A 144,179-nucleotide genomic window follows, 5' to 3' on the forward strand; every position below is an offset into this window, starting at 1 on the left:
CCATACATTGGCATGAATTAGCCATGGGCGTACATGTGTCCCTCCATTCCAAACCCTCCCTCCCCATCCTATCCCTCTGGGTTGCCCTTGTGTACCGGATTTGAATTCCACAGTGATAAAAGAGAATACACTCTGTATGATTTCAGTACCTTTAGACTGTGAAGTGCTTGCACCTTGTTTTACATCCCTGGATTTCACATCCCTGGATATGTTCCAGTGACTCCTGGTTTATAGCCTATGGAAACTTGAATAGAGCTTATAGCCTACTGTTGTGTGAAAACTGTATAAATCTTAATTATGTTGAATTGGTTCATAGTGCTTTTCAGGTCTACTATGTCCTTTTACTTTTCTGTCTATTCATTCTATTAATTTTTGAGAGTTTGATACTGAAACACCAACTAAAAATCTTAATTTATCTACTTAAAAATAATTGTAATATAGTAGAACTATATGTAACTTTGTTCTGTATTTTCCAAGTCTCCTGTAAATGCATTATCATATTTTCATAATTTAGGGGCTTCCCAGGGCGTACTAGTAGTAAAGAAACATCTGACAATCCAGGAGACATGAGAGACACTGGTTTGATCCCTAGGTCAGATGATCCCCTGGAGGAGGGCACGGCAACCCATTCCAATATCCTTGCCTGAAGAATCTCATAGATAGAGGAGCCTGGCAGGCTACAGTCCAGTCCATAGGGTTGCAAAGAATCAGATATGACTGAAGAGACTTAGCACACATGCATGCATACCTTCATAATGTAAAAAATAGAAAAGAAGAAAAAGCTCAAAGAAAAAAAAAAAGACAGAAGACCTAAATGGCATTTCTCCAAAGAAGACACACAGATGGCTAAGAGGCACATGAAAGGATGCTCAACATCACTAATGATTAGAGAAATGTGAATCAAAACTACAATAAGCTATTACCTCAAACCAGTCCAAATGGCTATTATCAGAAAATCTACAAGCAATGAAAGGGGGAGAGAGTGTGGAGAGAAGGGAACCCTTCTACAATGCTGGTGGCAATTTAAATTGGTTTAGACACTCTGGAGAACAGTATGGAAATTCCTTAAAAAGCTAAAAATAGAGTTACCATATGACCCTGCAATCCCACTCTTGGGCACATATCCAAAGAAAAACATGGTCTGAAAGGATACACGAACCCCATGCTCATTGCAGCACTGTTCACAATTGCCAAGACATGGAAGCAGCCTGAATGTCCATTGACAGAGGAATGGATAAAGATATGTGGTGCATATATACAACGGAATATTACTCAGCCTTAAAAAGAATGAAATAATTCCATTTGCAGCAACACCAATGGACCTAGAGACTGTCATACTGAGTGAAGTAAGTCAGACAGAGAAAGAGAAATATGGCATGATATTCCTTATATGAAGAATCTAAAAAGAAATGATACAAATGAATTTATTTATAGAACAGAAGCAGACTCACAGACTTAGAGAATGAACTTGTGGCTACCAGGGGGTAAGGATAGGAGGAAAGAGATGCTTAAGGAGTTTGGGATAGACATGTACACCCTGCTATATTTAACCTGAATAACCAACAAGGAACTACTCTACAGCACAGGGATCTCTGCTCAATGTTATATGGCAGCCTGGACGGGAGGGGAGTTTGGAGGAGAATGGATACTTGTATATGTATGGCTGAGTCCCTTTGTTCTCCACCTGAAACTATCACAACATTATAAATTGGCTATGCTCCAATATAAAATAAAAAGTTAAAAAATAAATATAACTGAATGACTAAGTTAATGAACAAACACAAAATGAAAAAAAAAGAATAATTTTTTTTTTTTACTTTATTTTACTTTACAATACTGTAATGGTTTTGCCATACATTGACATGAATCCACCACGGGTGTACATGCGTTCCCAAACATGAACCCCCCTCCCACCTCCCTCCCCATAACATCTCTCTGGGTCATCCCTGTGCACCAGCCCCAAGCATCCTGTATCCTGCATCGGGCATAGACTGGTGATTCGTTTATTACATGACAGTATACATGTTTCAATGCCATTCTCCCAAATCACCCCACCCTCTCCCTCTCCCTCTGAGTCCAAAAGTCCACTCTACACATCTGTGTCTCTTTTGCTGTCTTGCATACAGGGTCATCATTGCCATCTTTCTAAATTCCATATATATGTGTTAGTATACTGTACTGGTGTTTTTCTTTCTGGCTTACTTCACTCTGTATAATTGGCTCCAGTTTCATCCATCTCATTAGAACTGATTCAAATGTATTCTTTTTAATGGCTGTGTATATGTACCACAGCTTTCTTATCCATTCATCTGCTGATGGACATCTAGGTTGTTTCCATGTCCTGGCTATTATAAACAGTGCTGCGATGAACATTGGGGTACACGTGTCTCTTTCAATTTAAATCTATCTCACTGGTATGTGGAAGAACTTCACATTGTACTCTTATCTACCAAAGGCAGATACTCTATTTTGCCAAGAATAAACATTTTCAGTGAAATAATTCAGACCAATCTGGAAGTCCTATGCAGAACAGACAATTCTAAGAAATAAGAAAGTTTTTACAGCACATCAAGGTTACAATGCCAATTAATTCCAGTGTTGATCAGTTCCTCATAATGAGAAATATGTGGGTTTCCTGTAGGAATCCTTGTATTAGAGGTAGTATGAGTTCACAGGTAAAGAATGCGTCTATTCTTTAGATGATGGATCTAACAGATTTTAGAATAGATGAATAAAGAATCATCAGTTTACTGTATAGATGATCTAGTTACACTTGGGATGGATGGTAAAACAGTATCAGGGCTTTGATTCACAAAATAAAGGGCAAGGTTTACAGGCAGTTAGCTTCCATTGTATTGACAGTATATGTTTGTCCATCTATGACTATTTCTAAGTAAGATCAGTTAGGCTTAAAATTACAAGTAAAGGAAAAAAGGGAGAAAGAAGAGAACAAGAAGGGAAGAAAGAAATCAAGCCAGTTATCCATCAGTTCAGTTCAGTTTAGTCACTCAGTCGTGTCTGACTCTTTGCCACCCCATGAACCGCAGCACTCCAAGCCTCCCTGTCCATCATCAGCTCCCAGAGTTTACCCAAACTCATGTCCATTGAGTCGGTGATGCAATCTAACCATCTCATCCTCTGTCATCCCCTTCTCCTGCACTCAATCTTTCCCAGCATCAAAGTCTTTTCAAATGAGTCAGCTCTTCACACCAGGTGGCCAAAGTATTGGAGTTTCAGCTTCAACATCAGTCCTTCCAGTGAACACCCAGGACTGATCTCCTGTAGGATAGACTGGTTGGATCTTCTTGCCGTCTTAGGGACTCTCAAGAGTCTTCTCCAACACCACAATTCAAAAGCATCAATTCTTCAGCTCTCAGCTTTCTTCATGGTCCAACTCTCACATCCATACATGATTACTGGAAAAATCATAGCCTTGACTAGATGGACCTTTGTGGACAAAGTAATGTCTCTGTTTTTTAATATGCTGTCTAGGTTGGTCATAACTTTTCTTCCAAGGAGTAAGCATCTTTTAATTTCATGGCTGCAGTCACCATCTGCAGTGATTTTCGAGCCCCCAAAAATAAAGTCAGCCACTGTTTCCACTGTTTCCCCATCTATTTGCCATGAAGAGATGGGACCAGATGCCATGGTCTTAGTTTTCTGAATGTTGAGCTTTAAGCCAAATTTTTCACTCTCCTCTTTCACTTTCATCAAGAGGCTGTTTAGTTCTTCCTCACTTTCTGCCATAAGGATGGTGTCATCTGCATATCTGAGGTTATTGATATTTTTCCCAGCAATCTTGATTCCAGCTTGTGCTTCTTCCAGCCCAGCGTTTCTCATGATGTACTCTGCATATAAGTTAAATAAGTAGAGTGACAATATACATCCTTGATGTACTCCTTTTCCTATTTGGAACCAGTCTGTTGTTCCATGTCTTGTTCTAACTGTTGCTTCCTGACCAGCATATAGGTTTCTCAAGAGGCAGAGGTGGTCTGGTATTCCCATCTCTCTCAGAATTTTTCACAGTTTATTGTGATCCACAAACTCAAAGACTTTGGCATAGTCAATAAAGAGGAATAGATGTTTTCATGGAACTCTCTTGCTTTTTCTATGATCCAGCAGATGTTGGCAGTTTGATTTCTAGTTCCTCTGCCTTTTCTAACACCAGCTTGAACTTCTGGAAACTCACGGCTCATGTATTGCTGAAGCCTGGCTTGGAGAATTTTAAGCATCACTTTACCAGCGTGTGAGATGACTGCAATTGTGTGGTAGTTTGAGCATTCTTTGGCCCTACCTTTCTTTGGGATTGGAATGAAAACTGATCTTTTCCAGTCCTGTGGCCACTGCTGAGTTTTCCAAATTTGTTGGCATATTGAGTGCAGCACTTTCACAGCATCATCTTTTAGGATTTGAAATAGCTCAACTGGAGTTCTATCACCTCCACTAGCTTTGTTTGTAATGATGCTTCCTAAGGCCCACCTGACTTCACATTCCAGGATGTCTGGCTCTAGGTGAGTGTGAGTGATCACACCATCATGATTATCTTGGTCTTGGAGATCTTTTTTGTACAGTTCTTCTGTGTATTCTTGCCACCTCTTCTTAATATCTTCTGCTTACGTCCATACCATTTCTGTCCTTTATTGAGCCCATCTTTGCCATTCAATATCACGGTAATCCAAGTCTATGCCTCGACAAGTAATGCTGAAGAAGCTGAAGTTGAATGGTTCTATGAAGACCTACAAGACCTTTTGGAACTAACACCCCCCAAAAATGTCCTTTTCATTATAGGGGACTGAAACATAAAAGTAAGAAGTCAAGAAACACCAGGAGTATGTCACGCACCTCTGTCCATAGTTCATCAGAAACTCTGTCTATCAGATCTAGTCCCTTAAATCTATTTCTCACTTCCACTGCATAGTCATAAGGGATTTGATTTAGGTCATACCTGGATGGTCTAGTGGTTTTTCCTACTTTCTTCAATTTAAGCCTGAATCTGGCAATAAGCAGTTCATGATCTGAGCCACAGTCAACTCCCGGTCTTGTTTTTGCTGACTGTATAGAGCTTCTCCATCTTTGGCTGCAAAGAATAAATATGATCAATCTGATTTTGGTATTGACCAACTTATGATGTCCATGTGTAGAGTCTTCTCTTGTGTTGTTGGAAGAGGGTGTTTGCTATGACCAGTGCGTTCTCTTGGCAAAACTCTATTAGCCTTTGCCCTGCTTCATTCTGTACTCTAAGGCCAAATTTGCCTGTTACTCCGGGTGTTTTTTGACTTCCTACTTTTGCATTGCAGTCCCCTATAATGAAAAGGACATTTTTTTGGTGGGGGGCGGTGTTAGTTCTAAAAGGTCTTGTAGGTCTTCATAGAACCATTCAACTTCAGCTTCTTCAGCATTACTGCTTGGGGCATAGACTTGGATTACTGTGATATTGAATGGTTTGACTTGGAAACAAACGGAGATCATTCTGTCGTTTTTGAGATTGCATCCAAGTACTGAATTTCAGACTCTTTTGTTAACTATGATGGCTACCCCATTTCTTTTAAGGGATTCCTGCCCGCAGTAGTAGATATAATGGTCATCAGAGTTAAATTCACCCATTCCAGTCTATCTTAGTTTGCTGATTCCTAGAATGTCGACGTTCACTCTTTTTTTTTTTTTCGACGTTCACTCTTGCCATTTCCTGTTTGAGCAGTTCCAATTCGCCTTGATTAATGGACCTAACATTCCAGGTTCCTATGCAATATTGCTCTTTACAGCATTGGACCTTGCTTCTATCACCCATCACATCCACAATTGGGTGTTGTTTTTCCTCTGGTTCCATCTGTTCATTCTTTCTGGAGTTATTTCTCCACTGATCTCCAGTAGCATATTGGGCAGTTATTCATAAGATTCCAGAAAAGAGAGAAAAGTTTGTTGAGGAGCAAGTCTGTGGTTCTCAAAGTGTGGTCCCTGTAACAGGGGATCAGCATCACCTGAGAACTTGTTACAAATGCAAATTACGGGCCTTGCCATGGGCCAACAGAATGAGAAAGTCTAGAGGTTGGGCACAGTGATTTATCTTTTAACAAGTTCTGCAAGTCATTGTCTCAAAGGTAAGAATCACTGGTCTAAGAAATGGGTTCTTCTAAAACTCCCGGTAGTCTGTTTCTTTTGAAGAGATTCCTGTACTTTTGGATCTTGACCAAGAAATCCTGTATTCTACAAATTTATAAAATTATATTGTCCTTGGTCCTTTTGGTCCCCAAGGAATAATTTTTAATGAATATGTGGTTTTGAAACACTGAGAAACTTTTTAACAACTCCCATTGCTCCCTTCCCCCAAGTGGTAATCAGCCCAGCCCTATCTCCTGAGCCGAGTCCAGTAGTTTCTCACAAGGATATCTCCTCTTCCCCTAGAGTCACACTCATTGCATACTCGATGTATGGGCAGTAACTGGGAAACTGATGCTGGAGAAAAAGGATCTGCAAGAAGATGGAAGACCTGGAGACTCTCTCCCAGTCTGGCTGAAGGAAGGTGAGACCAGGATTTCCTCACCTGTGGATACAGTAAGAAGGATCCAGAGTCACTTGCTGGAGAGTGCAGAGAATAAACAAAGGACACAGACTGATGGCAGGAAGTCTAAAGTGTGAAGGGAGCCTCAGAAAGTAATGCAGAGGAAATGAGGTTCTGAAAACAGATTCCTCAAGTTGCATGTGCAAAACCAGGCTTTTAACAACCAAGTGAGAACGTGGTCCTGTGACTTAGAGGGAGGATGTTGAGAACAGAGGATAAAGAAATACACCACAGAATTCTCCACATGGTCACACTGAACAAGATCATGTAACTCTCCTAATACATTAGGATAGCCAACTGTTTTTTGAGCAACTGCTAAATCAGAGTTGCTATTATATATTTTGGGGCTACTGAGTAATTAAATTTAAAATCTAATTCAAAGGGACAACAGAAAAGAAATGATAAATGCCTTATTAGAGGTACTTATAAAATGTTATTGGAACCCTGAGAAGGGAGGGATTAATTCTGCATGGGAGAAATGGAGAAGGCGTCAGAGAGAAGGTGATATCTGTGGACTTCTAGGTTGAGAAAGCTGTAGAATATATTTCAGGAAACAGAATTCATTTCCAAAGCTACAGAAGCAACTGAATATATGACATATGTGATAGACTATGAATTCCCTGAACAGCAACCAGTTCCTGGGTAACAGGGATACTGATGAGAAGGGTAGATGGAACCTACATTTTAGAACGTGGTGTGACACACTAAGAGGGAGTCACATGTATGTAAGCATGTGTTTCAACCCTGAATTAACCCATAAATCATGTTAGGTCACTTCTAAGCATTTGAGTTTTAAGCTGTGGGCCCTCAATACTCATTAAAAGATTATAATGATGGGGGGAGGTGATCAAATATGAGTTTGGAAAGATCTCTCTGACAGTGATATAGTATATAGACAAAAGTGGAGGCAGATGGAAGTGCAAGGATAAGACTAAAATGATCTCTGATGGACAATGGATTGCAGGAGGCAAGTGAGGAGGGGAGTGAGGCAAGACAGGGGAGTGCAGAAGCCACTTAACCCTCACTTGTCACCTCTATCTCTCACCTCCCTAACCTTCTTCACCTTTCTTCCCTTCCATCTCCCACCCCTCCACCTTTTCGTTCCCTTTCTTTCCTCCCCCTTAATCTTAATCTTCTCCTTTTTGTTCCTTTGTCTATTCTATTTCTCTTATTTCAGTATCTCCCCGTGTCTTCTGCTCTTGTATTCAGTAACATTTTATACATTCTTGGGCTTTTTATTAAAGGTCTTCCAATCCCCTTCATACAGTATCCACCGCCTGTTTTTAATTAGAGAATCTCTCTCCACTTCCTTGTGTCTCAGCACACACACCATATATGTCCTTGCTTCATCCAGTAAGGGACCACCTACACCAGGGAGAGGGGACATTCCCTATAGCTGTTCACCCACCCAGAGTCAACACCACATGCTTTTTGAGTATTGACTATCACAAAGCGTGAGCACTGCAGGGCACAAATGAATTGTGAATCAAGACATAATGTCAGTAGCATGTTATGGTTGAATTGGGGAGGAAAAACCTAGAGACAAAAAGTTCATTAACATTTTGATGTGTTAGCTGTTACACGAGAAATGATTGGTGCAAAATGTATTAGAGACTTGGAAGAAGGCAAGGGATCTTTACAGTAGGACACTACATAGAGGAGAGTGATTACCATGTAATATTCCAGGTACTATTTAAGGAACCTATGTGTTATCTTATTTAATCTCCTAGACAGTCCATAGAGACAACATTTTTGTTGTGGAAACTGAGACAGAGAGCTTGAATAACTTACTCTGGGTCAAATCTCAAGAATAAGAAGCTCTGGAATTTGACTACAAGTCTGTTGGACTCCAAACATCTTCTCATCACTGTACTACATAGGATGTTTAAAAAGCAGCCTGTATGTGTCTCTGGATGGCTTTTCGATATAGCATGAATACATATTTCAGTACCAGCTTGTACATGCTCCAAAGGCAAGGCCATTTAATCAGTATCTGGAATTATGATCTGCACAAAAATGTCCATCATCTAGAACTGGAACTCAATTTGAGCCCCTGAGCACTAATACATCTCTGTCTGTGGTGTGTTTTCTTCACGTGTATGGAGAAGACACCATGCAACCAGGGAACCTCACATGTGTATCGGAATTTGTCTTCCTGGGGCTCTCACAGACTCACGAGCTCCACCTCTTCTTGTTTCTGGTGTTCCTGCTTGTCTACACAACCACTGTCATGGGAAACCTCCTCATCATGGTCACGGTGAGCTCTGATTCCAGGCTCCACACACCCATGTATTTTCTGCTCAGAAACCTGGCCGTCATAGACCTCTGTTTCTCCTCAGTCACTGCCCCAAAGATGCTGGTGGACTTCCTCTCTAAGAAGAAGACCATCTCCTACCAGGGCTGCATGGCCCAGATCTTCTTCTTCCACTTTCTGGGAGGTGCCATGGTCTTCTTCCTCTCAGTGATGGCCTATGACCGCCTTGTTGCCATCTCCCGGCCCCTCCACTATGTCACCATCATGAACACTCAGGTCTGTGTGGGGTTAGTGGTGGCAAGCTGGGTGGGAGGCTTCATCCATTCCATTTCCCAACTGGCTCTGATGCTCCCACTGCCTTTTTGTGGCCCCAGTGTCCTAGATAACTTCTACTGTGATGTTCCACAGGTTCTGAGACTTGCCTGCACTGACACCTCTGTCCTGGAGTTCCTCGTGATCTCCAACAGTGGGATGCTGGATGTCATCTGGTTCCTCCTCCTCCTGGTCTCCTACTCAGCCATCCTGGTGATGCTGAGGTCCCTTTCAGGGCAGGCAAGGAGGAAGGCAGCTTCCACCTGCACCACCCACATCATCGTCATGTCTATGGTCTTCATTCCAAGCATTTATCTCTATGCCCGGCCCTTCACCTCCTTCTCCATCGACAAGGCTGTATCCGTCAGCCACACGGTCATGACTCCCATGCTCAACCCCATGATCTACACCCTGAGGAACCAGGAGATGCAGGCAGCAGTGAAGAGATTAGGGAGGCGCTGGCTGCTTTGTGAAAGAGAGTGATAGTGGGTCACTTCTGTTTGGCTTTGTTTTCCATTGATAATTAGGAGAGAAAGCTGCTGTAACTGGCCTCTTCAATAACTTGTGTATGTGTTGTAAGGGTCATCATAAAAGTGAATGCCTGTTGAAAATAAGCAGCTTACCCAGATTTTGAGGAAAAAGGTAAATTCTTACTTTTGTTTGTGTTAGATGATTTGAACACTCCAATGACAGCAAGATTTGTTGTCATGGAAACATTCTGGCAAGCCACACTCTCCTTTCTGCCTTCTTGGTGGACAGTTAGTTTCCTGTTAGAATGATAGCATTTCCCCAGAAGAGCAGTTCTGTTTTCTGTATTTTGACCTCTTTCTCAGTACCTCATTTTGGTGTGAGACTGGATTATTGGAGACTGCCCAGGATTCTGAGTCTTAAGCTTTAATTTGGAGACCCTAACTACTGAACTACGTGAGTCTGAGTGAACTCTGGGAGTTGGTGATGGATAGGGAGGCCTGGCGTGCTGTGATTCATATGGTTGCAGAGTCAGACATGACTGAGCGACTGAACTGAACTGAACTGAACTGAACCCATCACTTACGAAATGGATGACCTTGCATGAGACACTTGCCTTCTCTTGAACTCATAACTTATCAACAAACTCACTGATCTTAACATCTGATCCCAAGCCTCCCAGTTTTATTATGAGTCATATATAAAAACTGTGAGATAACATTGAGTGAACTATGGAATTACATGTTATTTTCAAGTTGAAAATAACACTTCAAGTTACACTTTTTCACTGTACATTTTAGTATAGTATAATGATTATTACAAGCAAAAGATTACATGTAAAATATGAGATTTCAAAACACTATGTAATATAATATGAATATTCATGTATATGATACTCAATTCAAGAACCACAGGGTACCAACAGCTTATACCTGCCTATAGGTCCTCTCCATCACATGACTTTTCCCCAGATGAAACCATTTATTTGAATTTTGTGTTTATCATTCCATTGCTTATAAAAATAACCTCATCACATTTTTATATAATCAGCATATTGTTTTATTTTGCTATTTTGAGCTTCATACAAATATTACATTGTATATAATATTCCAGGATTTGCTTTTTTCCACTCCACATTATGTTTCTAAATGATACATGTTATTCTTTTTGGCTGCAGTTTATTCATTTGCTCTGCTGTATAATATTCCTTTGTGAGGATAAGCTTAGAGGGATTGTTCCCAGTTTTTGCCGTTGCAAACAGTGCTCTTTTGAATGTTCTTCTACTTGTTGTTTTGTTGAGGGGCTTGGGTCATATATCTGCAAGTGGAAGTGCCGATTAAAGTGGGTAAAAATATTTCACTGTAGAGAAATTGGTTTTTCTCTCACATTTCTTTCCACACTTTTTATTGTATGCAATTTCCCATGAATGCTTTTTGTTTGCTTTTCTACTGACTGTTTCGATGTAGTATAGGAGTGCCTGTGTAATTTGGTTGCTGATTTATTGCCGGCTATATTTATTACAATGCCTTCTCCCAGTTTATGGTTTGTCTTCTTTATTTTTGGTGTTAGTTTTCATGTAATCAGGTATATCAATCTTTTATTTTAGTATTAGCTAATGTGTGTTTAGTCTCTCAGTCTTGCCTGACTCTGAAACCCCTTGGATTGTAACCTGCCAGCCTCCTCTGTCCATGGAATTTTTCAGGCAAGAATACTGATGTGGGTTGCCATTTCCTCCTCCAGGGGATCTTTCCAGTCCAGGTACTGAACCTGCATCTCCAATGTCTCCTGCATTGCAGGTAGATTCTTTACCTGCTGAGCCGTTGGGAAAGCCCAGTTAGCTCATATTAATATCTAATTTTAAAAAATAGTTTCTTATCCAGAGGATAACATGATATTCTGCTACCAAATTCTATCTTAACTTTTTTAAAAATTTAACTTTAAAAACATTTTACACTCTTTGAGAAACTTCAAACTTACAGAAAATTTGTAAGCATAGTAGATTTTTTCCTGAAAGTTTGAGGGTAAGTTACCAACCCAATGCCCACCACTCCTTAATATTTGTATGCATTTCCTACAAAGAAAATTTCCTCCAATACTGCCATACAGTGATTAAAACTAATATAAAACAAACATTGATAGAATATAATATTTAGTTTCTATTCAAGTTTTGCCAGATTTCTCAATAAAGTCTGATAAACAGAGAATCTGGTGAGAAGCCATGTGTTGCATTTAGCTGTCATGTCTTTTAGTACCCCATTCTTCTTTATGGCTGAATACTATTCCACTGTCTGGATACAGTATATTTTGCTTATCCACTCATCTGTTGAATGACATTTTGATTGTTTCCATATTTTGTCTATTGTAAGGGCTACTGCTAATATTTATTAACAAATGTTTGTCTGAATATCTATTTTCAGAACCTTTGAGTATATACCAATGAGTAGAATTGCTGGATCATGTGGTTAATTCTGCGTGTAACTTTTTGAAGAACTGTGAAAGTGTTTTTTATAGCAGCATTCCCATTGGAACTTATGAGGTTTCTAATTTCTTCAGATTCTCACACTTGTTATTTATTACTGCTATTACTACTACTATCCTATCAGGCATGAAATAGTATCACATGGGTTTTATTTTCATTTCCTTAATTACTGATGATATTGAACATCATTTCATGTTGAGCATTATTTATCATAGGGCATTTAAATACTTTCTTTAGAGAAATGTATATTCAATCCCATTGCCTATTTGGAAAATTGGGTTTTTGCCTTTTTCTTGTTGAACTGTTGTTGCCATTCAGTCACATGTCCAACTCCTGTGACCACATGGACTACTTATATAAACTTTTCTTATGTTTCCTATGTCATTTCTGCTTACTTCTCATTCATTTTCCTATTTATTTGGTTTTTCCTTTTTGTCTCAGTGGCCTTCTTTAATCTCGTATTGATCCTTGGCTATCTACACTTAAGAACAAGGCAGTAAATACAAATTCGTACATCTCTATATGAAACCATTTCCCTGGTGGCTCACACAGCAAAGAATTTGCCTGCAATGAGGGGGACCCAGGTTTGATCCCTGGGTTGGGAAGATTCCCCTAGAGAATGAAATGCAACCTAGCTTCAGTATTCTTGCCTAGAGAATTCCTTGGACAGAGAAGCCAGGTGGGCTACAGTCCAGGGGTTGCAAGGAGTCTGACACAACTGAGTGACTAACACTTTCACTTTCATATAAAAGCTTTTAGACTTTATCTTAAAGGTTCAGGTGGATATCTGCTATTTACTGGGGGACACATGAATATCAAAAAATGGAGGTCTATTTTTCTGGAGTTACTGTTTCTGCAAAGAAAAATCTTGCTGTCCTGTCTTTGTCTTAGGTGCTCAAATTTTATGGTATGGTAGGGAGAGTGACGGGTCAGTACTTCTTTAGAGAATAAATTCTTACTCGTTCTGTCATTTACATTCCTCACAATTTTCCCTCTGGTGCATCATATTCATTCCCTATTCCAGGTGCTTTATAAGAAGATGACTTTGTTCTTGGGGGTCTACTCAAAGCTATTCCCAACCACCTCCCTCTTGCTTGTCCCCGAACACAAGTGTGCACTTTCCTAGAACATTTAGAAGCCAGGCTTCCTGATGTGTGTATCTGATCCAGGATTGAAAATTACAACAAAAAATGTGTTAGCCAAGTAGCTTCTAACCATGGAGAAGGTTTCTTCTCCATGAGTAGAGATAAGAGATGAAGGAGGATAAAGAAATTGCCCCCAACCCCTTTCCTCCCCTCCAGCTTTTGAATGAGATGTGTGAGGACACACACCATAATGAAGCATGGAGGCATCTTGGCTCATGAGGGAGAGGCCAAGAGCACCACAGACTCACTGAACCCGTGTCCTGATATCAGAGAGCTGCGTGTCTCTGGTGGCTCACTGGCTTTCACTCCTGATTTTTCTTAATTACCTTTTTATCCTTATCTTTCTTAGCTCCCATTTCCTTTTCCCTTCCTCCTTCAGATCTCCACCCTACTCACATCTTTAATAATTTTGAAGCTGGGATGGACTAGTCATGAGCACAGAACAGTTATAAGCCCCTAACTGCCTTCATTCAGTCTTTCCTGAACAGAATTGAATAAACAGAGGAGCTGTATACCCCTATGTCCATCCACTCAGCTCTCCCTTCTCTCCTCCTCCCTGCTGTCATGGAGGCCCTTGTCTGTAGGTCATTCTTCTGTGTGATGTCCTCCACTGGCTTCCCACATCTCTGAAGGTAAAAGCCTAAATGTATGAGACTGGTCTCTTAACACTATTTAGAGTGATCCTTGTCTGCTCTTCACCTAAATGCCCCACCACTTCTCCTGTGCTCAAGCTTCGTTGAGGCTTTCAGGGTTCATGGAGCATATGCTGTACCATTTCATCTGTGGATCTTTATTCTTTTGCCAGATACGCACTTTCCCTCCTCTGTATGCCTAACACACTTGTACTTTACTTCTGCTTAAATGTCATCTCCTTTCCAAAGTTTTCCTTCTCTTTCAGTCGTGGTTGGTTTCTCAGTCTTTTAACTTTTGAGCGTTGCCCTAGTAGAGCTAGAAAAGCATTTATTAATATGTGTTTCTGGGTTTAGCTTTCCCATCAGTCTGTGAGTTCCTTGAGAGGAGAATGTATGTCTTATTTTTTGTATCCTAAGCATGAAATGTACCCAGACCTAACTCTCACTGCTCTCCTATTCTTCTTGCTGTTCAGTCACTCAGTGGTCTCTGACTCTTCGAGACCCCATGGACTGCAGTATGCCAGGCTTCCCTGTCCTCCACTATCTCCCAGAGTTTGCTCAAACTCATGTCCCCTGAGTCAAGGATGCCGTCAAACATCTCATCCTCTGTCATCCACTTCCCCTCCTGTCCTCAATCTTTTCCAGCATCAGGGTCTTCTCAAATGAGTCAGCTCTTCGCACCAGGTGGCCAAAGTACTGGAGCTTCAGCTTCAACATCAGTCCTTCCAATGAACACTCAGGACTGATCTCCTTTAGGATGGACTGGTTGGATCTCCTTGCAGTCCAAGGGACCCTCAAGAGTCTTCTCCAACACCACAGTTCAAAAGCATCAATTATTCAGTGCTCAGCTTTCTTTATAGTCCAACTCTCACATCCATACATGACTACTGGAAAAACTATAGCCTTGACTAGACGGACCTTTGTTGACAAAGTAATGTCTCTGCTTTTTAATATGCTATCTAGGTTGGTCATAACTTTACTTCCAAGGAGTGAGCGTCTTTTAATTTCATGGCTGCAGTCACCATCTGCAGTGATTTTGGAGGCCCAAATAATAAAGTCAGCCAATGTTTCCAGTTTCCCCATCTATTTCCCATGAAGCGATGGGACCGGATGCCATGATCTTAGTTTATTGAATGCTGAGCTTTAAGCCAACTTTTTCACTCTCCTCTTTAACTTCTCCAAAACTACAGTTCAAAATTGTCAATTCTCCAGTGCTCAGCCTTCTTTGTGATCCAACTCTGACAGACACACATGACTACTGGAAAAACCATAGCTTTAACTATATGGACCTTTGTCCGTAAAGTCATGTCTCTGCTCTTTAATAACCTGTCTAGGTTTGTCATAGCTTTTCTTCCAAGGAGCAAGTGTCTTTGAACTTCATGACTGCAGTCACCATCCACTGTGATTTTAGAGTCCAAGAAGATATTCTTTAAAAAGGATAACTTTCCATCATGTTAACTAATGTTAACCTAAAAATGTATGTGTTGTTGTGTTGAGTGCTCAATCACTCAGTTGTATCTGACTCTTTTCAGCCCCACAGATTGTAGCCTGCCAGGCTTCTCTCTTCATGGAATTCTCCAGGCAAAAATACTGGAATGGGTGCCATTTCCTACTCCAGGAGGCCTTTCCAACCCAGGGATCAAACCCGAGTCTTTTACATCTCCTGCATTGCCAGGCAGGTTCCTTACCACTAGCACCACCTGGGAAGCCCATATAAAGAGTACTAGAGTTTTATAGATGGTGAAATAGAATTGGATATGGATGGAGAATTAACCTTGAGACCTGATTGACAAAATAAGATTCATAGGATTTTTTTCCAATGTTGTATACAAACATTTTCCAACCTATGATGTTGTCCATGTAAAGATCAATTAATTTTTTTAAGTAAGCTATCAAACCATTTGTCTTACTGTGATACCGTGAGAAGAACTGTTCATTGTAGCTGACAAGAGCAGTGAAACTCAGAGTTAGTGGTTCTCAAAATGTGGCCCCAGAAAAGCAGTGTCAGCCTCACCTGAAAGCTTATTAGAAATTTGAATTCTCCAGCTCCATCCAAGATCTACTAAATCAAAATTTTCTGCATGGCCATTTCTCAGGTTTAACATCCCCTTGAGTGATTCTAACACAATAGGTTTAAAAAATCCCACAAACTTTGAGAGAATCTGGTTTTTCAAATCTTGGTCTCCTAATCTTACATGTCATAAATCTACAATTTTCAATGTTTTTCGTTGTCTTTTCTTTCATTCTGGTTTGTGTGTGTATGTGCGTGTTTTGAATTTTTTTTTTTTTTTAGTTTTTTGCCCTCAAGGTAGACCTCTCATACAGTGAGTGTTTTTGAGAGACTTAGATACTTTTTAAACAACTCCCACTGTTCCTTGCCCCTAGTGGGAATCATTTCAGCTCCACTTCCTGAGCTCAGTCCAATAATTTCTCCCTGAGGATATACCCTCTTCCCCAGGGTCATGGCCATGAATCATGTGTGTGAGGTATGGGCAGAGTTCAGGAAATTTGAAGCTCATAGAGAGGACCTCCTAGAACAATGCAAGATCTGAATTCTCTTCTCCCATTCAGGGTTGAAGGAAGGTGAGAGCCTGAGGGTTTTCATACCTGCCAAAGGTGATTAAGTTCTTTGAAACATCTGCTGAATGGTGGTGAGTATAAAAAAGTGACATAGGCATGATGGTACTAAGTCTAATGTTGGAGGAGAGCCTCACAAAGTAATTTGGAACAGGGGTGAGGAATGTACTGGTAAAACAGCTGCTTCAGGTTGCATGTAAAGCCCAGTAGTTTCAACAACCAACAATCACCCAATCACTGGCCTTGTGAGATAGGGAACACAGGATAAGTAAAATTACTTTAAAAATCTTCCATTACCTACTTAATACATTAACTTGACAATATTTACTGAGCATGTGCTATATCAGAGTTGCTGTTCCAAGTTCTGGGGTTAGCAAGATATTGAAATTATGATGTAGCTGGTTGAGGGGAGATGTTGAAAAAAAAAAAAAAGAATAATGATAAACCTGGAACAGAGGTTTGTTTTGATGTTAAAGAACCTTGAAAAATGGGGAATTTGTTTGCATGGGAGAAGTAGTGATGGGAGTGACAGAGAGGGTGACATTTAAGTGGTGGACCTTTTCTAGTGTTGAGAAGGTAGGAACAGAATTTCAGGAAAGAAATATGGCGTGTCTAAGACTATAATCCATTAAAGAGCTAATGGATCTGGTTCATTAGAGGTGCAAATACTGATTAGAAAGGCAGATGGAGGTTATGTTTTACAGCCCAGCATGACATGCTGAGTTGCATGCACATGTGTACGTGTTTCTACTCTGACTAGACCCAAAAAGTGTTGGATGTGGACCCTAAGGGCTCTGGCGAGCATCACTAAGAGTAGAAGCAAGAGGAGAACATGAATAAATCAGCATTTAGAAAGGTCTCATGGACACTTATATAGAAGGTTCAGTTCAGTTCAGTCACTCAGTCATGTCTGACTCTTTGCAACCCCATGGACTGCAGCATGCCAGTCCATCACCAACTTGCAGAGTTTACCCAAACTCATGTCCATTGAGTTGGTGATGCCATCCAACCATCTCATCCTCTGTCATCCCCTTCTTCTCCCACCTTCAATCCAGTATCAGGGTCTTTTCAAATGAGTCAGCTCTTCACATCAAGTGGTCAAAGTATTGGAGTTTCAGCTTCAACATCAGTCCTTCCAATGAACACTCAGGACTGATCTCCTTTAGGATGTAATGGTTGGATCTCCTGCAGTCCAAGGGACTCTCAAGAATCTTCTCCAGCACCACGGTTCAAAAGCATCAATTCTTCAGCCCTCAGCTTTCTTTATAGTCCAACTCTCACATCCATACATGACTACTGGAGAAGCTGTAGCCTTGACCAGATGTACCTTTGCTGCCAAAGTAATGTCTCTGCTTTTTAATATGCTGTCTGGGTTGGTCATAACTTTCCTGCCTGGTGTAAAAGCAAATTGAAGTGAAAAACAAGAAGGGAATGGTCTCTGATAGATAAGAGAGGTCCGGAGGTGGGGGATGGGATGAGGCAGGGGGAGTAGGGAGGGCATTTAATCCTCACCTGTCACCTCTGTCTCTCACTCTGCAAGTCGTTCTTTACCTTTGGTCCCACTCACTCCCCCACCCAACCACCTTTCCATTCCCCTTCCTTCACTCATTCTATTTCCCCATTTTCCTTCCTTGTAATTTTCTTCTTTCCCTTAATTCTTCATCTATTTCTATTTCTCTACCTTCAACATTTTTCTTTCTTTTCTATGCTGGATTCAATATCATCTTCTAAAATTGCCATTCTTCAGACCTTCAACCAGAGGGGCAAGAGCGTGTACAAGTGGTGGCAGGTCCTGAAATTCTCTTCAGTTCTTGAGACTGGCTACTCACATGTGTAAAGAGTATTTCTAAGAGACAAAGAGGCTTCTATTGATACTTGAGGTGTGTGACTTCAGAGAGAAATGGATAATTGTGCAACAAATCCAAACTTTTAGATTAGTGAATTTTTGAACTGCTAATCTTTCTTGATTCCCAAAGGAACAGATTATTTATGACTGAATGTAACATGTTCCTGAATTTTGCATGGCATGTTACAGCAATGCAGTTGCTAAGAATCCCATTTGGCTTGTCAACCTTCTACTCTTCCATTGTGTTGTAAAGGCCACATTCAGTGAACAGATTGTCCTGAACTGAACTCAACACCTTCCTCTGAACCCTCCTCTGCTCTCAGGGTTACTCTTTCAGGGAACTAAGCATTACCATCACCACTCAATAGCCCAACCCAGCAATCTAAGGATCATTCATGACATTTTCCTCTTCCCCTCAATCCAAACTATCACCATGCATGCATGCTAAGTTGCTTCAGTCACGTCCAGCTCTTTGTGACCCTATGGATTGTAGCCTGCCAGGCTCCTCTGTCCATGGGATTCTCCAGGCAAGAATCCTGGAGTGGGTTGCCCTGCCCTCCTCCAGAGGATCTTCCCAGTCCAGGAATCTAACCTGTGTCTCATGTCTCCTGCATGAGACCTGGCAGGCAGATCCTTTACCACTCGCACCACCCGGGAAGCCCAAACTACCACCAAGTCCTCTCAACCCTACTTCCAGTTAGTGCTATTTCTACCACCCTAGTTCAGGCTATAGTCACCTTCTCTACTGCCTTAACCACATGCAGCTCCTAACCGGGCTCCCTTCGTCCTCCTTTGTGTCCTGTCCAATCAACTTGATGTCCAATCAACATCCCAGTCAATCAAAATCACACAACTGAGCTCACTGTTCTCTACCCTGAACCTTTTGGTGGCTCCCATATGATATGAATGTGTAGTAAGACTCTACCAGGAAAGAAAAGTTACAGCTTAAAAGAGAACAAAGTTTAGAAACAAAATCAAAAAGAAAATAGAAAAATAAATACAATTACTGATCTTTCAGAAGAGCTCTATGTCTCCTTTAAACAATATATTCATTTAATTTCTTCACTAACAAAATAGTTACCCCTCTGCCCCTTGTCTCCACCTATAATGTGAGGAGCCTCAGCCGGTAAAGGGCCAGCTACTCTGGAGGATGGAAAGGAATGGAATGCCCCAGGTGTGCAGCTGTGTCCAGAGTCTCCCTTGCTTGTCCCATGCAGGTACTATTGCACACCAAGTCGATTTTCACCCATCAAGCCATAACACCAAGTACTTGTTAACAATAATTACTGACTATGAGCAAGAATGGACAGTGCAGAGCACAAATAAATTGTGAAATCAAGACCTATGTGTCTAGCACCTTATGGTTGAATTGTGAAGGAGAAACACAGGCACATGAAAAGTTCATGAACATGCTGATCTGTTCACATAAGAAATGTGGACATGAATGTGTTACATGAAAAATGATTGATACAACAGCCAATATTTTCTAATAACTGTAAATGGAAAGTAACCTTTAAGTTGCATAAAGATAAGGACATTTTTTAATAAATTATTTTATTTTATTTTTACTTTATTTTACTTTACAATACTGTATTGGTTTTGCCATACATTGACATGAATCTGCCACGGGTGTATACGAGCTCCCCATCCTGAATCCCCCTCCCAATAAATTATTTTTTTAAAAGGAAAAGTGATTAGTAAAAAATGTAGTAGAGACTGGGGTGGAGTAGGAGACTGCACAGAAGAGAGTAATTAACATTTATTATTGCAGATACTGTCCTAGGAACTTTCTGTGTTCTTTTACTTAATCCCTTAGGCAGTTTCTATAAAGCAAATATATTTCTTACAGATATGAATGTGACCCCATGGACTGCAGCCTGCCAGGCTCCTCTGTTCATGGGATTTTCCAGGCAAGAGTACTGGAGTGGGGTGCCATTGCCTTCTCCGATATTTCTTACAGATATGGAAATTGTAATGCAGATTAAGAAAGTAGCTCAAAGCCAAATCTCTCTCAAGGAAATGAACGCTCTGAAGTTTTGGCTCTGGTTCTGAAGAATTCTGAGGGCTTCCCACCCCTATATTACACTGAATCTTAGAAAGACAGGTGGCATGTATTTCTGGATGGTTTTAAGATATCTCATGTGTGTGTACTCAAACACAAACTGGTAAACTTTCAAGAGACAAATCATTGAATTGGCACTTGATATTGTGATCTGTACATGAGGATGTCCATCACATTTCCTTGGGCGACTGAATTGAGCCCTTGAGCCCTAAAAGGACAAACAATAATTCATGTGTCTATGTCTCTGCCTTGTTTCCTTTAGGAGTATGGAGAAGACAGCACGGATTCAGGGAACCTCACGTGGGTATCAGAATTTGTCTTCCTAGGGTTCTCCCAGAATCAGGAGCTCCAGTTTTTACTGTTTCTGGTGTTCCTGCTTGTCTACACAACCACTGTCATGGGAAACCTCCTCATCATGGTCACCGTGAGCTCTGATTCCAGGCTCCACACACCCATGTATTTCCTGCTGAGAAATCTGGCCGTCATAGACCTCTGCTTCTCCTCAGTCACTGCCCCAAAGATGCTGGTGGACTTCCTTGCTGAGAAGAAGACCATCTCCTACCATGGCTGCATGGCCCAGATCTTCTTTTTCCACCTCTTGGGAGGTGGGACTGTCTTCTTCCTCTCAGTGATGGCCTATGACCGCTACATAGCCATCTCCCGGCCTCTCCACTACATCACCATCATGAACACTCGAGTGTGTGTGGGGCTGGTGGTTGCTGCCTGGGTAGGGGGCTTTGTCCACTCCATTGTCCAGCTGGTTCTGATGCTCCCATTGCCCTTTTGTGGACCCAACATCCTAGATAACTTCTACTGTGATGTTCCACAAATGCTGAGACTTGCCTGCACAGACAGCTCCCTCCTGGAGTTCCTTATGATCTCCAACAGTGGGATGCTGGTCCTCATCTGGTTCCTCCTCCTTCTGATCTCTTATACTGTCATCCTGGTGATGCTGAGGTCCCAGTCTGGGCAGGCGAGGAGGAAGGCAGCTTCCACCTGCACCACTCACATCATCGTTGTGTCTATGATCTTCATTCCCTGTATCTATATCTATGCCCGGCCCTTCACCTCTTTCCCCATGGACAAGGCTGTGTCTATCAGCTACACTATCTTGACCCCCGTGCTCAATCCCATCATCTACACCCTGAGGAACCAGGAGATGCAGGCAGCCATGAAGAGATTAGGCAAGCACCTAGTGATTTCCAGCAGGGAGTGAACTTAACATAAGTTGACTTTAAATGACAAATCTTCTCTCTGAACTTTGTTTTTCCATATGAGAAGTGAAGGTAAGTCTTCTGGAATGCAACAGTTGAAATTAATATATCTATGGAGATTAATATTTCTATGGAGCTGTTGTTCTGTCAGGTATTGTGTTAGGCACTTTCACACTTTTGTCTCATTCTCAGAAAACTGACAGTAGATATGTTATTCTTGTATTAAACAGTTTAGAAATAAGAAAACTCAGAAGTGACTTGCTCATTGATGAACAGAAAGAGAGGAGAAGGCCAGGAGATGGTTCCTCTGATCCCCCAGTTTCAAGACAGGAGATATGGGTGGGATTTGAAACCCAGGGCTTCTTCCAATCACAAGGGAGAGCTTAGAGTTTCTCATCTATGGATGGGGGCTTCCCTGGTGGTTCAGTGGTGAAGAATCCACCTGCCAAACAGGAGACACAGGTTCGATCCCTGGATGGAAGATTCCCTGGAGAAGGAAATGGCAACCCACTTAAGTATTCTTGCCTGGGAAATCCAATGGACAGAGGCGCCTGGCAGATTGCAGTCCATGGGGTCACCGCAAAGAGTTAGGCACAAATTAGCGACTAAAGAACACCAACAACAATATCTATGGATGAATATCTGTGATGAATCTTCAACTCTTTCATCTTAAATCTGGAACACTCACCTTTGTTCTGCTCCCTCATCCCCTCTGTGGTTTTTGGAAGTGGTATCACTTGTAATATCATCTAAATATTTCCCATAAGGGTATATTCCCGTTGTGTTTGTTTCTTTTCTGTGAAATACACCTTGGGTAATCTGAAAAACTACTCTGCCTTCCCAACCTGTTCTTTGCATTATCTAGATGATATGGCTGAAAGGAGGATGCTGTAGTGTAGTTGGGGATCCAAGGCCAGAGAGGGCAAAGCCATGTCTATCAGTGGTCCAGATATGAGGTATGGGTTCAATCCAAGGTTGCCACCTCATGGGTTTTTGCCTTTCTCTTTGACTTCCTGCCCCAGATTAAGGGCTCCTTGACTGTGGGACATGCCTTATTCACCTTGAAATTTGCTCATCACCTTGAACAGTAGCTCATCCAGAGAGGTATTTCTACTTTTTCTTGTACCCCATTCCTTCCCTGTATGGTTCAGATCTATATTTGATTTCTCTCTGTATAACATTTCTTTGCTCCATCTTCTTATTTCTTTTTTAAAACTTTTGGGCAATGTAGAATCTTGACCCAAAGTTAGGAAGATAATATGAAGACTTTTTTTCCCTATTCCCTCCCAATAACCACCTCATCTGGGAAATATTTAATAAAACTTGCAGGCTCTTCAAGCCATCACGGCAGCTCTGAGTTGATGCTTTCTTCACTTTTACGTCCCTGCGCCTTTTCACGCATTTGTCCCCATTCTTAGTGGGTGCTTGGAGATGAGGGCAGAGAAAATGGACTGTGTCATATTTGATCAGAGTGTCCCTCAAAACAGTGTTTTCCCCTTTCGCACAAAAGTCCTTTAAATATCTGGTGATACTTTTCTCACCCTCTAACTTGTCTCTTCTCTAGATGAAGCATCTACTTTCCTTCAATTGTTCCCATTGTGACAAGATTCCTAATTCCACCATCTTGGCCATCTCCTCTGTATTTACTCTCCTATGACAACATCCCTCTTAAAATGTGACGCTCAGCCTATGACATATAGCTAATTGGAGAGTGTGATCTCTTTGGAAAACTATGATAGTCCTACTTGAAATATATAGCCACAAAGATGTTTTTGGTGGCAAACAGCAGCATAACCAAATCAGTGCTTAAAGAATGAGGAGATTATCTCATTTAAAAAGATTAGAGGGCTTCCCTGGTGATTCAGTAGTAAAGAATCCACTTGCCAATGCAAGAGACATGGGTTCAATCCCTGACTCAGGAAGATCCTACATGCCTTGGAGCAACTAAGCCCATTCACCTCAACTATTGAACCTGTGCACTAGAGCCCTGGAACCACAACTACTGAGCCCATGTGCCTCAAGTACTAAAGTCAGAGCACCCTGGAGCCCCTGCTCTGCAATGAGTGAAGCCACTGCAATGAGAAGCCAGCACACCACAACTAGAGAGAAGCCCCTGCAAACTGCAACTAGAGAAAAGCTCATGTAGCAGCAAAGACCCAGCACAACCAAAAATAAATGAATAAATAAAATTCAGTTCAGTTCAGTTCATTCACTCAGTCATGTCCGACTCTTTGCGACCCCATGAATCACAGCACACCAGGCCTCCCTGTCCATCACCAACTCCTGGAGTTCACTCAGACTCACATCCATCGAGTCCGTGATGCCATCCAGCCATCTCATCCTCTGTCATCCCCTTCTCCTCCTGCCCCCAATCCCTCCCAGCATCAGAGTCTTTTCCAATGAGTCAACTCTTCGCATGAAGTGTCCAAAGTACTGGAGTTTCAGCTTCAGCATCATTCCGTCCAAAGAAATCCCAGGGCTGATCTCCTTCAGAATGAACTGGTTGGATCTCCTTGCAGTCTAAGGGACGCTCAAGAGTCTTCTCCAACACCACAGTTCAAACGCATCAATTCTTTGGTGCTCAGCTTTCTTCACAGTCCAACTCTCACATCCATACATGACCACTGGAAAAACCATAGCCTTGACTAGATGGACCTCTGTTGGCAAAATAATGTCTCTGCTTTTCAATATGCTATCTAGCTTGGTCATAACTTTTCTTCCAACGAGTAAGCATCTTTTAACTTCATGGCTGCAGTCACCATTATATATATATAAATTAGAGGACTGACAATTCCAGAGGTGGTTAATTCAGCAGCTCCAACATTTTAGGGCCCTGAGTTGGCTATTCTATAATTTTCTGTCTTTCCCTTCATGATGGCAATATGACTGGTAAAGCTTCAGTAATCATATTTGTGTGTGTGTGTGTGTGTGCGTGCATGCTTAGTTGTGCCCAGATCTTTGCAACCCTATGGACTGTAGCCCACTAGGCTCCTCTGTCCATGGGATTTCACAGGCAAGAATACTGGAGTGGGTTGCCCTTTCCTCCTTTAGGAGTCATGCATTTATATCCAAACAATTCAGCAAGAAGGAAGAGGAGGGCCATTCATGTGCTTTCCTTTTTTATTTTTTAGACCTAGGGGAAAATTTTTTTTCCAGAACCATGCCAGCAGAATTTGCTTATGACTTGTTGGGCAGAAACTGGGTCATATGGTCACCCTACTCTACAAAGGAAATGGAAAGTGCATGGCTGGCTGTTTCAGCCAGAAAATGGCAATCGACAGTGTCTGCCATTATGTCTGCCACATAGATGGAAGCCCCTGGTAGCAGGATGGCAGAGAGGTGACTGGCCTGAGTCAGAAATCTTGACAATGAGCAAAGTTTCTCATGGACAGGGTCATAAAAGTAAATGCCTAGAGGAGCTGACAATTAACAGATATGTTAAGTGGGCCCAGGTAAAGACTAAGGGAACTAGAGAGTGCATACTCCGGTCAGAGGGAAAACGGCACTCCTGCTGCTCTTGCCCACCCTTTGCAGAGATGCAATACCTAAATCCTTACAGAACAATCAGAAGAATTTTATTTAAAGATACTAAACACTCCAGATGAGTAGTCCAGGCCATCTTCCCAAATTGACATTCAGGGATCTTCTGATAAAACAACTGACCTGATCATCCTAAACAGAAGCCTCAATGAATACAGCTCTATCCGTGAGAATTTACACCTTTAAGACATCTCCCATGGAAGCTATGTTGTGTTTATGATATGAATTTGTCTCAACTCCACATTTATTTATTACCTAAACTCACAATGGACTTTCAGTGTTCTTTAGTTATTTTGTTTAGTGATTAGTGAAAGCACCTCTCTTAAAAGTTTTTGAGGGAAGGCTGTAAGTCATTACAGTCATACATTAATTTTGGTCCAGAGAATAAATCACTGCTTCTCAGCCTCATTGTTCCCTGATCTTGCCATTCCATTTGTATTTATATCAAGCATGGGGATGATTTAAGTGTAAGGAGAGAAAAACCTCAATTAACTTTACCTATGAAATTTACTTCATATCAGTGAGTTCAGTCACTCAGTCATGTCCGACTCTTTGAGATCCCTTGGACTGCAGGACATCAGGCTTCCCTGTCCATAACCAACTCCCAGAACTTGCTCAAACTCATGTCCATCAAGTCAGTGATGCCATCCAACCATCTCATTCTCTGTTGTCTCCATCTCTTCCTGTCCTCAATCTTTCCTAACATCAGGGTCTTTTCTAATGAGTCAGCTCTTCGCATGATGTAGCCAAAGTATTGGAACTTCAGGTTCAGCATCAGTCCTTCCAATCATTATTCAGGACTTATTTCCTCTAGGATTGACTGGTTTGATCTTGTTGCAGTCCAAGGGACTCTCCAGAGTCTTCTCTAGCACCACAGTTCAAAAGCATCAATTCTTTGACACTCTACTTTCTTTATGGTCCAACTCTCACATCCATTCATGACTACTGGAAAAACCATAGCTTTTGATTATACAGACCTTTGTTGGCAAAGTAATGTCTCTGCTTTTTAATATGCTGTCTACTTCATATATGATCCATTAAAAGTGGTGTATCAGTCAAGGTTCTGCCAGAGAAACAGGACCAGTATGATATGGAAGTGTTGTGAAGGGAGAAATTTTCCTCCACCGTTCTAGGTTCTCATGGCTGGTCTATGAAATTGACATAAGACAAATTAAGAGAAAAAATAAAGCACAGTTTGAGAACATGTATACATGGTAGAGAACCAGGCACACTGCGTAACCCACCAAAATGGCTGAAACTTTCACCTTGAATACGACCTTCTGCTGAAGACCAAAGAAGGTGTTGGGGGAAGTTGTGTGGGACTCCAAAAGGGAGGAAGACAATTCACATGGAAGTGGAAAAGAAAATGTTTGGTAGGTAAATACTTGCTGGGCCATGTAGAGACAATGGAACACAGAGTGGACCCTGATCTCTAGGCCCGGTCCCCTCTCACTATACACACACACACACACACGAACATACCTAGTCCATATTCTTTGTAGGCGAATCTGGTGAAAACCCATTCTGGGAACAGGTTCTCTATTTAAATACTTTAGACAGCTAAAGGGAAAAGTCAAGATTTCTTCCTGAGTCTTTTGGGCCTTGACAATTTTCAGCTCAAAATAATCCAAAGACATTTTGGGGTGGCAAATTTTATATGTGTTATATATGAAGAGGGAGGGAGAGAGATTTATTTCAAGGAATTCCTTACCTGATTGTGAGACTTGCTTGGCAAGTATGAAGTCTGTAGGGCAGGCCAACAGGAAAGGCAGGCTGGAATTCCTGGGCGTGAAGCTGCAGTCCAGATTGCACCCTCTTCAAGGAAACCTCAGTTCTGCTGTTCAAACCTTTTTTAAAAAGTAATTAATTTATTTTAATTGGAGGATAATTACAGAATTGTTTCGGTTTTTGCCATATATCAACATGAATTGGCCACAGGTATACATGTGTACCCCTCACCCTGAACTCTCTCCCACCTCCCTCCCCACCCTCCCCCTCTGGGTTGTCCCAGAGCACTGGCTTTGGGTGCCTTGCTTCATGCATCGATCTTGCTCTGGTCATAATTTATTGAATCTGGTACATCCACATTGGCTAGGATAATCTCCTTTACTTAAAATGAATGAATGGGATTTCCCTGGGAGTTCAGTGGTTAACACTCCACCATTCAAATGTAGGCGGCAGGGTTCAGTTGCTGGCCTGGGAACTAAGATCTCACAGGCCATTTTGTATGGCCAAAAGAAAAAAATATTTTAATGAATTGATTGTAAAAAAATAAAATTAGCTGATTAGAGAATCAATCACATCTATAAAATACCTTCACAGCAACACCTAGATTCAAGTTTGAATAACCGAGAACTACAGACTAGTCGATTGACACATAAAACCAACCATCAAGAGGGGAATGATTAATCATCAATGACTCAGGCCTCTTTCAATGAGGATGTAAATCAAGTTCCTTCTAAAAGGAAGTTCCTTCTAAATGGATGTATCCTGCATCCATTTAGCAGTTTGAAGTTAAGTCAGGCAAATACATATATATATATGCATATTTAGATATGTGATACATATGATAATCATTTTCTGATCTCAGTGTACATGACTGGGTGTTTACTCCATTCTGGCCATTCTTGGCTTTGGAACTCATGTTGGTGAGAGAATGCAGTGAACAGATGACGTTTGGTGAACATTTCACACAATCACATGTGACCCGACAAGAGAATATATAAAGTGGGACATGTTAGGTTTCTCTTATTGAAAACTAAATCAGAATATGTATCAAAATCATCTACATGATACTCAGCGAGATGGACAAGTCCTGTCACTTCCTCAGAATCAATCAAGGCTACTTTTGTGTGACTTAATTTTATTTTCTTATTTTACTGTTTTTTTCATTGTGAATCAATGTTAAAATGCACTAGAGCTCTAAATAAGAGCTTTTTTTGAAAAAATTATTTATGTATGTGACTGTGCTGGGTCTGTTTCTGGAAGAGCTTCACATCCTACTCTTACCTGCCATTGTACTCTATTTTGCCAAAAATGAGCTTTTGTAGTAAAACATTCAGACCAACCTGAAAAGTTATATGCAGTGCAGAAAGCTCTGTCTAAAAAATTAGACCATTTTTATAGCACATCAAATTTAAAATGCCAATTAATTCTAGATTTGATCAATCCCTCATAATGAGCATTGCATAAATTTCCTGTGCCAGTCCTTGCATTAGAGGTAGTAAGAGTTCACAGGTAAAGAATACTGGCATTTAAATAGATGATGTACTGGACTGGGGCCTCCCTGACAGCTCAGTGGGTAAAAAACCCATCCGCAATGCAGAAGACACAGGAGATGAGGGTTTGATTCCTGGGTCAGGAAAATTCCCTAGAGGAAGGCATGACAACCCACTCCAGTATTCTTGCCTGGATAATCTCATGGACAGAGGAGCCTGGTGGGCTACAGTCCAAAGGGTCACATAGAGTCATACATGACTGAGTGACTAAGCACGCATGCACATAGTGGACTTGGGTACAGATGGTAAATCAATAATTGGGCTTCAGTTGCCAAAATATAGGACAAGTTTACAGGACAGTAAGGTTCTGTTGAACTGATGCCATATATCTGCCCATGTATGACTTTCTCTAAGTAAAGATCAGTCAGGCACAAAAGTAGAAGAAAAAGAAAAAGGGAAGAAGCAGGAGAAGAAAGAGAAGGAGAAGGAAAGACATCAGACCAGTTGTCTCAGATTGCACAAGAGAGAGAACAGTCCTTATACTGACGAGCAAGTCCATGGTTCTCAAAGTGTGGTCCCTGGAACAGAGAAATCTGCATCATCTGAGAATTTGTTACAGATGCAAATTCTTGGCCTTATCATTGGTCAACAGAATGAGGAAGTCTGGAGCTTGGGCACTGTAATTTGTCTTTTAACCAGCTCTCCAGGTGATGGTCTCAAGGGAAAGAATTGAAGAAATGGGTTCTTCAAAAACTCCCAGAGAAACTGTTTCTTTTGAAGAGACTCTTTTACTGTTAGATCTTGGCCTGAGATCCTACATGGTACAAATCTATAAAATCGTATTGTTCTTAGTCCTTTTGACCCCGAGGAATAATTTTTAATGAATGTGTGTTTTCGAGAGATTTAAAAACTTTTTAACAAGTCCCATTGCTCCCTTGCCCCCAGTGGTAATCAACCCAACCCTGCCTCCTGAATCGAGTCCAGTAGTTTCTCCATACACCCATTGTTGTATACGTGATGTTTGGGCAGTGGCTAGGAAAATAAGTTTCCAGAAAAGGGATCTTCAAGAAGATGCAAGACATGAGGGCTCTTTCCCATTCTGGGCTGAAGGAAGCTGAGCGACCAGGGTTTTCTCACCTGTAAATAGAGCAGCTGTTAAGAAGAATCCAGACACACTTGCTGGAGAGTGTGGAGAAAAAGCAAGAGATTTAGACTGGATGATGGTAAGGCTAAAGTGTGAGGAAAGCTTCAGAAAATGATGCAGGGGAAATGGGGTGTTGAAAACAGATTTTCCAACGAGCATGTGCAAAACCAGGCTTTTAATGACAAAGTGGAAACTATGTCCTGTGATTTAGAGGGACGATGTTGAGAGCAAAGGATAGGAAAATACACCACAGAATTCTCCACATGGTCACACTGAACAGGAAAGATTGCATAATTGCCTACTTATTCATTATGATAGCAACTTTTTTTGAGCAACTGGTGAATCAGAGTTGCTGTTACAGGTGCTGGGGCTACTAAGTTACTGAGCTTGCAATCTAGTCAAGAGGGACAATGGAAAAAAATATGATGAGACTAAAATGACCTCTGATGAACAATACACTGCAGGAAGCAGGTGAAGGGTGGGGAGTGAGACAAGGCAGGGGAGTGAGAAGGCCACTTAACTCTCACCTGTCACCCTTATCTCTCACCTTCTGTGTCCTTCTTCGCCTTTGTTTCCAGCCTCTTCCCTCCCCCTCCACTTTTCCCTTCCCCTTCCTTCCTCTTAATATCCCCTCTTCATTCTTTTGACAATACCCTGGTGGCTCAGATGGTAAAGAGTCTGCCTGCAATGCAGGAGACCTGGGTTCAAAAGATCCCCTGGAGAAGGGAATGGTAACTCGCTCTAGTATTCTTTATTCCTTTGTCTATACTGTTTCTCTTATTTCGACATCGTCCTTCCTCATCTATCTTTGTATTCAGTAACAGAAATTCTTGTAGCTTTCAAAAGAGCCCTTCCATTCCCCTTCATACAAAATCTATCACCTATTTCTTAATCCAGAAAATCTCTCTCCACCTTCTCATGTCTCAGCACACAAACTATGTATATCCTGTTAACTCACCCAGTAAGGGACCACCTACACCAGTGATTAGGGGACATTCCCTATAATTGTTTACCCACCCAGCAGTCAATGCCACATGCTTTTTGAGTATTGACTGTAAGCAAGCATGAGCACTGCAGTGCACAGGTTAATTGTGAGTCAAGGCACATGTCTGTAGTGGCACATTATGGTTGAATCAGGAGGAAAAACCTAGAAATACAAAAAGTTCATTAATTTTTAGATGTAATAACCTTTGCATGAGAAATGACTGGTACAAAAATGTATTAGAAACTGTAAGAAGGCAGGAGGTTTTTAGTGGGAGACTACACATAGATGGGGAAACAGTGGAAACAGTGTCAGAGTTTATTTTGGGGGCTCCAAAATCACTGCAGATGGTGATTGTAGCCATGAAATTGAAAGATGCTTCCTCCTTGGGAGGACAGTTATGACCAACCTAGATAGCATATTCAAAAGCAGAGACATTACTTTGCCAACAAAGGTCCATCTAGTCGAGGCTATGGCTTTTCCACTAGTCGTGTATGGATGTGAGAGTTGGACTGTGAAGAAAGCTGAGCACAGAAGAATTGATGCTTTTGAACTGTGGTGTTGGAGAAGACTCTTGAGAGTCCCTTGGACTGCAAGGAGATCCAACCAGTTCATTCTAAAGGAGATCAGCCCTGGGTGTTCATTGGAAAGAATGATGCTAAAGCTGAAACTCCAGTACTTTGGCCACCTGATGCAAAGAGTTGACTCATTGGAAAAGACTCTGATGCTGGGAGGGATTGGCGGCAGGAGGAGAAAGGGACAACAGAGGATGAGATGGCTGGATGGCATCACCAACTCGATGGACGTGAGTTTGAGTGAACTCCAGGAGTTGGTGATGGATAGGGAGGCCTGGCGTGCTGCAATTCATGGGGTTGCAAAGAGTCAGACACAACTGAGCAACTGAACTGAACTGACACAGAGGAGAGTGATTACTATTTATTATTTCAGACACTATTCTAGGACCCTTATGTGCTATCTTATTGAATCCCCTAGACATTGTATAGAGACAACACTTTTATTTCTACCTTACAGATGTGGAAACTGAGACAAAGGGCTTGAATAACTTATTGTGGGTCCACATCTCAAGGATAAGAAACTCTGTAATTTGACGACATGTCTGCTGGACTCCAAGTGTCTTCCTATCACTATATTACTCTGAATTTTTTAAAGCAGGTTGTATATGTCATGAATGGCTTTAAGATACCTCAAGAATATATATTCCAGTACCAACTGGTACACATTCCAGGGCCAAGGCAATTTAGTTAGCTTCCGGAGTTATGATATTCACATAAATGTCCATCATCTAAATTTGGACACTCAGTTTGAGCCTCTGAGCACTAATTCATTGCTGTGTTTTCTTTAGGTGTATGGAGAAGACACCATGGAAACAAAAAACTGCACATGGGTGCCAGAATTTGTCTTCCTGGGGCTCTCACAGACTCAGGAGCTCCAGCTCTTCTTGTTTCTGCTGTTCCTGTTAGTTTTTATCACTACTGTCATGGGAAACCTCCTCATCATGGTCACAGTGACCTCTGATTCCAGGCTCCACACACCCATGTATTTTTTGCTGAGAAACCTGGCCGTCATTGACCTCTGTTTCTCCTCAGTCACTGCCCCAAAGATGCTGGCGGACTTCCTCTCTGAGAAGAAGACCATCTCCTACCAGGGCTGCATGGCCCAGATCTTCTTCTTCCACTTTCTGGGAGGTGCCATGGTCTTCTTCCTCTCAGTGATGGCCTATGACCGCCTTGTTGCCATCTCCCGGCCCCTCCACTATGTCACCATCATGAACACTCAGGTCTGTGTGGGGTTAGTGGTGGCAAGCTGGGTGGGAGGCTTCATCCATTCCATTTCCCAACTGGCTCTGATGCTCCCACTGCCTTTCTGTGGCCCTAACATCCTAGATAACTTCTACTGTGATGTTCCACAAGTGCTGAGACTCGCCTGCACTGACACCTCCCTCCTGGAGTTCCTTATCATTTCCAACAGTGGGGTGCTGGTCCTCATCTGGTTCCTCCTCCTCCTGGTCTCCTACTCAGCCATCCTGGTGATGCTGAGGTCCCACTCAGGGCAGGCGAGGAGGAAGGCAGCTTCCACCTGCACCACCCACATTATCGTGGTGTCTATGGTCTTTGTTCCAAGCATTTACCTCTATGCCCGGCCCTTCACCTCCTTCTCCATGGACAAAGCTGTGTCCATTAGCCAAACTATCATGACCCCCATGCTCAACCCCATGATCTACACCCTGAGGAACCAGGAGATGCAGGCAGCAGTGAAGAGATTAGGGAGGCATCCTCTGGCTTGTAAAAGTGAGTGACAGTGGGTCCCTCACTTCTCTTTGACCTTGTTTCCTTTGTAGAGTGGGCATAGAGAGCTACTGTTTCTTTCCTGTTCATAACTTGTGTTTTTGTTGTATGGATTATCATAGAAGTGAATGCATAGTGAACCTAAGCAACTTACTCAAGAGTTTTTAGCAAAACTGATAATATCCTTATTTTTTTATTTTGATGTTGATTTGAATACTCCTGTGACAAGAAGATGCATTCTGAAAAGTCACACCTTCTTTTCTGCCATCTTGGTGGACAGTTTCCTCTTAGGATGACAGCATTCCTCCAGAAAAGCAGTTCTTTTTTCTGTACCTGACCTCTTTTTCACAGGACCCCTTTTTGTGTGAGTCTGGATTGTTGGAAACTGCACAGGATCCAGAGCCTGAAATTGGAGACTTTAACCAACACTTACCCCATGGATGACCTTGAATGAGACACCTGGCCTCTCCTGAACTCATAACTTCTTCCTCAACAAACTTGCTAAAATTAATATGTGACCCCAAACCTTCCAGTAACAGAATCAGAAATTGTGACAAAACATTGAATGATCCATATAACTGTATTTTTTATTTTCAAATTGGAAATTATTATGAGTATTCAGATATTTTCACTGTATATTTTAATATAGTATAATAATTATTACAAGTAAAAGATCATGTGTAAAACTCATTGGAAAAGACCCTGATGCTCAGAAAGACTGACGGTAAAGGAGAAGAGGGCAGCAGAAGATGAGATGGTTAGATAGCATCATCGACTCAATGGTCATGAATTCAAGCAAACTCAGGGAGATAGTGAAGGACAGGTGAGCCTGGAGTGCTGCAGTCCATGGGGTCACAAAGAGTCAAACAAGACTTAGTAACTGAACAACAACAAATGTATATACATTATAATAGACAACATTATCAATATATTGTATAAACTATTGTATATTGTATACAATAGTCCATTCAAGAATCACATGGTACCAGTAACTTCCCTATAGGTGCTCTCTACCACATCACTTCTTCCCAAATGAAAGCACTTTCTTGAATTTTGTGTTTATCATTCCATCATTTATAAAAATAATCTCACTACACGTTTGCATAATCAACATATTTTTTTATTTTGCTTTATTGAGCTTTATACATATATTAGACTGTATATAATATTCTGGGGTTTGCTTTTTTTCACTCCACATCATGTTTCTAAATGCCACATGTTACTTTTTGTTTTTGCTGTATAATATTCCTTTGTGAGAATAAGCTTAGTGGGATTGTTTCAGTTTTTCTGTTGCAAACAGTGCTCTTTTGAATTTTCTTCTACTTGTCTCCAGTTGTTATGTTGAGGAACTATGAGTCATCATATATTTTAAAGTGGAATTGCTGAGCCATGAGATCTTCAAAGATTTACCTTTACAAAATCATGCCAAATTCTTTCCCAAAGTTGTTAATGCATTGCATTTCATCAGCAATGTTGAAGTATTCCTATTGATTCATATCCTCCTAATATTAGCTATTGTCAGATTTATTTATTTTTGCTAATTTAGTGGGTTAAAAAAATGAAATTTCACTGTAGTCTTAATTTGCATTTCTCTAACATTTCCTTCCATACTTTTTATTGTATGCAGGTTTCTCATGAATGCATTTTGTTCCCTTTCCTCTGACTTTTTCTATTTAGTGTATGAGCTCTTAGGTAACTTAGTGGTTGATCTATTATCACCTATATTTATTACAGTACTTTCTTCCACTTTGTGATTTGCCTTCTCTATTTTTTGTGTTAGTTTTCATGTTGTCAGTAGTATTTTAGTGTTAGTTCATATTGAAATCTTATTTTTTAAAATTGCTTTTTATCCAGAGGAAAAAACGATATGATATTCTGTGATGTAGTTCTTCTAGCTTTAAAAAAAATGTTTAAAAGCATTTTTAACTTTTTGAAAAATCTCACACTTACAGAAAATTTGGAAGTAGAGCATAATGTACTTTTTCCCTGAAAGTTTGAGGGTAAGTTACAATCTTGATGCCCACCAATCCTTAACATTTGTGTGCATTTTCTGCAAAAAGACATTTCCACCAATACTGCTGTACAGTCAGGTGTGGCATTTTTGTGACTGACTTTACCGGGAATATTACAGAAGTCATGCTCTGCTGCTATTGCCGCCTATGAAGCAAAAGAGATTTTGCTATGTCCTGTTGCTAATGTCTCATCACTTTGATTACTAAGAGGTGTTCATTAGGCTTATCACTAAAGTTATTCATTTTCCCTTGGAAGTTAGTAAATACTTTGTGGGAAAGTACTTTGAGACTATGTGAATATCTAGTTTCTCACCAAACTTCCAATTTATTCATTTTATTTATACCTGTGTGAAATTAATTTTCCTTTTTTGTTCATTAAGTTATAATTTATTATTATCATGACTTATTTTGATGCTCCACTTACCCCAGAATTGGCCAGTCAGAGTCTGTAAGCTGGTTTCTGTGTTCTTTTTATTGTTTGAGCACTTTTTTTCTTACTGGCCCAGTGAAATGCCCATGCTTATTTTATGCTTTCTCTGCTCCAGCTCTGGAATCACCTATTTCAGTAAACAGTCCTGCTTCCTTTGAGGAGAATGGTACTGAAAGGCAAATCTGAGTGCTGGGTGTGCTTATATATAACAGTCCCATTCAATTTTTGTGTATCTATCATCTATCTATCTATCTACCTCTATCATCCGTGTAACTAATGAAAATCATATATTCACACAGATATTTCCATTTCCAATGGAACATCATAGAATTCAATTTTTCTTTTTCTTTACTTATAATTCCTTTCTCTGGTGAGGAACCTGGCTCCCATTATTATTTATATATATATAAAGTTATTATATATTTATATTATTCTTTATCAGTTCAGTTCAGTTGCTCAGTCGTGTCAAACTCTGCAACTTCATGAAACACAGTACACCAGGCCTCCCGGTCCATCACCAACTCCCGGAGTCTACCCAAACTCATGTCCATTGAGTCGGTGATGCCATCTAACCATCTCATCTTCTGTTGTCCCCTTCTCCTCCTGCCTTCAATCTTTCCCAACATCAGGGTCTTTTCAAATGAGTCAGCTCTTTGCATCAGGTGGCCAAAGTATTGGAGCTTCAGCTTCAGCATCAGTCCTTCCAGTGAATATTCAGGACTGATTTCCTTTAGGATGGACTGGTTGGATCTCCTTGCAGTCCAAGGGACTCTCAAGAGTCTTCTCCAACACCACAATTCAAAAGCATCGATTCTTCTGTGCTCATCTTTCTTTATAGTCCAACTCTCACATCCATACATGACTACTGGAAAAACCATAGTCTTGACTAGACGGACCTTTGTGGACAAAATAATGTCTCCGATTTTTAAAAATATGCTGTTTAGGTTGGTCATAACTTTCCTTCCAAGAAGTACGTGTCTTTTAATTTCATGGCTGCAATCACCATCTGCAGTGATTTTGGAGCCCCCCAAAATAAAGTCTGCCACTGTTTCTACTGTTTCCCCATCTATTTGCCATGAAGTGATGGGACCGGATGCCATGATCTTAGTTTTCTGAATGTTGAGCTTTAAGCCAACATTTTTGCTCTCCTCTTTCACTTTCATCAAGAGGATCTTTAGTTCTTCTTCACTTTCTGCTATAAGGGTGGTGTCTTCTGCATATCTGAGGTTATTGATGTTTCTCCCGGCAATCTATATTCCAGCTTGTACTTTATCCAGCCCAGCGTTTCTCATGATGTACTCTGCATAGAAGTTAAATAAGCAGGGTGACAATATACAGCCTTGACGTACTCCTTTTCCTATTTGGAACCAGTCTGTTGTTTCATGCCCAGTTCTAACTGTTGCTTCCTGACCTGCATATAGGTTTTGCAAGGGGCAGGTCAGGTGATCTGGTATTATTCTTTATATATATATATATAATTATATATTATATATATTTCAAGTCACATAAAATTATTTCACCCTTTCTATGCAACCATCTCCCATAGTAATTCTGTCTACATTTCCACTCTCTCTCCTGATACTTTCCTCACTGCACTTGGGCCTTGGTATCACACAGCAGGTCAGCTCCCTGCTCAGATGCTTTCCTTACCTTACTCATGCTCCATCAGAACCTTCCAGTGTGGAAACCCTCCTCACCCTGCTTGGGCTCTGACAGTTGACATCAGGCTGCACCTCTGTATAGACACCTTTCTCATCCATTTGGAGATATGCTACCTAAACTGAGTCATCCCGCTATAGGAACAGTCTTCTCACCTTGAGTTAACATCACAGCGGGTAGCTCCAAAAGGACACTCAGACTCTGACTACCCTTTCTGGGCCCCATCTTGAGGACACCCTAATTAATTGTATTTTCATTCTACATTCAGAAGAAAATTCCTCAATGCTACTTTCCAACCCTCTATTAAAGTTTTCATTTCTGGGGGGTGGGGTAGGGAGTAGGAGTGGAGGGTGGGTGGGTGGTCTGGTTGCTGGGTATCAAGAAGGGAGGGGCGGACGAATAAAAAGGGCTGAGGTGGCGGTGGGAACAGGTGAGGCAAGGTGAAGGCCCACTGGTGAGCACTGGCTGAGATGCAGGCAGCAGCAGCCGCAGGGCCTGGCGAGGAGACCACGGGGGCCTCAACCTCCTGGGGCCTGCTCGCCCCCGTCCCAGCTCCGGGGGACGAACCACAGGAGGCTCCGGGCCTGAACCAACTGCCCATCGAGATGCTCCGGAAGGTGCTGAGCTACCTGCCCCCAAGCACGCTGCTCCAGCACTGCCGCCCGGTGTGCCGGCGCTGGCGAGACGTGGTGGACAGCTGGGACCTGTGGCGGAGCATCCTGCCCTGGGAGCACCCCGACCTGTGGCCCGTCATCCGCACCTGCCTGCCCCCTGCTGACGCCCCCGGGCCCTGCATCCTGGGCCGCTTCTGCGAGCGCAGACCCATAGGACGCAAGCTCACCGCGAACCCCCTGGGCAAAGACCTCTGGGACTGTATGATGCTGAGCTGTAGCGATGGCTCGGAGGAAGAGGAAGACTTGGGGGTCAGGCTGAAGACTTCTGGGGAGATGAGCTACAGTCCTGCCTACAGGTGTTGGTACAAGGGAGAAATTTTGGACCTGGAGGAGGAGGGTCTGTGGCGGGAACTCCTGGATAGTGGAAAGATTTGGATTTCTGTCTGTCGCCGCTGGACAGAGCAACAAGGCAGTGACCGGATGTATCAGCTAGTCGTCAAGCTTCTAGATGCCAACTATGCCACCTTGCATTATTTCTTCCATAAACGTTTTCCCGTCCGGCCACCGACAGGCAGTTTCTCCTTTCGGATCATGCACGCATTCACCAACATCAAGAAGGGCGTCCGCTTTGTGTTGTTTGACCACAGTGTCGAGGGCTATGATTCGTGGCCTGAGCAGTGTGGAGTCTGCAGGCCCCAATCCAGTGTCATCGTACAGATCCGTCCCTAGGCTGTCCCTGTAAGACAACGTGACCGTGCCTTCCAGGAGCTGGGACCTTTGGCCAGACCACCTCAGTAATCGAAAGCGTGTAGCTCCTGGCATCATGGGATCTCTCCTGGATCCAATCAAGGGTCCTACTGAGCCCTGTCCTTAAATTCTATGAGAAACTGTGAAAAGAACATTCTTACATCAGGGTTACTGACTGAACGCAGCCCCTGTTCTATGGAGTGGAGACACACGGATGAAAACAAGGAAATGGTGAGGGGCTCCTCACCGCCGCCCCTGCCCCCGCCAGTGCCAGGCCCCTCTGGTTTGGCCCCCATGCCCTCTGCCCTAGTCTTCTGTTTCTGCTGCAGAGGCTTCATTGATCACTTCCAAGAAACCCTCTCCTCGTGTCTGAACCAGAAACTCATCCATCTGGCTGAGTAATTCCAGTCTCTAACCTGTGATTTCAAGACTGTGACCAGGACTCAGAGCTGAAAGCTGCTGCCAAGTCTGCTAAGTTGCTTCAGTCATGTCTGACTCTTAGCGACCCCATGGACTACAGCCTACCAGGCTCCTCTGTCCATGGGATTTTCCAGGCAAGAGTACTGGAGTGGGGTGCCATTGCCTTCTCCGAATTAGCTCAAAAGATTGTTTAGAGGCAGAGGGTTCTGCCCACCCTGTGAACAATGAATTTGGTCCCCAGAGCCCAACCTTATTCTGGATTTTATGGTGGATAGAATTATTTTGTTACTTTTATGGAGATAATAAATCAGGAATGTATCTTCCAATCATAGTTAACAAGTATAATATTTGCCTAAAGTAGCTCAGCTTTTTTCAATAAAAATACAGTGTTACTTGAAAAAAAAAATAAAGTTTTCATTTCTGAAAACACATTTTAATTCCCAAGAATTCTTTTTTGCTCTATAATTTTTTCATACCTTATTTTTTCATGTCCTTGTTTTATGGATATTATACCTTCTTGCTTCTCTCAACAGATGTTAGCTATATAAACTTTTTTTCTGTTTCTTATGTCATTTTGGCTTTGCTTCTCATTCATTTTCCTATTTATTCGGTTTTTTCCTTTTGTGTTAGTGGCCTTCCTTAATCCCTGGTGATCCCTGGCTATCTACACTCAAGAGCAAGGCAGTATCTCTCTTTATGTTAAAATTTATACCTCTCTTTATGTTAAAACTTTCAGACTTCATTTTAGGAGCTCAGGTGTATATCAGCTGTTTACTGGAAGTCGCCCAAATGCCAAAACATGGAGGTACATTTTTCTGGAGTTACCGTTTCTGCAAATAAAAATCCTGCTTTCCTGTCTTTTCACCTTGAGTTAAATACTCAGATTTAACTCAATTTGGGGAGAATGATGGGTCCCAGTACCTCTTTAGAGAGTCAATTCTTACCTGACCTTCTTCTCTCATTTACATGCATTTGAGTACATGACCTCTGCTGTTAAGAGTTTTTCTGTGTAAGACAGACTTTGCATCTCTGTCAACATGCTGTTGCCTCTGGTCCATCATGTTCAGTCCATATTGCAGGTGCTTTATAAGACGATAGTCTTGTTTTTTGGGGTCTACTCAAAGCCATTCTTAGCCACTTCCCCTTTGTTTGTCCCCCAGCAAAATTGTGCACTTTCCTAAAACATTTAGAAGCAAGGCTTCCTGATGTGTGTATCTGATCCAGGATTGAAAATTTCAACAAAAAATGTATTAGCCAAGGAGCTGCTGGAGAAGGCAAGATATGCGGAAGCAACTTCCCCCAAATGTATCGTCACCTCCAGCCCTTGAATGAGATGTATGAGGACACACACCATAATGAAGCATGGAGGCATCCTGGCTCACGAGCGAGAGGTCAAGGGCACCACAGACTCACTGAACCAGTGTCCTGATATCACTGAGTTAGTGGGTCCCTGGGGGCTCACAGTCTTCCACTCCTGATTTTCCTTAGTATTTTTAATCTTCCTTCTTCTTTCTTAGCTTGCAACTCCTGTTCCCTTTCTCCTCTACCTCTTCACTCTCCTCACATCTTTAACAACTTTGAAGTTGGGATGGGCTGAATTGAGGACAGAGGAAAAGTTATAGGACTTTAACTACTCTGATTAAGTCTTTTATGAAACAAGATGTGGTATGAATAAACAGAGGAGCTATATACCGCTCTGTCCATCCTCTCAACTCTCCCCTCTGTCCTCCTCCCTGCTGCCACTGAGGCCCTACTAAGTAGGTCATTCTTCTGCGTAATGTCCTCCCCTGGTTCTCACCACCCTCAAGGTAAAACCTAAATGTATAGGCCTGGTCCCTTAGCACAATTCAGAGTGATCCCTGTCTTCTCTCCACTTAATGTCCCACCACTTCCTCTGTGCTTCAGCCTTGTCGAGGCTTTCAAGGGTCATGGAGGGTATGCTGTACCATTTCATCTCTGGTTTCTGTTCTTCCTGCCAGATACCCACTTTCCCTCCTTTGTCTGCCTAACAGACTTGAACTTCACTTCTGTTTAAATATCATCTCCTCTCCAAAGACTTCCTTCTCTCCCAATCATCATTATTTGCTCAGTCTTATAACCTTGGAGCATTCCCCTAGTAGAGCTCTCTCCTCTCTGAAATGCCTTTATTTCCCCCATGAGCAGCTGAGTTCCTTGAGAGGAGAATGTAGTCTTATTTTTGTATCCTCATCATTGAGCATAGAGGTGGACTCAAGCTACCTTTTACTGCTCTCTTACTCTTAAAAAAGATAACCCTCAATTCTGTTAACAAATTGATCTAAAACAAATAGCCAAATACTTCTCCAGCAAAGATGGGTTCATTTGGGACCAGCAGAGAATTGCAATTCAGGGTCTGCACCCTTGGTGAGCCATGTGCAAGTCCTTCAGGGCAAGAGAAGAAGAATGCATTTATACAGAAGGGAAAGGAGAGTGGGAGACTGCAGTAACAAAGCATCCATGGCTCTTCACAGACTGAGTCCTTGCCAGTCTTTTCATTGGAAGTAGGGAAGCCTTTCTTCTTTTTGGTTTTGGAGGTTGTCGTAGGGTGTGAGAACTCCTCCATCTGTTCTCCTGATTCTACTTAATTGATGTTTTGGTTTATTAGTTTTTAAAAGCATTTATTGAACTTTCACAATGGACCAAGTAACTCAAAACAATAATACACTGGAATCATTTCTCTAAAGCAGACAAATTCCATACAGTCCCACAGTGAGGAATCAACTTGGAGGCTGAGATATGGCTTAGTAGATACTTTATCATCTTATGTGTCTTGAGAAAAGAAATATATAGACAGAGGAAACAATGGCTTTTTAAAAAATAAAAGTGTTTTTTAAAAGAATGATAATTGCTTTACAGAATTTTGTTGTTTTCTGTCACACCTCCACATGAATCAGTCATAGGTATACATACACCCTCTCCCTTTTGAAGCTCCCTCCCATCTCCCTCCGCATCCCACCCGTCTAGGTTGATATAGAGCATACAGCAAATTCCCATTGGCTATCTACTTTACATATGGTAATGTAAATTTCCATGTTACTCTCATCATACATATCACCCTCTCACCCTCTCCTCCCCTCTCCCATGACCGTTGGTCTATACTTTTTGTCTGTTTCTCCACTGATGACCTGCAAATAAATTCTTCATTACCATTTTTCTAGATTCTGTATATATGTATTGGAATACGATATTTATCTTTCTCTATCTGACTTACTTCGCTCTGGATAATAGGCTCTAGGTTCATCCACCTCATTAGAACTGACTTAAATGCGTTCCTTTTTATGGCTGATTAATATTCCATTGTGTATATGTACCACTTCTTTATCTGTTCATCTGTCAATGGACATCTAGGTTGCTTTCATGTTTTAGCTATTGTAAATAGTGCTGCAATGAACAATGGGATACATGTATCTCTTTCAGTTTTTATTTCCTCAGGGTATATGCCTAGGAGTGGGATTGCTTAGTCACATCGTGGTTTTATACCTAGCTTTTTAAGGAATCCCCATACCATCTTCCATTGTGGCTGCATCAATTTACATTCCCATCAACAGTGCAAGAACAATCTCTTTTCTCCACACCCTCTCCAGCATTTATTGCTGTAGACTTTTGATGATGGCCATTCTAACTGGTGTGAGGTAATATTTCATTCTAATTTTGATTTGCATTTCTCTAATAATGAGCAATGTTGAGCATTTTTTCAAGTGTTTATTAGCCTTCTGTATGTCTTCTTTGGAGAAATGGCTGTTTAGGTCTGTTACCCACTTTTTGATTGGGTTGTTTGCTTTTTTGGTATTGAGTGGTATGAGCTGCTAGCATATTTTGGAAATTAATCCTTTGTCAGTTGTTTCAGTTGCTATTATTTTCTCCCGTTCTGAGGGTTGGCTTTTCACCTTATAGTTTCCTTTGTTGTGCAAAAGCATTTAAGTTTAATGAGGCCCCATTTGTTTACGTTCGTTCTTATTTCCATTACTATAGAAGGCGGGTCATAGAGAATCTTTCTTGGATTTATTTATTTTTATGTATAGAGTGCCTCACTTTTATTTATTTTTAAAAATTAATTAGTATATTTATTTTACTTTACAAAATTGCATTGGTTTTCCATACATTGACTTGAATCCACCATAAGTGTACATGTGTTCCCCATCCTGAACTTCCCTCTCACCTCCCTCCCCATCCCATCCCTCTGGGTCATCCCAGTGCACCAGCCCCAAGCACCCTGTATCATGCATCAAACCTGGACTGGTGATTCGCTTCAATATGATATTTTACATGTTTCAATGCCATTCTCCCAAATCATCCTGCCCTCTCCCTCTCCCACAGAGTCCAAAAGACTGTTCAATACATCTCTGTCTCTTGCTGTCTTACCTATAGGGTTACCATTACCTTCTTTCTAAATTCCATATATATGCGTTAGTATACTGTATTGGTGTTTTTCTTTCTGGCTTCAGTTCAGTTCAGTTCAGTCGCTCAGTTGTGTCCGACTCCATGAATCGCAGCACGCCAGGCCTCCCTGTCCATCACCATCTCCCAGAGTTCACTCAGACTCACGTCCATCGAGTCTGTGATGCCATCCAGCCATCTTATCCTCTGTCGTCCCCTTCTCCTCCTGCACCCAATCCCTCCCAGCATCAGAGTCTTTTCCAATGAGTCAACTCTTCACATGAGGTGGCCAAAGTACTGGAGCTTCAGCTTTAGCATCATTCCTTCCAAAGAAATCCCAGGGTTGATCTCCTTCAGAATGGACTGGTTGGATCTCCTTGCAGTCCAAGGGACTCTCAAGAGTCTTCTCCAACACCACACTTCAAAAGCATCAATTCTTCAGCGCTCAGCCTTCTTCACAGTCCAACTCTCACATCCATACATGACCACAGGAAAAACCATAGCCTTGACTAGACGGACCTTTGTCGGCAAAGTAATGTCTCTGCTTTTGAATATACTATCTAGGTTGGTCATAACTTTTCTTCCAAGGAGTAAGCGTCTTTCAATTTCATGGCTGCAGTCACCATCTGCAGTGATTTAGGAGCCCAAAAAAAATAAAGTCTGACACTTTCTACTGTTTCCCCATCTATTTCCCATGAAGTGATGGGACCAGATGCCATGATCTTCGTTTTCTGAATGTTGAGCTTTAAGCCAACTTTTTCACTCTCTGCTTTCACTTTCATCAAGAGGCTTTTTAGTTCCTCTTCACTTTCTGCCATAAGGGTGGTGTCATCTGCATATCTGAGGTTATTGATATTTCTCCCGGCAATCTTGATTCCAGTTTGTGTTTCTTCCAGTCCAGCGTTTCTCATGATGTACTCTGCATAGAAGTTAAATAAGCAGGGTGACAATATACAGCCTTGATGTACTCCTTTTCCTACTTGGAACCAGTCTGTTGTTTCATGTTCAGTTCTAACTGCTGCTTCCTGACCTGCATACAGATTTCTCAAGAGGCAGGTCAGGTGGTCTGGTATTCCCATCTCTTTCAGAATTTTCCACAGTGTATTGTGATCCACACAGTCAAAGGTTTTGGCATAGGTAATAAAGCAGAAATAGATGTTTTTCTGGAACTCTCCTGCATTTTCCATGATCCAGTGGATGTTGGCAATTTGATCTCTGGCTCTTCTGCCTTTTCTAAAACCAACTTGAACATCTGGAAGTTCACAGTTCACATATTGCTGAAGCCTGGCTTGCAGAATTTTGAGCATTACTTTACTAGCCTGTGAGATGAGTGCAATTGTGTGGTAGTTTGAGCATTCTTTGGCAATGCCTTTCTTTGGGATTGGAATGAGAACTGACTTTTCCAGTCCTGTGGCCACTGCTGAGTTTTCCAAATTTGCTGGCATATTGAGTGCAGCACTTTCACAGCATCATCTTTCAGGATTTGAAACAGCTCAACTGGAATTCCATCACCTTCACTAGCTTTGTTCATAGCGATGCTTTCCAAGGCCCGCTTGACTTCACATTCCAGGATGTCTGGCTCTAGATTAGTGATCACACCATCATGATTATCTGGGTCGTGAAGATCGTTTTTGTACAGATCTGTGTATTCTTGCCACCTCTTCTTAATATCTTCTGCTTCTGTTAGGTCCAGACCATTTCTGTCCTTTATCGAGCCCATCTTTGCATGAAATATTCCCTTGGTATCTCTAATTTTCTTGAAGAGATCTCTAGTCTTTCCCATTCTGTTGTTTTCCTCTATTTCTTTGCATTGATCACTGAAGAAGGCTTTCTTATCTCTTCTTGCTATTCTTTGGAACTCTGTATTCAGATGCTTGTATCTTTCCTTTGCTTTTCGCCTCTCTTCTTTTCACAGCTATTTTTAAGGCCTCCCCAGACAGCCATTTTGCTTTTTTGCATTTCTTTTCCATGGGGATGGTCTTGATCCCTGTCTCCTGTACAATGTCACGAACAGTCCATAGTTCATCAGGCACTCTATCTATCAGATCTAGGCCCTTAAATCTATTTCTCACTTCCACTCTATAATCATAAGGGATTTGATTTAGGTCATACCTGAATGGTCTAGCGGTTTTCCCTACTTTCTTCAATTTGAGTCTGAATTTGGTAATAAGGAGTTCATGATCTGAGCCACAGTCAGCTCCTGGTCTTGTTTTTGTTGACTGTATAGAGCTTCTCCATCTTTGGCTGCAAAGAATATAATCAATCTGATTTCGGGGTTGACCATCTGGTGATGTTCATGTGTAGAGTCTTCTCTGGTGTTGTTGGAAGAGGGTGTTTGCTATGACCAGTGCATTTTCTTGGCAAAACTCTATTAGTCTTTGCCCTGCTTCATTCCACATTCCAAGGCCAAATTTGCCTGTTACTCCAGGTGTTTCTTGACTTCCTACTTTTGCATTCCAGTCCCCTATGATGAAAAGGACATCTTTTTTGGGTATTAGTTCTAAAAGGTCTTGTAGGTCTTCATAGAACCGTTCAATTTCAGCTTCTTCAGCATTACCTGTCGGGGCATAGACTTGGATAACTGTGATATTGAATGGTTTACCTTGGAAACGAACAGAGATCATTCTGTCATTTTTGAGATTGCATCCAAGTACTGCATTTTGGAATCTTTTGTTGACCATGATGGCTACTCCATTTCTTCTGAGGGATTCCTGCCCGCAGTACTAGATATAATGGTCATCTGAGTTAAATTCACCCATTCCAGTCCATTTTAGTTTGCAATTCCTAGAATGTCGACGTTCACTCTTGCCATCTCTCGTTTGACCACTTCCAATTTGCCTTGATTCATGGACCTGACATTCCAGGTTCCTATGCAATATTGCTTTTACAGCATTGGACCTTGCTTCTATCACCAGTCACATCCACAGCTGGGTATTGTGTTTGCTTTGGCTTCATCCCTTCATTCTTTCCAGAGTTATTTCTCCACTGATCTCCAGTAGCATATTGGGCACCTACTGACCTGGGGAGCTCCTCTTTCAGTATCCTATCATTTTGCCTTTTCATAATGTTCATGGGGTTCTCAAGGCAAGAATACTGAAGTGGTTTGCCATTCCCTTCTCCAGGGGACCACATTCTCTCACTGGAGAAGGGAATGGCAAACCACTTCAGTATTCTTGCCTTGAGAACCCCATTTAACCTCCATATGGTTGTATTTTTAATAGTTTTTTTTCCTGTAGTTGACATCTCATCTTACCACATCATGATCAGAAAAGATGCTTGGAATGATTTCTATTGTTTTGAATTTACCAAGGCTAGTTTATGGCCCAGGATGTGATCTATCCTGGAAAGGGTTCCACGCACACTTGAGAAAAAGGTGAAATTCATTGTTTGGGGGTGAAATGTCCTATAGATATCAATTAGGTCTAACTGGTCCATTGCATCATTTATATATATGTATTATGGTAAGATATACATAACATAAATGTTACCACTTTTAGCATAAAATTCAGTATCATTAAGCACATTTACCATGTTATATAACTGTCACCACTATTTATTTTAAGAACTTTTTCATTATTCCAAAGAGAAATTATACTCATTAAATACTAACTCCCTATTCTTTCCTCTCCTCCAGCCCCTGGTAACCTTTATTTTATTTTCTCTCTTTATGAATCTGTCTATTCTGGTGCCTTGTATAAGTTGAATCTTATATACTTGTCCTTTTGTGTCTGGCTTATTTCACTTAGCATAATGTCTTCAAGGTTCATCCATGCTGTACAATAGCATGTTTTGGTACTTTACACTTTTATGTGGCTGAATAATGTTCAATCATATATATATTTAAGAAACAAGCTTTATTTATTTTTTAAAATTTTGGACTCACCCTATAGCATATGGAACCTTAGTTCTCCAGCCAGAGATTGAACCCACACCTCTGCATTGGAAGGCAGAGTCTTAATCACTGGACCTCCAGAAAATTCCCTGCTCAGTCGTATATTATCAATGATAGCCATATATTTTACATCTTAGTTACCCATTCATCTATGGGCAGACAGTTTGTTGCCACTTTTGGCTATTGTGAATATTGCTGCTTGAACATTCATATATAAGTATCTGTTTAAGTAGTACCAGTTTTCAAACCTTTTGGAACTATACCTAGAGGTGGAATTGCTGGGTCATATGATAATCCAATGCTTAAGTTTTTGAAGAATCATCCTACTTTTTCCCCAGTGGCTATGTCATTCTACATTCCCATCAGCAGTTCACAAGGATTCCAGTCTCCCCACCTCCTTCTGCATATGCTTTGATAGCTTTTATTTATTTATTTTTGCCACCCGTTTAAATCTGTTTAATACAGAAAACCTCAAATAAATCATAAGATTAGTAAATCTCAAGGGGTTCACCAGTTTCCCCTGATCATTTAGGAGTTAAAATATTTAATTAAATCATTCATTTGGTGTAGACATATACATAGTAATGGGCTTCCCTGGTAGATAATATGTTTTTTTTTTAATAATTTATTTATTTTTTAAATATAAATTTATTCATTTTAATTGGAGGCTAATTACTTTACAATATTGTAGTGGTTTTGCCATACATCGACATGAATCAGCCATGGGTGTACATGTGTTCCCCATCCTGAAGCCCCCTCCCACCTCCCTCCCCATCCCATCCCTCTGGGTCATCCCAGTGCACCAGCCCTGAGCACCCTGTCTCATGCATCAAACCTGGACTGGTGATCTGTTTCACATATTACAATATACAGGTTTCAATGCTATTCTCTCAAATCATCCCACCCTTGCCTTCTCCCAGAGTCCAAAAGACTGTTCTATACATCTGTGTCTCTTTTGCTGCCGCGTATATAGGATTATCGTTCAGTTCAGTTCAGTTCAGTTCAGTCACTCAGTCGTGCCTGACTCTTTGCGACCCCATGAATTGCAGCATGCCAGGCCTCCCTGTCCATCACCAACTCTTGGAGTTTACTCAAACTCATGTCCATCGAGTCAGTGATGCCATTCAGCCATCTCATCCTCTGTCATCCCCTTCTCCTCCTGCCCCCAATCCCTCCCAGCATCAGGGTTTTTTCTTACCATCTTTCTAAAGTCCATATATATACACTAGTACACTGTATTGGTGTTTTCCCTTCTGGTGTACTTTATTCTGTATAATAGGCTCCAGTTTCATCCACCTCATTAGAACTGATTCAAATGTATTCTTCTTAACGGCTGAGTAATATTCCGTTGTGTAAATGTACCACAGCTTCCTTATCCATTCGTCAGATGATGGACGTCTAGGTTGCTTCCATGTCCTGGCTATTATAAACAGTGCTGTGATGAATATTGGGGTACATGTATCTCTTTCAATTCTGGTTTCCTTGGTGTGTATGCCCACCAGTGGGATTGCTGGGTCATATGGCAGTTCTATTTCAAGTTTTTAAAGGAATCTCCATACTATTCTCCATAGTGGCTGTACTAGTTTGCATTCCTACCAACAGTGTAAGAGGGTTCCCTTTTCACCACACCATCTCCAGCATTTATTGTTTGTAGACTTTTTGATAGCAGCCATTCTGACTGGTGTGAGATGGTACCTCATTGTAGTTTTGATTTGCATTTCTCTGATAATGAGTGATGTTGAGCATCTTTTCATGTGTTTGTTAGCCATCTGTATGTCTTCTTTGGAGAAATGTCTGTTTAGTTCTTTGGCCCATTTTCTGATTGGGTGGTTTATTTTACTGGAATTGAGCTGCATGCACTGCTTGTATATTTTTGAGATTAATTCATTGTCAGAATTAATTTTTTTTTAATTTTTATTTTTACTTTATTTTACTTTACAATACTGTATTGGTTTTGCCATACATTGACATGAATCCATCACGGGTGTACATGCTTCCCAAACATGAACCCCCCTCCCACCTTCCTCCTCATAACATCTCTCTGGGTCATCACCGTGCACCAGCACCAAGCATGCTGTATCCTGCGTCGGACATAGACTGGCGATTCGATTCTTACATGATAGTATACATGTTACAATGCCATTCTCCCAAGTCATCCCACCCTCTCCCTCTCCCTCTGAGTCCAAAAGTCCGTTATACACATCTGTGTCTTTTTTGCTGTCTTGCATACAGGGTCGTCATTGCCATCTTTCTAAATTCCATATATATGTGTTAGTATACTGTATTGGTGTTTTTCTTTCTGGCTTACTTCACTCTGTATAATCGGCTCCAGTTTCATCCACCTCATTAGAACCGATTCAAATGTATTCTTTTTAATGGCTGAGTAATACTCCATTGTGTATATGTACCACAGCTTTCTTATCCATTCATCTGCTGATGGACATTCATTTGCTATTATTTTGAGATTAATTAATTTGCTATTATTTTCTCCCATTCTGTAGGCTATCTTTTCACCTTGCTTATAGTTTCCTTCGTTGTTCAAATGTTTTTAAGTTTAATTAGGTCCCATTTGTTTATTTTTGCTTTTATTTCCATTCCTCTGGGAGGTGGGTCATAGAGAATCCTGCTGTGATTTATGTCGGAGAGTGTTTTGACTATGTTTTCCTCTAGGAGTTTTATAGTTTCTCGTCTTACATTTAGATCTTAATCCATGTTGAGTTTATTTTTGTGTATAGTGTTAGAAAGTGTTGTAGTTTCATTCTTCTACAAGTGGTTGACCAGTTTTCCCAGCACCACTTGTTAAAGAGATTGTCTTTTCTCCATTGTATATTCTTGCCTCCTTTGTCAAAGATAAGGTATCCATAGGTGCATGGATTTATCTCTGTGCTTTCTATTTTGTTCCACTGATCTATGTTTCTGTCTTTGTGCCAGTACCATACTGTCTCGATGACTGTGGCTTTGTAGTAGAGCCTGGAATAAGGCAGGTCGATTCCTCTAGTTCCATTCTTCTTCAAGATTGCTTTGACTATTCGAGGTTTTTGGTAATTCCATACAAATTGTGAAATTATTTGTTCTAGTTCTCTGAAAAATACCGTTGGTAGCTTGACAGGGATTTCATTGAATCTATAGATCCGTTTGGGTAGTATAATTATTTTCACTATATTGATTCTTCCAATATATGAAGTCATGGTATATTTCTCCATCTATTTGTGTCCTCTTTGATTTCTTTCATCAGTGTTTTATAATTTTCTATATGTAGGTCTTTTGTTTCTTTCAGTTCAGTTGCTCAGTTGTGTCCGACTCTTTGCGACCCTATGAATCGCAGCACGCCAGGCCTCCCTGTCCATCACCATCTCCTGGAGTTCACTCAGATTCACGTCCATCGAGTCAGTGATGCCATCCAGCCATCTCATCCTCTGTTGTCCCCTTCTCCTCCTGGCCCCAATCCCTCCCAGCATCAGAGTCTTTTCCAGTGAGTCAACTCTTCACATGAGGTGGCCAAAGTACTGGAGTTTCAGCTTCAGCATCATTCCTTCCAAAGAAATCACAGGGCTGATCTCCTTCAGAATGGACTGGTTGGATCTCCTTGCAGTCCAAGGGACTCTCAAGAGTCTTCTCCAACACCACACCTCAAAAGCATCAATTCTTCGGCGCTCAGCCTTCTTCACCGTCCAACTCTCACTTCCATACATGACTACTGGAAAAACCATAGCCTTGACTAGACGGACCTTAGTCGGCAAAACAATGTCTCTGCTTTTGAATATGCTATCTAGGTTGGTCATAACTTTTCTTCCAAGGAGTAAGCGTCTTTTAATTTCATGGCTGCAGTCACCATCTGCAGTGATTTATTCCTAAGTATTTTATTCTTTTCATTGCAATGGTGAATGGAATTGTTTCCTTAATTTCTCTTTCTGTTCTCTCATTATTAGTGTATAGGAATGCAAGGGATTTCTGTGTGTTAATTATATATCCTGCAACTTCACTGTATTCATTGATTAGCTCTAGTAATTTTCTGGCTGAGTCTTAAGGGTTTTTTATGCAGAGGATCATGTCATCTGCAAACAGTGAGAGTTTTACTTCTTCTTTTCCAATCTGGATTCCTTTTATTTCATTTTCTGCTCTGATTGCTATGGCCAAAACTTCCAAAACTATGTTGAATAATAGTGGTGAGAGTGGGCACCCTTGTCTTGTTCCTGACTTTAAGGAAAATGCTTTCAATTTTTCACCATTGAGGATAATGTTTGCTGTGGGTTTATTATATATGACTTTTCTTATATTGAGGTATGTTCCTTCTATTCTTGCTTTCTGGAGAGTTTTATCATAAATAGACATTGAATTTTGTAAAAGGCTTTCTCTGTATTTATTGAGAAATTCATATGGTTTTTATCTTTCAATTTGCTAATGTGGTGTATTACATTGATTGATTTGCGGATATTGAAGAATCCTTGCAGCCCTGGGATAAAGCCTACTTGGTCATGATGTAGGATATTTTTCATATGTTGTTGGATTCTGTTTGCTACAATTTTGTTAAGGATTTTTGCATCTATGTTCATCAGTGACACTGGTCTGTAGTTTTCTTTTTTTTTGTGGCATCTTTGTCTGGTTTTTGGTATTAGGGTGATGGTGGTCTAGAATGAGTTTGGAAGTTTACCTTCTTCTGCAATTTTCTGGAAGAGTTTGAGTAGGATAGGTGTTAGCTCTTCTCTAAATTTTTGGTAGAACTCAGCTGTGAAGGCGTCTGGTCCTGGGCTTTTGTTTGTTGGAAGATTTCTGATTATGGTTTCAATTTCTGTGCTTATGATGGGTCTGTTAAGATTTTCTATTTTTTCCTGGTTCAGGTTTGGAAAGTTATATTTTTCTAAGAATTTGTCCATTTCTTCCAAGTTGTCCATTTTATTTGCATATAGTTGCTAATAGTAGTTTCTTATGATCCTTTGTATTTCTGTGTTGTCTGTTGTGATTTCTCCATTTTCATTTCTAATTTTGTTGATTTGATTCTTCTCCCTTTGTTTCATGATGAGTCTGGATAATGGTTTGTCAACTTTATTTATCTTCTCAAAGAACCAGCTTTTAGCTTTGTTGATTTTTGCTATGGTCTCTTTTGCATTTATCTGCCTTAACTTTTAAGATTTCTTTCCTTCTACTAACTCTGGGGTTCTTCATTTCTTCCTTTTCAAGTTGTAGAGTTAGGTTATTTATTTGACTTTTTTCTTGTTTCTTGAGGTAAGCCCGTATTGCTATGAACCTTCCCCTTTGCACTCCTTTTACAGTGTCCCATAGGTTTTGAATTGTGTTTTCATTTTCATTCATTTCTATGCATATTTTGATTTCTTTTTTTTTATTTCTTCTGTGATTTGTTGGTTATTAAGAAGTGTGTTGCTCAGCCTCCATATGTTGGAATTTTTAGTAGTTTTTCTCCTGTAATTGACATCTAATCTTACTGCACTGTGGTCAGAAAAGATGCTTGGAATGGTTTCAATTTTTTTGAATTTATAAAGCTATATTTATGGCCCAGGATGTGATCTATCCTGGAAAGGGTTCCATGTACACTTGAGAAAAAGGTGAAATTCATTGTTTTGGGGTGAAATGTCCTATAGATATCAATTAGGTCCAACTGGCCCATTGTATCATTTAAAGTTTGTGTTTCCTTGTTAATTTCCTGTTTAGTTGATCTATCCATAGATGTGAGTGGGGTATTAAAGTCTCCCACTATTATTGTGTTACTGTTAATTTCCCCTTTCATACTTGATAGCATTTGTCTTACATATTGCAGTGCTCCTATGTTGGGTGCATATATATATTTTTAATTGTTATATCTTCTTCTTGGATTGATCATTTGATCATTATGTAATGTCCTTCTTTGGCTCTTTTCACAGACTTTATTTTAAAGTCTATTTTATCAGATATGAATATTGCTACTGCTGCTTTCTTTGGGTCTCCATTTATGTGAAATATCTCTTTCCAGCCCTTCACTTTCATCCATATGTGTCCCTTGTTTTGAGGTGGGTCTCTTGTAGACAGCATATATAGGGGTTTTCTTTTTGTATCCATTCAGCCAGTCCTTGTCTTTTTGTTGGGGCATTCAACCCATTTACATTTAAGGTAATTATTGATAAATATGATCCCATTGCCATTTACTTTGTTGTTTTGGGTTTGAGTGTATACACCTTTCTGTGTTTCCTGTCTAGAGAAGATCCTTTAGCATTTGTTGAAGAGCTGGTTTGGTGGTGCTGAATTCTCTCAGCTTTTGCTTGTCTGTAAAGCTTTTGATTTCTCCTTCATATTTGAATGAGATCTTTGCTGGGTACAGTAATCTGGGTTGTAGGTTCTTCTCATTCATCACTTTAACTATCTCCTGACGTTCCCTTCTGGCCTGAAGAGTTTCTATTGAAAGATCAGCTGTTATTTTTAAGGGAATCCCCTTGTGTGTTATTTGTTGTCTTTCCATTGCTACTTTTAATATTTATTCTTTGTGTTTGATCTTCATCAATTTGATTAATATATGTCTTGGGGTGTTTTGCCTTGGGTTATTCCTGTTTGGGACTCTCTGTGTTTCTTGGACTTGGGTGATGATTTCCTTCCCCATTTTAGAGAAGTTTTCAACTATTATCTCCTCAAGCATTTTCTCAAGGCCTTTCTTTTTGTCTTCTTCTTCTGGGACTCCTATGATTCGAATGTTGGGGCATTTGACATTGTCCCAGAGGTCTCTGAGGTTGTCCTAGTTTCTTTTAATTATTTTTTCTTCTCTGCTTCATTTATTTCTCCCATTCTATCTTTCACCTCTCTTATTCTATCTTTTGCCTCGGTTATTCTACTGTTGATTCCCTCCAGAGTGTTTTTGATCTCAGTTATTGCATTATTCATTATTGATTTACTCTTTTTTATTTCTTCTAGGTCCTTGTTAAACATTTCTTGCATCTTCTCAATCCTTGTCTCCAGTCTATTTATCTGTAACTCCAATTTGTTTTCAAGATTTTAGATCATCTTTACTATCATTATTCTGAATTCTTTTTCAGGTAGACTCCTTATCTCCTCCTCTTTTGTATGGTTTGGTGGGCTTTTATCCTGTTCCTTTACCTGCTGAATATTTCTCTGCCTTTTTGTCTTGTTTAGATTGCTATGTTTTGGGTGGCCTTTCTGTACACTGATAGTTTGTGGTTCCTCTTTAATGGGGAGGTTCCTCACTGTGGGTGGGGTTGGACAAGTGGCTTGTCAAGGTTTTCTGGTTTGGGAAGTTTGCACCAGTGTTCTGGTAGGTGGAGTTGGATCTCCTCTCTCTGGAGTGCAATGAAGTGTCCAGTAGTGAGTTTTCAGGTGTCTCTGGGTTTGGTGTGAATTTTGGCCACCTGTATTTTAATGCTCAGAGTTATATTCCTGTGTTGTTGGAGAATAATCTTCATATATCTTGCTCAGAAACTTGTTGGCTCTTGGGTGGAGCTTGGTTTCATTGTAAGTATGGAAGTTTTTTGATGAACTCTTGTCGATCAATGTTCTCTGGATTCAGGAGTTTTCTGGAGTTCTCAAATTTTGTATTTAAGCTTTCTGCCTCTGGCATTCAGTCTTATTTTTACAGTAGCCTCAAGACTTCTCCATCCATACAGCACTGATGATAAAACATATAGGTTAATGATGAAAAGCTTCTCCGCAGTGAGGGACACCCTGAGAGGTTCACAGAGTTACATGGAGAAGAAAAGAGGGAGGAGGGAGATAGAGGTGACGAGGAGGAGAAGAGGGGGAATCAAATGGGGAGAGAGCAAGCTAGCTAGTCATCAGTTCCCTATGTGCTCTCCACAGTCTGGACCCCTCAGAGAAGAGAAGAGGCAGGAAGGAGACAGAGGTGACCAGGAGGAGAAAAGGGGAAATCAAAAGGAGACAGACAGATCCAGCCAGTAATCAGTTTCCTAAGTGTTCTCCACAGCCAGGATCACACAAGGAGATTCACAGAGTTGGGTAGAGAAGAGAAGGGGAAGGGAGGCGATAGAGGTGACCTGGTGGAGAAAAAGGTGAGTCAAAAGGGGGAGAGAGCAATCAAGCCAGTAATCACACTCCTAAGTAAAAATGGGTTCTGAACACTGGGTTCTTAAAGGTACAAAATTAATAACAAATACCAAAAAACAAAGATTAAAAATCTAGAGTAGAGGTTAGACTCTCAAAAATACAGTATTAAAAAAATCACAAAAATTATAAAAATATATATATGAAATTTAGTTTAAAAACAGAGTATTTTTTGCAAGGTAATAGTAGGTTATAAAAATGAAAATTAAAGGAGTAATAACCACAGACTGGCTCCAAATAGGAAAAGGAGTATGTCAAGGCTGAATATTGTCACCCTGCTTATTTAACTTCTATGCAGAGTACATCATGAGAAACACTGGGCTGGAGGAAGCACAAGCTGGAATCAAGATCGTGGGGAGAAATATCAATAACCTCAGATATGCAGATGACACCACCCTTATGGCAGAAAGTGAAGAGGAACTAAAAAGCCTCTTGATGAAAGTGAAAGAGGAGAGTGAAAAAGTTGGCTTAAAGTTCAACATTCAGAAAACGAAGATCATGGCATCTGGTCCCATCACTTCATGGGAAATAGATGGGGAAAGAGTGGAAACAGTGTCAGACTTTATTTTTGGGGGCTCCAAAATCACTGCAGATGGTGACTGCAGCCATGAAATTAAAAGACACTTACTCCTTGGAAGAAAAGTTATGACCAACCTAGATAGCATATTCAAAAGCAGAGACGTTACTTTGCCAACAAAGTTCTGTCTAGTCAGGGCTATGGTTCTTCCAGTGGTCATGTATGGATGTGAGATTTGGACCATGAAGAAGGCTGAGCACCGAAGAATTGATGCTTTTGGACTGTGGTGTTGGAGAAGACTCTTGAGAGTCCCTTGGACTGCAAGGAGATCCAACCAGTCCATTCTGAAGGAGATCAGCCCTGGGATTTCTTTGGAAGAAATGATGCTAAAGCTGAAACTCCAATACTTTGGCCACCTCATGTGAAGAGTTGCCTGATTGGAAAAGACTTTGATGCTGGGAGGGATTGGGGGCAGGAGGAGAAGGGGACGATAGAGGATGAGATGGCTGGGTGGCATCACCGACTCGATGGACATGAGTCTGAGTGAACTCTGGGAGTTGGTGATGGACAGAGAGGCCTGGTGTGCTGCGATTCATGGGGTCGCAAAGAGTCGGACACGACTGAGCGACTGAACTGAACTGAAAGAATTTAAAAATTACAAAATTATAACAGTAAAATATATCTAGGAATTTCTCTGGAGCTGTTGAGGGCAGTGTGGGGTCAGTTCAGTTTCAGATAGTCCCTTGTTCCAGCTTATACTTCTCAAGGTCTATAGGCCCCTTCCAATGTAGTCACAAAAGGGTTTTAATCTGTTGCACCTGTCACTTCCAGTGCAATTCCCTCTTTGTTTATTTTGGCTTCCTCTGTTTGCAAGTCTCTGCAGTGTCTAATTTCCACCCTGACACAAGGCAGCAAAGGTGGTCACTTATTTAGGCTCAATTGTTCAGTTGTCCTGTGGGGAGGGAGAAACACTGCAAAGAAACATCACTGGTGTGTGTGGGGAGTGCTCACAGTGTCTGGGCCACATTGGGTTTGCCCCCACTCTTGGCATGTGTGCTTTGCCCGTCTACACTGCTCAGGCTCCAGGTTGCTCTGCAGGGGAACTGTCTAAAGTGGGCCCTGGGTTGCGGGCACTTCCCAGGTCTAAGCTGCTCAGGTTCAGGGTCTCGGATACTCCACAAAGGCACAGACTTGATTGGAAGTCACAGCTAGGTGTGTAATCTGTGGGTTCTTTTTTTTTTCCCCCCTCCCAGTTATGGTGCCTTTCAAGATTCCAAAACTCCCCAGAGACTCGCTGGTGAGAGGATTTCCTGGTGTTTGGAAACTTCTCCTCTTTCACAACTCCCTCCCGGGGATGGGTCTCCATCCCTAAGTCTTTTGTCTCTCTTTTTATCTTTTATATTTTGCCCTACTTCCTTTTGAAGAAAATGGGCTGCCTTTCTGGGTGCCTGGTGTCCTCTGCCAGCGTTCAGAAGTTGTTCTGCGGAATTTGCTCAGAGTTCAAATGATCTGTAGATGAATTTTGGGGGGAGAAAGTGGTCTCCCCATCCTATTCCTCCATCATCTTCTAGAATACAGCCAATTAATTTTTTTAAAGTAAGCTGTCAAACCAATGGTCTTGATAATGTGAGAGAGAAACTGTCCACCATACTGACAAGAGCAGTGAAACTCAGTCATTCTCAAACTGTGGCCCCAGATAAGTAGCATTAGCATTACCTGAAAAGTTGTTAGAAATGCTAATTCCCTGTAGATCTCAGCCATCCAAGAGCTACTGAATCTTAGGTTTAGCATCCCCTTCAGGTGATTCAGGTGCATGCTTATAGTCTCTGAAATGGGTCCTTCCAAAAATCCTGGAAACTTTCAGAGAATCTGATTTTTCTAATCTTGATCTCCTAATCTTACATGTCATGAATCTCTATAATTTTCAGTGTCCTTTGTTGACTTTTCTTTTGTTTAGTTTGTGTGTGTGTGTGTATTTGATTCTTGTTTTGTTTTCATTGTTGTTGTTTTTTCCTCAAGGTAAGCCTCTTAAATAGTGTTTTGAGAGACTTAGAAACTTTTCTAACAACTCCCATTGTTCCCTCACCCTAGCGGGAATTGTTTCAACTCTGCTTCCTGAGCTCAGTCCAATAATTTCTCCCTGAGAATATGCACTCTTCCCCAGGGTCATGATTCATGTGTATCAGTGATGCCAGAGAAGAGGAAACTGTGAGGCTGTATGGAGAGAGTCTCCCAGGAAGTGTAAGACATGAACTCTCTTCTCCCATCCAGGCCTGAAGAAAGGTGAGAGCCTGAGGGTTTCCACACCCTCAGATAAGTCAATGATAGTTAGGTTCTTAGAAACATTTGTTGGAGGGTGGGGAGAATAAAAAAGGGACCTAGACTTGATGGTACTAAGTGTAATGTTGGAGAAGAGCTTTGGGAAGAAATCAGAGGGTGGGTATATGCTATTAAAACAGCTGCTTCAGGTTGCATGTAAAACCCAGTACTTTTAGCAACCAAATATAGATCTGGCCTGATGAGACAGGGAACAGAAGATAAGTAAAATCACTTTTAAAATCTCCACATAATTAATTACCTATGTAATACATTAATTGGACAATATTCACTGAGCATAAGGTGTATCAGAGTTGCTGTTCCAAGTTCTGGGGTTACCAAGATATTGAAATTATGATGTGGTTGGTTGAGGGGAGAAGTTTAAAAAAATGAATGATAATAAACCTGTAACAGAGGTTTGTTTTCAATGTTTGTATGTTTATGTTTGTATGTGTGTCTGTTATTCACTCAACTGTGAATCTTTTTGATCTCATGGATTGTAGCCTGCCAAGTTCCTCTGTCTATGAAATTCTCCAGGAAAAATTACTGGAATGGGTTGTCATTCCCTTCTCCAGGGGATCTTCCTGACCCAAGGATGGAACTGCGGTTTCCTGCATTGCAGGCAAATTCTTTATCATCTGAGTCACAAGGGAAGCCCCATTTTTATGTTTAAGAACATTGAAAAATGAGGAATTTGTTCTGCATGGGAGAAATAATGAGAAGAGTGATGAAAACGGTGATATTCGCATTGACTTTTTCTATGGTTGAGAAGATGATGAAGAAAATTGCAGGAAATAAAAAGGGAAATAAATACACAGCATCTTTAAGACTATTTTCCATTAAAGAGCTAGTGGTTCACCAGAGGTGGAGGTACTAATTAGAAAGGCAGATGGAACTTACATTTAAAGCCCGGTGTGACATGCTGAATTGTGTGCACATGTATATGTTTCTACCCTGACTTGATCCACAAAGTATTATATGTGTCTCCTAAGGGGCTCTGGTGGAATCACTACAAGAATAGATGTGAGAGGGGAACATGATCAGATTAGCATCCTGAAAGGTCTGGACAGCTGTGTAGAAGGTGTACTGGAATGAAAGATGAAAGGGAAAATTAAAAAGGGAGTGACCCCTGAGAGATAACGGATTTCAGGAAGTCAGGTGAGAGTGGGTGGAGATTGAGAGGAAGCCAAAGGAATAGGGAGGGCACTTAGCCCTCACCTTTTGCCTCTGTCTCTCACCTTGGAGTCCTTCATTTTTGTTCCCACTCCTTCCCCTGCCACACCACCTTTCCATGTCTTCTTCCTTCACCATTCTATTCCCCCAGCTTCCTTCCTTATGATAAATTTTCTCCTTTGAATTCTTCATTTATTTCACTTTCTTTTACTTCTACATTTTTTTCTTCTACCCTTGGATCAATACCACCTTCTGAAATTGCCGTCATTTCAGAAGAACTCTAAGTCCCCTTCAAACAACGTATTTATGTATTTCTTCACTAATGAAAACTTACCCCTTGCCATTTTCCCACATACAATCTGAGGAGCCTCATTTAGTAAGGGTTACCTACCCTGGAGGTTGGAAAGAAATGGAATGTTCCAGATGTGCAGCTGTACTCAGAGACTCCCTCACATGTCCTGAACCCCAATAACTTTTAACACACCTAGCAGTTAACCCCAGTTAACACCACCTAAATTGGAATATTTAGGACATTCTCTGCTTTGAGGATTAGCCCCATAAACAGCAAAAAAATCCTTAAACAGTTCAGCTAAAGCCAGATCTCTCCCAGGTGGCACACTGGTAAAGAATCTGCCCTCCAATGCAGGAGTCACAAGAGACCCCTGGGTTGGGAAGATCCCATCCCATGAAGTAGGAAATGGCAACCCACTCTAGTTTTCTTGTCTGGAAAATCTCATGGACAGAGGAGCCTGGGGGGCTACAGTCCATGGGATTACAAAGAGCTGGACATGACTGAAGTGACATAGCACGCGCACACACACATGCAGGTTTTAATTACCGACCATAAGCAAAGATGGGTAGTGAAGGGCACAAATAAATTGGGAAATCAAGGCCTATGTGTCTAGCTCATTATGACGAAATTCAGAAGGGAAATCAGGCACATGAGAACTTCATGAACATTCTGTTGCTTTCACTGTTGCATGAAAAAAGATGGATCCAATATTCATGCTTTCTAATAACTCTAATTGAAAATAACCTGTAAGTTATGTAAAACACAATAGGTTTTTAAAATAAATTAATATTTAAAAAGGAAAAACGATTGGTGTAAAAATGTAGCAGAGACTGGAGTAGAGTAGAAGACTACACAGAGGAGAGTGATTAATATTTATTATTCTAAATACTATCCTGGGAAGTCTATGTGTCATTTTATTTAATCCCTTAGCCAATTTCTATAATGAAAACATATATCTCTTAGATGCAGAAACTGAGACTCACATTAAATAGCTTACTCAAGGCCAAATCTCAAAGAAATAGAAGTTCTCAAATTTGATTCTGTTTGGTTTCACTCTAAGCATCTTCCCAGCTAGATTACACTGAATCTTGGAAAAGCAGGTGGCGTGAGTCTGGATGGCTTTAAGATATCTCACGTATGTTTTTCCCAGCACCAACCAGTAAACTTTCCAGAGACAAGGTCATTCAGTCAGCACTTGGTATTGTGCTCTGTATATAAGAATGCCCATTATATTGACTTGGACAACTGAATTGAGCCCTTGAGCACTAACAGGGCAAGCAACAACTTCATGCCAATCTCTGGTGTATTTTCTTTAGGAGTATGGAGAAGACATCATGGATTCAGGGAACCTCACATGGGTGTCAGAATTTGTCTTCCTAGGGTTCTCACAGAACCAGAAGCTCCAGCTTTTCTTGTTTTTGGTGTTCCTGTTTGTCTACACAATCACTGTCATGGGAAACCTCCTCATCATGGTGACAGTGACCTCTGATTCCAGGCTCCACACACCCATGTATTTCCTGCTGAGAAACCTGGCAGTCATAGATGTCTGCTTCTCCTCAGTCACTGCCCCAAAGATGCTGGTGGACTTCCTCGCTGAGAAGAAGACCATCTCCTACGAGGGCTGCATGACTCAGATCTTCTTCTTCCACTTTCTGGGAGGTGGGACTCTCCTCTTCCTCTCAGTGATGGCCTATGACCGCTACATAGCCATCTCCCGGCCTCTCCACTACATCACCATCATGAACACTCGAGTGTGTGTGGGGCTGGTGGCGGCTGCCTGGGTAGGGGGCTTTGTCCACTCCATTGTCCAGCTGGTTCTGATGCTCCCATTGCCTTTCTGTGGCCCTAACATCCTAGATAACTTCTACTGTGACATTCCACAAGTGCTGAGGCTTGCCTGCATGGACACCTCCCTGCTGGAGTTCCTTATGATCTCCAACAGTGGGATGCTGGTCCTCATCTGGTTCCTCCTCCTTCTGATCTCTTACACAGTCATTCTGGTGATGCTGAGGTCCCAGTCTGGGCAGGCGAGGAGGAAGGCAGCTTCCACCTGCACCATCCACATCATTGTCGTGGCTATGGTCTTCATTCCCTGTATCTATATCTATGCCCGGCCCTTCACCTCGTTCCCCATGGACAAAGCTGTGTCCATCAGCCAAACAGTTATCACCCCCATGCTCAACCCAATGATCTACACCCTGAGGAACCAGGAGATGCAGGCAGCAGTGAAGAGATTGGGCAAGCACCTAGTGATTTCCAGTAGGGAGTGAACTTAAAATAGGTTGATTTTAAAAGACAAATCTTCTCAATGAACCTTTATTTTCCATGTGAGAAGTGGAAAATATGGAGTGTGACAGTTGAAATTAAACTGATATTTCTACAGACATTTTCCTGTGTCAGCTATTTTGTTAGTTACTTTCAGACTTCTCTCTCATTCTTACAAAACTGACAGAAGGTATGGTAGTATTATAGAGTTTTACAAATGAGAAAACTCAGAGAGAAAAGATTTGCTCAGTGATGAACAGCAAGTGAGGGGCAGAGCTTGGCCAGGAGATGGATCCTCTGACTCCAGGTTTTGAGGCAGGAGATATGGGTGGGATTTGAAACTCAGAGTATCTCGCCATCACAAGGGAAAACTTAGAGAGTTCCTCTTCTATGGGTGAATATCTCTGCTGAATGGTCAACACTTCCATGTCAAATCTGGAACAATTACATTTGTTCTTCTCCCTGTTCTCTGCCTCATTCCCCACTTTGGTATTTTGGAAATGATATCATTTGTTAAGCTTCTAAATATTTTTCATCCTCAAAGTACATATTTATCTGCACTTTGGATTGGGTCTTTCTTGACCAAATACTTCTTGGATATTCTGCAGGATATTCTACTTTAGTGACCAAATCTTTATATACTTTGGATGATATGGCTATGAGGACAATATTGTGGGTGGTTGGGGAACCCAGGCTAGAGAGGGCAGGGACCTTGTCCTGCTTCCTGAGGGAGTCCAGTAGTTTCTCCACAAGGATATACTCTTGTCTCCTAGGGTCACTCTCCTTGTTGTATGGGTGATGTGTGGGCACTGGCTGGGAAACTGATCCTGCAGATAAAGGATCTCTAAGAAGACGGATGACCTGACGACTCTTTTCCATTCTGGCCTGAAGGAAGGTGTGAAACTAGGATTTTCTCACCTGCATATAGAGCAGCTGTAAGCAGCATCCAGAAACTTGTTGGAGAATGTTGAGAATAAGCAAGTGATATGGACTCCATGCTAGCCGGTCTAAAGCCTTAGGATAACCTCAAGTGTAATGCAAGGGATACAAGGCATTCAAAATAGATTCCTCAAGTGGCAAGTGAAAACCAGGCTTTAACCACCAAGTTACGCTTGGTCTTGTGATTTGGAGGGAAGATGCTGAGAGCAAAGGATAAGGTGATACACCCCACAATTTATCACGTGGTCAAATTGAACAAGATCATGTAATTATCTCCTAATGCATTAGAATAGGAACATATTAGAGCAAGTGCTAAGTCAGAGTTGCTATTATAGGTGCTGGGGCTACTAAATTATTGAATTTACAATCTAGTTAAGAGAAAGAACAAGAAAGATATGATAAAAATTGTAACAAATGTACTTACAAAATGTTATTGGAACCGGAACCCAGAGAAATGGATTAATTCTGCATGCGAGAAATGGAGAAGGAGTCACAGAGGTGATATCTGAGGACTTCAAGGTTGAAAAGGTAGGAGAAGGTATTTTAGGAAAGAGAATGCATTCCTAAACCTACAGAAATAACCAAACATATAGCATGTGTGAGACACCATGGATTCCTGACTGCCATCTGTTCCCAGGTAACAGAGATACTGATAAGAAACGTAGATGGAGCCTACGTTTTAGAACTTGGTGTGACCCGCTGAGGGGAAGTTGCATGCACATATGTAAGCATGTCTTTGAACCATGAATTAGCCCTCAGTGCATGTTAGGCAGCTTCTAAGAGTCTGAGTTGTTTGCTTTTTTAATAGTCAAAACTTTTTATCCAAAAAGAAACAAGAAAAAAGATCCAAAAAAATTGAAACATGTATATTGTCATATGTGGAACAGATCACCAGTCCAGATTCGATGCATGAGACAGGGTGCTCAGGGCTGGTGCACTGCGATGACCCTGAGGGATGGGATGGGGAGGGAGGTGGGAGGGGGGTTCAGGATGGGGAACTGTAGAAATTATAGAGATTATTTTATTTAAAAGAAAAAAAGCTTAAAATCTGTAGAACTAATAGAAAACAAAAACTAAGATGATAAACATAAACATGTATGTCAGTAATTACATTAAATTTATTCAGACTAAATGTCCCAGTTAAAACAACAAAGATTGTTATATTGAATAAAAATTTAAAATCTAACTTTATGCAGCTTACAAGTCAAAACTTAAATGTAATTTAATAGAGTGAAATAATACTATCATTATACATAGCACTCAAACACTAACTAAAAAACAGCTCCCTGGGACAACCCAGAGGGATGGGGTGGGGAGGGCGGCGGGAGGGGGGGTTCAGGATGGGGGGGACACATGTCCACCCATGGCTGATTCATGTCGATGTATGGCAAAAAACCACCACAATATTGTAAAGTAATTATTCACCAGTTAAAATTAGTTAATTAATTTAAAAAAACCACAAAATAGCCAATGCAGTTAGACTAATATTAGAAAAGTAGATTTTTTTAAATAATAAAGAGGGATAATTCATAATATTAGATGAGGAATACACTGAGAAGATAGAATAATTCTAAATTTGTGTGTACCTAAAACATCACCTGTGAATATATAAAGCCAATATCAGCATCATTAAATGCAGAATTTTTTTTTAAATCCCAGAAGCATAGTTGTAGATATTAATATACATCTAAGATTCTGAGTTTTAAGCTGTGAGTCCTTGATAGTCATTAAAAGATTATAATGAGCAAGCAAGGTGATCAGATACCAGTTTAGAAAGGTCTCTATGACAGTGACATAGAAGATGGAGCGAAGTGGATGCAGATGGAAGCGGAAGGATGAGGCTAAAATGACCCCTATTGGATAACAGATTGCAGGAGAAAGGTAAGGGGGTGGAAAGGCAGGGGAGTGAGGAGCCACTTAACCCTCCCTTTTCACCTCTATCTCTTACCCTCCGTGTCCTCCATCATCTTTATTCCCAGTCCGCCTCTCCCCTCCACCTTTACATTCCCCTTCCTTCCTCTCCCTTCCTCTTAATCTCCCCTCTTTATTGCTTTGTCTGTTTTATTTCTCTTATATCAACATCTTCCTTTCTCTTCTATCCTTATATTCAGCAACATCTTCTAAAATTCTAGTTTCACTAAGAAGAGTTCTTCCATTCCCTTTCATACAAGATCCATCACCCCTTTTTTAACCCAGACAATCTGTCTCCCCCATCTCATGTTGCAGCACACACACCACATATTCTATTACTTCATCCAGTAAGGGACCATCTACACCAGTGAAGGAAGGCATTCCCTATAGACATTCACTCACACAGCAGTCAAAAGATTTTGAGTATTGACTACCAGAAAAGATGGGTACTGTAGGGCACAAATAAATTATAAGATGCATATTTATCCCTCTGCAAACATTTAGTTGAATTATGGATGGAAAATACAGAAACACAAAAAGTTCCTTAACATTATGATGTGGTAACTGTTGCACAAAAAATTTTGGTACAAAATATGTTAGATTTTCAAGGAAGGGAGGAGGTTTTAGAGTAGGAGACTACACAGAGGAAAGTGTTTGCCATTTATTATTCCAGACACTCTTGTAGGGACCTTGTGTGTTATTTTATTTAATCCTCTAGACAATTCTATAAAGAAAGTCATTTTTATTCCTACCATACAAATGGGAAACCTAGAGAGGTTAAGTAATTTCTCCAGGGTCAAATATCAAGGAAATAGAAATTTAACTGGAGGTCTGTTGAACTCCAAGTGTCTTACCACCAGTAGATAACACTGAATCTTTGAAAGGCATGTCGCATGTGTCTCTGGACAGCATTAAGCTATCTTGTGAATATATACTCATGTTTGTGTTCAGTTGTTCAGTCATGTCTGACTCTTTGTGACCTTGTGGACTGTGGCCTGCCAGGCTCCTCTGTTTACGGGACTTTTCAGGCAAGAATACTGGAGTGGATTGCCATTTCCTCCTCCTGGGGATCTTCCCAACACAAGGATTGAACCCACCTCTCCTGGGTCTCCTGCATTGGCAGGTGGATTCTTTACCACAGAGCCTCCTCAGAAGCCCCTGATGAATATATATTCCAGAACCAACTAGTGAACTCTCCAGAGACAAGACCATTAAGTCAGCACCAGGTATTAGGATCTGCACATGAAAATCCATCATTGAGACCTGGACACTCAATTCGAATGAGCCCCTGAGCAATAATGCATCTCTCTCCTGGCGTGTTTTCTTTAGATGTATGGAGAAGACACCATGGAATCAGGGAATCTCTCATGTATATCAGAATTTATCCTGGGGCTCTCACAGACTCAGGAGCTCCAGCTCTTCCTGTTTCTGGTGTTCCTGTTTGTCTGCACCACCGCTGTCATGGGAAACCACCTCACCATGTTCACAGTGACCTCTGATTCCAGGCTCCACACACCCATGTATTTTCTGCTGTGAAACTTGGCAGTCATAGATTTCTGTTTCTCCTCAGTCCCTGCCCCAAAGATGCTGGTGGACTTCCTCGCTGAGAAGAAGACCATCTCCTACCAGGGCTACAAGGCTCAGGTCTTCTTTCTCCACTTTCTGGGAGGTGTCATGACCTTCTTCTCTATGAAGGTCTATGACCATTACATAGCCATCTCCCGGCCCCTCTACTATGTCGCCATCATGAGCATTCTGCTCTGTGTGGGGTTGGTGGCGACAGCCTGGATGGTAGGTTTTGTTCATTCCATCTCCCAACTGGCTCTGATGCTCCCACTGCCTTTTTGTGGCCCCAGTGTCCTAGATAACTTCTACTGTGATGTTCCACAAGTTCTGAGATTCGCCTGCACTGACACTTCTGTCCTGGAGTTCCTCATGATCTGCAACAGTGGGATGCTGGATGTCATCTGGTTCCTCCTCCTCCTGGTCTCCTACTCAGCCATCCTGGTGATGCTGAGGTCCCACTCAGGGCAGGCGAGGAGGAAGGCAGCTTCCACCTGCACCACCCACATCATCGTCATGTCTACTGTCTTCATTCCAAGCATCTACCTCTATGCCAGGCCCTTCTCTTCCTTCTCCGTGGTCCAGGCTGTATCCATCAGCCACACAGTCAAGAACCCCATGCTTGCCCATGATCTGCACCCTGATGAACCAGGAGATGCAGGCAGCACTCAAGAGATTACACTCACATCAGTTGGATTGTACAAAGGAATGACAGTGGGTAGATCACTTTGGCTTTGTTTTCCACTTGTAAAGTGGAGAGAGAGCCGCTGTATCTGCCGTGTTCATATCTCCTGGATGTGTTGTGACGGTCCTCATAGAAGTAAACGCACAGTGAACCTAAGCAACATATTCAGATTTTTAGGAAAATGGATAGTATCCTTATTTTTGTTTTTGATGGTTGTTTGAACACTCCTATAACAATAGAATGTGTTGTCACAGAAACATTCTGGAAAGTCCCACCCTCCTTTCTGCCTTCTTGGTGGACTGTTTCTTCTTAGGATGACAGCATTTCCCCAGAAGAGCAGTTCTATTTTTTGTATTTTGACCCCTTTACCTAGTGCCCCATTTAGGTGTGAGTCTGGGTTGTTGGAAACTGCCCAGCACTCTGAGTCTTAAGCCTTCAATTGAAGACCCTAAGCCATCACTTACCAAAGGATGACCTTGAATGAGACACCTGAGGTCTCTTGGCCTCATGATATTTTCCTCAACACACTTGCTAGAATTAATATCTGACCCAAACCCTCTAGCTTTATTATAAGAATCAAATTGAAAATACTGTGAGAAAACATTGTACCAGATATTTTATTTAATTTGCAAACTTGAAATTATATGAATGTTGTTTTTCTCTATATTTTAATATAGTATAAGTAATTATAACAAGTGAAAGATTATGTATAAAATGCTTCTAAGGTATAAAACACTATATTATATTATATGAAAGAACCAGCCTGTACTAATAACTTACACCTGGCTATAGGTGCTTTCCATCACATCACTTCTTTGGAGATGAAACCACATTCTTGAATTTAGTGTTTATCATTCCATTGCTTATAAAAACAATTTTATCACATATTAACATATTCAGTATATTGCTTTGTTTTGCTTTTTTGAGATTTATACAAATGAAAGATTGCACAGAATATTCTAGAATTTGCTTTTTTCACTCAACATTCTTTCTAAATGTCCACATTGCTTTGTTTGGCTATATTTCATTCATATGCACTGCTGTGTAACATTCCATTGTAAGAATAAGTTTATTTAGATTGTTTCCAGTTTTTACTCTTGGAACAACACTCTTTTGAATGTTCTACTTCTCTTCAGTTGTTATGTTGAGGAGCTATGGATTAAATACCTTGAAATGGAATTGCTGAATTGTGAGATCTTCAAAGATTTACTTTTACAAAGTAGTGCCAAATTGTTTTCCAAAGTTGTACTAAACTACATGGTCAGCTACATTGCTGAGGTTGATTCACATACTCCTAATTGTTAATATTGTTGGACTTCTTAACTTTTGCCAATTAAGTGACTAAAAAAATGATATGTCACTGCAGTCTTTTTTTTTTTTTTTAACTGGAGGATTTTTTAAAAACATTTATTTATTGCACCGGGTCTTGGTTGCTGTGTGTGGGATCTTCCTTGATCTTCATTGCCTTGTGCAGAATCTTTAGTAGCAGCATGTAGGATCTAATGAGGAATAGTTCCCTAATGAGGAATTGAACTCAAGCCCCTGCAATGGGAGCATGGAATATTAGCCTCTAGACCACCAGGGAAGTCCTAGCTTTTTATTTTTAATGTAGAAGTTCTTATACAGAGTGAAGTAAGCCAGAAAGAAAAACACCAATACAGTATACTAACACATATATATGGAATTTAGAAAGATGATAATGATAACCCTGTATGTGAGACAGCAAAAGTGACACAGATGTATAGAACGGACTTTTGGACTCTGTGGGAGAGGGAGAGGGTGGGATGATTTGGGAGAATGGCATTGAAACATGTATACTATCATGTAAGAAACGAATTGCCAGTTTATGTTCAATACAGGATACAGGATGCTTGGGACTGGTGCACGGGGATGATTCAGAGAGATGATATGGGGTGGAAGGTGGGAGGGGGGTTCAGGATTGGGAACTCATGTACACCCGTGGTGGATTCATGTCAATGTATGGCAAAACCAATACAGTATTGTAAAGTAAAATAAAGTAAAAATAAAAATTAAAAAAAAAGTTCTTATATAACTTGCTTACTGATCTATTGTCAATGTTTGCTATAGTACTGCCTATATTTATTACAGTTCTTCCCAGTTTGTAGTTTGTCTTCTTTATTTTTGTGTTAGGGTTAATAATCTTTCATTTTAGTATTGGGTTTTATTTTTTAAAACTGCTTCTTACTCAGAGGACAGAAATATATTCTTGTTTCTTTCAAAGCATGCTAATTATATATAAACTTTTCTATTTCCTTGGTCTTTTCAGTTTTCTTCTCATTAATTTTTCCATTTATTTTGTTTTGTTCTCTTTGTTAGCAGCCTTCCTTAAACTCCTGGTGATTCCTGGCTTCCTGGCTATCTACATTTAAGAGCAAGGCAATAAAATACTAATTGGTACCTCAATGTATTGAAGCTTTTAGATTTTACCTTAGGGATTCTGGTGGAAATCAGCTCTTTATTGGAGGAAACCCAAGTACCAATACACAGAGGTCTATTTTTCTAGAGCTGTTGTTTCTGCAAAGAAAAATGTTGATTTCCTGTCTTTGTCTTAAATGCTTAAGTGATGAGGAAAGTGATGGATCAGTAGCTCTAATTCTTACCTGACCTCCTTCTCTCATTTACATACTCAACTTTTGGTTTCATGACCTCGACTGTTAGAAGGTTTTACTGTAAGACAGACTTCATGTCACTTTTAACAGTCTCTCACCTCTGTTTCATCATATTCATTTCCTATTCAGGTGCTTTAAACAAGATAGCCTTCTTCTTGGGGGTCTATCCAAAGCCATTCCCAACCACTTCCCCCTTGTTTGTCCCCCTCATGTGTTCATTTTCCCACAACCCTTAGAAGCCAGATTTGCTCATGTGATCCAGGAATGAAAATTACAACAGTGTGTTAGCCAGGGTGCTTCTGGAAAAGCTTTCTCTTCCCCGTGTAGAGGCAAGAGACGCAGGAGGAGAAAGAAATGGCTCTCTACCTGATTCCTCACCTCCGGCCTTTTAAAAAAATTTTATTTTTTTATCGTTTTTTAATTTTTTTTAATTTTTATTTTTACTTTATTTTACTTTACAATACTATATTGGGTTTTTTTTTTATTTATTTTTAAATTGGAGGATAATTGCTTTACAATGTGTTGGTTTCTGGTGTACATCAACATGAATCAGCTATAACTATACATATATATCTTCCCTCTGAGCCTCCCCGCTCCCAGTTCCCCCATCCCACCCTTCTGCGTGCGTGTGTGTGCACTACGTTGCTTCAGTCGTGTCTGACTCTTTGCAACCCTATGGACCGGAGCATACCAGTCTCCTCTGTCCGTGGGATTCTCCAAGCAAGAGTACTGGAGTGGGTTGCCATTTCCTCCTCCAAGGCATCTTCCCAACCACATCCCTGCATTAGCAGGCTGGCTCCTCACCACTAGCGCCCCCTGGGAAACCCTCCCACCATTCTGCTGCTGCTGCTGCTGCTGCTGCTGCTGCTGCTCCGTCGCTTCAGTCGTGTCCGACTCTGTGCGACCCCATAGACGGCAGCCCACCAGGCTCCCCCGTCCCTGGGATTCTCCAGACAAGAACAGTGGAGTGGGTTGCCATTTCCTTCTCCAGTGCATCAAAGTGAAAAGTGAAAGTGAAGTCGCTCAGTCGTGTCCGACTCTTAGCGACCCCATGGGCTGCAGCCTACCAGGCTCCTCCGTCCATGGGATTTTCCAGGCAAGAGTACTGGAGTGGGGTGCCATTGCCTTCTCCAACCATTCTAAGTCATCACAAAGCACCGAGCTGAGTTCCCTGTTTTACACAGCAACTTCCCACTAGCTACCTAGACTACATTTGGTGATGTGTATATGTAAATGCTACTGTCAAGTCACCCCACCCTCTCCTTCCCAATCTGGGTCCACATGCTGGTTTTCTACACCTGTCTCTCTATTCCTGCCCTGAAAATAGGTTAAGTACCATTTTTCTAGATTCCATATATACCTGTTGATATACAATACTTGTTTTCTCTTTCTGACTTACTTTCTGTCATACCTCACTCTATATGACAGACTCTAGGTTCAACCACATCACTACAAAAGACCCAATTTCATTTTTTAGGCCTGAGTAATATATGCACCACATCTTTATCCATTCATCTGTTGATGAACATCTAGGTTGCTTCCGTGTCCTGACTATTGTAAATAATAACCTCTAGCCCTGACATGTGAGGACACACACCATAATGAAGCATGAAGCATCTTGGCTCAGAGGGGAGAGGCCCAGGGCATCACAGACTCACTGTGTGTCCTGATATCACTGAGTTGTGGGTCCCTCTTGGTTCACTACCTTTCACTCCTGATTTTTCTTAATTACCTTTTTATCCTCCTTCTTCTTTCTTGGCTCCCATCTCCCTTTCCCCTTCTCCTCTAGCTCTTCACAGCCTTACATCTTTGATGATTTTGAAGCTGGGATGGCCTGAGTCCCAAACACAGGACAGTTATAAACCTTTAACTGCCTTCATCAAGTCTTCTCTGAAACAGGAGGGTATGAATAAACAAAGGAGAGATATACCACTATGTCCATCCTCTCAACTCTCTCCTCTCTCCTCCTCCCTGCTGCCACATAGAGCCTGGTCTGCAGGTCACTCTTCTGCAAACCTCCTCCATGTGTTCTCACCTCCCTGAATGTAAAACCTCAGTGTATGAGTCTGGTTCTTTAACTCTGCTGAGTGATCCCTGCCTGCTCTCCACCTAATGTCCCACCACTTACCCTGTGCTCCAGCCTCGTTGAGGCTCTCAGGGTTCATGGAGTGTATGCTGTCCCATTTCAGCTCTGGATCTCTGTTCTTCCTGCCAGATACACACTTTCCCTCATCTGTCTACTAACACACTTGAACTTCTCCTCTTTTTGAATGTCATCACTGCTCCAAAGTCTTTCTTCTCTTCCAGTCATGGTTAGCTGCTCAGCCTTTAAACATTTGAGCATTCCCCTGGTAGAGCTATCTCCTCTCTGAAGTGCATTTATGTGTTTCTAGGTCTGTCTTCTGCATCAGCCTAGAGAAGAGAAGGTATGTCTTATATTTGTATCTTCAGCATGGAGCATAGAGGTGTACCCAATCTGCCTTTTATTGCTCTTCTACTCTTAAAAAGGATAACTTTCAGTTATGCAAATAAATGCTGATCTAAATCAAACTGACCACATGGACCACAGCCTTGTCTAACTCAATGAAACTATGAGCCATGCTGTGTAGGGCCACCCATGATGGACAGGTCAGGTGGAGAGTTCTGACAACATGTGGTCCACTGAGAAGGAGATGCAAACCACTTCAGTATTCTTGCCTTGAGAACTACAAGAACAGTATGAAAAGGCAAAAAGATAGGACCCTGAAAGATGAACTCCCCAGGTCGGTAGGTGCCCAATATGCTACTGGAGATCCATGGAGAAATATCTCCAGAAAGAATGAAGACATGGAGCCAAAGTGAAGACAGCACCCAGTTATGGATGTGGCTGGTGATGGAAGTAAAGTCTGAAGCTGTGAAGAACAATATTGCTTAGGAACCTGGAATCCTAGGTCCATGAATCAAGGTAAATTCAGTTCAGTTCACTTCTGTCACTCAGTCATGTCTGACATTTTGTGACCCCATGGATAGCAGCACACTAGGCTTCCCTGTCCATCACCAACTCCCAGAGTTTACTTAAACTCATGTCCATTGAGTTGGTGATGCCATCCAACCATCTCATCCTCTATCTTCACCTTCTCCACCTCCTTTCAGTCTTTCCCAGCATCAGGGTCTTTTCCAAGGAGTCAGTTCTTTTCATCAAGTGGCCAAAGTATTGGAGTTTCAGCCTCAGCATCTGTCCTTCCAATGAATATTCTGGATAAATTTCCTTTAGGATTGACAGATGGATCTCCTTGCATTCAAGGAACTCTCAAGAGTCTTCTCCAATACCACAGTTCAAAAGCATCAATTCTTCAGCGCTCAGCTTTCTTTATAGTCCAACTCTCACATCCATATGTAACTACTGGAAAAACCATAGCTTTGTCTAGATGGACCTTTGTTGGCAACGTAATGTCTCTGCTTTTTAATATGCTCTCTGCTGCTGCTGCTGCTAAGTTGCTTCAGTCATGTCTGACTCTGTGCATCTTCATAGACGGCAGCCCACCAGGGGCCTCTGATCCTGGGATTCTCCAGGCAATACTGGAGTGGGCTGCCATTTCCTTCTCCAATGCATGCACGCATGCTAAGTCACTTCAGTCTAGGTTGGTCATAGCTTTTCTTCCAGGGAGTAAGTGTCTTTTAATTTCATGGCTGCAGTCACCATCTGCAGTGATTTTGGAGCCCTCCCAAAATAAAGTCTGTCACTGTTTCCACTCTTTCCCCATCTATTTGCCATGAAATGATGGGACTGGATGTCATGATCTTAGTTTTCCGAATGTTGAGTTTTAAGTCAATTTTTTCACTCTCCTCTTTCACTTTCATCAAGAGGCTATTTAGTTCTTCTTCACTTTCTTCCATAAGGGTGGTGTCATCTGCATATCTGAGGTTATTGATATTTCTCCTGGAAATCTTTGTTCCAGCTTCTGCTTAACCAGTCCAGCATTTCTCATGATGTACTCTGCATATGAGTTAAATAAGCAGGGTGACAATATACAGCCTTGACGTACTCCTCTCCTGATTTGGAACCAGTCTTGTGTTCCATGTCTGGTTTAACTGTTGCTTCTTGACCTGCATACAGATTTCTCAGGAGGCAGGTCAAGTGGTCTGGTATTACCATCTCTTGAAGAATTTTCCATATGCTAAAGTCAAAGGCTTTAGTGTAGTCAATAGAGCAGAAGTAGATGTTATTCTGAACTATCTTGCTTTCTGGATGATCCAACAAATGTTGGCAATTTGACCTCTGGTTCCTCTGCCTTTTCTAAAACCAGCTTGAACATCTGGAAGTTCACAGTTCACGTAGTGCTGAAGCCTGGCTTGGAGAATTTTGAGCATTACTTTACTAGCATGTGAGATGAGTACAATTGTGTGGTAGTTTGAGCATTCTTTGGCATTGTCAAAGAATGGGATTGGAAAGGCAACTGACCTTTTCCAGTCCTGCGGCCACTGTTGAATTTTCTAAATTTGCTGGCATATTGAGTGCAGCACTTTCACAGCATCATCTTTTAGGGTTTGAAATAGCTCAACAAGAATTCCATCACCTTCACTAGCTATGTCCATAGTGATGCTTTCCAAGGCCCACTTGACTTCACATTCCAGAATGTCTGGCTCTAGGTGAGTGATCACAACATCATGATTATCTGGGTCGTGAAGATCTTTTTTGTACAGTTCTTCTGTGTATTCTTGCCACCTCTTCTAAATATCTTCTGCTTCTGTTAGGTCCATACCATTTCTGTCCTTTACTGTGCCCATCTTTGCATGAAATGTTCCCTTGGGATTGCTAATTTCCTTGAAGAGATCTCTAGTCTTTCCCATTCTATTGTCTTCCTCTATTTCTTTTCATTGATCACTGAGGAAGGCTTTCTTATCTCTCTTTGCTATTCCTTGGAACTCTGCATTCAGCTGGGTATATCTTTCTCTTTTGCCTTTAGTGTCTCTTCTTTTCACAGCTATTTGTAAGGCCTCTTCAGACAACCATTTTGCCTTTCATTTTCTTGGGAATAGTCTTGATCACTGCCTTCTATACAATGTCACAAACCTCCATTCATAGTTCTTCAGGCGGTCTGTCTATCAGATCTAATCCTTTGAATCTATTTGTCACTTCCACTGTGTAATCATAAGGGATTTGATTTAGGTAAAACTTAAATGGTCTAGTGGTTTTCCCTACTTTCTTCAACTTAAGTCTGAATTTGGCAATAAGGAGTTCATGATCTGAGCCACAGTCAGATCCCAGTCCTCTTTTTGTTGACTGACTAGAACTTCTCCATCTTTGGCTGCAAAGAATATAATCAATCTAATTTCAGTATTGACCATTTGATGATGTCCAACACACATTCTCTTGTGTTGTTGGAAGAGGGTGTTTGCTATGACCAGTATGTTCTCTTGACAAAACTCTGTTAGGCTTTGCCCTGTTTCATTCTGTACTCCATGGCCAAATTTGCCTGTTACTCCTGGTATTTCTTGACTTCCTACTTTTGCATTCCAGTCCCCTATGATGAAAAGGACATCTTTTCTGGGTGTTAGTTCTAGAAGGTCTTGTAGGTCATCATAGAACTGTTCAACTTCAGCTTCTTCAGCATTATTGGTTGGGGCATAGACTTGGATTACTGTGATACTGAATGGTTTGCCTTGGAAATGAACAGAGATCATTCTGTTGTTTTGAGATTGCATTTTGGACTCTTTTGTTGACTATGAGGCTTCTCCATTTCTTCTAAGGGATTCTTTCCCACAGTAGTAGATATAATGGTCATCTGAGTTAAATTCACCCATTCCAGTCCATTTTAGTTTGCCAATTCCTAAACTGTCGATGTTCATTCTTGCCATCTCCTGTTTGACCACTTATAATTTGTCTTGGTTCATGGACCTAAGATTCCTGATTCCCATGCAATACTGTTCTTTACAGCATTGGACTTTACTTCCATCACCAGTCACATCCGCAACTTGGTGTTGTTTTTGCTTTGGCTCTGTCTCTTCATTCTTTCTGGAGTTATTTCTCCATTGATCTCCAGTAGCGTATTGGGTACTTACCAACCTGGGTAGGTATATCTTTCAGTGTCATATCTTTTTGCCTTTTCATATTGTTCATGGGGTTCTCAAGGCAAGAATACTTAAGTGGTTTGCCATTCCCTTCTCCAGTGGACCACGTTTTGTCAGAACTCTCCACCATGATCCATCTGTCTTGGGTGGCCCTACAAGGCATGGCTCATAGCTTCATTGAGTTAGACAAGGTTATGGTCCATTTGATCAGATTGGTTAGTTTTCTGTCATTGTGGTTTTCAGTCTGTCTGCCTTCTGATGGAGAATGATAAGAGGCTAATGGAAGCTTCCTGATGGGAGAGACTGACTGAGGGGGGAGATGGGTCTTATTCTGATGGGTGGAGCCTGCTCAGTAAATCTTTAATCCAATTTTCTGTTGATGGGTGAGGCTGTGTTCCCTCCCTGTTATCAGACCTGAGGCCAAACTATGGTGGAGGTAATGAAGATAATGGCGATCTCCTTCAAAAGATCCCATGCACACACTACTACACTCAGTGCCTACAACCCTTCAGCAGGCCACTGCCAACCCACACCCCACTGGAGATTCCTGAACACTCATGGGCAAGTCTGGGTCAGTCTCTTGTGGGGTCATTGCTCCTTTCTCCTGGGTCCTGATGCACACAAGGTTCTGTTTTTGCCCTCCAAGAGTCTGTTTCCCCAGACTCTGTGTAAGTTCTGGCCGCTCTGTGATGGGGTTAATGGTGACCTCCTCCAAGAGGGCTTATGCCATACCCAGGTCTACTGGCACCCAGCGCTGCTGCCCCTGTAGCAGACCACTGCTAAATCAGACCTCCACAGGAGACACTCAAACACAGTTCTGTCTGTCTCTGTGGGGTCTCTGGGTCCTGGTGCACACAAGGTATATTTGAGCCCTCTGAACATCTCTGGCAAGTATGGGGTTTGATTCTAAATGTGATTTCCTCCCTCCTACCATTTTGTGAGGCTTCTCCTTTGCCCTTCTCCTTTGCTCCAGAGGCTACCATCTTGCTGGGCTTTTCTGCTCTTGGAAGAGGGGTATCTCCTCACAGTCACTCCAACCCCACACAGCCATTCAAGATAAATTAGAAGTGGTCAAACAGGAGATGACAAGAGTGAACATTGATGTTTTAGGAATCAGTGAACTAAAATGACTGGAATGGGTGAATTTAACTCAGATGACCATTATATCTACTACTGTGGGAAAGAATCCCTTAGAAGAAATGGAGTAGCCTCATAGTCAACAAAAGAGTCCAAAGTGGGTGCAATCTCAAAAATGACTGAATGATTTCTGTTCGTTTCCAAGGCAAACCATTCAATATCACAGTAATCTAAGCTATGCCCCAACCAGTAATGCTGAAGAAGCTGAAGTTGAACAGCTCTGTGATGACCTACAAGACCTTCTAGAACTAACACCCAGAAAAGATGTCCTTTTCATCATAGGGGACTGGAATGCAAAAGTAGGAAGTCAAGAAATACCAGAAGTAACAGGCAAATTTGGCCATGGAGTACAGAATGAAGCAGGGAAAAGCCTAACAGAGTTTTGCAAAGAGAACATACTGGTCATAGCAAACACCCTCTTCCAACAACACAAGAATGTGTGTTGGACATCACCAGATGGTCAATACCGAAATCAAATTGATTATATTCTTTGCAGCCAAAGATGGAGAAGCTTTATACAGTCAGAAAAAAGAAGACCAGAAGCTGACTGTGGCTCAGATCATAAAATCTTTATTGCCAAATTCAGATTTAAATTGAATAAAGTGGGGGAAATCACTAGACCATTTAGGTTTGACCTAAATCAAATCCCTTGTGATTACACAGTGAAAGTGACAAATAGATTCAAGGGATTAGATCTGATAGACAGACTGCCTGAAGAACTAAGGACAGAGGTTTGTGGTATTGTACAGCAGGCAGTGATCAAGACCATATCCAAGAAAAAGAATTGCAAAAGGCAAAATGGTTGTCTGAGGAGGCCTTACAAATAGCTATATAACCATTTGAATGCAGAGTTCTAAAGAATAGCAAAGAGAGATAATAAAGCCTTCCTTGGTGATCACTGCAAAGAAATAGAGGAAAACAATAGGATGGGAAGAACTAGAGATCTCTTTAAGAAAATTAGTGATACCAAGGGAATATTTCATGCAAAGATGGGGACAATAAAGGACAGAGATGGTATGGACCTAACAGAAGCAGGAAATATTAAGAAGAGGTGCCAAGAATACACAGAAAAACTGTACAAAAAAGATGACCCAGATAAGCATGTTGGTGTGATCACTCACCCAGAGCCAGACATCCTGGAATGCAAAGTCATGTGGGCCTTAGGAAGCATCTCTACAGACAAAGCTAGTGGAGGCAATGGAATTCCAGTTGAGCTATTTAAAATCCTAAAAGATGCTACTGTGAAAGTGCTGCACTCAATTTGCCAGCAAACTTGGAAAGCTCAGCAGTGTACACAGGACTGGAAAAGGTTAGTTTTCATTCCCATCCCAAAGAAAGGTAATGCCAAAGAATGTCCAAACTACCACACAATTGCAATCATCTCACAAGCTAGCAAAGTAATGATCAACATTTTTCAAGCTAGGCTTCAATAGTACATAAACCATGAACTTCCAGATGTTCAAGCTGGATTTAGAAAGGCAGAGGAACCAGAGATCAAATTGCCAACATCCATTGGATCATCAAAAATGCAAGAGAATACCAGAAAAACATCTACTTCCACTTTATTGATTATGCCAAACACTTTGTGTAGATCACAACAAAGTGTGGAAAATTTTTCAAGAGATGGGTAAACAAAACTACCTTACCTTCCTCCTGGGAAACCTGTATGCATTCAAGAAGCAACAGTTAGGACTGGACATGAAACAACAGACTGATTCCAAATTGGGAAAGGATTACATCAAGGCTGTATACTGTCATCCTGCTTATTTAACTTATATGCAGAGTACATCATGAAAATGCTGGGCTGGATGAAGCACAAGCTGGAATCAAGATTGCTGGGAGAAATAGCAATAACCTCAGATACGCAGCTGACACCACCCTTATGGCAGAAAGCGAAGAAGAACTAAAGAGCCTCTTGATGAAAGTGAAAGAAGAAAGTGAAAAAGTTGGCTTAAAAGTCAACACTCAAAAAACGAAGATCATGGCATCCGGTCACATCACTTTATGGCAAATAAATAGGGAAACAATGGAAACAGTGACAGACTTTACTTTGGGGGGGGGGGCTCCAAAATCACTACAGATGGTGAGTGCAGCCATGAAATTAAAAGACTCTCTCTCCTTGAAAGGAAAGCTATGAGCAAGCTACTCAGCATATTAAAAAGCAGAGACGTTACATTGCCAACAAAGATCCGCCTAGTCAAAGCTATGGTTTTTCCAGTAGTCATGTATGGATGTGAGAGTTGGACTATAAAGAAAGCAGAGCACTGAAGAATTGATGCTCTTGAACTGTGGTGTTGGAGAAGACTCTTGAGAGTCCCTTGAACTGCAAGGAGATCAAACTAGTCAATCCTAGAGGAAATCAGTCCTGAATATTCATTGGAAGGACTGATGCTGAGGCTGAAACTCCAATACTTTGACCATTTGATGAGAGGAACTGACTTCTTGGAAAAGACCCTGATGCTTAGAAAGATTGAAGGCATGAGGAGAAGGGGAAGACAGAGGATGAGATGGTTGGATGGCATCACCAACTCGATGAGCATGAGTTTGAGCAAGGTCCGGGATTAGGTGATGGACAGGGAAGCCTGGTGTGCTGCAGTCCATGGGGTCACAAAGAGCTGGACACGACTAAGTGACTGAATTGAACTGAACATAGGTAGCCAAATATTTCTCCAGGAAAGCTGGCTTTATTCAGGATCAGCAAAGAATTGCAATTCAGTGCCTGCACCCACGATTAGCAATATGCATGTCCCCTGTGGGAAGGGAAAAGAATGTATTTAGAGAGAGAAATGAGGCTGGAATTCTGCAGTAAACAGAGGTCATGGCTTTTCATTGCTTGAGACTGTGCCAGGAAAGAAGAGGAGATTTTCTTCTTCCTATTGGGCTCTGTGATTGTCACAGCATTTGAAAGCTCCCCCTTCTGGTCTCTCAACTCTATTTAACTGAAGTTTCTGTTTATCAGTCTTTACGCAAACATTTATTGAACATGTGCAATGAGCCAAGTACAGTAAGTCCAAAACAATAAGCCACATTGTAGTCAATCTCTAAAACAGATTTATCGGGACTTTCCTGGTGATCCAATGGTTAAGAATCTACCAGGCAATTCAGGGGACATGAATTCTATCCCTGGTTAGGGAACTAAGCTCCTAGGTGCCACAGGGCAATAAGCCTACATCTGCTGAGCCTGATATCTCTAGAGCCCATGCTCTATGATGAGAAGCCTGCCAAATGTAACTAGAAAAGCCTCTGCATAGCTGCAACAAATACCCAGTGCAGCCAAAATGAGAAAACAAAAAGTAAAAAAATACAACAGATTTTATCATCCACAATAGTGCTCTAAGGAATCAGCTTTGGGTTGAAATGTGTTTACAAACAATTACATGCCTTAAGAGGAGAAATATATAAGGTAGAAGATATAAAGTATTTTTAATTGAAAACAAAATCAGAATAATAATGAATTAATCCAGGTAATTTAATTAGTCACTGTTAATAATGTTACAGTTAGTGACATCTGACAGTCCAAGAGGTGGATAAGACCTATTCTCTTCCCTAGCATCAACTCATGCTATCTTAATGAGTGGTTGGTTTTTAAAATGGAATAAGGCTCTAAATTTGGGAGAATTCATGTTTTTAAAATCTGTACCTCTTGTGTTTGGTTGAAGCCAGAGCTTCAGATAGTGTTTTTCTAAGTTCTTGCTAAGTAGAAATATTTGTAACAAAAGAACTCAGATCATCCTGGAAGTCTCATGTAGAATGGGAAACTCTATCAAAGAAATCACAGTTTTTACTGTGACTGTTGTCATTGTTCAGTTGCTAAGTCAGGTCCAACTCTTTGGGACCTCATGAATTATAGCATGCCAGGCTCCTCTGCCCTCCACTATCTCCTGGAGTTTACTCAAAACATGTCCATTGAGTTAATAATGCTGTCAAGTCATCTCCTCATCCTCTGCTGCCTCCTTCACCTCTGGCCTTCAATCTTCCCCAGCATCAGGGTCTTTTCCAATGAGTCAATTGTCCACAACAGGTGGCCAAAGTGTTGGAGCTTCAGCTTCAGCATCAGTCCTTCCAATGAGTATTCAGGGTTGATTTCCTTTAGGATGGACTGGTTGGATCTCCTTGCTGTCCAAGGGACTCTCAAGAGTCTTCTCAAACACCGCAATTCGAAAGCATCAATTCTATAGCACTCAGCCTTTTTTATGGTCCAGCTGTCACATCTGTACATGACTACTAGAAAAACCATAGCTTTGACCATATGGACCCTTGCTGGGAATGTGATGTCTTTGCTTTTTAATACGCTGTCTAGGTTTGTCATAGCTTTCCTTCCAAGGAGAAAGCATCTTTTAATTTCGTGGCTGCAGTCACTGTCCATAAGGATTTTGGAGCCCAAGAAAATAAAATCTGTCACTGCTTCCACTTTTCCCCCTTCTATTTGCCATGAAGTGATGGGATCAGATGCCTTGATCTTATTTTTTTGAATGTTGAGTGTTAAACCATATTTTTCACTCTCCTCTTTCACCTTCATTAAGAGGCTCTTTAGTTTGTCTTCACTTTCTGCCATGAGAGGGGTATCATCTGCATATGTGAGGTTGCTATTTCTCCTGGCAGTCTTGAGTCCAGGTTGTGATTCATTGAGCCCACCAAGATTATAAAACCACTAATCTGACTCTGACTGATTCATCACAATACAATTTAAAAAATGCATTTCTTGTACTAGTCCTTGTATAAAAGGAAGGATTTTATTGAACAATAATTCATATGTAAATAGTACTAGAGCTTTAAAAATGGTGCATTAGAATTGCATATGGATGAGGAATTAATCTTGGAATCTGGTTGACAAAATAAAAGACAGAGTTTACAAGGTTTGTTTCCAATGTCTTATATAAACATTTTCTCATCTGTGATGTTGTCCAAGTTAAGAACAATTAATTCTTTTTTAAAAATGAAACTGTTAAACCAGTTGTCTTGTGATGCTGTGAGACAGAACTGTTCATTGTACTGACAAGAGCAGTGAAACTCAAAGTCAGTGGTTCTCGAAACTGTGGCTGAAGATAAGTAGCGTCAGCGTTAACTATGAACTTGTTTGAAATATGAATTCTCAGGCTCCACCCAAGACCCACCAAATAAAAAACTCTGCTCGGGAGTTTCTGAGTTTTAACTTCACCTCCAGGTGATTCTACTGGGCTTTGCAGGTGGCTCAGTGGTAAAGAACACGCCTGCAATACAGGAGATGAGGGTTCAATCTCTGGGTCAGGAAGATGCTCTGGAGAAGGAAATAGTAACCCGCTCTAGTGTTCTTGTCTGGGAAATCCCATGGACAGAGGAGCCTGGTGAGCTACACCCCCATGGGATCTCAAAGAGTCAGACATGACTAATCAACCTACATTATTATTATTTATTATATATAATGTATATTTGGACATGGGGTCGGACATGACTTAGCGAATAAACAACAACAGCCAGGTGATTCTAATAGATGGTCAAGTGTGTGAATCACTGTTCTATGAAATGAAATGGGTCCTTCCTAAAAATCCCAGAAATGTTGTTTCTTTTGGAGAGATTCTATCCTTTCTGATCTTGGTCTCCTAATCCTTGTTGCTCAGTCTCTCGGTCTTGTCCAATTCCTTGTGACACTACGAACTGCAGCACACCAGGCTTCCCTGTCCTCCATTATTTCCTGGAGTTTGCTCAAACTCATGTCCATTGAATTGGTGACTCCATTCCACCATCTCATCCTCTGTCGTCCCCTTCTCCTCCTGCCTTCAATCTTTCCCAGCATCAGAGTCTATTCCAATAAGTCAACTCTTCAAATCAGGTGGTCAAAGTATTGGAGCTTCAGCATCAGTTTCAGTCCTTTCAGTGAATATTGGGATGATCCCCTGGAGGAGGAAATGGCAACCCACTCTAGTATTATTGCCTGGAAAATCCCATAGACAGAGGAGGATTAGGCTGCAGAAAAGACTCTTGAGAGTCCTTTGGACTACCAGGAGATCAAGCCAGTCAATCCTGAAGGAAATCAATCCTGAATATTCATTGGAAGGACTGTTTCTGAAGCTGAAGCTCTGATACTTTGGCCACCTGATGTGAAGAGCTGATTTATTGTAAAAGACCCTGATGCTGGGGAAAACTGAGGGCAGAAGGAGAAAGGGGCAACAGAGGATGAGATGACTAGAGAGCATCACTGACTCAATGGACATGAATTTGAGCAAACTCTGGGAGATAGTGGAGGATAGAGGAGCCTGGTGTACGGCAGTCCATGGAGCTGCAGAATTGGGCATGACTGAAGGACGGAACAACAAACCTAGGAGCAGAATTTCGTGGTCATATCATAGTTCTAGGGGCTTCCCTGGTAGCTCAGATGGTAAAGAATCTGCCTGCAATGCAGGAGACCCAGATTCGATTCCTGGGTCAGGAAGATCCCCTGGAGAAGGGAATGGGAACCCACTCCAGTATTCTTGCCTAGAGAACCCCATGGACAGAGGAGCCTGGTGGGCTATAGTCCATGGGGTCACAAAGAGTCAGACATGACTGAGCAACTAACACACACACATGATAGTTCTATTCTTAGTTTTTTGAGTAACCTCCATACTATTTTCCATGTGGTTGTACCAATTTATAGTCCCACCAATAGTGCGCAAGGGTTCCCCTTTTCTCTAAATCCTGGCCAACATTTGTTATTTGTGCTCTTTTGGAGTGATAGCCATTCTGACAGCTGTGAGGTGATGTCTCATGGTGATTTTGGTTTATATTTCCATGATGATTAACAACATTGAGCATCTTTTCATGTGCTCGTTAGCCACCTACATTTCCTCTTCAGAAAAACATCTATTAAGTTTTACAGACTTTTTCGTTGAGTTGTTTGTTTTATTGAGATTGAGTTGTATGAGCTGTTTACATACGTTTGATATTAACCCATTATCAATTCTATTATTTGCAAATATTTTCTCCTGTTCAGTAGTTGTCTTTTCATTTTATCAATGATTTCCTTTGCTGTGCACAAAGCTGTTAAGTTTAATGAGGTCAGTTCAGTTCAGTTCAGTTGCTTGGTCATGTCCAACTCTGCGATCCCACAGACTGCAGCACACCAGGCTTCTCTGTCCATCACCAACTCCTGGAGCTTATTCAAACTCAGATCCATTGAGTCGGTGATGCCATCCAACCATCTCATCACCCGTCTTCCTCTTCTCCTCCCCCTTTCAATCTTTCCCAGCATCTGGGTCTTTTCCAAGGAGTCAGTTCCTCTCATCAGATGGCGAAAGTATTGGAGTTTCAGCTTCAGCATCAGTCTTTCCAATGAATATTCAGGACTGATTTCCTTTATGATGGACTGGTTTGATCTCCTTGCAATCCAAGGGACTCTCAAGAGTCTTCTCCAACACCACAGTTCAAAAACATCAATTCTTTGGTGCTCAGCTTTCTTTATAGTCCAATTCTCACATCTGTACATGAAAAATCATAGCTTTGACCAGATGGACCTTTGTTGGCAACGTAATGTCTCTGCTTTTTATTTTAATTTTAATTTTTTTAATTTATTTTAATTGGAGGCTAATTACTTTACAATATTGTATTCGTTTTGCCATACATCAACATGAATCTGCCATGGGTTGCTGTCTAGGTTGGTCATAGCTTTGCTGCCAAGGAGCAAGCATCTTTTAATTTAATGGCTGCAGTCACCATCTGCAGTGATTTTGGAGCCCAAGAAAATAAAATCTGTCACTGTTTCCATTGTTTCCCCATCTGTTTGCCATGAAGTGGTGGGACTTGATGCATGAAGTGGTGGGACCTTCAGTTCAGTTCAGTTGCTCAGTCGTGTCCGACTCTTTGTGACCCCATGAATCGCAGCATGCCAGGCCTCCCTGTCCATCACCAACTCCTGGAGTTCACCAAGACTCGCGTCCATCGAGTCAGTGATGCCATCCAGCCATCTCATCCTCGGTCGTCCCCTTCTCCTCCTGCACCCAATCCCTCCCAGCATCAGAGTCTTTTCCAATGAGTCAACTCTTCACATGAGGTGGCCAAAGTACTGGAGCTTCAGCTTCAGCATCATTCCCTCCAAAGAAATCCCAGGGCTGATCTCCTTCAGAATGGACTGGTTGGATCTCCTTGCAGTCCAAGGCACTCTCAAGAGTCTTCTCCAACACCACAGTTTAAAAGCATCAATTATTCAGCACTCAGCCTTCTTCACAGTCCAACTCTCACATCCATACATGACCACTGGAAAAACCACAGCCTTGACTAGACGGACCTTAGTCGGCAAAGCAATGTCTCTGCTTTTGAATATGCTATCTAGGTTGGTCATAACTTTTCTTCCAAGGAGTAAGCGTCTTTTAATTTCATGGCTGCAATCACCATCTGCAGTGATTTTGGAGCCCCAAAAAATAAAGTCTGCCATTGTTTCCACTGTTTCCCCATCTATTTGCCATGAAGTGATGGGACCGGATGCCATGATCTTCGTTTTCTGAATGTGGAGCTTTAAGCCAACTTTTGCACTCTCCTCTTTCACTTTCATCAAGAGGCTTTTTAGTTCCTCTTCACTTTCTGCCATAAGGGTGGTGTCATCTGCATATCTGAGTTTATTCATATTTCTCCCAGCAATCTTGATTCCAGCTTGTGTTTCTTCCAGTCCAGCGTTTCTCATGATGTACTCTGCATAGAAGTTAAATAAACAGGATGACAATATACAGCCTTGACGTACTCCTTTTCCTATTTGGAACCAGTCTGTTGTTCCATGTCCAGTTCTAACTGTTGCTTCCTGCATACAGATTTCTCAAGGGGCAGGTCAGGTGGTCTGGTATTCCCATCTCTTTCAGAATTTTCCACAGTTTATTGCGATCCACACAGTCAAAGGCTTTGGCATAGGCAATAAAGCAGAAATAGATGTTTTTCTGGAACTCTCTTGCTTTTTCCATGATCCAGCGGATGCTGGCAATTTGATCTCTGGTTCCTCTGCCTTTTCTAAAACCAGCTTGAACATCTGGAAGTTCACGGTTCACATATTGTTGAAGCCTGGCTTGGAGAATTTTGAGCATTACTTTACTAGCATGTGAGATGAGTGCAATTGTTCAATAGTTTGAGCATTCTTTGGCATTGCCTTTCTTTGGGATTGGAATGAAAACTGACCTTTTCCAGTCCTGTGGCCACTGCTGAGTTTTCCAAATTTGCTGGCATATTGAGTGCAGCACTTTCACAGCATCATCTTTCAGGATTTGAAAGAGCTCAACTGGAATTCCATCACCTCCACTAGCTTTGTTTGTAGTGATGCTTTCTAAGGCCCACTTGACTTCACACAGCAGGATGTCTGGCTCTAGATGAGTGATCACACCATCGTGATTATCTGGGTCGTGAAGATCTTTTTTGTACGGTTCTGTGTATTCTTGCCACCTCTTCTTAATATCTTCTGCTTCTGTTAGGTCCAGATCATTTCTGTCCTTTATCGAGCCCATCTTTGCATGAAATGTTCCCTTGGTATCATTAATTTTCTTGAACAGATCTCTAGTCTTTCACATTCTGTTGTTTTCCTCTATTTCTTTGCATTGATCACTGAAGAAGGCTTTCTTATCTCTTCTTGCTATTCTTTGGAACTCTGCATTCATATGCTTATATTTTCCTTTCCTCTTTGCTTTTCACTTCTCTTCTTTTCACAGCTATTTCTACGGCCTCCCCAGACAGCCATTTTGCTTTTTTGCACTTCTTTTCCATGGGGATGGTCATGATCCCTGTCTCCTATACAAGTCACGAACCTCATTCTGAATGTTGAGTTTTAAGCCAACATTTTAGGTTCTATTTGTTTATTTGTGCTTTTATTTCCCTTATTTTAAGAGATGCATTCAAAAAAAAATATTGTGGCATTTATGTGAAAGAGTACCTGCCTATGTTATAGTATATGGTTTACATTTAGGTCTTTAATCCATTTTGAGTTTATTTTTGTGTATTGTGTGACAGAATATTCTAATTTCATTCTTTTCCATGTAGCTGTTCAGTTTTCCTAGCACCAATTATTGAAGAGTCTGTCTTTCTCCATTGTGTATACTTGCCTCCTTTGTTGGAAATTGATTGACCTTAAATGCATTGGTTTGCTCCTGGCTATCCATGCTATTCCATTGATCTATGTGTCTGTTTTTGTGCCAGTACCATTTCTATATTTTTGTAGTATATATGCGTCTGAAGTCAGAACGCATAATTCTCATTCTCAAGATTGTATTGGCTACCAGTGGTCTTTTTCACTCCCTACAAATTTTTAAATTATTTGTTCTAGGTCTGTGAAAAATACCACTGGCATTTTGATAGAGATTGCATTGAATCTAGGTTGCCTTGCGGGGTATGGTCAAATAGTAATTCTCAAAGACTTAGGAAGTTTTTAACAACTCCCATTGTTCCCTCGTCCCCAGCAGGACTCATTCCATCTCTGCTTCCTGTGCCCAGTCCAACAATTTCTCCCTGAGGATGCACACTCTTCCCCAGGGTCATGCCCATTAGTTGTGTGTGTGAGGGATGGGCAGAGATCAGGAAGCTGTGAAGCTGCATAGAGAGGACCTTCCAGAAAGATGTAAGACCTCAAGTCTCTTTTGCATTTGGGCTGTAGGAAGGTGAGAGCCTGAAGGTTTCCGCATCTGCCGATAGATCAGTGGTAATTAGGTTCTTTAAACACCTACTAGAGGCTGGAGAGAAAAAACAAGTGATAGACTTGATGGTACCAAGTTTAAAGTTGGAGGAGAGCCTTGGGAAGTAACTGGGGTGAATATGCTTTCAAAATAATTGCTTCTGTTTGCATGTAAAACCCATTAAGTTTACTAAGCACGTATAGATCTGATCTTGTGAGACAGGGAACAGAAGATAAGGAAATTCAGTTTAAAAATCTCCACATAGTCAGTTGCCCACTTACTACATTAACTTGACAATATTTGCAGAGCATGTGCTGTATCAGAGTTGCTGTTCCAAATTACAATGTAGGGAATAGAGGAGGGAAGCTGAAGAAAAAAAAAAAAAAAACAATGGTAAACCTATAACAGAGGTCAGTTCAGTTCAGGTCAGTCGCTCAGTCGTCTCTGACTCTTTGCGACCCCATGGACTGCAGCACACCAGGCTTCCCTGTCCATCACCAACTCCCGGAGAGGAGGCAACAAGGGTAAATCCAAAATATTATAATATTATAAGATTTATTATAAGATTTATTATAAGATCTGAATAACAGAGGTAAATTCAAAATATTATAAGAATTTAGAGAAATGGGAATTTGTTCTGCATGGGAGAAATGGTGACAGCAGAGACGGAGAGGGTGATGAGTAAGTGGGGCTTTTCCAAGCTTTCGGAGGTATGAACAGAATTCCAGGAAATAAACCTGGAAATAAAAAAAATATGTGGCATGTTTAAGACTATAATCCACTAAAGAACTAGTGGCTCAGCAGAGGCACAGATGCTGACTTGAAACACAGAAGGAGGTTACATTCTATAGCCAGGTATGACGTGCTAAAGTTGCATGCACACGTGTATTTGTTTCTACCCTGACTTGACCCACAAAGTATAGGATCCACAAAGCCTAAAAGGCTCTGGTGGAATCACTACAAGAATAGATATGAGAGGGGAAAGTGATCAGATCAGTGTTTAGAAAGGTCTCATGGACAAGCTATGTAGAAGGTGGACTGGAGTGAAAAAAGATGAAAGTGAAAAATAAGAAGGCAGTGATCTCTAACGGATAATGGAATGGGGGAGGTCAGGGTGGGAGCTAAGTGGAAGCAGGGCCTGGGGAGGGTGCTTACCCTCACCTGTCACCTCTGTCTCTAACCCTGAGTCCTGTTTCATCTTAAGTCCCATTCACCTCCCCTCCCCCCGCACTGCCCACATCACCTCTCCATTCCTCTTCTAGTCCTCCATTTTCCTCTCTTGTAATTTCCTTTCTCCCTTTAATTCTTTATGTATTTCCATTTCTTTCCAACATTCTCTTCCTCTTCTTCCCTTGGATTCAATATCATCTTCTAAAACTGCTGTTCTTTCAGAAGAATTCTAAGTCTAATATATTCATCTATTTCTTCACTAATGTTGTTACCCCTATGCCTCTTGTCTCCATCTATGACCTGGGGAGCTTCACCAAGCAAGGGGCCACCTACTGTGGAGGATGGAAAGAAATGGAATGTCCCAGGTGTCCAGCTGTGACCGGAGGCTATTCTGCATGGATCTGCACACACAGTAGTTTTCACCCACTCAGCAGTTAACATCAGGTATTTATTAAGTACTAACTATGAGCAACAGAGAAGGCAAGGGCACCCCCACTCCAGTACTCTTGCCTGGAAAATCCATGGATGGAAGAGCCTGGAAGGCTGCAGTCCATGGGGTCGCTAAGAGTCGGACAGACTGAGTGACTTCACTTTCATTTTCGCTTTCATGCATTGGAGAAGGAAATGGCAACCCACTCCAATGTTCTTGCCTGGAGAATCCCAGGGACAGAGGAGCCTGGTGGGCTGCCGTCTATGGGGTCGCACAGAGTCGGACATGACTGAAGCAACTTAGCAGCAGCAGCAGCAACTATGAGCAAGCCCCAAGGAAGGGCACAGAAGGGCACAAATAAATTGTGACTCAAGACCTATGTCTGTAGCACATTATGAATTGGAGAAGAAAAGGGGGACACATGAGAAGTTCATTAACATTTTGATGTGTTAACTATTGCATGAAAAATGATTGGTATAAAAATTATATAGAGGCTGGAAGAAGGGAAGATCTTTAGAGTAGGAGAATACACAGAGGAGAGTGATTACAATTTAATATTCCAGACACTGTTCTAGGAACCTCATGTGTTACTTTACTTAATCTCCTAGACCAGCAGTCCCCAATCTCTTAGGCATCAGGGACCTGTATTTGGAAGACAATAATCCCCAGACCGGGAAGAAGGAGATGGTTTCTGGATGACTCAGGCACATCACATCCATTGTACTTTCTATTTCTAACTGGATGTTGCTGCTGATCTGACAGGAGGAACCGATCCATAGCCTGGAGGTTGGGGACCCCTGCCCTAGACTATTTCTACTAAGGAAAAAATTTTCCTATAGAAGTGGGAACTGAGATTCAGAGAGATCAAGCAACAAGCTCAAGACCAAATCTCAAGGAAATAGAGGCTGTGAAATTTGACTGCAGGTCTTTTGCACCCCAAGTGTCTTCCCACCAGCATATTACACTGAATCTCTGAAAGGCAAGTTATGTGTGTCACTGGGTGGCTCTAAGATATCTCAAGAACATATATTCCAGCACCAACTAGTGAACTCTCCAGAGACAAGGCCATTTAATCAGCACCCGGTATTACAATCTGTGCATAAACATCCATTATCTAGACCTGGACAATAAAAACACTAAAAGGACAGGTAACAATTTCATGCATCTCTCTCTCTGGTGTGTTTCCTTTAGGTGTATGGAGAAGACACCATGGCATCAGGGAACCTCACGTGGGTGTCAGAATTTGTCTTCCTGGGGCTCTCCCAGACTCAGGAGCTCCAGCTCTTCTTGTTTCTGCTGTTCCTGCTTGTCTACACCACCACTCTCATGGGAAACCTCCTCATCATGGTCACAGTGACCTTTGATTCCTGGCTCCAAACACCCATGTATTTTCTGCTCCGAAACTTGGCTGTGTTAGAGCTCAGTTTCTCCTCAGTCACTGCCCCCAATATGCTGGCAGACTTCCTCTCTAAGAAGAAGACCATCTCCTACCAGGGCTGCATGGCCCAGATCTTCTTCTTCCACTTTCTGGGAGGTGCCATGGTCTTCTTCCTCTCAGTGATGGCCTATGACCGCCTTGTTGCCATCTCCCGGCCCCTCCACTATGTCACCATCATGAACACTCAGGTCTGTGTGGGGTTAGTGGTGGCAAGCTGGGTGGGAGGCTTCATCCATTCCATTTCCCAACTGGCTCTGATGCTCCCACTGCCTTTCTGTGGCCCCAACATCCTAGATAACTTCTACTGTGATGTTCCACAAGTGCTGAGACTCGCCTGCACTGACACCTCCCTCCTGGAGTTCCTTATCATTTCCAACAGTGGGGTGCTGGTCCTCATCTGGTTCCTCCTCCTCCTGGTCTCCTACTCAGCCATCCTGGTGATGCTGAGGTCCCACTCTGGGAAGGCGAGGAGGAAGGCAGCTTCCACCTGCACCACCCACATCGTTGTGGTGTCTATGGTGTTTGTCCCAAGCATTTACCTCTATGCCCGGCCCTTCACCTCCTTCTCCATGGACAAGGCTGTGTCCATTAGCCAAACTATCATGACCCCCATGCTCAATCCCATGATCTACACCCTGAGGAACCAGGAGATGCAGGCAGCAGTGAAGAGATTAGGGAGGTGCCGGCTGGCTTAGAGAAAGGAGTGACAGCGGGTGGGTCACTTTGGCTTTCTTTTCCATTTATAAGGTAGAGAGAGAGTTGCTGTATGCCTCTTCATAGCTTTGGAAATGTTGTGAAGTTCATCCTAGAACTTTATAATTTTGAAATTAAGCAACTCAGATTTTTAGGAAAAAGGATACCATCCTTATTATTTTTGTGTGAAGGTTGATTTGAACATTCCTATGACAATAAGACATGTTCTCTTGGAAAGCCACACCCTCCTTTCTCTCTTTTGGACAGTTTCCTCTTAGGATGACAGCATTTCCTCAGAAGAGAAGTCCTGTTTTCTGCATTTTGACCTCTTTGCCCAATAATCCTTTTGTTCTTTGTTCAGAATGATACAGTGCAGAACTTGGAGACTTAGCCCTAAACTGGGAGTCTTTGACCCACTATTTGACATACTAGTAACCTGGAATGATCCACCTGGTCTCTCTGGGAGTCATGAATTCTTCCTCACCAAGCTAGCATAAAACAATATCTGTCTCATTAATCTCACTTTTGTTAAAGATTCAAATAAAAAATGTGTAAGATATATTTTGTAAATCATAGAACCTATGTAAGGATTATTTTTATGGTTATTATTCTGAAACTGTTCCTTATCAGTTGAGTAGTGTTTTGGAAGTAGGGCAGCTCTTCCTCAGTGCAGTGAGGGAGGTGTGGAGAGGGTGAGGGCTGGACTCCAGAGGGGCCATGCAACATGCCCAAGGGTGATATTGAGATTAGAGAGTGACATCAACTGAGGGCTTGGTCTGCAAGACTCTGACTGCTTACAGCTACTACCCCATCCACCCCAATCTTCAGACTCAACACTTTTTGCAACAGGAATGGGAAGATTCACTCACTTCCTCATTCATTAATTTGTATTTGTAAATATTCCAGCATCCATTTGGGACTTAAGGCATTACTTTATCCATAGAAAGTGCTCTATGAAGGTTTGTTGATTATCTATCTCTCTATACACTCCTATTCCCCTTCCTCTTTCCCTCTGTCCCTCCCTACATGATTTCTGCCAGTTTAGCCTTCCTATATCCATCTGAGCCTTTCCCCCCAATTCACTGGTGTGCCTTGCTTCCTTTTTGCTTGGACTTTCATACCACGTACCTGTCATGTCTTTCCTCCACTATCAAACTGGGGCTTTGGGGTCAGGTTATTAGAGTTGAAGAGAAGAAATAGCTTATGGTTAGAGTTGCAAGGGGCTATGAACCCAACAAATTTAAATTAAAAGAAGCCGTTTATTTTAATGATGTAAAGCTCTCACTGAAATAAGGTGAAGTCGGGTATTATGGGAATAAACAACTGTCAAGACTGACGCAGCTGGTCCTCCTCCCCCCTCCCTCCATTCACCATTCCCTGCCTATGCAGTCACCTGTATATGGCTCAAACAGGAGCCTCTCCCAAAAAAGCTGAACTTTTCTTTCTGCTTTCACAATCAGCTAGCTCAGTCTCTCTGGATTCAAATTCCAAAGTCTTTTGTTGAGGTTGGACCATGTATCCCACGTGGCTGAGGAATGGAGAGGTCATGTGACATAAGCCCACCCCTTAAGCAGGGATTGCGGGTGAGGGTTGTCCCCGAGAAGGAGCTTGTGGGTGCCAACTCCCCCAAAGCATGTCTGTCATGAAAGGAGCAAGCAACACACCTCTTACATGGCACCATCCAAGACACTTGGCATCAGTTATGTCTAGACATTCGTGTTTTTATTCATTCATCAGATAAGTATTTACTGTCTACAATTTCTCCTTCTGTTCTACTTTGTTCTCTTTGCCCCCTAGGTCTTTGGGAAAAGCTCCTGAGTTTGTTTTGGCTGAACCAATTAAAGGAAGGACAGGAGCCTGAGGAAGTGGGCATTCTAAGAGGACAGGTGGCTGTGGCAGTGGCAGTGGCAGGGGCTGACCCAGGAGGAGCCATCAGCAATTTCTGAGAGAGCTGGAATGGAGAGAGAGCTACGGGCAGGAGGAGGCAGCTGGACGCCCAGAGACAATGATGCGACGTCTGCCTGCCTGAATCTCCACCCCTGGCCGTGTCTTCTAACTGCATTGACACTGGGACACACCAAGTACAAGGCGGAGGGTGCCCATGCAAACCAAAAGTGTTTTCTGTTTTCTTGTTGAATTTAAAAACAACAATAAAACTGACTAAAGGTGCTTGTTATAATTACTGTGTTCATGCAACTCTAAATAATGTCAGCACTAAAATAGTCCTTCCTGTCAGATGGGTTGTTCCTACCACCCTACTCCTCATAAACCCTGTGTGTTTGTGGGTGTATGTGTGCATGCGTGTGTGTGTGCATGCGTGCGTGTGTGTGTGCATGTGTGTGTGTGAGACAAACAGATGGGGTCCTGAGAATCTGGGGGTAAATTAGAATTAGAGAGGGAAGATCCAAGGTATTATGAAGAGGAGTGTTAAGTGGTTGAAAGAGGTGATCACATATACTTCTGGACTCTTCAAGGGTGTCAATAAAGCAGGCAAAGGCTTAGGTGAGGGAAAAGGTTGAGTTGGAGCCTGTCTCCCATGACAGAGAATGTGCCCCAAGATCCCCTATACAGCTCTCCCAAGAATCTGAACATGGTCCCATGGCCTTTGGTTTGACCAGCAGCATGAACTTGTAGGAGATAGATGGGCTCCAGGTTAGACATTTACAACTGGCCTCCTATTTACATTTCATGGGGTACAAAGAAGTGGGCTTCAGGCTGGATACTTCAAACTGTTAGCATTTTCTGAGACAATAGATAGGTGGGCTCCAGTTAAGGCATTTACAGTCAGCCTTCTATTTGGCCTCCAAAATGGAAGTAACAACAGAAACCGGGTATAATAGGCAGCAATTGTCTCTTATATATCCTAAGGTAATAATCATGGCAATGGTCAAGGCAATAGCTGTGGCAAGGACAAAGAAGGGAAAACCTTGTTTGAGTGAACGATGAAAGGGTCTGCTTCCTCCCGCTTTTGGGACAAGGGAGACACTACACATGCACAGAAAGACTCCTTGTGGGTTAAAAGTCAGGGGATAACACCAGACCATGATGAGTCTTGCTTCTCCCAGAAGCCTTCACTTTGAGATCCACCTCGGCTGAGGTGTGCATGTGCACCCCAAGGGAGGGTCCCAGAGTGGGTCAGGTGTGGGAAAAGAAGCCAGATAATTGGCCTGAGTTCAGTTCAGTTCATTTGCTCAGTCCAACTCCACCCCACAGCCTGCAGCACACCAGGCTTCCCTGTCCATCACCAACTCCTGAATCTTGCTCAAACTCATGCCCATTGAGTTGGTGATACCATCCAACCACCTCATCCTCTGTCGTTCCTTTCTCCTGCCTTCAATCTTTCCCACATCAGGGTCTTTCCAAATGAGTCAGTTCTTTGCATTAGGTGCTACCAATGAATATTCAGGACTGATCTCCTTTAGGATTGACTAGTTGGATCTCCTTGCAGTCCAAGAGACTCTCAAGAGTCCTCTCCAACACTATAGTTCAAAAGCATCAAATCTTCAGCACTCAGCTCTCTTTATGGTCCAACTCTCACATCCATATGTGATTACTGGAAAAACCATAGCTTTGACTAGATGGACATTTTTTAGCAAAATAATGTCTCTGTTTTTTATTATGCTGTTTAGATTTGTATTTGTTTTTCTTCCAAGGAGCAAGAGTCTTTTAATTTCATGGCTGTAGTCAGCATCTGCAGTGATTTTGGAGCCCAAGAAAATAAAGTCTGTCACTGTTTTCATTGTTTCCCCATCTATTTGCCATGAAGTAATGGAACTAGATGCCATGATCTTAGTTTTCTGAATGGTGAGTTTTTAGCCAGCTTTTTCACTCTCTTCTTTCACCTTTCTTTCACTCAGTAAGAGGCTCTTTAGTTCCTCTTCACTTTCTGCCATAAGGGTGGTGTCATCTGTATATCTGAGGTTATTGATATTTCTCCCAGCAATCTTAATTCCAGCCTGTTCTTCATCCAGCCCAGTATTTCACATGATATGCTCTGCATAGAAGCTAAATAAGTAAGGTGACAATATACAGCCTTGACGTACTCCTTTACCAATCTGGAACCAGGAATACAAACACCTGGAAGAACTGACTTATATAAATGACTTAATCACCTCTTTACTCTGCTCCTCCTCCCTAGAGGTGATGCCCACACCCTTTCTCTAGGTGTGCACCTCTGCCTTGCTTCTATCTTAACTAAATAAACCATTTCTCTGTGTGCTCTCCCATTTGTTGTTGTGCTGTCTCTAATAATAAACTTGTATCTCCATTGACAATTTCTGCCTTCATGATAAATGCATATTTCCCTGGGGGCAAAGATCCAGGGAAAATAGCTTCTAGCCTCTAGCCCTTGCTGGTCTGGTGGTTAGCATTCCTGGGTCTCATCCAGGTTACCCAGGTCCAATTACAGGGCTGGGAATTAAGATCTCACTTCACACCACCGCTCACAGCTGCCTTGCTGAGACCAAACTGACAGAGCAGCCACAACGACCAGGAGACCTGCTACTTTGCGCTGGGAACTCTCATGAAGAAAGGACGTATTGTTTCCCTGTCTCATCCTCCCCACATCAACGCCAGACAGGAGGGGCTGGAAAGAGGAAGAAAGAAGTGTGAAGGACAGATAAGCGATAAAAGTACAAATAAGTAAATAAGCTAATTTCATGGAATAAAAGCTTTGAAGGAAATGCTTTGGGGTAATGTGACTGGTAGGATGGGCAGCATTATAAAATGTGGTCAGGAAAGCACTCTCTGAGGAGGGGATATTTGAGCAAAGACCTGGACAAAGAGAAGGAGACAGTCAGACAAAGGTCCATGTGATGGGCACGTATTCCAGAAACAGCAAATGCAAAGGTCCTGAGGTAAGAATGAAGTTGGTTCCCAAAAGAGAAAGAAAGAGGTCAGCCTAACTGGAATGTGATGAACAAAGAGGCTCTTGGGAGGAGGCGAAGTCTGAGGCGTTGTGTTAGTTATCTACCGCTGCAGCTAAAAACAAAGTATGTTTTATCTCTCATAGCGTCTGTGGGCCAGGAATTCTGACAGGGCGTGGTGGAGACAGCTCATCTCTGCTTCTCGAAGTCTTGAACCTCAACTGGAAGACTCAAGGCCAGGGACGGAATGGCTTGCAGTTTCATTCTCTCACATTGTCTAGCTGTTGAGGTTGGTGTTGGCTGGATGCATAGCTGAGGCTACTGACGAGTCTCTTCATGCGGCCTGGGGCTACTGACCCACCAGCAGTAGCAGCTATTGCAAGTCACTTCAGTCGTGTCCAACTCTGTGCGACCCCATAGACGGCAGCCCACCAGGCTCCCCCGTCCCTGGGATTCTCCAGGCAAGAACACTGGAGTGGGTTGCCATTTCCTTCTCCAGCGCATGAAAGTAAAAAGTGAAAGTGAAGTCGCTCAGTCATGTTCGACTCTTAGCGACCCCATGGACTGCAGCCTCCCAGGTTCTTCCTCCTGAGGGATTTTCCAGACAAGAGTACTGGAGTGGGGTGCCATTGCCTTCTCTGTCACAGCATGGTAGCTTCCAAAGGACAAGTGTCCTAAGAGAGAGAGAACCATGTGGGAGCTCAATTCTTTTTACATCTAACCTCGGAAATCACACAGCATCACTTCCACTACATTCTATTAGACAGAGTGAACAATCAAGGAAGGGGAATTAGACTCCATTTTTTGAATGAAGAATATCAAATGATTTGTGGGCATACCTTTAAATTACCAGCAATTGGATAGGAATCAGATCATGAAAGAGTTTTAATTTTATTCTAACTGCAAGGAAAGTATTAGGAGGGTTTGGCTGTAGAAGGGAGTGGTGGCACTATAAAATTTATACTTTAAATAGGCGATATTGGTTTCTGGGCAGAGGATGGTGACAAGGTCAAACCTGGTGGAGTGGATTAAGAACTTGACTTGGATTCAAATTCAAGTTCCTACACTAATCAGCTGTTCATTTCAGTCACCCAGTCGTGCCCGACTCTTTGCGATTCCATGGACTGCAGCACGCCAGGCCTCCCTGTCCATCACCAACTCCTGGAGTTTGCTCAAACTCATGTCTGTCGAGTCAGTGATGCCATCCAACCATCTCATCCTCTGTCATCTTGGGCAAATCGCCTAACACCGGAGGGTAGGAGGACCCTTTTGCGTTTATATGGATTTACCTAGAGTTTTTCCTTCCTCAGACCTGCAAGGGCATGTTTGTTTCATGCTTCTCCTTTGTTAGATGGCTGTTTTTGTTCACTACTATAACCCTACCACCAGCGCAGGCCCTGGATTGTGAAGACTCTCCATAAATTTTGGTAAAAAACCTAAACAAATAAATAGTACTGTAAACCCCTCACTAGTCCTGGAAGATGGTATACATCAGCCCAATCAGCTTTCAGTAACTGGGAGAAGCGTCAGGGGAGCACCTGGCTCCATCTCTTCTGGGATAATCCCGTGGCCACGCTGGATGTGAGGCCTGATTCCATCATCACTGCCCAGCTGGACACAAAGGAAGTGAAGACCTCCCCTAGCCCAGAGCCCAGTATAAGTACAAATCCAGGGCAGCCCACTCTGATGTCAAGTCATGTTGCATTCATGAGACTTGTGCCTTCCAGGGATGGGGAAGAGCAGAGAAGGGTCTCATTTCTCCCCATGACCATCTCAGAAGACTGAATTAGGGGTGTAGGGAGGGAAGAGGGGAGAGAGAGAGCAGCCCTCACTTAGCACAGAGGGCTCTGGCTAGCAGATTGTCTGCCCTTGACATTGGATGCTGACACCTGCCACCTCCAGTGCTGCCAAGACACTGGGACCATTGACCCCCAAGGTCATAACCACACCAGAAGCTGAGGAGGCTGTGACTGGGGTGGGGCGGGACAGGCAGGGATAAAACCTGTACAGTCTTTCACATCATCATTTGCATTTTTGAGCCTTCTAAATTATAAGTGCCCCAGGCAGAGACTATTACATTCAACGGGGTGTCTAAATTCCTATAGCTTTCAGGCATTTATTCTTTCCGGAAGTATTGAGATGCCAGGAGGCAAAAATGGATGCCTCAGGCCCTTTCTGGTGGCAGATGTGCAGCCAACACTCTCAGGCTCCGGGACGCCTCCCCTGCCCACTTTGCTCCAGACTGGCTTTCATCCCACGTGCAGTGGCCACCCTAGAGGTGGGGGGTGGGGATGGGAATGGGAGCAGCCAGGGCAGCCTGTCAGCACCCCCTCCAGGCCCTCTTTGGGGGACCTTCTCAAGCCTGAGGCCCCCTCCCAGCCTGTGTGAGGAGGCTATCTCATCAAGTCTCACCCAAACTTGGGAGAGTCAGACCCAGGTGGAGAGCCCTTCCTGGCTCCAAGATTGTGCCTGCTCTTTCCTCTGTCCCCCAACAATAAAGCTAAGGTCTCAGGCAGCCAAACCTGCCTCGCAGTGGTGTTGCGAGAACTCAGCGAGAACTCACAGAGAATGGGCTGGCGGACAGCAAGAACAATGGATCATCCTGAACCAGCTGCAATCCGTGTTACTGGAACCCCACCTCTGGGCCTGTTACCCAACCAGTGGCAGTGTCCTCCAGCTCTTATGCCCCACAGAACCTGAGGTGTAAGACAAATGGGCTCCAGGTGTGGTATTTACCATGGGCCTTCTGTTCACATCTCCTCGAGTGAGAAGAAGAGAGCTCCAGGCCCCCATTTACATTTCTGGAAGCAAGAGACAAACAGGCTCCAAGACTACAAATTTATTACTAGACTCCTGCTATATTTTGAGATCTATACCTTGATACAAAAACCAGCAACAGGAATAGGGTAAATAACTGGACACTGGGCATTTTTATGGCAGGAAAAGAGTGGGACTAAACCCTTTTAAAAGATTAAAGGTCACACACTTCCCATCCTTGGGGTAAGGAAGACACTGTGCTTGCTCAAAAGTCTTCATGGATTCAAAAAGGTAGGGGATGCCAGGCCATAATAAGTCTTGCTACCCCCACCCATAAGCCTTTTCTGTGAGATCCATCTCCACTGAGGGGGGCGTGTGCACCCAGAGGAGAGGCCCAGAGGCAAATTAGTTATGGGGTCAAAACTACACAACTGGCCACAAAGAAGACAGACCCGGAAGACTGGCCCCTTAAAGAGGACTTAAACTTTCCAAGAGTGCAACTCTCTCTCAGTTCGCCTGTGCATCTTTCCATATGTACTTATCTTTTCAACAAACTTTTTACTTTACTCTTTACCTTCTGCCTCCTTGCCTGAATTTGTTCTCAACAAGGCAGGCAAGAATGAAGGACTCAGGCCCTCACCGCTGGCCCCTGTGGTCCAGTGGTTAGGACTCCCAATCCCAGAAACGAAGACCTTGCTTCCAGCTACTGCTCACTGCTGCTTGCTGCAAGCTGCCGCTTACTGCAGCCTGCCTCCGAGATCAAACGTTCTCACTCTCACGTTGCTCGTGCGCAGCAGGGTCTGCCTGGTGGGAAAGCCCAGGGCCCTCCTCCCCTGGCCCAGGCCCTGCCCTTGGGAGTTTCCTGTCTGATGGAGGAGGCGAGGTACAACTCTCACGTGAGGTCAGGGCAGGAGGGAGGAGAAGGGAGGTGCACTGGCCCTCAGTTGACCCTCATCCCTAGCCTGGACCTGCACATCTATAGTGCTCACCAGGACCGCTCCTGCCTCCTAAATATCCCTGCCCTTTGCTGATATTACCAGCTGATCAGAAAGGTTAGGCAGTGGGGGTGGAGTGGTGGGCTCCAAAGCCAGCTCGCCAAGGCCCCACAGTGAGTTTTTCCTGGTCTCACTAAAAACAGAACATTCAGAGCTGCCTCTCTCAGGGGAGTCCTCAGCTCTAGAGCACACACATATACACCGGCACACACATGCACACCCCAGCCTGCCCCCGCCTTAAGCACAGCCTGCAGCCACAGCCACAGTCCCTTAGGCCCCCGGCAGGCCTCAGTGTTCCTGTTATAATAACAGAGCCAAGGACCTCATTCCCAGGAATCCCTGGGACCAGGCCCTCAGTCCTGGCCACCACAGTGTCTCCTCGGGGGTCACTGGAGCTGAGAAGATAAAGAGCTCCAATCAGACCTGTGGCCAACAGTTCCAACAGGCCCGGCAGATGGTTCCTGTGAAAGTGGTTGCAGAATCTCGAGGTTTCAAGAGGGCCAGAGGAGGGCAGGAAGAAAGGATCTTGGGAGTCTCAGCTGAAAGATGCCAGGATGGGAAGGCTCCCTCATGGTCAAGGATCTGGGGGTCAGCCTGGCAGGGCCAGGGCCACAGCATCCACTGCCCCAGGGCTGGCCTGGCCCAGGAGCCACAACACCCCCGACCCGACTCACCAGGTCTTAAAGGATGTACAGCACAAATCCACCCCTGACCCAAGAGCTGTGACAAGAGAGGTCACTGTTGTGTCCCTTCCACAAATACCTGTTCAGGACCTGCCAGGCAGTGGGTTAGGTGCTGAGGCTACAGTGAGAAACACAAGAGGCACGTGTCTTCTCTGTGTGCCTGCCTCGCAGAAACCTAGATTCAAGCACTGAAATACATGTATAATCACAAAGATGCTAAGCTCTAGGAAAGGAGCTGTAAGAGCTAGGATCAGGAAAACCTGGCTTCCCGAGTCATGGCCAGTGGGTGGGGACTGGAAGGTGAGCAGGAATCACCAGGCACAAAGGGAAAGGGGCCTTTGTGTTGAGACCCTTCGTGGCAGGAGGCCTGTCTCTGGAGCTGAAGTCAGGGGTTGTGGGAGGGGTGGTTAGAGGACAGAGGAACAAAGAGAAGAGATGGGGCTCTGGAGAGGAGAGGTGGAAGGAGCCAGACTGGGTAAGTCCAGGGAGAGCCCGTCTCCTTAGGAGACGCTGTGTGGAGGGCCAGGAGGAGTCCTAGAGGGGCCAGCATCCTGGGACCAGTGGGGTCAAGTCCCACATGGCCTCATATGGCCACAGTCACCAGGGAGGGATGGAGGGAGTGCAGTTTGGGATCTGGCTGGTCTGGACCGCAGTCCCCAGATGTTTCCAACCCTTCCTACAGCCCCCTTATTCCTAGTGTCCAGGCAGCCTCATCCCCTGTCCCCCTGTTAGGTAGTTAGAATAGGAAAAAACAGGAGTCCAGAATGGTGATGGCTAAAAGATAAGGAAGGAAAAAGCCCACAAAAATAGAACAAAGGACGGTCTGGGACCAGAGTGAGGACCTCAGGTAGAATGAACAGCGCTCCTGGCTAGCCCAATTTACACAGGGCCGGCCCAGGGGGGGAGGAAAAAAAACATAAAAAGGGGAGCCAAAGGGCCTGGGGGCTCTCTTCCTCTCCCCTGCTCGCAGGCGCACTCCCCCACTCTCTTCCCTTCACATCTTTGGGGGAGATAGATTTTCCTGCTATGTTCTAAAGAAAATAGAGCTGTAACACGGAGCTATAACACTGATCTGTCCAAAAGCTATAACACGGTCTGTTTGAGACCTGAGAGCTATAACACGGTCGGTCCGAGAGCTATGACACGCCGAGTTCTCTAAGATCCGTCGCTTCAAATTTTTGTTGAGACGAGACAGAACCGAGGAAAATACACTCGCCTGACAACCCCAAGTGATCTTTTTGATGAGTTTCACTACAAATCTTTTTCTCGTGTGGCTCCATCTTGGACCCTCATTTTGCTCATTTTTTTTACCCAAGAAGAGCTCTCCCGCATGACTCCCTAACCCCTGAGGTCCAACTGTTACCGAGTCACGCTCACTCTGCTTGCCGCAGGATAAGCCAATAAGTCTGCGAGATGAGGTGTTGAGGCAAGGGATATGACTTTATTCAGAGAGCTGTTTGACCAAGAAGATGGCAGACTAATGTCTCAAAACAATCAGCTTGTGGGCATCTGGATGCCAGGTTCTTTTATGGATCAGAGATGGGGGGAGGTAAGGAAACAAAGTGAAAAGACCATTTAATTCTTGCAAATATTTCCTAGACCGGCAAACCTCAGGCAGGGGGATGTGTTAGTTTCACTGTCTTATAGCCATTTCATGGGTGGTGTGAAATGGAATATCTCCTGTCATATCACAAAAATGCCATAGCTATCTGCAATTCCAGCCCCCCAAAAGTGAATTTCTGAGCTGGTAAGCAGCAGATAAGTGGAGCCATTTCCCACACAAAGAATTCACAAAGAATGTCACAGTCCTTCACAGGTGGGCAGGGTCAGGCTATCTTGCTGTGAGCCAAACAAAGGCACTCTAGCCCAAGGGTCAGGCGAAGGGGGACAGGGGCAGGGCTCCTTGAGGCAGGCCATTATGTATGCCTCTAATAAGAAAAGTGGCAAAATAAAAGTTAAAATCACAGAAAAAGATTTAGTACAGAGTCAAAATTAACCCACCTGGGTTACATAGCCAGGCCCCGAGCCTGTGAGGAGCCTGGTCCATCCCCAGCAATGGGTTCTGGACTCCACATATAGAGGGAGGAGCTCATACAGTCCTCATAGGGAGCCAAGCTTCCCAAACAGCCCACCCAGGGGAGTGTCCCACCCTGGCCCCCATGCTCAATGGACCACCCATTCTCATATCCCTCGGGCAGCACAGCTCCTGGCCTCTCGGCCTTGTACCAGAGATAGTCACGGGGCCCACCTAGTGCCCACCCAAAGGCTCCAAGTCACCACCCTGTGGCCCCCAACCTTCTGCGCCACTCCACCTAACTGGCCTAATGGGGTCAAGACCCTGGGAGCTTCAAATTGTCACCTGGAGAAGGTGGAAATCCTATTTGGTGGGGAAAGGGACATGTCCTCCTTTCCAGTGTGAAAAAGGGTGTTTGATTTCATACAGTTGAGCCAGGATAGGACAGGACACAGTTTACTTATGTTCCAAACACTGTTTGCAAACATTCCAAACACTGACAGGCCCAGGGTACTGGGTCCACAGCTGCAAACAGGGTAGGGCCTGGAGTCTCTGTGGCCAGTCCAAAAGGGGACAGCATGCCTTCAGTACAACCAATTATGTGGGCAATGCCATGTTGGTAGAGAGCTTCCCTTCCATCTCTCCTTCTGTCCGTTTGTCCTGACTGTTCAGTTGGGGCTCTGCTGGGTGGTGTGCTTCCTCCCTCCAGCCCCCATTCCTCCTCTGCTGGGCAGCATCAAGCAGCACCTTTGCAGTCGCTCGGCCAGCCCCATGGACCTCCTGTCCTTCTTCAAACAACCAGTAGCAGCCACCACGACAGTCATTCACATGGCCTTGGGGCTGCTGGAAGAAAAGTTACAACTCCAGGCATCCAGATCCTTCAGTGTCGCTGGTACTTTGAAGTGGAAGAAAGCCAGATGGCAGGGAAAGGGGTGGGGGTGCAGGATGCACTCCTTGGGGCGTTGGGAGGGGAGAGGAAAGGGATGGGAGGTATGGAACAGACCTGCTCAAGAAGCTGGAACCCTGCCCACCACCCCACCCTGAGATGTGCTAATGAACCCCAGCTGTGCTGCTGTCCCAGGCCAGTGACTGCGCTCCCCAGGAAGAAGCTGAGAAGTGCAGTAACCAATATCGCACCATCACCGGGAGATGCAACAACAAGTGGGTGCTGGAGTGGCACCTGACCTGGACCCTGCCCACCAGCCCACCCCGAGATGTGCTAATGAACCCCAGCTGCGGCTGCTGTCCCAGGCCAGTGACTGCGCTCCCCAGGAAGAAGCTGAGAAGCGCAGTAACCAATATCACACCATCACTGGGAGACGCAACAACAAGTGGGTGCTGGAGTGGCACCTGACCTGGGAGGGAGTCGGATCCGCCCGCCACTCCTTCCCAACCCTACTGACCCCAACACACCCCCTGCTGTGGGAGGAGACCCTGGCTTGGGGTCTCCAACCAGCCTCTGGCATGCTGGCTGCCAGCCGAGAATGAAGACAGGCTGTCTCTCCCCTTCGGCTGGACCCCGGCAAGAGGTGCAACAGCTTGCCCCTCCCCGTTGTGAGTCAGGACTGAGGGGCTGGAGGATACTTCATCTCTTCTAAACTTGGGGAACGGAAGCACAGCCAGAGTGGGCCAGATAGGGCTTGAACCAGGCTCTCCCGTGGGCTGGCGGATAACTCTGGGCAAGGACTCCAGCTGAGTCAGTTTCCTCAGCTGTAAAACAGCTGTAAAACCCACTCCAGATTACTGTTATGACTATTAAAGTCCTTGATATAAACATCAATATAGGATGTGATATATTAACACTTGTGTTTCCCTGGTGGCCTAGACAGTAAAGAATCCACCTGCAATGCAGGAGACCCAGGTTTGATCTCTGGCTTGGGAAGATATTAGTAGTAGCCATTATAGTACTGTTTCTTCTGAAAGAATTCATGTCAAAGTACCTTCAAGAGCAATACAACTTAATGTAGCTCTATGTATTGACCTATCTCTCATTTAACAATTTATCAATTTTCTATTCATATGTCAATATCACAATCTATCATCTATCCATCTATCATCATCTATTTATCAATTTTTCTTCCATTGCTCATTCCATCTATCCAATTCTCTATCATCCATTACCTAGCAACCAATCCTTACATCTCTGAATCAGTTCTATTATCTAATTATCCATTAGTCTATATAAATCGATCTATCATTTATCTCTCTGGAGGAGCTGGTGGGGTCTGAGTCAGCCAATCTGGTCTGTTCCCCTTTCTTTCCTCCTGGAATCCTCAGAAGCCAGGATGGAGAGCATCTCTGTAGGAATGACAGCCACACAGGAAGTGGGACAAAGCAGGACAAGGGAGGGGAGGGTGGGAGAGGAGGAGAGGCTGTGTTAATGCCAGCGGGGACAACCTGTCGCCCCCTGAGTTCTGGGTTGGCTCTGACATGTGTGGGGTCAGAGCCCCACACTGATTGCTCTCCCCACCAGGTCCAGGCTGTCTCCAACCAGACCATGCACTTCTGCTGCGAGAGGCTGACCTCTGACCACGCCGGTCCCTTAAGTTCATGCAGTGTGGCCAGTTCATTGACTGTGACTTGGGCTTCCCCACTGAGTCCCCAGCCAGAGTAGCTTTCACTGAGGGTATCGACTGTGAGAGCACCTGTGCCCAGCTGCCCTCCTGCTTCCCCATCAAGGTACTTCAGTCTCCCAGGCTCCATCCCCAGCCAAGAGCTGGGGCTGAGCATCTGGAAGCCTAGAGTACCTGCCTTAGGGAGCTGCCTGAGATGCTGGAGTATCAGACAGCAGCAAGACACACAGTCGGACACACACACCTAGTTCTGTATGTGTTGGAGGGGTGAGGGTAGGGCAACCTGCCCGGAGGTTCAGTGCAGGCTTCACAAAAGGGGAAACAATTGAGACTGGCATTGAGCTGTGGGTGGCATTCCGACAGGGGAAGCCTCCGGGCTGCTGCTTTTGGAAGCCTTTAAAGTCTCTTAGCACTTGTCCTTCCCTCCCTCTGGGGTGGGCCGAGGCCCCTGCAGTTCCCACAAATCCCTGGGTCCGGTTGGGAGGACAGTGCTCTGCTTCATGCTGAGAGCAAGGATGCTGCAGGACACTAGGGAAGAAAAGATGGACTCCAGGGAGCAGAGCCTCTGCTGGGCACGGAGCCGCCACCCGCCCCCCCCGCCCCCGCCCCCGCCCCCCAACACATGCACATGTTCACTCACCCTTACTGTTCTCACAATGTGTCATGTGAGGGCCCCTGGCTGGCTCCTTCCTCCGGCTTCTCTGGGGAGCCATCCCCTATCTTCCTAGTACCATGACTGACTTCACTGCCGGCTCAGATGGTAAATAATCTGCCGGCAATGCAGACCTGGGCTCAATCCTTGGATCAGGACGATCCCCTGGAAAAAGGCATGGTAATCCACTCTAGCCTTCTTGCCTGGAGAATCCCATGGACAGAAGAGCCTGGCGAGCTACAGACTATGGGATCGCAGAGTCAGGCTTGACTGAGCAACTAGCACTTCTGACTTTTAAATCTAACACAGCAAACAGCACCTTAATTTAAAGTTACATTACTCTATGTGCAGGTCTGTGTTCAATGAACTGCCAGCTCCCTGCAGCCTGTCTGGAGTTTTCTTCACGATCTCCAAGGCACCCAGCACAGAAAGGGGCTGATGTCTGCTGAATTGAGTGGCGTGAAAGCAGCACAAGCCTTCATGTCAGAGAGCTAGTTTCCACTCCCCTCTCTCCCCCTGAGGAGCTGTCCTTCCTCTCTCTGAGCCTCAGTTTCCCTGTCTGTAACATGAGGATCTAAGGCCTCATCCATGTCTAACCTTTCATGACTCCATAGCACCAAGTGCTAAGGATGCTTAGGTAACCTGATGAGCAGCCTTTGTCTGGATGAGTCAAGGAGGATTTCCTGGAATAAGAGAGTTTTTGCTTTTGTTTTTAATTGAAGTATAGCTGCTTTGCATGTTGTGTTAGTTTCTGCCGTAAAACAACTTGAGTCAGCTATATATATACACACGCCCCTTCCCTCCTGAGCCTTCATTCCACTCCTGTAGGCATCACGGAGGCTGGAGCTGAGCTCCTGTGCTACATATAGAGCAGCTAAGAAGGGAGTTTTGGGCAAGGCTCTGAAGCACGTGGGGGATGACCTGGAGGGGTGAGCTTGCTCAGGAAGGGCCCCCATGTAAGTGACTCCTCTTCCACCTCAGACCCCGCCCAATGACCCACGCATTGCATCAGCAAGACTGCATCTCCTTCTTCTGCTTGGTACAAAAGCAAAAACAAAGTCCACAACCAGATCAATGGACTCACCTCCTTCATGGACGCCAGCATGTTGTATGGCAATGAGGTCGCCCTCGCCATGTAGCTCCGCAACCAAACCAAGTTCCTGGGGCTTCTCACACTCAGCACCCGCTTCCAGGGCAACAGCCAGGCCCTGCTGCCCATTGACAACCTGCACAATGACCCTGCCTCCTTGCTGACCACTCGGCATGCATCCCTTGCTTCCTGGCAGGTCAGACTTGGGGGTGGACTGTCTTGTCTCCCTAGGAAAGAGCCATTCCCAGGTGCCAGGAGGGGAAGCCCAGAGGGTACTCTGTGGGGGATACTTGGCTTCAAACCTCAATATTAGGCACATAGATCTGTGCGTGGTTCCCAGAATCAGTATGTCGGAAGGAGTTCTTCTGCAAAACCAGTGTGTGTCCAGAGATCATTTCTTGACTCTCTGTACCAATAAGGGCCTCATCCCCTACACAGTCCATCTGGAGTGGTGCTGATTGTTTCAAAAGCCTGCCTCATATTGATCCAGCGTCCATCTGTTGCTCTTCACTGAGCTTCTAGACCCTCAGAGAAGAAGCTCTCTCTCTTTTTCTCAGTAACAGCCTCTTTAATTACCTTAAAGCAGCTTTCACTTCCACTAATAATTTTTCTACTGTAGGTTAAATTTCCTTAGGAGCCAGTTTCCTCCCTGCACTAGCTAGACACTGGCATTTGGTACCTTCTTCCAGATGCATAATCCAAAATTTCCTGGGGGTCTTTCCCCTCTCCTCTGCTCTCTATCATCATGATGGCCATCAGTTCTGGTTATTTAAGATATTTGAATGTGCCATCTCTCATCCTTATAGCTCCCCAGAAAAGGCAGCATTAGCATCACCCTCGTTTTGCAGACGAGAAGCTCAGCGAAGATAACTAATGCACCCCAGAGCAGAGTGTCCGATGGCAGAGTCCACATGGGGACTGGAGTCAGTGCAGTGGCCAGGTCTGGGCTCTTTCCACTCTGCACTACCACCTCCTTCATAGGGAGTTGGCTCCAGCCCCCTTTCTAAGGACTGCATGTTTCTTTGTTTCTGTTAAGAGCAGCAGGCTGCTTGGTCTACGTAAGAGTAGATTGATTAAGACCACACACAAGGGCTTAGCTCAAAAACAGCAAATGACTGTGTGTAAGGCCACCTTCAGGACAGCACTTTCCCTCTTGGCCTCGAGGAGAAGGTCTGGCTACAGAAACAGGCTCTGCTTGACTCTCCTTTTTTCTCCTTCCCTGGGGCTCCCTGGGGAGAGCAGCATGATACAAAGCCCAAAGCTAAGGAGAAGTCCAGCCCCCAGGACAGACCCTGCAGAGGGATGCAACTCACCGGACAGGTGGACTCAGTCTCAAAGGCAAGGCTTCTAGAATCACCCAGGACCCCCATCAGCCGTGGCTCTGATCATCCTGCCAAGCAGAATCATCAAGCAGAGGTTTTCCTTCCCCAAACCAGCAGCTGCCCCATGCTTGCCCACTGTACACAAATCCCTTCTAGGAACTTAGGGAGCTGAGACTTAGGCACCCCTGTCCTTCTCCTCTGGGCTGTTGTGTGGGTCAGTGAAGCCTCACAGCACAACTGAGGAGATGGAGGTCCAGTGGGGGCCAGGAATTTGTCACAAGTCACTAAGTCTCACCACCTCTTTCTAGTCCCCAGAGCTGTGTGTCTGCCTTAGCAGAAAGACATTTCTCTGGGAAGGACTGTGGTGACTCTGAACTTGGGGTTTTCAAGGTGATACCCGGTCAACTGAAACCCCAAAACTGGCAGTCATGCACACTTGGCTGGTGACTGAGCTGAGACGCCTGGATCCCCGGTGGACTGGAAACAAGCTGTACCAGGAGGCTAGGAAGATCGTGGGGGCCATGGTCCAGGTAGGAGGCCGTGGGCCTCAGCATCCCTTAGGAGCCATGAGAAGGCACAAACCAGAGAGATGTGCCTCGAGTCAACTAGGGTGATTGGGGGTGTTCCTGATCTACAACCTGTACCCTCAACTCTGCCACTAACTCACTCTGTGACCCTGTTCATGTCATCCTACCCCTCTGGGCGTCAGTATCCCTCATCAGACAATGGGACATTAACACTGTCACAATTAACATAATGCCGAGAAAGAATCAATGTGTCTGAGCACCCCTTCGAAAAAGCAAAAAATCTGTCCAAAGACAGTGGAGTAGGTGGGCAGCCACTAAAGTAACTTTCCTCCTCCATTTTTTCTTTCAGATCTTCACCTACCAGCACTTTCTGCCCCTGGTTCTGGGAGAGAACAGGGCCAGGAAAGCCCTGGGGCCCTCCCAGGGGGTACCATGCCAGTGTCTTCACTCTGGCCTTCTACTGCAGCCACACCACGCTCCAGCCCTTCATGTTCCACCTGGACAGCCAGTACCAGGCTTCAGCACCCAACCCCCGAGTCCCACTCAGCTCTGCCTTCTTTGCCAGCTGGCAGACTGTGTATGACAGTGACAAGGTTCCCCAGGGGCAGGTGGGAGTGGGGGTGGAGCCCAGCTTAGTGCCAGGAGGCCGGGCCTCTGCTGATCATCTCCCCAGGACCATGAAAATAAAGCAGGTGCCACCAAGACCTTCAGTCATGAGTCTGCCACCCCCTCTGGGATTAAAGGATTTCTAAAAGGGGAGGAGATGAGCGGCTGTGGTCCTGAAAGGAGCTTGCCTTCCACTCCTTCTCCAAGAAGTGTGTGAGAGGGGAGACTTCTTGCCCTGTCAGCTCCAGATTCCTACGTGTCCATCCAGGCCCCTGTTTTCTGATACAAACCTGATAGAGGCAAATGACTGGCTTGTCCAGCTCTGAGCTAGCTTGGCATCGTGTGATGACCTCTGGGCTTCCAAGAGGCCAGTCCAATCTGTGCTGTTCACACTCCCTGCCACCCAGTGGCATTGACCTCATCCCCCGAGGCCTCATGGCCACCACCCCTGCCAAGCTGAACCTTCAAGATTTCAGGTTAGTGATGAGCTCCAGGACCGGCTGTTTCAGCAAGTGAGAAGGACCAGGCTGGACCTGGCTGCTCAACATGCAGCGGCAGCTGGTACTACAGCCTTCCATGTGAGGGGGCTGCCGGCCCCTCCTCCCAGGCTGCCCCAGAGCAGGGCTGCTGGTGATGGTGGTGGGGAGCGGGGTGGGTCAGGGAAGATCCTTGGTGCCTCCTTTCTGACTGGGACTGTCTATAAGATGTGCTGAGGCTGATGCAGTAAAGCATCCCTGGGACCTCCTTTTTGTTGTCCTGCCACATCTTCTCCATTCTCACCAGGGTCTCTAGCTTTAGGGACACAATAGGTTGGAGACACGAGCTGAACAAAGACACCAGGACTTTCCAAGTAGAAAAAAAGAAGGAAAAAAAAAAAAACCAGTAGCTTTAAAAGGCAGGGAAGAGCTGCCCCTGCCCACCACCCTGGCAAGGTCCAGGGAGGAAGTCCCAGGGATACAGAAACTGGATCTTGGCTCTGAGTGGGGAAGGGCAAAGAGCCTGAGAAGTAGGGAACCAGTGGACTAAAAGTAAGCCTGCCTTAGTTGTTTGGTAAGGACACAAAAAGACTTTATCCCAGGAAAGAAGAAAACTTAGATACTTTGCTAGAATCTTTAATGGACATTAACTCTTCCAATCCTCCCAATGACCTTGCAAGCAGCTGTGACAGCCATTTTTATAGATGAAGAAATAAATTCAGAGACATCTAGTAACTGGCCCAAGCCCACATAACTAGGAAGTAGTACAACTCGAATCAGGTTCAAAATTTCTCCTTTTGTCCTCCTGTTCAGTTATTGAAAGTTATTGAGCTAACAGGTTCTTTCTTTGTTGTAACTCACTGCACCTTTGCTCCGTGAGAATGTAACTCTGTTTAATACTTTTTGAGGCTGACATAGATTAGAAATATAAAGAAAAAACACTTCAAGGGAAAATAAGTTTTCTGGTTGAGCAGTTTTTATTAAAAGAGGGTCATAAAATGTCCACAGGCCTCCAAGGCCAGAACCCATTAGCTCAATAATATGTTATTGTTGTTGTTCAGTCACCAAGTCTGTCTGACTCATTGCAACCCCATGGACTGCAGCACGTCCAGCTTTTCTGTCCTTCATCATCTCCCAGAATTTGCTCAAATTCATGGCCATTGAGTCAGTGATGTCATCTAACCATCTCATCCTCTGTTTCCCCTTCTCCTTTTGCCTTCAATCTTTCCCAACATCAGGGGCTTTTCCAATGAGTCAGCTCTTTACATCAGGTGACCAAAGTATTGGGGTTTCAGATTTAGCATCAGTCCTTCCAATGAATATTCAGGGTTGAATTCCTTTAAAATTGACCAGTTGGATCTCCTTGCAGTCCAAGGGACTCTCAAAGGTCTTCTCCAGCACCACAATTTCAAAGCATCATTTCTTCAGTGCTCAGCCTTCCTTATGGTTCAACTCTTGCATCCATACATGACTACTGGAAAAACCATAGCCTTGACTATAATGGACCTTTGTTGGCAAAGTGATGTCTCTGCTTTTTAATATGCTGTCTAGGTTTGTCATACTTTCCTTCTGAGAAGAAAGCATCTTTTAATTTAATGGCTGCAGTCACCATCTGCAGTGATTTTGGAGTCCAAGAAAATAAAGTCTGTCACTGTTTCCACTTTTCCCCCTTCTATTTGCTATGAAGTGATGGGATCAGATGCCATGATCTTCGTTTTTTCAATGTTGGGTTTTAAGCCAGCTTTTTCTCTCTCCTCTTTCACCCTCATCAAGAGACTTTTTAGTTCCTCTTTACTTTCTGCCATAGGAGTGATATCACCTGCATATATGAGGTTCTTGATGTTTCTCCCAGTAATCTTGATTCCAGCCAGTGATTCATCCAGACTGGCATTTTGCAGGATATACTCTGCATATAAGTTAAATAAGCAAGTGACAATATACAGCCTTGTCATACTCCTTTCCCATTTTTGAACCAGTCAGTTATTCTATGTCCAGTTCTAACTGTTGATTTTGACCTGCATAGAGATTTCTCAGGAGACAGGTAAGGTGGTCTGGTATTCCCATCTCTTTAAGAATTTTCCACAATTTGTTGTGATCTGCACAAAGGCTATGCTAAAGCATAGTCCATGAAGCAAAAGTAGATGTTTTTCTGGAAACCCCTTGCTTTCTCTGTGATCCAACAAATGATGACAATTGGTCTCTGAATCCTCTGCCTTTTCTGAATGGAACTTGTTTATCTGGAAGTTCTAAGTTTACATACTGCTAAAGCTGAGGGATTTTGAGCATAACCTTACTAGCATGTGAAATGAGTGCAATTGTATGGTGCCGGGGTCCAGCCCCAGCAGGATCCAGGGGTACCCTCAGGAGAGACAGCACTGGCGTCAGGAAAGAGAGACAGAGAGAGAGAAAATGACACGGGGTGACCAAGCTTCGGTGAGCGAGGCCCATAACTTTATTTTCAAAAGGAACTTTTATATGTTGACTTGTACATAGAGGGAAATGAAAGATGCAGTCATGCAGAGTCAGCCCAAACATTACATCTGTTTTGTCTTTATCGAAACCAGGATTTTTTTCTGCATACCTTTCCCATAAACAATGTTGTGTACATTATCTTCTGGCCTTGGAGGCCTGTGGACATTTTATGACCCTCTTGATAAAGGCTGCTCAACCAGAAAACTTATTTTCCCTTGAAGTGTTTTTTTCTTTATATTTCTAATCTATGTCAGCCTCAAAAAGTATTAAACAGAGTTACATTCTCACGGAGCAAAGGTGCAGTGAGTTACAACAAAGAAAGAACCCGTTAGCTCAAAAGTCTGATGTGGTTAATTCCAAGGCTACTACTTGTTTTTCTTACATTCCAACTATGTCAACTAATGCACTCCCAGGTGCACAATGGATAAGGGATATGGGCACTTGGCAGCAAACATTGGTTCAGCAGTGAAATCCTACACCAGCACCATTCTAATAGTTTTTAACTCTTCAAAAGGCTCTATATTTTTAGAATGTTTTAGGCTTCCCGTGCCTCTCACAGTTGGGAGGCTGTGAACAATCACATGCGTAGCTGCAAGTCTGGATAAACCTGCCAAGCAAGCTAGAATGCCAACAGAGGGGGTTTGAATTGAAATATTCCTTTCATGACCAGGAGACTTATTAGCTAGAGCCCTAAGTTGATTTTCTCCAGAGAAAGGTGGTCGGGGATAGCCCCCTGTTAATGTCAGAAGAGTTGATGAAACGCATAAAATAGTAAGACAGACAGATTCTGGTTTTGGGGTAGATGCTCGAGTAGGTCCAGGGGGTCCCTCGAGTCCTGATCCACCTTGCTCATCAGGTCTCTTCCACATGACCTTGTCATGGGTGGGATCTCCCGTGCTGGCTCCTGGCAGTATGGTAGTTTGAACATTCTTTGGCATTGCCCTTCTTGGGATTCTTTCTTATCCTGTGGCCACTGCTGAGTTTTCCAAATTTGCTGTCTTATTAAGTGTAACACTTTAACAGCATCATCTTTTAGGATTTTAAATAGCTCACTGGAATTCCATCACCTACACTAGCTTTATTCATAGTAATGCTTCCTAAGGCCCACTGAACCTCACACTCCAGGATGTCTGGCTTTAGGTGAGTGATCACAACATCATGATTATCTCATCATTAAGAACTTTTTTGTATAGTTCTTCTGTGTATTCTTGCCACCTCTTCTTAATCTCTCCTGCTTCTGTTAGGTCCTTACCATTTCTGTCCTTTATCTTGCCATCCTTGGCATGAGATGTTCCCTTGATATCTCCAATTTTCTTGAAGAGATCTCTAGTCTTTCTCATTCTATTATTTTCCTCTATTTCTTTGCATTGCTCATTTAAGAAGGCCTCCTTATCTCTCCTTGCTATTCTTTGGAACTCTGCTTCAGTTGGGTATATCTTTCCCTTTCTCCCTTGCCTTTCACTTCTCTTCTTTTCTCAGCTATTTGTAAAGCCTCCTCAGACAAATAACACTTGCCTTCTTGAATTTTTCTGTGAGATGGTTTTGGTCATGTCTTCTGTACAATGTTACAAACCTCCATTCATAGTTCTTCAGGCACTCTGTCCACCAGATCTTATCCCTTGAACCTGTTTATTATTTCCACTATACAATTATAAGGGATTTTATTTAGGTCATATCTGAATGGCCTAGTGGTTTTCCCTACTTTCTTCAATTTAAGCCTGAATTTTGCAAGAAGGAGTTCATGATCTGGGCCACAGTCTGCTCCAGATCTTGTTTTTGCTGACTGCATAGAGTTTCTCCATCTTTGACTTCAAAGAATATAATCAATGTGATTTTGGTATTGACCATCTTGTGATATCTGTGTGTAGAGTTGTCTCTCATATTGTTGGAGAAGGGTGTTTGCTATGCCCAGTGTGTTCTGTTGACATAATGATGTTACGGGAAGGCTTTGGCCAGAGCTTTGCTTATCTCTCCCTCTCTGTATCTCCTAATTTCCTGTCTAAATGCAACCTGAAGCCCCATCTCCCTCTGCTAATCTTTGGCAGTGTATAGTAAAGGGTGGGCAATTCCTAGTGCACCTAACACAGGACCAGGCAGGCACATAGCAGACACTCAAGAACCTGAGTGTCTTTCCTTCCCTCCACTTTGGTGCTCTGACAGAGTTGTGGCGCCTCCTGCTGGAGATCTGAGATTGCTAGCTGCCCAAGTTAACCACACAGCAAATTCCTGTTCCCTTTAAGCTGTTTCATCCTAGCTCTTACAGTCTCCACTAACCCCTTCCCAAGTCTATTACCCAGTCTGGAGTTGGAAGGCCTGGTTTGAGCTCCATGGAATGGTGGGGGTGTCCTTGGAAAAGTCACAGTTGCTCAAGCTCAGCAAATACCCATTGATAACATGAGGATTATAAAGTACTTCAGAAATGTGAGGATCCTGAGGATATTCACACAGCAGTGCCTATTAATGGGAAACATCACATGGTTTTCCTTTGTTCAGCTTGGGGATAGTGTTTGGGAGTTGTAGTTTAGTGGACAGCATTTGGAGTCTCTTTGGGTCATGGCAAAGCTATCCCCTATCCTGATGGTCCCATCATATCATGTGATTTGGTCCTGGTGTGGGATCCTGATGGCTGAGAAATCAATATGGCTAATCTTTGTTTGTTTCTGAGTGGGTAAAAAAAATTTTTAATTAAAATTTTAATTTTTAATGTAAAGTTTTAATAATTAAAATTTTAAATTTTAAATTAAAATTTTAATTTAAAACTTAATTTTAAATTATACTGATATATAATGTATCATAAATTTATCCTATAAAGTATATAATTCAGTGATTTTAGTATAAAGTTGTACATCATATGTAATATCAGAACATTTTCATCACTCACAAAACAAACAGTAATAATAGTCACTCCCCACCCCCACCCCAACCCCTGACAATTACTAATCTAGCTTTCCATGTTTGCCTATTCTGGACCTTTCATATAAACGGAATCATGCAGCAGGTGGTCGTCTTCTGAGCAACTAAATTTTATCCATGCTCTTCATTTCTTGGTTTGTTCATTGACTTATTCAGTCATTCTACAAATCTGGGAGTCTTTATGTTCTGAGTACTGTCTTACTTATGCCTAGTTAATGCCATGATTGTATCATTGTGGTGGTGAGTGTTGGTTTACAACAGCTTCCTACATTAGGACATACTCCACAGTGTATGCACGAAACACAGCTGTCTGCTCGAATTGAAAACCAGAGAGCAGTGGTTCGGTCTTTGGAAAGTTCAAGGCCTCTTCTGCCAGCAGGGATTTTGTTCTGCCCAATATTGCCTGACCAAACAGCTCTCCTGGGACAAATCAGGACAAACTGTGGTGAGCAGACGCCAATGGGAATCTGCAGGGGGAAGACAAAAATGCTCCTGCCCTTTGCCCTACAGGGTACAATGCTTAGAGGCGCTTCTGCGGGCTTTTTCAGCCTCAAAATCTGGCACAGCTTAGCCGGGTTCTGAAAAACAAGTCTGGCAAGGAAGTTCCATCACAGAGCCTCTTTTGCCAGGGGCCCGAGTGGGGCCTCTTCTGGCTTGTCTTGAGAACCAGTTCCGAAGAGCCCAAGATGGAGACAGGTAAGTGGACCAGGGCAGAAAGGCACTAGAATTTCAAGACTTGATGAGAGCATATTCTTTTTAGCTTCATCGCTTCCAAGTTCATAGGATCTGAGACCAGGAGGTTTGGTCAGAGGGAGAGAGGCCACTTGCTTAAGCTGGAGGCACCTTTAACCCAGGAGACAAATGTCTCAGCCTGGCTCTTTCAGGCTTGAGGATCCCAGAAAACACAGGCATAACAAGCTATTAATAAATCTGATTTCCCACCACCAAGTTTGTGGTTTAAGACTTGACTCCTCATTTGGATTTGGCATTGACCTGGGTTCAAATCTAGTCCTGGATACTTAAAATTACTGTGCACTTAAAACCAAGGCAATTTATCTGACTGCTGAACACATTTCTTCCTTTATAAGATGGGAACCATACAGGGATTTTGCAGGGATTTTGGAGAACTGAATGAAATAATGTCACCCTGTGGTTAAACTCCCTCACACACAGCAGGTGCTCACTTCTGTTCATCCCCCGCAAACTTCACCCACGTCTCTCCACTGTCCTGGTAGGTTCTGGGGGCAGAATTGAGGTGTTTTCACCAAGAGACAGCGCATGACCCCAAGCCACATCTCCTTGTCTCGAACTATGTGTGACAACCCTGGTATTGCCACCGATCCAAGAGGCATCTTCAGGGCCAGCTCTGCCCCCAGGGCTTTGTGCCCTGCTCCTACATCCCCGGCCTGAACGTATCTGCCTGCAGGGGCAGATGAAGCCTCCCCAGGTAAGGGGGCCTCCTCCCACAGCCTGGGCTGGCTCAGAACTTCACATCCGTCCCTGGACAGGACAGCCGAGTCCTTTCAGGCCTCTAAGCAGGAAACACAGAACTCGTCTCGAGTGCTTTCCCAGTGGCTCCCCAGTATGCTAGCCTCTGGGTTGATAGCTACTCTCAGGGCCCAGGGCTTTGGGGGGCAATTAGGAAGTATCCACCTAGCCTCAGCTGAGTCATCAACGCCCTAAAAGAGTTCTGCTTCTGGACATCCAGCAAGTCCCTCACTTGTCCGCCTGTGCTGCTTCCGCAAGAGTCTGGCCCAGGCCTCTCACCTTGGAGACCAGGAAACCTGGGGAAGACCACAAGGCTACCTTCTTGCCTGGAGCAACCGTTTCCTGCTCATGCTTTTGCCAGCTGTGGCTGGCTCTCTGGCTGGGAGTGGCGGCCGGGACGCCCAGCAGCGATTAAACCTTCCACCAGGCAACCCTCTCACATGTCAGGTCACACATCAGCACCACGTACAAGGGCTCAAGGGCCAAGCAAGGGGTTCTGGGAGGCCCAGGCAAGAAGGAGGGTTTCCAGCCACTTTCGACCACTTCCCAGCCTGTTCCTGACCCATGCCCAGAAATAGGAGGCCAGAGACCCAGCCTCCAGCCACCCCATGGTCTTCCTCTGAAGCCTGCAGGGTTGGCAGCACTCGCTGCTTCTCCCAAGAAAGCACTGCTGAGGGCAGAAGCTGTTCCTGCTTTGGGCTGGGGATGGGGCGGCGTGGAACCTGTCGTATACTTCACTCCAGATGTTTCAGAGGAATGCTGCTAAGACACAGCCGGCACTAACCTTGAAGACCCTCCTGGGGGCTGAGTTTGGAGAATCCAAAGAACCTCTGGAATAGGAAAAGGCAGGGAAGGGCGGCAGTGTTAAGGGCCCCAACATTGAGGAGAATACCTTGGCCATGCCAGAAACTTGAGCAGAAAACAAGTCGACGGAACATCAGATGGTAGAAAACCTTTTTATGTACAAAAAAACCACAATAAAAGCCACTAGCCAGCTAGCAGAAAGGACTGGACACTGCCTTCAGCCTTCATTTACTCCGGCAGCCAGCCCCCGGCAGGAAGAAGAGGCTGGGCTCCTGGGCTGGGGATGGAAGACCTCCCTCGCCTGCCTTCTCTCTCGGGCCCCCACGTGTGCAGCAGGTGCAGAGCAGGACGGACCGCTGTGTTCTGCCCCCGACACCCAGAAAGCAGGTGGTGCCGAGGACAGAAGTGACTCTGGCCTTACCCTCAAATGGGTCTCAACCCCGAAACACCTGTCCTCCAGTGAGGGGCACGTGCAGGGGCTGACATATCAAGAGTGGACCACCTGTGGACATTTGGCAGCTGAAGAGCAGGTGGGGGGGTCAGGATTCTCAGCTCCTCTGGTTCTCACCAGGTCAGTGGGGTCTCTAACCAGAAAGACGGAGAGGTGGCAGGGCCCGGGCCGTGGTGGGTATCACTCATCACAGAGGCCGGGGCTACAGCAAGCTAGGAGACGGAGGTTTCCGAGGGACTCACAAGGTCCTGGGGGAGGCTTTCTCGGGCCTCCTGCATACGGCGCCGGGCTCGCCGGAAGGCCTCTGTGAGGGAAGCAGACATGGAGTCAGGACCATGGTGTAGGGGCGATGGGGCCCATGTGGATGTCGGGAGGGGTGGGGTGGCTGGACTTGGGTGGAGGGGGAAGCCTACCCAGCACATTGTGAATGGAACTCTGCTGGCTGAATCCCTCCAGACGGTCCAACACACTCCGCATCCTCTTCCGGAGGGAACTTGACTCCATAAAGGCCCTGTGGGGGAGCCAGCCACCTGACCACGGCTGCTCTGCAGCCCTGGGGACCAGGAGCCCTGAGGCAGAGGGCCAGGGCCACTCACCGGGACTGCTGCAGACAGTGCAGGCGGAAGGTGACGCTGCCTGTGGTCTCGGTGCGGAGTCCGAAGCGGCTCAGACGCTCCCCCTGTGGATCCGGTTAGTGTCAGGCTTCGGTTGGTTTCCAGACCCCAGGCAGCATGCTGGCCTCACTCCCATTCTTATTCCCATTCTTGGGGAGAACAGGTCTGTTGGGGAAAGTTCATCCCAACACCCAAATGCCATCATCTCCCAACTGTCAATCAGGGAACAGTCCAGCCTCATTTGAGAATTAGCAGTCTTCTAAGAAGCCGGCTGACCCTCTGCTTCCTGAGGTCTCAGGGATGGGCTGGGGGAAGGAGCCGGTTACTCTGATGGGGACCAGGTGAAACCTCTAAGTGTCCTACTTCTCAGAGCTCTCCAGTGACGTCTGTATGTGCTTCAAGATGGGGCTGAGATCTCCCACTGGGGCCACAGAAAGGAAGAGACTAAGCCCTGACGAAGCAATGAAGAGTTAGGGGGCCTTAACCCAGACTGCACCTTTCCCAGAAGACAGGGGCATAACTTCCCAGGGTGAAGTCTACCCAGAGACAAAAGTCACCTTGAAGGTTCCTGGTATCCACACGTAGGAGAGGTCCTCCAGCTCCAGAGAGCCACCAATGAAAAACCTCCGCAGTTCAGCCACTGGGCTGAGCTCCAGGGGCCTCCAGGTGGAGACCGTCAGGGTGTGAGAGCCTGGGCAGAAGAGGATGCAGCTAAGGCTGGAAAGGGCCTGTGGTCCCTCGCGGACTCCCCAGCAGTGACACCGGCCTTGCCACCACTAAAACACCTGGTCTGGGGACGGCCTGACCTCTGGTGAAGGTCACCACGGAGGTTTAGGGGACCCACGTGGGAATCAATCAGACAGAAGCTCAGATCTTAGCTCTGCCAGTTACTACCTGGGTGCTGGCGCAAGTTTCTCAGCCTCTCTGAGCCCTATTCTCCTCATCTAATAAAACGGAAATAATACCAACACCTATGCCTCAAAGAGTGGTGGGAAGAATTAAACAAGAAGCACTCAGCACACTGCCTGGCACACAAGAGAAGACAGTGGCTATTATTTCTAAAGGAACGGTGATCCGCTTAGTACATGTCTGTTCAGAGCCCATCTTGACACAGGCTGCTCCCCCAAGGCTGCAGGTCAAATCAGAGGAGCGGGAATCAGAGTCCAGGGCTGCTCAGCTGTCTCTAACAGACAGAAAATGCCCTCAAAAGGAGCACAGAATCTTGCAAGTTAAGTGCTTCTAGTTCCCAGTCATCCCCGCTTCTCCCAGGAAGTGGTCGAGTCCTCTGAAGCATCAGCCTTGCATCTAGGAGCGGGGGCAGGAGGCTGCATGCAGGGCAGGGCCAAGAGGTCACCTGGGGTGGCGGGCAGCACCACAGCCCCGTAGCCTTCCACGCGGTACCGCTGCCAGAAGTCCAGCGAGAGGACCTCGAAGTAGAGCACGGGCCACTCTGGGAGCGCATCTGTGGAGGGGAGAAGCGGCCAGGTCCCGGGAGGCCCCCACAGGAGAGGGCGCCTCTGAGGAGCCCCAAGGCCGAGGACCGGCCGGCCCACTCACCGACAGATTCGTCCTCGTGGAGGAAGGAGGCCTCGAATGTGAAAGGGTAGGAGAAGTAGGCCACGTTATCCTAAAAAGGAGGGCTGTTGTTTTGTACTCGGTGCCACAGAGTGGCAAGGCCTCACTTGGCACTCATTTTTCCTGTGGCCAGTGACAAGGTCACGGTCCCAATGGAAAAGGAAAAACTATCACTCCACACAGGAAATAAGAGGCTAAGAGGGGAAGGGACACCCAGACGCAAGCTGCTGCCATTCTCAAAAAGGCAGAGAACCCTGGGGCCAGGCGGCCCTGCAGGGCCCACAGCAAAGCACCAGACCCAGCTCTGGAGTCCTCCCCACGCTGTTAGCCCGATCATCTTTGGATGTCATGCCGGGAGCAGCCCTGTTCCCTCCAGGTGCCCCTCTTGTTGCCATACCATCCCCCGGGACTTGGTGGCACAGGTCTGTGTTATTCCTGAGAGCTGCTGGAACGCTGGGCTTGACCAGTCTAAAAGCCAAAGACGACACAGAGTAAGTCGACCTGGGAGGAAGGCGAGCAGCTGAGAGAAACACAAAGCTCCTTTCTGCATTCAGTTACTCAGGCACGTGACCAATCACTCACGCCACGTTCACTGGGCCCATTGTGTGCTATGACTGGCCTCTGGGGACACTGCAGTGACTGGACAGAAAAGCTTCCTGTCTCTCAGGGGGCTAACCTTCCAGCTGGCGGTGGGAGGGGGCACAGAAAGCCAACCAACAACAGACCGTCAAGAGTGATAAAAGCTAAATATAGAACAGCGTGAAGAGATTGAGAGGCCTGGAGGCCCATCTAGGGATGCTGAGGGACCCTCGGAGGCGGCACTTAGGCTGAGACCTAAACTGAAGCAGAACCAGTCATGCAAAGATAGGATTCAAGAGGTTTCGGACAGAGGAAATGGTCCTGAAAAGGCCCTAAAGTGGGAATGAACTTGGCCTGTTGAGGAACAGGAAGCATGACTGGAATGTTATAAGGGAGAGACAGGCTGGGGCCAGCTCTTTCAGGGAATGGGGTCTGGAGTTTGCTCAAACTGGGAAGGGAAGCTGTGGGGCTTTAAGGTGAAGAGAGACACAGCTGGTTTACATTTTGAAGGCTCGGCTAAGCTGTGGTGTGTGTGGCAAATGAAACGTAAGAAGGGGCTTCCCTGGTGGCTCAATGATAAAGAATCCACCTGCCAATGCAGGAGACACAGGTTCGGTCCCTGGTCCGGGAAGATTCCCACAAGCTGAGGAGAAACTAAGCCCGTGCACCAGAACTAGGGAGCCTGTGCTCCAGAGCCCGGGAGCCACGGCTGCTGAAGCCTCAGTGCCCGAGGGCCCGTGCTCTGCAACAGGAGAAGCCACTGCCGTGAGAAGCCGGAGCACCCCAACTAGAGAGGAGCCCTTGCAGCAGCGAAGACCCAGCACAGCTAAAAATACACAAATAAATACAAATTATTTAAGAAGAGAAAAGAAGCATAAGAGCAAGGCAGGAAGCAAGAGGAGAAACTGGAAACCACGCTTTGGCCTAAGTAAGAGATGATGGTGGTTTGGTCCAGGGTCGTGAAGAGAACAGGTAATTCGGGACATCTTTGGGAAGCAGACCTGACAGGAATTGCTGATGGCATGAATGGTGGTAGGGAGCTAGAGGAAGTGGGGAATCAAGGATGTCTCTTATATTCCTGGTATTAGAAGCCAAGGAGATGACGCTGTGGTTTTGCTAAGATGGAGAAGACCGTGATGGCAGGTCTGCGGCAAGAGGAGGAATCAAGGATGCTTTCGGTCACGTTAAGAAGAAAGAACAAACAGGTAAGTGGGCGTGAGTCTGGAATTCAGGGAGAGGCTAAGACTAGACTGGTCTGGGCGTCTGAGACACACACACAGTACTGAAGCCACAGGAAGGATGAGGCCACCTAGAAAGACTGTGGAGAGACGGTAACAGAAGGCCAGGCCCGGCCTTGGATGTTCTAATAGTTTTAGGTCAACAGCAGATAAGGAAATAGCCAAGGAGGCTGCTGAGCCACCACCAAGAGAGCAGAGAGGAGCATGGAGCCCGAAGGCAAGAGGAGAGGGGCAGTGAGGAAAGTGAGCTGTAGCAACTGGGAGACCAAGGAGGGCAAAGGCAGACACGTCCCCACAGGATTCCACATCTTGGAAGTGACCTATGACCTTGAAAAGAACGGTAACAATTTCAGTGGAGGAGTGGGGAAGGAAACCTGACCGAATGCTTCTGGAAAACTGTCAGAAGGGGTAAAAAGAGAGACTTGTGAATACTACTTACTAGAAGTTGGCAATTCCACAAAGAAGTGGACGTAGAGGTTGTCATACTCATAGCCTTGGGCTGAAACTAAGAAAACAGGAAACGGTTTCAGTTTATTGCCCTATCACCCCTAACGCCTGACCCAGTCCTGCAGGACCTACCCACTTATGGAAGCAAGGCTCCCGAGGGCCGGGAACTCTGTGTTTCCAGGAAAGACTCACACCTGAGTCTCCCGAGCACTGCGGACAACCCAAGGCCACTGCTGGGGTGGGGGGGACTATTCCACACTGCTCTCTCTGACACTTGCCAAGCGTCAGGGGACCCCTGTCTGGTGAGACACTTACCCACCTCTCCATTCACAAACAGCCGGAGGGCACCTGGTACAGTCTGGGGTAGAGAGAAGTGGGGACCGGTCAGGAGGCCTGAGGGAAGCGACGCCTCTCCTCCAGCCTGCCCGTAAACCCCCACAGGACCTGACATGAGACGTCCACTTCTGGCAAGTAACTACCCACGCTTCCTCCCCACCTGCCATTTCTCCACAGATGTGTTTCCTTCATTTCTCAAATGCATAACATAGGGGGAAAGCACCTAATTTAAATGGTGGAAGGGGCAATGGAGTGTGGGGACCTTATGAGAATGGTCAAGAGAAGCAGGCACAGCTGCCACTGCCCTACAGCAAGAGGCCGGAGACTCTGCTCCCTCTGGGGGCTGAGGCCAAGAAGCTAGGCAGTTTTCTTTTAAATTCTTTGTATCTCTATCTTAGCTAACTTTTTAACACTAAACATCTGTTGCTAATACAATATAAAAATAGTGAAAGCTAACTTTTTACAGACAGAGAGGGGGACCACCAGCTAACTCTGTCTCCGTTTCTATCTAGAAATGGAACTCCTAGAATAAGAGAAGATAAAGAATAGGAGTACAGGACTATGGATTGAAACTGTTTTCTCTTAAAAGCCAAACTATCTGACGAACAGAAATGAGACGCCTCCCTCCTTTATGGGGCACGTAGGAAAAACATCTACATTAAGAGTGAGGAAGACATTTTTCATCTTTATACTTATTTACAAAAAAAATTAATGGTTAGATAGCATCACTGACTCAGTGGACATGAATTTGAGCAAACTCCAGGAGACAGTCGAGGACAGGGAAGCCTGGCATGCCGCAGTCCACAGGGTCACAAAGAGTCAGACACGACTGAGTGACTCAACAGCAACAATAAAATTAATTATAAAGTAATACATGAATGCACCACCACTGATAAAAATTCAAAACTACCTAAGTTTAGAGAATAAAAAGGAAACATTCCTGACATATCCCTCTCAGCCCTCAATAGCCACCTACTGTCTCCCAACTCCACCCCCTTCCCAGAGAAAGCCCCCAGAAGGTGTGTGCCCTTTGAGACCTCTTCCCATGCATCGACAGTTCTACATCAACATGCAACGCTTCAAAAACACAGCAAGGACTATACTCATGTTATTTTCTACTCTCTTTTTACACTGAAGAGTGTGTCTTGGGGACCTTGAATGAGGACCGTCACTCAGCTAGAGTCAGAGCACTCTTATGGTGGTGCGGGAAGCTGGGGTACTCACCATCTCAAAGTCAGTGCCCACAAGGCTGTTGAGATACTCCTTGTGCCGGCCGTAGAGCTGAGGAAACAAACCACACCGAGACTCAAGATGCAGTCCCAGGCAGACCAGGGTTCAGGTCTGAATGGGAGGGAGAAACGCAGCAGGAATGGGAAACTCCACAGAGAGCCGGGTGCCTGAGCGCTCCTGCTGCCGACATCCGACAGCGAAGCACAGAGGCTCTGGAGTCCACTGGCCTGGGGCCAACCCGGCTCCCACGCTGCTGCGACCTGGGGCAGACTACGTAGCTTCTTGGTCTCCATTGCCTCACTTATAAAATGGTCATAAAATAAGCATTCCCTCGAAGGGCTGTGGTGCAGTCTAAATGAAATTAGGCACGTGAAGGCCCTAGCACAGAGCACAGGCCATGCTCAGATAGATCGTCATTAGTATAATGATTTGATAACAGGCTCAAAGCCTCGTGTCTGATAGGTTAGAAGGGCTTCCCAAGTCAGGAGAGGCCATCAAGAGCAAGACCCGGCCGCTGCTGACCCACCCTCAGGCGCGGCCACAGCTCCCAGCTCTCCGGTTCTCAGGTGAATCAGCACTCACGTCCTTGAACACGCGCTGTTCCCGCTCCTCCTCCTCAGGCTGGGCGAGGGAAGACACGTTGTCAATCGTATACTTCCACAGCTCCTGCTTCTCCCCCTCTGTCTCGATTCTGTAAGGTCAAAGCCACAAAGGGACTAACTGGGAAAACAGGAGATGAGGCCCTCCAGACCCAACCCAGGGACAAACTGTCGGCTGGGAATTTAAACGTTAGGAGAGACGAAGGGTTTTCTGAGAACTTCCTCAGCTCGAGGCAAGAAGTGAAGCCCAGGAAAGGAATGCTAGTCTCCACTGCCTCTTTCTTCCTCTTCTCACCTGTAGGGTCCTTTGGAGCCAGTGAAGTCAGGTTTTACTGTGATCACTCCATTGCTGTCTACCTTCAGAGTACAGAGGACATGTTCATGCTTCTTATAGCCAAGCCTAGAAACCAGGGGTAACACCCGAGTTCAAGATTGCTGGCCCCATTTCCGGGAAAGAGGACGAGGTATTCCGTTCACATCAGGGGAAAAGACAGAGGCTAGGATGAGAACAGTCAGAGTAAAACATTTCCTTCCAAAGAAAAAGAAGGAAACAAAATCCCTCCCTCCCATACCTGGGATGACCGTAACAGGAGGGTGATGGTTAGTGACAGAAGAGGATGAAGGTCTGAGTTGGGCAGTGAGAAGCTTCACTCACTTTCCATAGGGCCCCAGGTCTGCCATGATGTACATGGTCTGGAGAGCGGTGTTGATGACATGGTTGTTCTTGATGAATTCTTCTGAGGGCTCCCAGGTGACGATTCGTGACTTAAGAATGCCACCTTCCCTGGGAGACACCACAGGAAGGGTCACTTCCCTGGCACCCCCTGAAGAGCCTGAAGGAAGGACGCAAGGGAGCACACTCCTCCTGGGATACTCCAGAGTGGGATACTCGCACCGGTGAGCACACCAAGACCACAGGCACAGAAAGAACACAGGGACACACTGGCACTCACATCCCTCGCCTGTCCTGCCGTCGCCGCCTGACGTTTGCCATTCGCTCGACCAAGAAGGATGGCATTTCACTGGCTGCGGTGGTCATTTTCTGACAGTGCTGGAAAAACAGACCAGCTTGGTATAAGCCAGCTGCTCAGGGCCACGTGGGACCAAGCACCTGGAGGGAAATCTTCCTTCTGAAACCTCACAGGACCTTAAGAACGCAGCCACCTCACAACAGCACACGCTGATGGGAGGTCACAGTGGCACAAACAGCTCAGAGAAGAGCCCGACCAAGCCCTGATTTGCCCTAAGGTTGTAGCAGCACATTACTCTTGAGAAATGAGTCTGCAGTCTGTAAGCCCGTACCAAAAGAGTTGGGTGAGTTGACCCAGTAGATGCTGACATCACTAGGTGGTTGGAAGATGCCAAATGTAACACAAGTATTCCGTGAAAAATGCTCCCACAGGTAACTGAACACTAACTGTAATTTTCCTTTCTTTACCAAAACAGACAACCTAAATTTTACATGCTACCAACCCACAACTTTCAAAAACATTCACTTAACACCTGGCTTAGAAATCTACAGGCTCATAGACAAAAATCAGCAAATATAGGCTCTCCCCTCTTTCAAGGAGTTTATAATCTCACTGAGAAGATAGAACATATCATAGAGTGACTGAAGAAAATCTAAAATGAGGCCACAAGGGTACGCTGTCATCGGCACACTGAGGACATAAGCCATTCCCTATACAGTACTGAATTCCTCTTCAAATGTGTATGTTCAGTTTTGGCTGAATCCCATGATGAATTCAATCTAGATGGTTCTAGATGCCATCCACCTGTCTGATCTCATGATGCACGGGGGAAATCAAACCTAGTGGCTGCTCCCCGCAGTGTGCAGTCTGCAAGCCTAGCATTAGAGACACTGCTGGCTCCCCAGTCCCTCCAGCAGATCGGGCAGGGAGCAGCAGCCACATCACCCACAGGCTGTGCCCACCTACTTACTCCAGCCTGGCTGCCAGAAACACACGGGAATTCCTAGACAGGCTCACTTAACATGCTTCTGAGTTAAAACATGAGGCCAGAAAGCCAGGGGAAAACAAGGTGAAGGGAGCTACAGAGCATGGGTAAGTCTACCTGAGTCTGTCTACGTGGGAAAGAATGGTACCTCCTCCAAATTGGTGTATCTATCAGAGTCAGTGTAGGTAAAGATCCGTCGGTTCTTCCTGCCACCTGAATCTTCCAGCTTCAGAATCTCTTGATGGTACTGATGATCCAAAGGGCTCTGACAGGCTGCTTCATTTTGGTACAGATCTACTTCAAACTGAGGTCACAAAGAAACAGAGTTCCACCGAGAGTATTTTAATTTTGTCACTACAACTGTTTGGTCAAAGACCATTTGTCGTGATGTTTTATCTAAACTGATGGAGGACAGAAAAGCCAACGAAGGTTAGAGCTACAAGGAACCAGAGCGACAGTCTAACTCAATTCTGCTGTTATAGAATTGACATACCAAGACAGTGATTCTGCTGTTTTGGTATGCGGCCCAGAGACAAAAAGCATATTACTCAAGATCATAAAACTGGCTAGTGGCAGGCACTGCATTACACTGATCCTGTACACACAGCAGTGGGAAGCATACACTGTTGTAACCTTTCTGGAAGTCAGTTTGGTGATATGTATCAGGAACCTTTCCCTGAGACCAGGCAGGTGGACGTGGGCTGGGTGCAGGGAGACGGAGCAGACAGGGACACTAGCCCACCTGGCTGAAGAGCTTCTCTTGCCACCCAATCACAGCCTCCTCTTCTTCTTCCTCTGGGCGGTGTCCACCTCCAAAGAAAACAGAGTGAGTCAAATGTTTGAGCCAACTAGCACCACTTCTTGCTCTCTGGTTGGTTATAACCAAAGTCTGTGCTCTTATATTTGCCACAAAACCAGTTGGAGTTCACTGATTATGATGTACTCACTCTAGAGAGGCAGTAGATATGTGCAGAAGCCAAGGTTAAGACCCATGAAGTGTTAATCACCCCTCTAACTTTAATAAAAGAAATCACGTCCTCCAGGAATTATTTAATCTAATTCAGAGTCAAGAGCTGAAATTTAGATACAGGCTGAACAGCTCTTTCTCAATCCCAATTGTCTACATTTGCTATGAACCATGGCATTTTTATCTTCAATATTTCTGAAGCCATAAATCTAGAATCACAAACACTGTAATCTTAAGAGGCCAAGTATTAAGAGAGAAAAGGAAAGACGTATAACAGATTTCTTTTTAAGAACCAAATCTAGTATGTACACTCCTAGATGAGTATGCCTTTTCCAAAGATATATGCTTCCAAACCCACCAGCTCACACTTTTACCCAGAAATATTTCTGAACAGAAACAACAAAAGCAAAGAGACTAGTGACCTAACACAAACACACTGTCTTCTCTTTCTCAGTTTTCTGGCTTCTCAGAGAAAGAAAAAGGCTAGAACACAGATAATACTAATATGTACATTTTCTGGGACTTCCCTGGTAGTCCCATGGTTGCTTTGCAGGGAGGATGGGTTCCATCCCTACAGGGAAAACTAAGATCCCACATGCCACACAGCAAGGTTAAAAAAAAAAAAGTGCATTTACCATGCAGACCCAAATGTTTAACTTGTTTATAAAAAGTGTTTATATTCTAAGTTTCAAGTTTGAAGTGTTATTTTCTCAGGAAAAAGAAAAAAAAAGTCAGAAATGGCATTTGGGTTTAGAGGTAAATTTATAATATACCCAAAGCACGGTATTTGCTATTTCACTACATTTAACCACAGTTAAGATCAGCTTCTTGATGATAGGAATCATTTCTTGAATTCAATTTTCACACAACATAATGTAGTAGTTAAAACTGCCTGGGATCAAATTCTGATTTCAACAGTTAGTAGCCCAGTGACCTTGGACAAGAAACCCAACCTCTCTACACCTCAGACTATAGACCTGGGTCTACTCTGTCTTAAGAAGTAACCTCCGCCCTAGGCCCTTCCCCAGATCCCCAAGGGGCCGCATCACCACCATACACCCACTGGCCGTTGGGTGAGGCCTAAAAGTGGCCAAGTCTATGAGATCCTTCCCCAGCTGGGCAGCAGGCTGGCAATGGAGGTAGTTGCTTGATGTGATTCTTTGCAGGTGGACTCTGCCAGGAAAAGAGAGGCCCAAAATACTGTTACAAGATACGCAAGCAGGAGAGGAACACACAGCAAGGATGGGGAACAAAACACTGAAGAGATTATGGCTACCAGGAGATGTGGCCGGATGCAGGCAACAGAGGGGAGGGCAAGGGGGCATGGGGCCCCAGGGAGGAGAGGATGCGAGAGTGTATTGGAGGGAGACAGGGCTCTGAGGAATTTGGGGGGCGGAGAATCCCAGGGACGGGGGAGCCTGGTGGGCTGCCGTCTATGGGGTCGCACAGAGTCGGACAGGACCGAAGCGACTTAGCAGCAGCACCACCAGGGTCCTAAAAGGGTGAGTCTAGAAAGTTGCGAGTGAAGAGGGTTCCAGGTAGTGAGGGAAACGCGAGGAGACCGGGGTGACAGCGGTCAGTACTGCAAAAGGAAATGAGGGCCCCAGCAAAGGAGAAGTGTAATTCAGGCTCCAATCATCTGAGAGCATGAAAGCACGGGGCTCTGGGGTGATGCGACTACCGGAGGCGGAGGTTGCGCACGGGGTCCCGGGAGCGGTACACGGCCTCTCCGGTGTCACTGCTCCAGATGGCCTCCGCCATGACAGCTGCGCCGCGCACGACTGCGCCGGAAAGCGCACCGCCCCGGTTCCCCTGGCAACTGAGACGCCGTCCGGAGCCTGGAACCCGGTTCCCTAGGCGGCGCGGCAGAAGCCCCGCCCATCGCGGGCCCCGCCCGGGCTGAGCCCCTGCCCACCACGGCTGGGGTGGTCCTGCGGGGTTGCCACTGGTCTTCAGTGCGAACAAAGCTCGCTCACACCCAAGGCCGGGCTGGATGCGCTTGACGAATGAGGAAACTAAAGCAGCGCTGTCGGCCCCCATTATGTAGATTCGGACAGAAATGGTCGTGGGCCCCAAATCCGAGTGTCCTGAGTTCTCAGCGACTACTTTTCCCGCCACACCACAGTCTTACACTGAATCCTGGGACACTTTGGCCTCAGAATCGGTTAACGGGGACTCACAGGATGCACCCATTCTTCCCAGAGGAGTGACGGGAGGTGAAGACAGTTACCCAGACATGAAAGTATTTTCTTGGAAACAAACAAAAATGTCAGAAGATTTATTAATCCTTGCGTTGGCATTCACTGAACCAGAGAAAAAAGGAACAAGGAAGCTAGCAGTAAGGAAGGAAAAGATGTCGTTATTGCACTGGTCTTTCCCCTGCATGTGTTATTTCCCCATTTTTAAGCCACCTTAGATACCGCACTGACCTTGAGAAAGTCAATAAAATGCCATCCTGAAGACGTGCTTCATTGGGCTGCCAAAGGCGGAACACACCTGTAACCTCGAGTCCGGCTCTCTGGCACCTTGGGCATGGCAGCAGTTATCAACCTTTGTCATTTGCTGCTTCTTGTCCCCTGAACCCAATTTGATTATATGGCATTGGGAGCCATCAGCAACAAAGCTGCTCTTGTATAACACTAAAGACTCACTATAACAATAGCCCTATTTATGTAAGATCTAATAGGGCTCCTTGTTTATATTGTCCCTAATCCTCCTAGAAATCCCTTAAGTAGGTATTATTCTCATAGCCAATGAAGTTATTGAAGGCCAGAACTTAAAGGTTGAACTGGAGTAAGTGGTAGAGGAGCTGAGACTCCAGCCCAGGCCTGTCTTTTGAAGCCTGAACACCTTCCACTCTTCTTCACAACCCCTCACCTACCAATTTATTCTGTAAGAGCACACAATTCCCAACCTGGGAAATAGTGATAATTATTTCAACAGGTGAAACCGTGAAGGCAGAATATCAGTTCTTAAGAAAAAAGATCACTCTGATTTTTTCTTTTAAAATTGTGAATAGGCAACATTTTGCCATATGAACCACAAATGATAAAGTTGGAGCCTGAACCAACTTTCATTTTACACCAAATCTAACTTAGAGCAAAGTCAACCTGACATAATTATAAGCAAAGTACTGTATCACATGACATCCAAATATAAGTGATTTGTCTAAGAACCATAATTATTTTTATACAGGTAAACTATATTTTTATAACTTTTATTTACTGATATAAATCAGGATTCTTAAAATTGGGGTCCATGAGCAGAGTTCAAGGAAGGGGTCTATTGATTCCCTTACCCAGCAGGGAGAGGGAAGGGAGAGTGGCAAGATAGGGGTATGAGATTAGGAGTTACAAACTACTATGTATAAAATAAATAAGAAACAGAGATATGTTTTATAACACAGGGAAATATAGCTATGGTTTTACACCTTAAACTAACGATCTAAATTGACTGTGCTATGCTTAGTCACACAGTCATGTCTGACTCTTTGCAATCCCATGGACTGTAGCCCGCCATGCTCCTCTGTCCTCGGGGATTCTGTAGGCAAGAATACTAGAGAGGGTTACCAGGCCCTCCTCAAGGGAATCTTCCCAACCCAAGGATTGAACCCAGTTCTCCTGCATTGCAGGTGGATTCTTTACTGTCTGAGCCACCAGGGAAGCCCAAATCAACTAACTATACGTCAACCAAAAAAAAAAACAAAACTCCCTAGGGACTTCCCTCATGGTCCAGTGGTTAAGAATCCACCTTGCAATTCAGGGGACACGGGTTTGGTCCTTGGTGTGGGAACTAAGATCCTACATGTCACAGGGCAACTAAGACGGCAGGCCACAACTTCTGAGCCTTTGCACCACAACTAGAGAATCTATGCACCACAGCGAAAGATCCTGCATGATGCAACAAAGATCCCATGTGCTGCAACTAAGCCCTGATGCAGACAAATTAAACAAACAAACAAACAAAAAACCATCCTCGAATTTTGTGTGGGCCATTTTTCTGGAAAAAGTTCATGGCTTTTATCAGATTCTGGAAGGAGTCTGTATCCTGATATCAAGAAGAGCCTGATCCCCACTATGTTTATGTACTGATATCTTGTTAAAAATGTAAAGTTTGGATTACATAACATAAAGGCCAAAATCCCCTGTACCATCACCAGCAACCCTTCCTCCCCTATCCCTAATCAGGAACGTTTAGAGTTGATATTTACTCTGTTCTCCCTAAAATAGTGCCATTATTTGGATAACTTTTTTGGTTAAAAAATGATTGCACAATCATGAAGGGTAAACACGGCTTCCTTTTCACATGTTTATAAGCCAAGACATTAATTGTATTTCTCAATCTTATGACCAGGAAACGTAGAGCCTGGATTTATGTTCAAGATGTTTTGACTCAAACCTATGAGCTCTCCTATGAAGTGGCCTGTCTCCTTACAACTACTCCCATTCCCAAGCCCACTTTTTTCTTTCTTAAACTAGTCACACCTGAGCTACAGCATAACAGTCCAATCACTCTCTTTCCCCTCTCCAGCTGATACTTTATAATAACTTACTTGGAAGTTATAAAGTTAGTTTTTATTCTCACAGAGGAGGGAGAATGTCATACGCTTCTTCCAAAGTTCTTCTGTGTCCCACGGTGTCTGTGCTTTGTGTCTATTAACTGTCCTTTGAACTGACCTTGGTCCAGAGAAGAGATTCTTCTGGAATGAAACAATCTTATGAGGAATAATAGACTTGACTCTTGCTTTTCTCCCTCTTCCTCTGACTTTGAAGATGGAGGTGAGGGCCTTAAAAATACCATAAAGCAGAGATTGTCAGATTGGATAAAAAGCAAGCTCTGATCGTATGCTGTCCATGAGACACTGGCTTTCAATATAAAGACATTCATAATTTAAAAGTTAAAAAATATAAGGAAATCTTGCTATTGTGACAACAAGGTTGTGAGGATATTGTGCTGAGTGAGGTTATTATGCTGAGTGAAAAAAGGTCAGAGAAAAATAAATACTTTCATTTCATTTATATCTGGAGTCTAAAAACTAAAACAAGTAAACAAACACAACAAAATAGAAACAGAATTATAGAGACAAAGAACAAATAAGAGGTTGCCAGGAGAGGGGAGGAAAGAAATAGGTGAAGCAGATTAATAAATACAAACTTCTACTTGCAAGGTAAACTAGTCATGAGTATGAAATGTACAATATGGGGAATATAGTCAATAACTATGTAATGTTGTATGATGAGAGGTCAGAACTAAACTTATCATGTTGTCCATTTTGAAATATATAGAAATATCAAACCACTGTTGAATAACAGAAACTAATATAGTGTTGTAATTCAGTTATATTTCAAAAACAAACTCATAGAAAAAGAGATCAAATTTGTGTTTATCAGAAGTGGGAGGCAGAGAGAGGGGGAACTGGATTCAGACACTCAAAAGGTGCAAACTTCCAGTTAAAAGAAAAATATGTGTGTGTAAAGTACAACATAATAAATAGAATTAACATTGCTGTACATTACATATGAAAGTTATTAAGAAGGTAAATCCTAAGCAATCTCATCACAAGGAAAAATATTTTTTCTATTTCTTCTATTTTGTGTATGTACTTTTGCATTCTGTAATTTTATATGAGATTATGGATGTTCACTAAACTTACTGATAATCATTTCACGATGTTTATAAATCAAATTATTATGCTGTACACATAAAACTTAAGCAGTGCTGTATGTCAGTTAGATCTCGATAAAACTGGATGAAAACAAAAGTAGAAATGAAAAAGAAAAAAAATTAGTTTTTTAAAGTTAAAGGATGGAAAAAGATGTACCAAGCAAACATTAATCCCAAGAAAACTAGAAAGGCTATCTTAATAACAGACAAAATAGATTTCAAAACAAGGGATATTATCAGGAATAAGGAAGTATATTTTGTAATGATAAATGCACCAGTTCATCAAGAGAACATAAGAAAACTAAATATTTGTGCACTTAACAATTTCAAAATACATGAAACAAAAAATTGATAGACATGAAAGGGGAAATAGGCAAATCCAGTTATAGTTGGAGATATTAACACTCTTTTTTACAAACTGAAGTATGATTGACATAATATTTTATTAATTTCAGATGTACAACATAGTAATTCAATATGTTTATAGATTATGGACCAAAGTTATTGCAATATTATTGACTAAATTACCTATGCTGTACATTTATCCCTGTGATTTATTTATTTTATAACTGGCAGTTTGTACCTCTTCATTCCCTTCACCCATTTTGCACATCCCTGAACCCTCCTCCCTTCTGGCAACCCCAAGTTTGTCTTCTGTGTCTGTAAGTCTATTTCTGTTTTATTCTACTTTTCTTTTGTTTTGTTTTTTAGATTCCTGATATAAATGAAAACATTCAGTATTTGTCTTTATCTTATTTCATTGGAGAAGGAAATGGCAACCCACTCCAGTGTTCTTGCCTGAAGAATCCCAGGGACGGGGGAGCCTGGTGGGCTCCCGTCTATGGGGTCGCACAGAGTCAGACACAACTGAAGCGACTTAGCAGCAGCAGCAGCTATCTTATTTCACTTAGCATCATACCCTTTTGGTACATGCATGCTGTTGCATATGACAAGATTTCATTCTTCTTATAGCTGGGTAATAATCCATTGTGTATATATGGCATATCTATTTATTCATCTACTGATGAACATTAGGCTGCTCCGGTATCTTGGCTATTATAAATAATGCAACAGTGAACACTGTGGGTATACATCTTTTTGAATTAGTGTTTTAATTTTCTTCAGATGAAAACCCAGGAGTGGAATCTCTGGATGGTATGGTAGTTATATGTTTAATTTTTTGAGGACTCTCTATATTGGTTTCCACACTGACTACAACAATTTGCATTTCTACCAAGAGTTTATGAGGGTTCTCTTTTTACTACATCTTCACCAACACTTGTTATTTGTTCTCTTTTTGATAATTCTTTCTTTTTAATGCATTTATTTTAATTGGAATCTAATTACTTTACAATATTGTAGTGGTTTTTGCCATACAGTGACATGAATCAGCCATGGGTGTACATGTGTTCTGCATCATGAACCCCCCTCCCACCTCCCTTCCCATCCCCATCCCTCAGGGTCATCCCAGTGACCAGAAAGGTGTGAAGTAATGTCTCATTGTGGTTTTGCATTTCCCTGATGGTTAGCAGCTTTTCATGTCTCTTGGCCAACTATATGTTTTCTTTGGAAAACTGCTGTTTCAGGTCCCTTTTAAGTCAGACTTTTATCTAATGAGTTGTATGAGTTCTTTGTATATTTTGGATATTTAACATTAACTCCTTATTAGACATATCAGTTACAAATATATTCTCCCATCCAGTATGTTCCTTTTCATTTTGTCCACAATTGACTTCACTGTGCACAAGATTTTCAGTTTGATATGACCTCTCTCTCTCTCTCTCTCTTTTTTTTTTTGCTTTTGTTGCTCTGTTCTGAGAAATAAGATCCAAAAATTATTGCTAAAATCAATGTCAAAGAGTGATTTTTCTTCTGGAAGTTTTATGGTTTCAGGTCTGATGTTTATGTCTTTAATCCATCTATTTTGAGCTTATTTTTGTGTACTTGGTGAGAAAATGGTCTGGTTTCATTCTTTTACATGTAGCTGTTCAGTTTTTCCAACAATTTTTCTCTCCAAAAGAGAGACTGTCTTTTCCCCAATATATATTCTTGCCTCCTTTGTCATCAATAAATTGATCATATGTGCAAGAGTTTATTTCTGGGCTCTACTCTGCCCCATTGATCTATGTGTGTGTATGTTTGTGCCAGTACAATACCATACTATTTTTTTAACCATAGTTACATGTGTGCATTTTATTTAACAGTGCTGTGTACATAGTGGACAATTAAGTTCTTATATGGATATCTAGTCCTTCTAGATATTTAGAAGTGCTTGATGCATTTAAAAGTAGTAGTAGAATAATGCTATTTATAAATAGCTTTTTTATAGTATGAATTTTATAGTATGAATTTATAGTATGAATTAAAATGATTCATTTCTTGAGAATTACAGAATCTCAAGGGAGTTTTGTTGACTGTAATAGCATTTCTTAATTATGAAAATATGATAACACATTTGCAGGAGACTTGGAAAATACAGAACAAGGTTACACACAGTTCCGCTGTATATTATAATTATTTTAAGTAGATAAATTAAGATTTTTAGTTGGAGTTTCAATATCAAACTATATAACACCATACACAAAAATAAACTCAAAATGGATTAAAGATCTAAACGTAAGGCCAGAAACTATAAAACTCCTAGAGGAAAACATAGGCAAAACACTCTCCGACATAAACCACAGCAGGATCCTCTATGACCCACCTCCCAGAATATTGGAAATAAAAGCAAAAATAAACAAATGGGACTTAATTAAAACTAAAAGCTTCTGCACAACAAAGGAAACTATAAGGAAGGTGAAAAGACAGCCTTCAGAATGGGAGGAAATAACAGCAAATGAAGCAACAGACAAAGAATTAATCTCAAAAATATACAAGCAACTCCTGCAGCTCAATTCCAGAAAAATAAAAGACCCAATCAAAAGGTGGGCCAAAGAACCAAACAGACATTTCTCCAAAGAAGACATACAGATGGCTAACAAACACATGAAAAGATGCTCAACATCACTCATTATCAGAGAAATGCAAATCAAAACCACAATGAGGGAACATTTCACGCCAGTCAGAATGGCTGCTATCGAAAAGTCTACAAGCAATAAGTGCTGGAGAGGGTGTGGAGAAAAGGGAACCTTCTTACACCATTGGTGGGAATGCAAACTAGTACAGCCACTATGGAGAACAGTGTGGAGATTCCTTAAAAAAACTGGAAATAAAACTGCCATACGTGCCAGCAATCCCACTGCTGGGCACATACACTGAGGAAACCAGAATTGAAAGAGACACATGTACCCCAATGTTCATCGCAGCACTGTTTATAATAGCCAGGACATGGAAGCAACCTAGATGTCCATCATCAGACGAATGGATAAGAAAGCAGTGGTACATATACACAATGGAGTATTACTCAGCCATTAAAAAGAATACATTTGAATCAGTTCTAATGAGGTGGATGAAACTGGAGCCGATTATACAGAGTGAAGTAAGCCAGAAAGAAAAACACCAATACAGTGTACTAACGCATATATATGGAATTTAGAAAGATGGTAACAATAACCCTGTATGTGAGACAGCAAAAGAGACACAGATGTAAAGAACAGTCTTTTGGACTCTGTGGGAGAGGGAGAGGGTGGGATGATTTGGGAGAATGGTGTTGAAACATGTAAATTATCATATGTGAAATCAATCGCCAGTCCAGGTTTGATGAATAACACAGGGTGCTCGGGGCTGGTGCACTGGGATGACCCAGCGGGATGGGATGGGGAGGGAGGTGGGAAGGGGGTTCAGGATGGGGAACACATGTACACCCATGGCAGATTCAAGTCAATGTATGGCAAAACCAATACAATATTGTAAAGTAAAATAAATGAATAAATGATTTTTTTTAAAAATTAATAGAATGAATATACAGAGAATTAGATGGATATAGTAGACCTGAAAAACACAGCAAACCAATTCAACATAACTAAGATTTACACAATTTTCACACAACAGTAGGATACAAATTCTATTCAAGTTCCCGTAGACTATAAACTAGGAGACATATCCAGGACATAAGACCAGATATCAATTTCTCACTTAAATGCTTTCTTCTCTGCAATCACCTTCTGTGTTTTTCAGTATTCTTTAATCTGATTATCTGCTGATGGGTGGTGTTGCACTCCCTCCCTGTTAGTTGTTTGGCCTGAAGTGACCCAGCCCTGGGGCCTACAGGCTCTAGAATTAATGGTGACCTCCAAGGGGACTTGGACTTCCCTGGTGGCTCAGATGGTAAAGCGTCTGTCTACGATGCAGGAGACCTGGGTTTGATCCCTGGGTTGGGAAGATCCCTTGGAGAAGGAAATGGCAATCCACTCCAGTACTATTGCCTGGAAAATCCCATGGACAGAGCAGCCTGGTAGGCTACAGTCCATGGAGAGTCGCAAAGAGTCGGACACGACTGAGCGACTTCACGTTCCAAGAGGACTTAAGCCAGGGAACAGCTTTCAGGACTGCTGCTACCAGTGCCCTGGTTCCTGGGGTGAGCCACTGCCAACCCATGCCTTCCACAGGAGACCTTCCAACACCTGCAGGTGGGTCTGGTTCAATCTCCTGTGGGGTCATTGTCCCTGTCCCTTGGGTCTTGGTGAATGCCAAATTTTGTTTGTACCCTCCGAGAGTGGAGTCTCTTTTTCCCCCAGTCCTGTGGAAGTTCTGTAATCAAATCCCACTCGCATTCAAGTTCAGATTCCCTGGGGATTTCCAGTCTGTTTGCCAGATTCCCAAGCTAAGAAGCCTGACATGGAGCTCGGACCCTTCACAGCAGTGGGAAAACTTCTTTGGTATTATTGTTCTCCGGTTTGTTTGTCACTCAGCCAGCAGGTATGGGATTTGCTTTTATCATGATTGCACCCCTCCTACCATCTTGATGCAGCCTCTCCTTTGTCTTTAGATGGTGGGGTATCTTTTTTGGTGGGTTCCAGCATTCTCCTGTCGATGGTTTTTCAACAGCTGGTTGCTATTTTGGTGCTCTCGCAGGAAGAGATGAGGGGACATCCTTCTACTCCACCATCTTATGTAAATCCATACCACATTATTTTGATTACTATAATTTTGTAGGGTAGTTTGAAGTCAAAGAGTATTTCCAGTATTTTCAAGGAGAGTATAAAAGATAAAGTTTATTCTTCTTTATCAAGATTGCTTGGGCTATTCAGGGTCTTTTGTAGTTCCACACAGATTTTATGGTTATTTGTTCCAGTTCTGTGAAAAATGTCGTTGGTATTGATATTTTGATAGGGATTACATTGAATATATAGATTGCCATGAGTAGGATGAACACTTAACAATATTAATTTTTCTGATCCATGATCATGGTATAGCTCTCTGTCTATTTGTGCCATCTTTTTTTCATCAAGGTCTTATCATTTTCAGAGTGCAGATTTTTTTATCCCCGTGGTTAAATTTGCTTTTAGATATTTATTATTTTTGATGATATTGTAAATGGTATTGTTTTCTTGGTTTCTCCTTCTATAGTCCGTTATAAGTGTATAGAAATACAAAATGTTTCTGTATATCAATTTGGTATCAAGCAAATTAATTGAATTCATCTATTAGCTCTAATATTTTTGGTAGACGCTTTATGGTTTTCTCTATGTAATATCACATCATCTACAAATAGTGATGGTTTTATTTCTTCATTTCTAATTTGAGAGTCTCTTATTTCTTTTTCTTGTCTAATTACAGTGGCTAGGTCTTCCAGGACTATATTGAATAAAAGTAGCAGGAATGGGCTTACTTGTCTTGTTCCTGATCTTAAAGGAAAACCTGTCAACTTTTGACCATTGAGAATGATGTTAGCTTCTAGGTTTGTCATAAATGACCTTTTATATGTTGAGGTGTGTTCCTTCTATGCCCACTTTGTTGAGATTGTTTTTTATCCTGAATGGATGTTGAATTTTTTTCATAAGCGTTTTCTGCATCTATTGAGATGATTATGTGACTTCGTTGTATTAATGTGGTGTAACACATTGATTGATTTATGGGTACTGAATGATCCTTATATTCCCAGAATAAATTCCACTTACTCATGATGTACAATACATTTAATGTATCATTGAATTTGGTTTGCTAATGTTTTGTTGAGGATTTTTGTGAACACATCCATCAGTGATATTGAGCATAATTTGGGGGGGGGGGAGTGGTGGTAATGTCTCTGGTTTTGATATCAAAATAAATGCTGGCCTCATAGAATGTGTTTGAAAGCATTCCCTCTGGAGTTGCTGACAAAGGTCCCTATAGTTAAAATTCTGGTTTTTCAGTAGTCATGTATGGAAAGCTGAGTGCCAAAGAATTGATGCTTTTGAACTGGGTTGGAGAAGACTCTTGAGAGTCCCTTGGACAATAAGGAGATCAAACCAGTCAATCCTAAAGGAAATCAATTCTGAATATTCATTGGAAAGACTGATACTGAAGCTGAAGCTCCAATACTTTGGCCACCAGATGTGAAGAGCTGACTCAAAAGCCTGATGCTGGGAAAGATTGAAGGCAAAAGGAGAAGGGGGTGGCAGAGGATGAGATGGTTAGATAGCATCACCACTCAATGGACATGAATTTGAGCAAACTCTGGGAGACAGAGAAGGACAGAGGAAACTGCCAAAGAATTCCTCAAGGGATTGCAAAGAGTCAGATATGACTTAGTGACTGAACAACGGCAAATAATAATAAAGGGGCAGCATAAAGAAACTAGGTGGGGGGTAAGAAACTGTCTTATATGGAACTATGTGATATACAACTTAAAATCTATAGAACTGTGTGTCACAATGAGTGGGTGTCCTTGTATGTAAATTGTAAACTATTTACCAAGTTGTGAGTGTGCTTAGCAGGCTTCCCTGGTGGCTCAGATGGTAAAGAATCCACCTGCGATGCAGGAGACCTGGGTTCGATCCCTGGGTTGGAAAGGTCCCCAGAGGAGGGCATGGCAACCCACTCCAGTATTCTTGCCTGGAGAATCCACATGGACAGAGGAGCCTGATGGGCTACGATCCATGGGATCCAAAGAGTTGAACACAACTCAAAATCTAAAGAACTGTGTGTCACAATGAGTGGATGTCATTGTATGTAAATTGTAAACTATTTACCGAGTTGTGAGAGGGATCCAAAATGGAATGCAGACTATGACCAAGAATTCTATCTTAAAAGTAACTTACATAACCACACTGAAAGGAGTGAGAAAATAAGGAACTAACTGAAATAACTCTGGAAAGTAGTGTTTTGATGGGTTCACAAGGATAAAGACAAAAAGAACTATCCACAAACACTGTATTCTAATTAGTAAATTTATCTCTCAGAGGGTTATGGGTTCACAATTCTGAAAATACTTTACTTGTCTGCTGCTGCTGCTGCTGCTGCTGCTGCTAAGTCACTTCAGTCGTGTCCGGCTCTGTGCGATCCCATAGACGGCAGCCCACCAGGCTTCCCCGTCCCTGGGAGTCTCCAGGCAAGAACACTGGAGTGAGTTGCCATTTCCTTTTCCAATGCATGAAAAAGTGAAAAGTGAAATTGAAGTCCTCAGTCGTGTCTGACTCTTTGCGACCCCATGGACTGCAGCCCACCAGGCTCCTCCATCCATGGGACCTTCCAGGCAAGAGTACTGGTGTGGGGTGCCATCGCCTTCTCCGTCATTTGTCTGCTAGAGTTGAGCAAATAAGTAATCATGTTGTAGATAACAAGAATCATGCTTGTCATTGTCTGAGAAAGAAGTTACAAATAAGAAAAGGGGGTAAAGCAGAGAATGAAGCCTGTGGTGCTGGATCAGATTTGGAGTTAACAATAAAACTCCTGGAGATTAAAAAAAATATGTACAAAGACAGAATCAGACATGAATATAGGTATGTAATTATGTACATATGTGTATTTGCATGAGTTCCATACATACATATAGTTCCCAGCTCTGTCCATCCAAAGAGTCCAGAAGCAGTCACTTTTCAGTAGAAATGAGCATCCGTAGTAACCAGATTTTGTTTGTATATATCATTCTTCATTACAATGGATCAGATCTCCTTGGAGAATTGATTGATTTCCTGGAAGAAGTAGAATGGAACCTCTTAAGAATCACTGGGCTAGATGCCTTCCATCAGCCAAGGACAATCCTGAGGTGAGTGCATGTATGAGTTGTTAGCAACCAACATGCTCAGCAGCTGGTCAAGGGGACCTGGGCAGGGTGCCAACAGCATCTGCTGCAAGTATGTTTGGGTGATCCCAGGAAACACTGGTACAAGAGTGCTATTTACAGGACAGCTTACCCAGGGCACCAAGAGAGGAAGCATCCTCACCTTTCCCCAGCCCTTTCCAGGCAATGAGTCAACAGTGGAACAGGTGGGACCACATGGGTATTACCACATGGACATTACCAGAATCAGTAGGAAAATAAAGGAGATCAACAGTACCCAGCCTCTGAAACAGTTCATTTGTGGGCCCTAGCCAGAACTCAAATACCTTTATTTAAGAAACATACTCGGCTTTTGATAATCAAATGCTTTTATCTTGGGCAGCCCCATTTTCCCTACAATGTGTCCCAACAAGTTGGCCTTGGTCTTCAGTGACATGTTCAAGATTTGGAGCAAAAGGAGTGTTCTCAGTGGTAGGATTCTGATGACGTTGGCTCCTATGGCCCTCCTCATCTGAGAAGTGATTTCAATTCTTGGAAACACAGGGACTTTTAAATTTTCTTTCCACGCTCCTCCCTTTCTTGGCATTCTCCTGGAAATACAGAAATACAAAGAAATTTATCTCTTCAATAAATTCTAATAAATGGCAGAACTTTCTGACAACTATGAGTCTTTCAAGTTTAATTTCATTAAAGTCCATTGACTCCCCCAAATCAACAATGACCTTTTGAAAATCTGGATCCAATTATTGTGTCTGTATCTACACAATAATTTTGAATCAAGTTTTTGGCTATTGCCTCAAAAGAATCATTTGGCTATAGCTACTAAGGTTGAAATTAAGTGATGATACAAATTATTTTGAGTATGAATTCTTAACAATCCTCTCTGGGCCCCTAAGATGTGATAGTTATAAGTTTGATCCACAATTTATTAATTAATTCACTTGATTCAACAAATATTTATTGTTGGTGTTTTGTGTATAGGCCACTGTGTAAGCTCTGCGGACATGTGATATACTAAACATTCTCTGACCACGTGAAATTTACATTCTAAGTAGACATGCAGACAGTAAACAAAGAAAAAGGTAAAACATGGTACAATATCGGGTGGCCAGTTCCATGAAGAAAAATCAAACAAGGAATGATAATAAGAATTTTGGGAGTAGAAGAGCTTGAAATACTTTTACAGGAAATCAAATCCCTTATGATTATACGGTGGAGGTGACAAATAGATTCAAGGGATTAGGTCTAATAGACAGAGTGCCTGAAGAACTATGGATGACAGTTCATAACACTGTACAGGAGTCAGTGGCCAAAACCACCCCCAAGAAAAAGAAATGCAAGCAGGCAAAGTGGCTGTCTGAGGATGCCTTACAAATAGCTGAGAAAAGAAGGGAAGTGAAAACACAAAAGAAAAAGGGAAAGATATACCCAACTAAATGCAGAGTTCCAGAGAACAGCAAGGAGAGTTGGAAAAAAAAAAAAGTATTCTTAAGTGAACAATGCAAAGAAATAGAGGAAAACAGTAGGATGGGAAAACTAGAGATTTCTTCAAGAAAACTGGAGATACCAAGGGAATTTTCAAGCAAAGATAGGCACAATAAAGGACAGAAACTGCAAGGACCTAACAGAAGCAGAAGAGATTAAGAAGAGGTGGAAAGAATACACAGAATTGAGGGAAGACACACTGAAACCATACTCACAGAAAACTAGTCAATCTAATCACACTAGGACCACAGCCTGTCTAACTCAAAGAAACCAAGCCATGCCCGTGGGGCAACCCAAGACGTGCGGGTCATGGTGGAAAGGTCTGACAGAATATGGTCCACTGGAGAAGGGAATGGCAAACTACTTCAGTATTCTTGCCTTGAGACCCCATGAACAGTATGAAAAGGCAAAATGATAGGATACTGAAAGAGGAACTCCCCAGGTCAGTAGGTGCCCAATATGCTACTGGAGATCAGTGGAGAAATAACTCCAGAAAGAATGAAGGGATGAAGCCAAAGCAAACACAATACCCAGCTGTGGATGTGACTGGTGATAGAAGCAAGGTCTGATGCTGTAAAGAGCAATATTGCATAGGAACCTGGAATGTCAGGTCTGTGAATCAAGGCAAATTGGAAGTGGTCAAAGGAGAGATGGCAAGAGTGAACGTTGACATTCTAGGAATCAGTGAACTAAAATGGACTGGAATGGGTGAATTTAACTCAGATGACCATTATATCTACTACTGCAGGCAGGAATCCCTCAGAAGAAATAGAGTAGCCATCATGGTCAACAAAAGAATCTGAAATGCAGTACTTGGATGCAATCTCAAAAACGAGAGAATGATCTCTGTTCGTCTCCAAGGCAAACCATTCAATATCACAGTTATCCAAGTCTATGCCCCGACAGGTAATGCTGAAGAAGCTGAAGTTGAACAGTTTTATGAAGACCTACAAGACCTTTTAGAACTAACACCCCCAAAAGATGTCCTTTTCATCATAGGGGACTGGAATGCAAAAGTAGGAAGTCAAGAAACACCTGGAGTAACAGGCAAATTTGGCCTTGACATACGGAATGAAGCAGGGCAAAGACTAATGGAGTTTTGCCAAGAAAATGCACTGGTCATAGCAAACACCCTCTTCCAACAACACCAGAGAAGACTCTACCCATGGATATCACCAGATGGTCAACACTGAAATCAGATTGATTATATTCTTTGCAGCCAAAGATGGAGAAGCTCTATACAGTCAACAAAAACAAGACCAGGAGCTGACTATGGCTCAGATCATGAACTCCTTATTACCAAATTCAGACTCAAATTGAAGAAAGTAGGGAAAACCGCTAGACCATTCAGGTATGACCTAAATCAAATCCCTTATGATTATACAGTGGAAGTGAGAAATAGATTTAAGGGCCTAGATCTGATAGATAGACTGCCTGATGAACTATGGAATGAGGTTTGTGACATTGTATAGGAGACAGGGATCAAGACCATCCCCATGGAAAAGAAATGCAAAAAAGCAAAATGGCTGTCTGGGGAGACCTTACAAATAGCTGTGAAAAGAAGAGAGGCGAAAAGCAAAGGAGAAACGGAAAGATATAAGCATCTGAATGCAGAGTTCCAGAGAATAGCAAGAAGAGATAAGAAAGCCTTCTTCAGCGATCAATGCAAAGCAATAGAGGGAAACAACAGAATGGGAAAGACTAGAGATCTCTTCAAGAAAATTAGACATACCAAGGGAATATTTCATGCAAAGATGGGCTTGATAAAGAACAGAAATGGTCTGGACCTAACAGAAGCAGAAGATATTAAGAAGAGGTGGCAAGAATACACAGAAGAACTGTACAAAAAAGATCTTCATGACCCAGATAATCATGATGGTGTGATCACTCA

At 43.3% G+C, this 144,179-nt stretch overlaps 6 protein-coding genes and 3 pseudogenes across 7 annotated transcripts; 8 read left to right on the forward strand and 1 right to left on the reverse strand.

Moving 5' to 3' along the window:
• Window positions 1–8,672: 8,672 nt before the first annotated feature.
• LOC138083943 (olfactory receptor 4D2-like) lies at window positions 8,673–9,608 on the forward strand. The gene has a single exon (XM_068977957.1). The coding sequence runs from the start codon at window positions 8,673–8,675 to the stop codon at window positions 9,606–9,608; it is 936 nt and encodes a 311-aa protein (XP_068834058.1).
• A 7,337-nt stretch (window positions 9,609–16,945) lies between these two features.
• LOC138083563 (olfactory receptor 4D1-like) lies at window positions 16,946–21,550 on the forward strand. Its single transcript, XM_068977405.1, has 2 exons — window positions 16,946–17,002; window positions 20,597–21,550. Exons 1-2 carry the CDS (start codon window positions 16,946–16,948, stop codon window positions 21,548–21,550), a joined length of 1,011 nt encoding a protein of 336 aa, XP_068833506.1.
• A 10,263-nt stretch (window positions 21,551–31,813) lies between these two features.
• On the forward strand, window positions 31,814–32,749 carry LOC138083954 (olfactory receptor 4D2). The gene has a single exon (XM_068977973.1). It carries the CDS (start codon window positions 31,814–31,816, stop codon window positions 32,747–32,749), a length of 936 nt encoding a protein of 311 aa, XP_068834074.1.
• A 4,560-nt stretch (window positions 32,750–37,309) lies between these two features.
• On the forward strand, window positions 37,310–38,182 carry LOC138083565 (F-box only protein 27 pseudogene; annotated as a pseudogene).
• Window positions 38,183–60,594: 22,412 nt separating this feature from the next.
• Window positions 60,595–61,530, forward strand: LOC138084009 (olfactory receptor 4D1-like). The gene has a single exon (XM_068978073.1). It carries the CDS (start codon window positions 60,595–60,597, stop codon window positions 61,528–61,530), a length of 936 nt encoding a protein of 311 aa, XP_068834174.1.
• A 4,192-nt stretch (window positions 61,531–65,722) lies between these two features.
• On the forward strand, window positions 65,723–66,650 carry LOC138084392 (olfactory receptor 4D2-like; annotated as a pseudogene).
• A 23,195-nt stretch (window positions 66,651–89,845) lies between these two features.
• On the forward strand, window positions 89,846–90,769 carry LOC138083975 (olfactory receptor 4D2-like). Its single transcript, XM_068978004.1, has one exon. It carries the CDS (start codon window positions 89,846–89,848, stop codon window positions 90,767–90,769), a length of 924 nt encoding a protein of 307 aa, XP_068834105.1.
• Window positions 90,770–97,113: 6,344 nt separating this feature from the next.
• Window positions 97,114–116,148, forward strand: LOC138083566 (eosinophil peroxidase-like; annotated as a pseudogene).
• A 1,093-nt stretch (window positions 116,149–117,241) lies between these two features.
• On the reverse strand, window positions 117,242–128,757 carry MKS1 (MKS transition zone complex subunit 1). Of its 2 annotated transcripts, XM_068977536.1 has the most exons (18): window positions 128,678–128,757; window positions 128,060–128,169; window positions 126,772–126,839; window positions 126,178–126,333; window positions 125,027–125,124; window positions 124,729–124,857; window positions 124,369–124,473; window positions 124,057–124,165; window positions 123,469–123,525; window positions 122,224–122,266; window positions 121,901–121,966; window positions 120,042–120,112; window positions 119,627–119,696; window positions 119,424–119,531; window positions 118,627–118,760; window positions 118,052–118,134; window positions 117,869–117,966; window positions 117,242–117,759 (listed from the first exon to the last, which is right to left on the reverse strand). In XM_068977536.1, exons 1-18 carry the CDS (start codon window positions 128,755–128,757, stop codon window positions 117,668–117,670), a joined length of 1,677 nt encoding a protein of 558 aa, XP_068833637.1. In that variant the 3' UTR covers window positions 117,242–117,667. The 2 variants fall into 2 exon arrangements, with proteins under 2 accessions (XP_068833637.1, XP_068833638.1); XM_068977537.1 differs by lacking the exon at window positions 118,052–118,134.
• Window positions 128,758–144,179: the final 15,422 nt, after the last annotated feature.

The sequence above is a fragment of the Capricornis sumatraensis genome, chromosome 8 (assembly GCF_032405125.1).
Source record: "Capricornis sumatraensis isolate serow.1 chromosome 8, serow.2, whole genome shotgun sequence".
In the NCBI taxonomy this organism is placed as follows: Eukaryota; Metazoa; Chordata; class Mammalia; order Artiodactyla; family Bovidae; genus Capricornis; species Capricornis sumatraensis.

Excerpts from the sequence above, each read along its gene's own strand:
- LOC138083943 (XM_068977957.1), top strand. The coding sequence starts at position 8,673 with ATGCAACCAGGGAACCTCACATGTGTATCGGAATTTGTCTTCCTGGGG.
- LOC138083975 (XM_068978004.1), top strand. The coding sequence starts at position 89,846 with ATGGCATCAGGGAACCTCACGTGGGTGTCAGAATTTGTCTTCCTGGGG.
- LOC138084009 (XM_068978073.1), top strand. The coding sequence starts at position 60,595 with ATGGATTCAGGGAACCTCACATGGGTGTCAGAATTTGTCTTCCTAGGG.
- LOC138083563 (XM_068977405.1), top strand. The coding sequence starts at position 16,946 with ATGGGAGTGACAGAGAGGGTGACATTTAAGTGGTGGACCTTTTCTAGT. Across the intron at positions 17,003-20,596 it reads CCTTTTCTAGTGTTGAGAAG|GAGTATGGAGAAGACAGCAC; the intron begins GTAGGAACAGAA and ends TGTTTCCTTTAG.
- MKS1 (XM_068977536.1), bottom strand. The coding sequence starts at position 128,757 with ATGGCGGAGGCCATCTGGAGCAGTGACACCGGAGAGGCCGTGTACCGC. Across the intron at positions 122,267-123,468 it reads TGGGCACTGACTTTGAGATG|ACTGTACCAGGTGCCCTCCG; the intron begins GTGAGTACCCCA and ends TCTCTACCCCAG. Across the intron at positions 119,532-119,626 it reads CCACGAGGACGAATCTGTCG|ATGCGCTCCCAGAGTGGCCC; the intron begins GTGAGTGGGCCG and ends TCCCCTCCACAG.
- LOC138083954 (XM_068977973.1), top strand. The coding sequence starts at position 31,814 with ATGGAAACAAAAAACTGCACATGGGTGCCAGAATTTGTCTTCCTGGGG.